General features: G+C 47.2%; 4 protein-coding genes across 4 annotated transcripts in view; 3 read left to right on the top strand and 1 right to left on the bottom strand.

Annotated features, from left to right (window-relative positions):
- LOC144099355 (sodium-coupled monocarboxylate transporter 2-like) overlaps positions 1-11030 on the top strand; it is an 88361-nt gene extending 77331 nt beyond the window's left edge. Inside the window, exons 14-15 of the mRNA XM_077632584.1 lie at positions 10765-10862; positions 10922-11030. Of these exons, the coding sequence (XP_077488710.1) occupies positions 10765-10862; positions 10922-11014 (191 nt within the window). The 3' untranslated portion in view covers positions 11015-11030. The remainder of the gene's footprint in view (positions 1-10764; positions 10863-10921) is intronic.
- Positions 11031-14112: 3082 nt separating this feature from the next.
- LOC144097857 (palmitoyltransferase ZDHHC20-B-like) lies at positions 14113-18178 on the bottom strand. The gene is made up of 3 exons (XM_077630468.1): positions 17934-18178; positions 15749-16003; positions 14113-14964 (listed from the first exon to the last, which is right to left on the bottom strand). The coding sequence occupies exons 1-3, from the start codon at positions 18176-18178 to the stop codon at positions 14397-14399; spliced, it is 1068 nt and encodes a 355-aa protein (XP_077486594.1). The 3' UTR covers positions 14113-14396.
- A 10524-nt stretch (positions 18179-28702) lies between these two features.
- On the top strand, positions 28703-120612 carry LOC144097855 (uncharacterized). Its single transcript, XM_077630467.1, has 16 exons — positions 28703-28844; positions 56997-57099; positions 58931-59045; positions 62144-62251; positions 66490-66555; positions 69328-69483; positions 79329-79397; positions 83755-83788; positions 87000-87069; positions 89984-90210; positions 92863-92979; positions 97344-97479; positions 103066-103361; positions 115021-115229; positions 115954-116067; positions 120382-120612. Exons 1-16 carry the CDS (start codon positions 28703-28705, stop codon positions 120466-120468), a joined length of 2049 nt encoding a protein of 682 aa, XP_077486593.1. The 3' UTR covers positions 120469-120612.
- Positions 120613-143164: 22552 nt separating this feature from the next.
- Positions 143165-144179, top strand: part of LOC144097279 (thiol S-methyltransferase TMT1A-like) — a 4029-nt gene continuing 3014 nt past the window's right edge. The window contains exon 1 of the mRNA XM_077630024.1: positions 143165-143296. Coding sequence (XP_077486150.1) covers positions 143186-143296 — 111 coding nt within the window. The 5' untranslated portion in view covers positions 143165-143185. The remainder of the gene's footprint in view (positions 143297-144179) is intronic.

The raw sequence follows: 144179 nt of genomic DNA, 5'->3' as shown, positions 1-144179 counted from the left end.
TCTTGCGTTTTGAAGAGATTGCCCTGAATCTCGGCGTACTGAACACATTACCCAGCATTGCGCTAAGGCGAGATCCACTGCCTCCGTGGTACGATTTTCCTGCATTGTGCGATTTCACTCTTACACAGTTCCGCAAGAAGCAAACTCCACAACAACATATAGTACAAGAATTTCTTGCACTTGAGGAAAAATAGAATGGTTTCACAAACTCTTATGCTGACGGTTCAAAAACGAATACCTACGCAGGAAGCGCCGTAGTGCGAGGAATTTCGGAGAAAACAATACGACTTCCATAGTGCGCATCCATCTTCACTGCAGGATGTTACGCAGTATGTGTGGCCATAGAAAAAATACTAAGCGAGAACCTCAAAAACGTTATTATTTACACAGACTCATATTTAAGTGTACGTACAGCCCTCCACTCTAGAAACGCAATCACTCCTATACTTGGTGACATCATACTCAACATAGTAACAGCCACAGCTCGAAGACAAAACATTAAACTCTCTTGTGTCATAGTAACTGTCACAGCTCGAAGACAAAACATTAAACTCTGGTGGGTCCCTAGTCATGTCGGAATAAAACGCAACGAGAGAGCAGATTTCTGTGCTGCTCAAGCTAGAGGCAAGGAAATAAAGGAAGTAAATAACCCTTTAATGACTGCATGAAATTAGTACAACAGAAATTAAGGAAAAAATGGCAGTCGGCTTGGAACAGCGAAGTGAATAATAAACTACACTTAGTAAAGCCGGCTTTAGGTGAGTTTGTCTAGTGTGCAACAGGAAAATTTTAAATAAGTGATTTTACGCCGTCTCCAAATAGGCCACACGCACTTTACGCACAACTTCCTTCTAACAAAGCAAGATAAACCTGTTTGCGAAGACTGCGGAGATGAACTTACGGTTAACCACATTTTATCCTCATGTGTGAAACTAGAAAAACTAAGAAAAAAGTACTTGACTCAAATTTATCATGAATGCATTAATTTCCATCCAACATTGCTCTTGGCTGATAATGCCATTGTTAACATACCTTTCGTTTTTAGCTTTTTAAAAGGAGCAGGCGTACTTGAAAAACTAATTTTTGAACCACTATTACATGACACACCTCAGTCACTTTCTCATTCCTGAGAAGTAGGCTGAGGCTCTTAATTTGATTGGTTGGGAGCCTCAGGATCCTTGCCTAATCAATGATAGCCTCTAAGGCTTCCTGACCTTCTTTAAGGCTTTTACCATTAGCGATTGCCAAATTTCTTCTCCTCTGTTCTTACTAAGCAGTATAATCTTTTCAGGTCATCTCCACCATCGACGATTTTTCATAGTCCTAAACATTCTACAGAAAACCAATTCTATACCTCGAGCTTGGCGCATGATGGCCCTAGCTGTGTATGTGCCATAAAACCCAACACAACGGAACACAACAGTCTCCCTTGCAGTCTATACACAGCTTCCGATGCTTCTCGAGGTCTTGGAAACAGTTCGAAAACGCTTCTTTTGGCAGGGTTGTCAGCTCCTTTGTCGTGGCATCTTGAATGGCCTCCACGCTCCCCATCCAGCGACCTTTTAAGGCACTATTCAAACGAGGAAACAGGAAAAAATCACATGAAGAGAGGTCAGGCGAGTATGCCGGATCAGGAAGTACAGTAATGCCGTGCATGGCGAGAAATTTTGTCACACTGAGAGCAGTGTGCGGCCTTGCGTTATCGTTAAGAAGGCTCCATTGTGCAGATGCCCATAAGTCAGGGCGACGGCGTCGCAATGCACCACGCATGTATTGGAGCACGCGGATATAAAACTCCTGATTCACAGTCTGCCCTTGTGGGACGAACTCGTGGTGTATGACACCTCTGGCATCGAAAAAAGCTATCAGCATCGTCGTTGTTTTTCGTCTTCTGTCGCCGCACTTTTCTCGACGCCGGACAGCTTGTGGACCGCACATTCGGTGCTCTGCCTCTTTTTTTGAGGATCGTATTCAAAACAACATGTTTCGCCTTCAGCAATATTGGTTTCAACGAATGCAGCATCCTTCGCTGCCACGGAGAACAAATCAGCGCTCACTGATGCCCGCGTGTCCTTCTGGTCCCGTGTGAGGGAGTGCGCGATAATGTCTCGTTGCCGTAAGCGTCACGAAGGAGCTAATACGTCTGTGTGGCTGTCTTGCCAAGCTTCACACAGAATTTTATGTTTACACGTGGTTGGGGTGGACGTCCATCTCTCCACATTCACTCACAGTAGAATGCGCAGATGACTAGTGACAACGTATTTTTCTACATGTAATGCCATCTAGCGGCTGCGACAGTAATTAACATAAATAGCTCATGTTAGACCGAAAAGATGGCGCCACACATACGCACTAACATTTGGTTTATGGTTTATGGGGGTTTAGCGTCCCAAAGCGACTCAGGCTATGAGAGACGCCGTAGTGAAGGGCTCCGGTAATTTCGACCACCTGGGGTTCTTTAACGTGCACTGACATCGCACAGCACACGAGCCTCTTGAATTTCGCCTCCATCTAAATTCGAACGCCGCGGCCGGGATTGAACCCGCGTCTTTCGGGCCAGCAGCCAAGCGCCGTAACTATTCAGCCACCGCGGCGGCACACCAACATTTGTTTTGGGGAATCATTTCTAGAGAAAAAATAGATCAGTCTCGAAACTTTACGAACAAAGGTTGTATGCTCGCCGCTTCTTCCGCAATTTCGCCTGTATCATGCATCGCCCCTTTAACGCAGCTTCTTGCCGGCAGCCCGAACCTCTCGTTTTGGTCACCAGCCTGCGATGCCACGTTCCACACTACGTCGCCTGCTGGTTTCCCCCAATACTTCGCCATTTTGATCCCGAATGTCCAACAGAAATTCACACTGACGCAAGCGGCGTCGGATTGGGCGCTGCTGCTGGCCAACGAAAGCATGGGAATCCGGAATATGGGTTGTCGCCTACGCCATCCGCGCCCTTATAAAGGTAGGATCCAACTATTCTGTTACTGAAAAAGAATGTGTCGCCACCATTTGGGCAATCTCGAAGTTCCGTCCTTACATCTACGGCCGGCCAATCTACGTCGTCACCGACCATCATGCCCTCTGCTGGCTGTCCTCACTCAAAGATCCCTCCGACAGACTCTCCCCACCTGAGCTTTACATCTCCAGGAGTTAGATATTCAAGTTATATATTGCTCTGAACGGAAACACTCTGACGCCCTTTCTCGTTCACCACTCCCATGCCATTCTACCTTAGCCCTCGTATGTGCCTACGATTTCTCGTCGTTCGACGTCCCCGATATGCTCTCCGAACAACTGAAGGAGCCTTGGATCACCTCGCTGCTCACCTTCCTGAAAAATCCTTCACCGCATTCTTCGTCCAGGGCCCTTCTCCGCCAAGCCCACCATTTCGTCGTTCGTGATGGCCTCTCATACCGCCGTTACTACATCCCCGACGGGCGGAAGTGGCTGTTGGTGATCCCTCGACAGCTCCGTGCTGCCATCTGCGCCTCTTTCCACGAAGATCCACAATGCTGCCACGCCGGTGTACTGAAAACGTATGCTCGCCTTCGTATGCGATATTACTGGTGAGGTATGTATCGCTACATACGTCAGTACAATCGGTCATGCAGCGCCTGCCAACGTCGCAAGAAACCTCCCCGCCCCGCAGCCGCTCCTTTCCAGTCGTTACCTTGCTCTGGCCGACCATTTGAACGCGTCGGCATTGAACTTTATGGCCCTCTTCCAACCACTTTGGCTAACAACCGCTGGGTCATCGTGGCGTTGACCATCTCACACGTTACGTCGAAACAGCTGGCGGGTGTCGGCGGTGTTCAGCATGCACTGTACGCCGATGACATCACCATCTGGGCTACTACGAGAAACACAGGAGAGATGAAGGAATGCCTGCAGACAGCGGCGAGCACAGTAGATCACTATGCTATGTACTGCGGCCTACAGTGCTCCCCGTCCAAGTCTGAATTTGTGCATAATCGGCATTCTCCGAAATGCAAAATCTCCGTTCAGCTCTCTCTCTCGCCAGCGGACCCATCCGTGAAGCGCAGGAGCTGCGAATACTCGGTCTCTTCATTAATCAGCATCGCAAGGCAGATACGACCCTTGCCAAACTCCGCAAAGTCGGCGACCAGATGGGCCGAATGGATCGCCGCGTTTCCAACAAGCGAGGAGGATTGCGAAGTAAGGATGAGGTGCGGCTCGCCCATGCCTTCGTAACTAGTCGAGCACTGTACTCGGCTCCTTACCTCCGCTTACGGAAACATGGCGAAGATTGCGTGGAGGTTGTACTCCGCAAAATTTTCAAGAGAGCCCTCGACCTCCCGATCTCCACTTCCAACGCGCGACTGGTCAAGTTGGGGACGGTGAACACCTATCGGGAACTTCGCTAGGTGCATCTCGTTAACCAATACACGCGTCTCACCCAGACCGTGTCCGGTCGCCGCCTCTTGGACCGGTTACATATCAAACATGACCACCATACGATGGAACGGGTTCAAGTTCCCGAACTGTGGAGACGCGCCCTCTACGTTCGACCCCTTCAGACTATGATGAACAAGAAGGACCGCAACGGCTGGCGCCAGGCGCGGGTGGATGCCCTGCACCACCCCTATGGCTCAAAGAAACACGTCTTCTACTTCGACATTGCAGGCCCCTACCACTCCAAGGGGGAATGGTACACGGCTGCAGTCATACACGAGGGAAAACAGGTGGACGGTCTCTCGTTCAGAGCGCCCAGCTCAACTCATGCGGAGGACGTAGCGATCGCCCTCGCAGCCTCCCATCCCGACTCTAAATTCCTCCTCACAGACTCTCGCGGAGCCTGTCGTAACTTTTAGTTCGGTTGGATCACTCCACTTGCTCACGATATTCTTCATCACAGTACTCGTGACTGCGATCCAACTCATCGCTGAATCATATGGGCGCTCGCCACCAAGGCATGACAGGTAACGAAGCCGCCCATGAGGCAGCCCGCGCACTCACTTACCGGGCACCAGGCGTTCCTTGAGAGAACCTTAACCCAGACCATAGTCTTCTTCTTTCTTTTAAAGACATTACTGAGCACTATCGTTCCGAACACCGGCGCTACCCGTTTCCTATGAAGGGACTGGGTGAAGCTGGCAAGCGAACTCTCCTTGGGCTCTTTACAAACATCCTACTGCGCCCGGCGGTTCTCAAGCATTTTGACTCTCCTTTTGACGGCCGCTGCTCATTCTGTGGGGAGTTGGCCGACACCTTTCACATGGTTTGGGCATGCAGGCAAAATCCTTCTCTCCACCCTCCCCCCCCCCCCCCATCACCCCTTCCCCTACCCGAGAGGACTGGGAGGCGGCTCTGCTCGGCTGCCACGAACTATCGGCCCAACAGGCCCTGGTTCGGCGGACCTGCGCAGCGGTCAGGACCAACGGGGTCCCGGAATGAGGGACTCCGCCTTCTATTGCAAGGGACGAGACCAACTAGGGGTCTCTCCCCGATCACCTCTCTGTACATATAGATGAATAAATGCTTTTCACCACCACCACGTCGAAACGTCGGCTCTAATATCTGCTACCGCAAACGATGTCGCTTCCTTCATTCTAGTCTTGTTCTTCGTCACGGCACTCCGAAAGAACTACTAAGTGACCGCAGCCCTGTTTTTCTCTCGGGCGCCGTCGAGGCGCTGCCAATGCAATGCCAAATCGTTCATCGCTGCACCAGCGCCTATCACCCTCAAACCAACGGCATGACTGAGCGTCTCAACCGCACACTCAGTGACATACTCTCCATGTACGTTGGCACCGCCTACTCCAACTGTGACCAAGTAGTCCCTTTCGACACGTACGCGGATAGTACGGCTATGCAGACAACTACGGGGTTTTCTCCTTTCTCTTGTATGACCAGGAGACTACATCCACCATGGACATCACCCTTCCCAATCGCCCTGAGCCTTCCGAGACCACATCCCTTTCCGAAGCTCACCTGTATGCCGAAGAATGCCGGCAACTTGCCCGCTCTTTCACCGCACAGCTCCAGTAGCATCAGAAGCACCGTCGGGATTCCTCGGACCCTCCCACGTCCCACCGATCTTGCGCCTTTGTTTGGCTCCGGGTGCCTTCCTCCACTCCCGGCCTCCACACGAAACTGTTTTCTCGCTATCACGGACCTTACCGCGTTGTGCAACAAACTTCTCCCGTGAATTACATAGTTGAGCCGCTCACCCCCTCTTCGGACCACCGTCGGCGGGGGCACGAAACTGCACGTCGAGCCCCTCAAGCCTTATTATGACCCGCCCATGTTTTCCTCCCCGTAAGTCGCCAGGATGGCTCCTTTTTCGGCGGGGAAGTAACTGTAGTGAGACCGGCCGGCAGGATTTCAAGCAGTGCAGCGAAGAGGTAGACGAAGTTCAGCCGGGATTTCGAGTGACGCAAGTGTGTGTGTGTCCATCGCGTCGCTGTTCGACCAACGTCCACCGACCTGGGCTTCGAATAAGCAGCTTTACAAGTAAAAGATTACATATTTCCCGCACCGAATATATTTCTTTGACGTGCAGTCTTCACGTCTGAACCGTTATGGGTTCTGCAGACACATATGCTGGGGCCATTTATTGCACCCATAATAGAGTATTGATTTGCCATCAGTGTCTCAGTATTGTGAGGCTTCTTTAGGACAACTGTAGTCTTTCACCTGTGCTTCCTCGGAACTGCTTTCTTGCCGGCGAAAAGGCTAGGAAATCTGGTGCATTATTTTCGGCAATTTCGCTTGTGACTTCAGAAGTTTTTCAACCGAGTGTTGTAAAGAACAAACGAAATTAAATTGCTAGAGGATGCTATGCAGCCATTTCCTTGACTTTTACGCAATGGGCGTCGCGACAATAAAAAATCTTAATTTTTGGAAGCTCCCCATAAGCTTTTTGTATTTTACGCTGACTTCAGGGCTTTCAATGTTGATGTGAGAGAGAGAGAACACATTTACTTACACGACCCATGTCAGGGTACGTGTTCTTGTGGGAGAGGGATTTAAAGTTCATCCCCCAGGACGGTGAGCAGGTGTTGCAGGAGATTGCCCCAAGAAGAGGCTGTTTTGCTGAGGTGGGCAACCCAGGCCTACCGCGTGGGTATGTTGCGAGAGAGTGAGGGTTTTGCAGCTTCACTCCGTCTCTCAACTGTAAAACGTTCACCTTAAGCCAAAACGAGTGAGGCCATGTTTGCAATATCGTGACCTGTCGAAAGACAAGTACGAGGTCACCATTTCAGAAATCCTCTCCTGACAGCTTCCTCCTCCTCTAATCTTCAGCTCTTTTTTATCTTTCAAAAAACCACGCCAGCGACTCGCCCTGATTGTGCCCCTCGCTACAATTCCCATCAATTTCATCATCGGAAAACATAGCCTCAGAGTTATCTCCATTGGCCATCGACACGAACAGCGCTTCACAGCTCAAACCGTATAACTTTCTCTTCTTAGGCCCATGTTTTCTAACCCGTACGATTAATAAGGGCATTTATTGCGGCATTGCCTCACATAAACGGCACATCGATAGAAGCAAACGACACTTGTAGATTTTAGGCATTAAGGCGCAGTGTCCACATTTGTGCATGCAAAACTTTCAAAGTGCACCCCAGCACATTTTCTTTGTCTGTGAACATGCAAATTCGAGGCTTGTTTGCACATTATACTTTATCGACACATTTCGTGTTAAATTGCGTCATAAACGGGCAGGTGGAAAGAGAGCGTGCGAAAATAAAAGGCATTCTTTCGCCCCACCAACAGGTCAAATGCGCTCCGTTTATTATTTTTTTTCCAATACGTTTCGCTGTGTCTACGACAAATAGTATCATACACTTTAGAGGCAAAGATCTTAATATTTCATATGCGCAATTCAAAGGCTGCAGTTCACCTTATATACGAGAATATAATTGACTTTAGGCCACGTCCACGTATGTCGACAGCGTGTCTGAAGGGGATGTTTCGAGAAAAAAACTTCTGGCTTGGTAGCGCGTTGTTTGGCACAACCATCTGTGGCTAAAGAGTGCCATGAACCAAAGGTGTTTTTTCGTCTACTTTGAGAATTGAACCCCGTGCGTCCCGCATGCGTAACGGATGCTCAAACCACTAGGGGCGGAGGGGGGGTTTACAGACCAAGCACAGAGAAATAATGCAGCATACTAACTTTTGCTTTTTATCCTGTTTTGCTTCGCACTAACAAATAATGCGCACCGGAACAGATGAGTGATACTGCGCTGTATTCCATTAAGGAAATGAATCACTCGAAAAAAATTAATGACACTTCGTCACGATGCGAAGGAAATACTGCATGAAGCAAATAATGTTTTTAATTTACTTTTGAAAACAGCAATGCTTCTGTTTCTGTTCAAAATCTGAACTGTTTGAAAACTTTAAGTTTGACGTCCGTAGTTAGTTCTTACAAATGGTAGCCTAAGTGTAGATTTTCGGATTGCATATTGACAGGAAGTTCTCTGAAGGTGTGCTGTTAGGTATATACTTGTGATTCCATAGTCGTAACTTAAAATACACGCCTGATCGGCCCTGAGCATGGCATATTTTATGAAAAGCTCTTGTGCAGGTAAGTTTTTGGTGCGTCCATGATAGTTTTCACACAAGCGCATAACATTGTTTTTTGAAGAACCAACAGCTTATTGTAATCGAAAGCTGAAAGGCGCGAGTTCATCTTTCCAGATGCCTGGTTAAAAGACTTCAAACACAAAATATTATTTCAAATAGAAATGGCGAGCGGTGCCTCAAATGGGGTGTTGGTGCTGTTGCCAACGTCATATGTCATTAGCTGCTTGTGTATGCGGCGATATCTGGTGACCTTTTCCCTTAAATTTTTTGTTGGCTCCTCGCGGGTTTTAACTACATCCGGGATTCTTGCTATAGCTTTGCCGGAGATACGGCTTCTGAAAGTAGGCTGGGCCCGAGGGGTCGCCGAAGTACAACAGTTCCCGGCCATCTAGGGTGGCCCGAGGGCCCATCGTCGCCCTGCTTCCTCTTTTCCCCTCCCCTCCCCCCCCCCCACTTCGTTCCTTCATGAACCAATAAAATTGTTATCTACCTACCAATCACGAGTGAGCGTTGTGTCCAATAAAACACATGCCAATCTCTAAGGACAGAGAAAGGTCAAACATTGATTTTTTTTTGCGTGAAAACGAGGAATAGAGCACGCAATGCTCTGGGCTTTTTTTAACTGTATTATATTGTCTTTCCAACAGTCTTCAAGTGCAGGAAAGACTTCTAATCTCGCACATCCTGCAAAGTCGTATACTAGGTCATTAGTTTCTTTAACTAATGATATGTTAACGACGAGTGTTTCTGCTTAGAATCGGCGTATGTTGGCTAATGATGAAAGCAACCGCATGACTCTCACCATAATTTTTCCTTCCCTCCAGCAATCGTACACTGGGGTGGACTACTTCCCATTCCATTCATCCCCTATTCTAAGTCCGAACTTCGCCCAGTCGAAGCAATGTGTCCTCAACACAAATAGCATGGTACTCATACGATGCAGATCTTCCTGGCCAAGTGAGCAGGCGAAGCATAGCTGTGCAGATCAGTAATCGGCCGGAACAAATGTTCAAGAAAGAGAGCGTGACATGGGGCCTATGAGTGCGGATATGTATATCGGCAAATAACCGCATCGCCAACAGCTTGTACAAGTCCAGTCGTGTGCTGAGTACGACGGCTGGTGTGATTGAAGGAGTCGTCGGTCTCAGCAACCACAAAACCCGCCCTGGTACGTCTGGACTCTCAACTAAGCTTCTCATACACTGTGCCATAGCTGCCGCCGCGGTGGGTCAGTGGTTAAGATGTTCGGCTGCTGTCCCGAGGGACGCGGGTTCGATCCTGGGCACGGCGGTCGCATTTCGATGGAGGGGACGTGCTAAAGGCCCGTGTACTGTGCGATGTCAGTGCACCACGTTAAAGAAACCCAGGTGGTCGAAATTTCCGGAGCCCTCCACTGCCCATAAACCAACTATGTCATGCCATGACCTGGTCTTCCTTTCGTACAAGCCTTGGCTTGCGGTCTTCAAATAAGTGTTTTCCACACGCGGACACAGAAACAATGATTTTGTGACAAAATATGACTGGTTTTTCAATGTATGAAAAACTACAGGGTTGCAACTAGCGGAAATGCAAAAGCCTTTCCCTATACTCTCTTTATCTCTCCATTTTTCATGTTTTATTTCCTTATTTGTTGTTCGTGTTTATTCAATTATTTTTATTTTCTTTTGTTTTGGTTCTTTTTATTCTGATGTTTATTTCTTGATTTTTTGTTTTTATTCCTATTCATTTTATTCGTTTTAATTTTTGTGATTATTTTTTACTTTTCAGGTCTTTATTGCGTATCATATTTGTTGCTTATTAACTGCTGATTAATCAAATTTTACATTTTGTTTTCTTTACCATGCAACTTATGACTGCTCGAGCGGACAACTTCCGCCCACAAGCTTCCGTCTACAACTTCCGACCACGCACTCATGAGCCAAGAAAGGCTTATGCCTTAAAACCATATAGTGCTTCGCTGTTGGAAGTAAGCGTAAGAGCTGCGTAGCGCATTGCTTTCGTGTTTTCTTTTGTTAAAATATATGACACTGCCCGGGTAAAGTTACGCCTTCACAGAGAAAGTATGAGGTAGAAGAAATGTTTGGACATTACAACTGCTTTTGCTCAAGATCCGACAACCTAGCGCACGAATAAAAAGCAGGCCTAAAGCATGCCTGAAATACATTCAAAGTTCTAAAATCAAGCTGTTAAAATTGAACCGTTTTGTTCTTGTAGGCGAAATGTGGCATACTGAGCAACCAGAACTGTCCAGCGACCTTGTCACCCGCATATGGAGAAAACAGCGAAAACCCTGTACAGCAATGAAACGTGAGGTAAGCTGTTTAGTAACACACATATTAATCGAAAGCGGTAATTACGCCTTTCAATGCAGAATTTGAAAGCAGAAAACCCAAGGGAGACAAAGCAGGAGCCGCATTATGACTGTGAAAACATCCTCGCACTGATTAGAGAAACTGACATTTAATAAAAAAACATGCAGTTACATCCTTAAAATGTATAATAAACTTCATTTTAACAACTAGAGAAACATGTGCATTCTCTGTGTGCAATAGAAGCAGGAGTGCGCCCATTCCGACTTTGGACAGAAAAACATGAAAGCAATCTTCAGAAGAGTGAGATAAAGAGGCTGCGGGTTTGCGTTGCAGTATCATTCATTCATACCAGATAAGTCACACGCTACGTTCATGAACCTACCGCAGCGGTGGCCTACTGGTCTGAGCACCTACATCTACGCGAGAGGTGCAGGGATCGATCCTTAATGCCATCGGTTGGCCACTGGTTTTCTAATTAGTGCAATCTTTACCGTGCCTAGCGCAAAACACGTAATCTACGTCGCTCTTTGGTTAAGCTGCCCTTCCGCTATTCAAAATCGAAACCATGATTAGGTCCAAGAACATATTGCGATTTAGCGACTCCAGCATACTTTGCAGGAATAATGAATGACATGTTCGGCCAGCCTTTTCAGGTAAACTATCCTAACTCTCACACAAATATTGCGTGGCGTATATACGGATAGAAAAGGACTTTATTTGAAGGACCACGCTCTAGCCAAACGGCTGAACTAGCTATATGTCGATGATAGCTCGTATAAGCGCGGTTTAAGCTGTGTGGCTGATTATTTTCCACGTACGGGGGTGCACGATTCAAATACCATATCACCGGATATCAGATTCCTCCGGCATGTGATAAAGACTGCGTGAGGCAAACGTATCATAACGGATACGCATCGGAGGATTTTAAGTAGAAAGCCTTTAATGGCTTATACTCCAGGTCGAGATCCTGTCCGTCCATTACATCGCCAAACGGAAGTCACGGCAACAGAAGTGACGTCATACCGTCTGTCCGTCCGTTACGCTCTTTAACTCGATAGGGAAAAAAACCTTTGTGCATGATGGGATTCGAACAACCATTCTCCCGTTCCACAGCCGAGCGTGCTAACGACTACGCTACTTCCTGCCAACGCACATGTATATAGTTCTCCTTGCAAGCACTCTCGTGCTTGCAAAAAAAAAAAAGGCGTCGAATCAGATGGATGCCTCCCAAATTCCCTCCAGTGTATCCAGAATTGAAGATTCACAAACAATTGTGTGCTTAAATTAACATCTCAACCACACATCAATGACGCAAGCAGCAACACCATGCTAAAGGCTTTCGCCTCACCGCACTTGAGGCCAACAAAGTGCCCCCCTGAATTTTGCTGTCTGCATCCCCTTGCAACGCATGTCAATCAAAAGTAAACAAAACTGACCAAAGTTAGGCTTACTTCAGTCATGCGACCAGATGAAGACCGACGTTAAGTTATAAATTAATTTGAAGAAGAGAAAAGTAGCATTCAACAATCCCAAAAAGGGAAAACAGCTTCCCATGGCATTAAGCTCGTTAAAGAAACAAAGAAGTGCATTACATCTAGGTGCAGTAGATGTCATGAACCAGGACAACGGGCAAAGAAAATAAGCCGTGAAACAAGAATTCTGGAATGAATTCGAAGTGCTACAAGCGGGAACCTAGCGATACCGGACAAGAGGAAAGTATGTAACAGGTATATCCTGGCAGTGGTATGCTGCGAGGCTGAAGCCTAAAAAGCAGAGAAAAAAAAGAGCTCTGCTTAAGGACACACCAGAGGAATTCCGAATCAAGAAAGACTATTGGCTACGCCATGGGGAGAGGGAAAGAGGGCGACCTGTTTCAGAGATAACAGAACTAACTAAAGGTAATCAAACCCCTGAGGAAATAGAGAGTACTAAGTCAACTGTAACGCGGTGAACGGCTGAGCAACGGTCTGCTAGAGTAATTGTATGCACAACGAGAAAAGCAAAACGCCGCCAGAAGTGGTTCACAATCAGATGAGGAGAGACGATTTGAAAGTTTTCTGGAACCATGGCAGGCACAGCACGGGACTTAGTGGCCTTGAGTAACAGATGTCAACCGCTTGCAGTAGACGTGACTTTGCTAAACATTATGAGAACAGTGGTGATATCCGTCCCTTGGTAGTACTGAGTACGCAAAAATTAAGAAATCTGACTCTATGAGAGTTGAGCGAACTCTATCATATATGGTGCGCTTTCACTGTCCCAGCTGGAAAACCATAAAATGGCTTGCAGGAGAGTTCCTGGTTGATATTTAAGGTCATAGTTTTGTAGCACAACGACACAAGGCCAAAAAAATTAAGAACTAGAAGGACGAACACAGCAATTTGTTTGTCCTCCGTCTTTCTCTTTACCTTCTTTGGCCGTGTGCCACTGCCCTGGGAAACTAATTTAAACCCACAATGCCAACTGGCCCAACAGCCAACTCTCCTGGTTGATGACTCCCGCAACAAACGACTCCGTCCCTCTGCCATCCACAAACGCGCAAGAAACAGCCCAGGGGACCTCCGCGATCGCTCACTTAGCTGCATGTGCCGACATGCTGTAGAGCAGCCAGATTGCTTCCTCGAAACGCATTTTATACTTTCATGCTCATCAAAACCATTTTCCTGTGATGTATTAAAATATGAAGGACGAATCAATGCCTACTTACCATTAACAAGCAATTAGCACAGCAGACCAAGTCCACCCGATAGCGCCTATGTGCAAGAATGAAGCCCCACGTTAGATCCCTCGCATTCAAACACGATAAATGTTTTCATCCACATTGATATATAGTCTATTGAAGACACGCACCACGGTGAAAAAATTATGCGCTTCTCCCCATGTTACCTGGTAGTCGTAGGATAATTGTCTCTCTAGTGTCTTCACACCACTTCGGTTCGCTTAGAAACGTGAAGGTGCGGTTGGACATACATGATAAATTAACAGCACCAGAAATAGGCACTGAGGAAAGGACCTTGCGTCCCTGCCTTCTATGCTGCCCTGTTTGCTCACCTGAGCTCGCTGTTCCGTAAACAAATATGTACCCCCTTTGTCAAAAGTAACCGGGCACACGTGGTTTGTTTCATAGCCGCGCAGCGAAGCACTTATGGCAGCCCTTAAGCTCTGAATCTGTGCAAAGTAAAGTGAGTCCTTGTCCTCACGTTCTCACACCTTTCGGTTTTAGGGGCGCCGCAACGGCTCCGTTATACGGTTAAGAAGGAAAAACCTGCTGCTCGGTTACTTTTGACAAAGGGGGTGCGTGTTAGAACAGTTTCCTGCCAGTCCGACTATGAACTCCCGCAGCATTAACGCCGCCATGGAGTTCGAAAGGACTGCAAGAAAGCGGCAGCAAAATGACATTGCGGAAAAGCATTCTATTTTCGAAAGGTATAAATAATTCCTCCTCACCCGCTAAAATCATTGGCAAGTTGCTTTCAAATCAATCGCCTCGATTCAGGCATTCCTACAGCGTGAGAATACATTCGGGCCTCCGCTCTACGGTACAACTTCCAATACGGCAGCTCCAGGAGGCATGCTGGCGGAGCCCGTCGAGTAAGTGGCCACCGAGTAGTTGGTGGCAACGAAAGGCGGCTCGGAGTCCCTGGCCTCTTGCAAAGGGTGGAGTTTTGTCGGGAATCGCACCCCGTCGCCGAGGCTGGTGAACAGCGGAAGCGCCCAGAGCGACACCTTCGGACCAAACACCTGGACAAAGTTTTCGTAGCGGCCGACGTCGAACGAGTCGTGGGGGTCCGCGAAGGCAGGCCTGCGCATGCACTCGAGCGTCGTCTCGTTTCTCAACACCATCGGCAGGTGTGTGCCGAGGAAAGATCCGAGGACGAGGATCAGCGCAGAGCCGGTGAACACGAGAAAACCGAAGTGGAAGCGGAAAGGATTGATGTGGTCCACGGAGTCCCACCACTCGGCCAGCTGGACTCCTGTGGTTGCGACGGTGAAGATGGACAGCAGTACCACGTAGAAGAGCGTCAGCAGGAAGAACTTGTAGTTGCTGAAGCACACGCAGTTGTTGAACCAGGGGCAATGGTGGTCCATTTTCGGGACGCACCTGCACAGCGGTGCAAAGTATCAGCTCCATATTTTCTTTTCTGGTTCTTTGGAAGTTCTCAGGTGCTGCCCGGCAGACATGACTTGAGAGCGGAAAGCATGCGCGATACATTCATCAAATGCCTATCTTGTACTTATTCTACACGCGCGAAGTCTGAGCGCAGAAGAGGCTGCGTACTTCAAGGGACGGTTACAAAATTGCAGTCTGATTGCGTCCCGCTGCATTTCCCATTTGATTTGCGAGTTGCGAGCGGCGAAAAACATGAAGCTAAATAGACGTAGATAAAGCCGAAGGAATGAAGGAAAAAACAAGCAGACTGCAGCGCTGTGTTTCCGCTAAGCGGTCGCTCCAAGAAATACCAAGGAAGAGGAGATGAAAATGAGGACAGGAGGGGAAAAAGCAAGTGGCGCTGCGTCATACTGCGTAACGACCACGTGCTAAATGCCTGTCAACGTAATTTACACGCTATTGCGCCTTGTGAGTTGCATCATCACATAGTAATTATACCCGATGTTTCAGGGAAGATTAAGTAGTATTCAAAAATAGACCTTCTGGAAGAAAAATATGGCTTTGGCAGCATAGTATCACCGGTCTTGGTGGACACCAGAAAGGTGAATCTGGTGAAGCTGGTGAATCTTCTGAAGTAGTAAGCTGGTTAACTAATTTCTTATAATTAACTTCTAAGCCCCAGAGCTAGGAAACTTGTTACAATTCGAGAGTTTTAGCCGTTCGTTAGTAATAGTAAAATCAATTATTAGAATTCAAAAAACGCGATTGCCCTCACCGCTGTGGCTCGTACCTGGCGCACGTGGAGCAGTGGTGGCACCGGTCTGGCTTCATCAGCCGGCAAGCCTCGCAGTAGCGCGCGCAGCCGTCCGCGCCCGCAGTGAGCACGCCCCGTTCGGCGGCCAACATGTCCAGCAGGCCCCGACGCGTGCGCTCGCTTCGGCAGCACGCCAACGCCACTTGCTCCCCCTCGCTCAGGGAGTACGTGGACGGCACGGCGGGTGGCGCCCTCACCGTCGTCTGCGCGTAACACCTGCGGGAGTCCGGCGAGGCGGGCGAGCAACACTCCGGCTTGTGGCCCACAGCGTATTTGCGCCGGAGCGTTCAGCGAGGATGCGAAACAGATGCGCCTCGGCGACGGACCACAAGCTATACTTGCTGTGTAAACGATTGCTCAAGCCAACCTCACTGTATGACTTCCGTTCTGCGCCTTATGTGAACACGCAGAAAGAAGAGCCCCTGTACGGGGTAAACTGGCCCACATGCATGCTAATAACAAATTACAACTGCAAATGGCGCTTTACCTCCTCCCGACGTAGACTGTCAAGTTGATATAAAAGCCACACATTGCGCATTGTAGCTACACCTGCACATGTCTTCTACAATTGTGTTTTCGGCAGAGAAGCTCTTTCATAGAGGCTGCAAAAGCAGCGATTGCTTCGAAATGGGCTATTCGGTTGAGTATTTAAAGAACTCCGGAAGCGTCTGCAGAAAGCGGTCAACAGCTTACCATATTGCACATCAGGTTTAACGCGATCGCGTCTGTAGTAATACTTGCACATAAGTCTTTTACAACCTACGTAGGCCTGTTTTCACTGGGGCCACTGGTTTTAATCCGACGAAAGGTTTGTGCAGAGGAAATTTGAAATTGTAAAAATGCAGCCAATGCTTCCAATGCGATCAACATTTTGCCAAGCCTGCTAGCAGAGCAGTAGATGCGAGTTTATGCCACATTAAGCCGCAATTAAGCAAGCAAGCAAGCAAACGCGTCATTGTAATTTGACGCACGGGACCTCTGAGGAATTAGCATTCAACCAGCTAGCCATAATGCTCCCGGTATATTCCTCCAAATCACTTTCTTTCTCCCTGCATTTTCATCCCCCTTATTCGGTCCTCCACCCACCCGGACACCTGCATGGCCAGTGGCGCTTTGCTGCTGATGCTGCATAATTTCAGCATCAAATTATGATGGCGCAACTTCTGTTCAAGGGTGCATCTAGGCATCTAGGAGCAAGCATTTTCTCTCATAAGCTATATAAGTTTGCACCATATTAGGTGCAAGCGCCATGGGAGAGTAAAGAGCTGTTCAGAAAGATTTAAAGCACCCGAACTTGCTTACACTCCCACAAGTCTCACCATGCATCTTACGTATGTTAAACCCAGTCGCACCTCTGCACTCTTTTGGATGCATAGAAGAAATAATAGTGCCGATCGGCACACGGCGCTATTTGTAGACTGTGGAAATGGTATACCAATGGCTTGTTATGTCCTCCAACGTGCAAAATTATTCAGTGCAGATTCGCGCGTACAGGTTTCGACGCGAGCAATAACGGAAATCAAAGGCCGATGTCCAGTTGACCAAACGCTCAGGCCATCTCCGAAAAGCTGCAAAAGATACCCGCTGTTGACCGCATGCAATAGGAAAAACAGCCTTTCGGAGAAGACAGCCTTCGGACGTAACACACACAAAACAAAATTCAGGTTAAAAATATTGTTTTGCACAACGAAGAGAATTATCAATCCCCTGTGCATCAATTAGCAAGAACGGTCACAAAACACAACTCTGTTACTGATACAGGCCTAGCTCCTGCGAAGAGACATCTAAGCGAAGGCAACACGAATATTCTCGGATTTACGCAGGTGCTTACAAGAAGTGGTTAGTCAGGCTTTCTCCCACTAACCGCATTTGCGCAGTTACCGTACACATCTGAGCACATGCTTGCCTCTGCAGGCCATTCGCCCTAACAGCACGACCACAGCATGGACATGCACGAATTCGCATCTTAATACACCTCCGTATTTTCCCCTTCACACGACTCGCAATGGTTTTCTTTTAGCCGAAGCGCACACAGTTGGCCGCGACCTGAGCCAAGCTCGGTGCAGGGCTGCCCTCCTCCCTAGAGTGCCCTGGCTATAGGCTCAGAGCTAGCGTTCCCGCTTCCCCGAGCGTAGGCGATCATTACCAGAGGCAGAAGACGAGCAGCAGGTGGAAGCCGATGCCGAAGGCAGCGCCCTTGACGACGCTGTCGTGGAGCACCAGCAGGCGACAGAAGACCAGCACGTAGGCGTAGTAGGCCCACGAGAAGCCGCCTCCCACCAGCACCAGGGGAAGCCACCGCAGAAGAAGACGCCACCTGGTCAGGAACCCGCTGCTCCCGGAAGCACCGTGTTCAGCGAGGGCGGCCGGCCGGTCGCTCGAGGGTTGCATGCGTGCGCACTCCTCTTCTTTTTCCTTCCGTTCACTCGTGCGGGGTGGGGACGGTTAAATGCGCGCGAACCCCCTCCGGAAGCCACAGCCCATGTTTAATTTTCATTGCATGATCAAAAGACTCCTTGCCTGCTGATTGGCGTACATCCCCCCCCCCCCCCCCGCAGCTATATATAATCAATCAATAAACTGATTGACTGGTTGATTCAACATGAGTGGAGGTTCGCATTCTAACTGCAGGCCAGTAGCGCGTCGCCTAACAAAACAAGAAAGAAACTGTGGCCAGGACGCGCGCTGCTTTCACGACGCCACCTGCGTGAGAACACTCGAGGCCTGAACATTCGCGCTTTTCCAAAGCCACGAGTAGCCTAGTCGGCGTAACTACACGCTGTGCCAGGCGTGCCAAAACGAGGGGCGTTATCTCGCCTCACAATGTGCTCACGTAGCTGACAATGTGCTCTCGCTTTCGTTGCGGTCCAGCAAGCCAGTAGTTTTGATTGACGTTTTTAAAAATCGCACATACCCGTCAGGGCCATTGGGCAAGGTTTGTGGTTGGGAGCCAATCGAAATGGCCTCAGAGGTTTAAAGGTAAAAGGAGGATGTGAGCATATATGCACAACATTAAAAATTAGAGCCGCTCATTCTCAGCGTGAGAGGAGGGATCAGAGTTAGACTATTTGCGAAATGATTAACGCAGGGATGACGCCTCACATGCCTGCCAATGCCACTGAGCCACCACTGAAAAAACATAAGCTGATTTGGCCCAAGAATCTTTGGGCGGATTCCTGGCTGAGGGAAGTGTATCACGCTCCGGGTTAGAGCGTCCAGCTCAGAGTTGGTTCCAGGGGCTTTGGGTTGCCCACGTTTGCCTTCGCCGGGCAGCGGAGACGAGGGGAGGAGTGGCCGTGCTCCCGACCCGGCGGTTTTATACATCCTCGTCGGAGTGGATCAAATATTCGGCTCATCAGCAGCCTAGCAACATTTTGTAAAGCCTAAAGTCTTTTGCGTCCTGCCGAATGTACACAAAAACATTCGCAGTCAACAGCTCCCAGAGTTCGTTCTCTGTGATATTTCTCCCTGCTCTATGCTACGGCTCCTCATGCCCTCAGAAACGTACAACGCCTTATGACATACATTTAGCTTAATCAAATGCAATACAGGATGCGCAATAAATTACATATGTTATCAGGGTACACCATGGGAAACTTGGGAGTTCTTTGGCAGCTAGAAGTAATCTTATTTAGACAATGCAACCAGCTTGCAAATATGCTCACAGTGCGCCATTTTTACAGAATTCGTGAAATGCTGACTTCGTGCGGGCACAGAGGATGCTCTTCGACTTCCAGTAGCACTTTGGCTGCGGAGCTGTGCACAGTTTTTGAAAATTGCATACAATACAAATAAATATTTAACATGCAGGACGGGTCATGCAGACGGGGCGAAGACAGCACCGAAGCCTTGGGAACTAACGTATACATGTGATTCTCATGTCCACCGAGGCCACCAACTAGGCGAATGCAGTTGTTAAAGGGACAGAACACTGAATTTTAAGCAACCAAACTTTTTTTGGTGCAATGTAAAATCTTGCTGTCTAAGGTGCTCGATTTTACGGAGCTACAGTTTTGCTAGAAACGCTGTTTGCGATTTTTACCGAGAAGTTTTCGATCATTGTGTGCGCCCGTTTTCATGTATCTCGGTGCTTTCTGGAAACCATGACCAGCAAAAGCGACGGCGATTTTACGTTAGCAGAGGCGACATACCAAAGAATAGTTTTAATCTCACCCCCCAAATGGCAATTAGACATTTTTAATATAATATAGCGTAGCATCGATTTCAGTTTTCACTCTCAAAGCTGTTACGGTAGTGACGCCTCGCAGCCTCATCGACGAAATTTTTAGTGAATCATGGTTGCCGCTTTATCCAAGCACTCCAAGAAATGCAAACCAAAGTGGGGCATTTAGTCCCAAAAGCTAAAAGCACGCCATCAACAATGCGAAGGGCACCGTTTATAAATGATGGCGAATGGTGCGTTGTTTTTCATCGAAAGGCGCGCTGGGGAAAGAGTAAAACATATTAAAAATTTTGAAAGCAAAAGAAAAAACACTGTATTCAATATAACTCAAAAATATTTTACCGAGCGGCGGTCACGTGGTGCGCTGCACAGATAATTGCTAGGTTTGACGGCAAGATGGCACTTCTGTTCTCGTTATGTAGTATTCAATGCAAAATTTTAAATCCTCGTTTCTTCGATATTTTAGTGCCCACTTGTTACAATATGAGGCATCATCTTCTTATTTCCTCCATAAACTCTTAACGTGTATCGGTCAGTGGTCAGGGGCTCTTTAAAGAAAGGAATTGAAGAAGTTCACAATCACAAAATGGTTTGTGAAATAAATTATCATGACAGAATTTGAACAAGGAAATCATGCGTCTGTTGATATCGTGAATATGCTCACAAACCAGTTTCAACCGACAACCCAGGCGCGCAATGAAGCAGAGAAGAAATGGAACTGAAAGAGCGAGAGTTATCCTAGCGAGGGGACTGCCAGTCAAGTCCTCTCTGACGTGAGGGCCGCCTGCTGAAGTGCATGTAATGCTCTAGTGATTTAACTGGTGTGCACGATATGGAAAGATGCCTCGGTGTGAGCCCGCACCTACGTAACTACACATGCGGCTGATAAAGCGTCGCACTAGTGCTAAGACTTGGCATTTCTTAGATTGACAGATCGACATGAACGTTCCTTTCAAGGTTGCCTGGACCTAGTCAAGCTGCTTATTCATAGCGCATGGTCCATGCAGCCAACCAGAATTTTCTGGGAAATAAAGCCAATTGAACTCAATAGTATAAATTCTATTAAACCTGGGTAGTAAGGAAAGGATTGCGACACTGGGCGTAAATGACTGATAAAGTAGAGAACGGGTGAAGTCCAACCATATGAAGGAGGGCAATAAATTGGGCATGTTGGTAATAATTCATAATGGATACTAAATTAGAGCAACAAGACTAGCACACGGGAGTGTGGCCTTTCTTTCGTGTGCTCGTCTTTTTGCACTTTAGTATCCATTACCGACCAAATGAAGTTAGGGACGACATTTGTAACAGTTGCACTGAGTGCCGCATCAGCCAGAAAGTCATCCACATCGTTTAAAAAAAAATGAGGGGGGCACCTAATCATTATTATGCAATAGCATTGCGCCACTCTATGGGATCTTGCCATGGAAGCCACCTCCGGCCTCTCCTACAAGTGGAGAGGGGCACTACCTTCTCTCCGCATTGCAACCTGCCATCTGCGTCAGCAACTTTACGGACTCTCCCCTACAAGTGGAGAGAGGGACTTTCATCTCTAAACCTTGCTACCTGCCAGGTTGGTAGGTGATGTTGGCAGGTGATGTACAAAACACTACAACGCCGGACGGCGCTTTTTTTCGCAATAGGTTTCTAATGCGAACGCATTAATACGCCGGAATGCGCTGAAAAACAGAGTCAGTGCATTTTTACAGTGAGAGTTGTATAACTTACGGTTTATGAGGGGTCTTCTTAGGTGAAGCGTCATCATCGGCTGGTCTCACGGAATACAGCTGGCATGACATCACAGCGCGGAGGTGTCGAGGCACAGCAGGTCGCAGCAGCTGCCGCCTTTGCTTCTTTGCTTTGCTTTGCGGGGCACAACAGTTACCATTCCAGACATGAGACAACTCTCGGCCGCTAATGCAGATTCGCCCGCCGTCCAGAGCAAGCTCGCGATGCAAACAACGAACAACAAAGAGAACGTCGCAAACGCCAGCGGGAGGAGGCATAAGTGGCAGCCGCAGTTGCCAATGAACCAACCACCTCCAAACAGCGCTTGCAATAAGGCGATGAACCAGTAACTGTGTGACGGGGAAATTTTTCTGGGATATATTTTTTTAAGCACGCTCCGCTTTCTCCACGGTTTGCCATGCAAGTTGTGCGCGAAGAGCACGCTCAGTAAAAAAAAAAAAAATGGAAGGGGCCAAAACAAATGCAATGGATTGAAACTCGTTTGGTTCAAACTTTTTTTGGCCCCTTCGAGCTGGTTTTTCTAAAACTGAGCATGATACACGGGCGTATGTTCGCTCTCTCGCTCCCTACACTTAACCGCAGCGGGCCAGCGCAGCTTAGGATCTCAAAGCAGCAAGGCAGCTCGTGGGCTATATCCCAGGCTGCTGGAACTCACAGGCTCCCCATTGTGAAGCTCTAAAAAAGCGAGAAGGGAAACACACGGACGAAGAAAAGAGTTGCAAGGAATGACGCGAACTCGCAACTGAAGTTTATTCTAGAAAGGTAGGCGTATAAATGGGATCACGAACGAATTGCCAGTTTACCGCGCGTGAGGTACTAACGACAAAAAGAACAAGAAAGTGCACACCACTGTTTTGTAGCACAACCTCCCTTTTTAGGCACAGTGACCAACTGGTTCGAGAGCTCATGGCAGCCTTTTAAATGCGCTTAAGTAGTGCTAGTCGAGGTCCGTGGGATTGATGATAGGGAATTCAAATCTTTAGCCTCATCACTTGGACATCAATGGTAACCCTTTAGTGCTTTGGTTTTCTACGCATGGTGTCTCATGTGATGAATCCAGCATTTTTATTTTCCCTTTGTATTCCTACTTATACGCCCACCTTTCTCGAATAAACTTAGGTTGCGAGTGAGCGCCTGCCCTTGTAATTTCTTTTTCTTCGTCCGTGTGTTCTATTTCGCGCTTTTTTTTTCAGCTGTGCATTTTAAACAACATTCCCAACTTTCCGCTCCCCATTGAGAGACTGCCGTGTTCAGAAGCGAGACTACAGCAAGTCTTGCCTTTCCCTCGTGCTTCTTGTTGCTGCCCAGCCCATTTCTCGTCAGTTGTTCCTAATAGGCTGCACCCACGAGCCAGCCAAACATGTAGCGTGCTACGGTATTAGTAGTGAACTTTTGCGACCCTGCGGATTCAGTGAAAAAGCTTTCCCGTGTTTCCTAATTATGATAGCCAGCGAAACGATCGACCAATGCGCAACCCAGAAAAAAAAAAGTCGACCATTGTTGAAAACACGTACAAGCGCACAAAAAACACAAACACACGAAGAAACTGGGACACCACGAGCGCTTTCTTCGTGTGTTTGTTTTTTCTGCGCTTGTACGTGTTTGCAATGCACCAACTCGCCCAACAGTCCGTGCTCCTGACCATTGTTGGCCCTTTGCGCCAACCTTGGTCGACCGCTGTTTTACCGTCTTAGCGGAAACCGCCTGCAAGAAGCGACATATTTGTCTGCAACATAAGACCCCAAAAACTGCTGACTGATGCTACTTTCTGTGCGAACGGCGGAAGACAGGCGGCAGGAACCTGCTACACCAACTGGGAGCCGTTCGATTTGACAGACTTTCGAGCGGGAAGGACACAGCGGAGCAGCTCGTAACAGCAAGGTGTGCGCAGCGGCGCCCGTATTGCCGGAAATTGGAGTAACGCCAGCGTGTTCAGGTGGTATATGGTGCACAAGTACCTGTCGACTGCGCCCGGCCAGAGGGTGAAATTTTACGCCACGCATCTTCGCTTGGGAGAACATGAGTGCTCAACCGTACCTCTCCACCCTTTCTCCGTCGGTAAAATAAGGCGGTACACGACGTCTATCAGCTTGAACCCGCGGACACTAAAGCGACATCCAGCAATCCTCGCGAATAAATGTTCTTTTGCTTGTACATAACATCCCCCTGCTTATGTACACATTAATGTACTGACTGACCGAAGCGCGTTCTTCCCAGTGGCTCCTCGCTAGAGAAACGAAAACGCCACCACTTCAAGAACGCAAAACACTGCATTCGCCCCAGGTGCCCTTCTCCGTACTGCAACAAACGGAACAAGCGTGCGTACGGTGACACCCGGCAAGTCACTTGTAGTTCAACACTACGAGACACAAACGGAGAGCCCGACATATTGCAGTCTACAGGCCACTAAAAAGCTGAAGAAGTAGCAAACGTTTTACCAGGTGAACTCCGTAGGGCACGCTGAGCGACAGTGACGTTATATCGAGCGCAACCCCGTTGAGAGGCACGTGATGACCGTCGACCAAGGAGCACTCTCACTGTCTGTGGTCCGAGAGCTCCCATGCAGCACACATCGAAGGAAGCTTGCGAACTGACCAAAGAAGCGCCGCGGCGGAGAAGGGAAGCGGAGTCCCGCAGCAGGCTTCCTTTGTCTAGAAACCCCGACGGTGTAGGAGCGCCCGGGCGCAGGTTGACAGGCTTCAGCGGGCGCTGGCTTCGAGATCAAGGCCTATACAGCGAACAGTGGTCAAAACTGTTACACACCGCCACTTAACAGCAAACCACTCTGGAACAGCCGAACGTTAATTCTCTCAACTAATTAAGGCACGTTCGTTCTGTAAGAAGACAAAAGAGGCTTAGTAGCTTTCACTTTCCTTCTAAATTACAATTTATCGGCGTTTTTTAATTTAAACGTCGTTTAATCGCCCTTAATTTCAAGCTATCTAAGGCCAACACCTATTTTTTTTCGGTGACGTATAAATGAGAAATTGTGAGCTCTCAGGCTCCAGCAACATGTAAGGAAAAAAGCAGGCAACATATTACTATTGTTCTCATCAAGTATGTTTCTACTTCACTCCTCCAAGATGCATCCTATCTTTAGGCGTGATTATTGCAAACATCCATTTTTTTACTTATCCTTCAAACACGGTCTTATAAGTTCGTCATACCTCGCAGTGCGAAAACTTAGCTGCCATTAATAAAACACCTGTACAGGAGAGTCAGCGCTGGTTCCAAGGGACTAATTTCCTTTACCTGAACACCTTCTCACAACAACTGAATACGCACCAAGAAGTGCAGTGTCAGGAGTCTGAAAGTTTTTTTTTTAACAGCCTTTTACAGTCCGCCTACCACAATCGGAGCAAATAGACAGTAATGTCTTCCGTGATTCCCGAGGGCAACTCCATTAATTTATTGTTCTCACTAAAAAATTATTGCCTGCTTCTTTCTGGTTATGATAATTTTTTGCAGAAGCAAAAGACGGATTCATTGGTGATCAAGTTTATTGCCAGAAACCTTCCCGCCAGTCATTTCAGACACGCGACGTCCCTAAGAAAAAGGGCGGACAGCCACCGTTTCAGAGTAAACACCCAAAGACCGGTGTCGACGCAAGCATTTCACTCGCGAAATCGACCGCTGTTGGCAACGCCTGTATGTCGATTTTCTGTCTTGTCTAGCTACGCTTCCGGTGAGAGTGGTCGATTTGTTATTAGACAATCGATACAAGCCAGCTTCTATTTATCCTCGGTGTCCTTTTAAAGTCTGTAAATACAGGTAACTGATTACAGCTACTTGACACTCTAAACACAAGTTCGCCTATACTGAAGTAAAAAGGAAGTAAAGTGTCCTCTATCGTGCTCCATTTTAGGGGAACGGTACGGTGGCCAAGTTCCGCAGCAGATTTCGGTCATTAAATATACGGAATGCACACTCGTGGCAACGTAGGTATATAGTAACTCGGTGCAGCTTTCAGACTCTGCGCCGGAATTCTTGAGGTTTTCAAATAGAGGAGACTGAGACCTGGGTTAAAATCTTCGTTAACTGCTAGAACTTCACAACTTTTGAAGAGGAAATTTGTTTCCGTTGCCAACCGTAAGTATTCCGTATTTTATTGATGTACATTTACCCCTGGACTTGGGCAGCATAACCTGCCCCTAAAAGGGTGTGCACTATAGGACAGCTTACACCATTTTTACTTCTTTCTGTTTACAGTTGTGACAGCATATACGCGGAGCGTCTCCGGAGGGCTGCTATCTCCGGAGAGACATCTTCCCTTTTAAGGCACTTGATCAAGGGACTGCATGGCGCCAGGAATCGTCGGGTGCCGGGCGCCAAGGCTCACTACGAGTCTGAAGGTTGACAGCCTGGCCGTCATCTTTATAAGCACGCAACTGGTCAAACTTCCCCCGGCAAGAGTGACAGTGGCGCCGGCAGGATAAAAAAAAATGCCCGAGCCGCGGTGGGAAAATTCGGGGGAAGACGGGGAACCGCGCAGTCGCCGGCGTTGACAGGAGGCCGAGGGAGACGCTCCAGCCTGGAAAAAAGGATCGCCCTGATGGACGGGAGAAAAATTAATGTGGATTAGCTCAGCTAACCAAGGATATACAAAGCGAAAGATGTCCGCGTTCACTGTTCATTGGTGTTGACAATGTTCTAGATGGCGATGGCTTTGAGGAAAGGAAGGGCGCATAACGCCTAATTCGTGCTTTGATACATGTGGCGGTGGTGAGAGAGAGATGTGGCGCGGTTTTTACAAACGTAAAGGCCGAACTCCATGGGCCCTGTTCGGCGCGCAGGGCGCGCGCTTGGGTGCCCACGCACCTGCCAGAGGAAGTCTGCGCATGGGCGACGCGTCGGCCACCACCGAGCGCGTCCACGACGCTCGGATCCCACAGTGCCAGATATTCGGCGCCCGTGCTATATCCGGCGCGCCAGCATCGACCAATCAGTGGGTGTTCTGCTTCTCTGTCTTCAAGATGTGCTGTGTTCCGCTTTTTCTGCGCGTCAGAGTTGCCCCGCCGCGGTGGCTCAGTGGTTAGGGCGCTCGACTACTGATCCGGAGTTCCCGGGTTCGAACCCGACCGCGGCGGCTGCGTTTTTAAGGAGGAAAAACGCGAAGCCGCCCGTGCGCTGTGCGATGTCAGTGCACGTTAAAGATCCCCAGGTGGTCGAAATTATTCCGGAGCCCTCCACTACGGCATCTATTCTTCCTTTCTTCGTTCACTCCCTCCTTTATCCCTTCCCTTACGGCGCGGTTCAGGTGTCCAAAGATATATGAGACAGGTACTGCGCCATTTCCTTTCCCCAAAAAAACCAATTATTATTATTATTATGCGCGTCAGGGCGCAGTGCTCAGTGCGCACGGTGCACGGCGCGTAGTACGATAGGCGCTATACGGTCCGACGCTCTTAAAACGAGAAAAAGCCTGTCAGTTTTGGTGACGAGCAAGGCCCGAGACGACACCGCTGGCGATCTGTCCTCAAGAGCCCCCAGCGACCGAGCCTTGAGGCCAAAAACTGAGCCTCGGCAGTTCCTCCATTCCTTCTGGCGAAGATTTCGGCGCCAACGCAGCCGCATGTTAGCTTGAGCACCTGGAGCTGTCCACTGTACTTGATAACGTGCAATTCTTGAATATACCCGTTTTGTTCCGACCGAGTCTAACGTTGTCTCTTTGTCACGTGTAGACCCGCGCAGCATGCGGGATCGTCACAGTGTACGCGAGGAAAGCCGTACGTGCACGTATATACAGGAAAAGAATCAAACGTGACGACTGAGAGCAACGCAGTGCAAATCAATTATAAGCAAAGGCTCTAAGAACCGCAATCATACAGACGTATTCTACAGAAATGAGTAATGCCTTTCTATCAATGAAGGTCACAAATTAGCCAGTGGCGTAAATCGCGGGGGTGACAGGAGTGTCCTGACCCCCCTTCGCTTAGGGTGTGGGGGGAGGGACAGAGCATGCGAGCGTTCCCCCCCCCCCCCCCCGATATTCGTCCCGGGACTGCTCGGTCGGCGTCGAATGATATAAGCACAACACGGGGAAGATGCAGGAGCGAGGAGGTCTCTCCTTTCCACAGAATGACTCAAGAGAATCAGACGCTCAAAAAGAATGCTGTCATAATTAAAATCTGCCAACAATCAAAGGACTTGCCATAAATACACGTAACTTAAAACCTCGGTTTTAGGGCATCCAGCCAATCAGTGATTGAGACAGAGATGTTAAGGGGTATAGTCCTATGCGTTCGAGGGTCGGCACCGCGCAAACCGTCAAAGCTTTATTCAGGGTCTTTCTTTATTTCGGACTTGGCGAAAGTTTTAACAGTGCCCGAGACAGGCGCTGATAGATGCGACTCTCACTTTTGTGGCATGCAAAAAACTACTTGATATCAGCCGGCTTTGTTTAAAAAAAGGAAGTAAGTAAAACACATGGAGCAATGTTTGTCCCCACCACTTTCAGTTTCTTAAAACTGCTGGTCCGATCTGAATTTAGCGACGTTCCTTCCACCATCTCGGGCGCACGCGTCCTAGGAGCGCGCCCTTGAAGACGTCGTGTTATTTTCCGAAAATAAAGCTGTTCCTCCTCTTCCTAGGAGCCAAAAATAAAGCAACACGGAGGCTGTGGTCATAGAGCTATAAACCGATACTTGTTAAATTCTGTAGAAATAGCACAACCGCTAAACTGGAATGCTTAAGCAGCACAACGAAGGCTTTCGATTCGAGGAAAGCTACAGAACATAACTTCACATTCGGCGCTAGAGATCCGCACGCGCCGCTATCTGGACTAGGCCCGGCCCTACTCGCCATGTATACTTCGGTCCAGGCTCCGAACCCGACACCGGGCCGCTATCAGGGCCCGGTGATCATTCGGTTGTGCACGACAAGACCCGTTTGCTTTTCATGAGAGAGGGAGAGAGAGAGATAATAAACTTTTATTGTCCAACAGAGAAGGTGCGCGCCCTAACAACCTCGGCCACAGGCCGAGGATGTCAGGGGGAGACACCGCCTTGGATGCTGGGCGGGATGTCTTGTTCCTCGGCGGCTTCCTCAGCCAGTCGGACGAGTTTCCGCTGGGTCTCGGTGTCCGAGCTCCGCAGCAAGGCTTCCCAGGCTTCCTCGCTATCGATAGTCAGTGCCCTTCCCGGGCAAAAAGAGAATTTTCAGAAAATGTGGTACCTCCTCTCGCCGCAGTGATGACACTGATCGAACCTTATTTCCGGGAACATTGCGTTCACGAGAACTAGATTTGGGTATGTATAGTTTGTGGGGCCCAACGGGTCCTTTTCTAGCCGTTTAAAATGCGCGCGCTCTCTTCCAGCCATATAATTTCACGCGCAGGCAGCGCAACTGTGCATGACCGAAGAGTTGCTCGCCAGATGTGGCGATCGCTGCGGTGCATCCTTGCTATAAGGGCAGCGAAGCGGCGCGGGGGGCGGGGTCCTGCGGGGGCGTTGCTAGAGCACGGTCTCGGATTCGGCGGTCAGCACGAGCGAGCAGGATGTCAGTACATACTACAGGGACGGCGGGGCGGCACCGTACCGGTATGAAGAGCGCAGATGGAGGTGGCATCTGCAAGGATGGAATAGCTCTTTGGCGTGAATGGATGCTATGCAAGCAGCCAGGTTTCTTGTAGCGTTTAAGCCTTTATAGCTGCCGTCTGGTCTTATCCGCGTACGTCTTATACCTATGTTACAAGGGCGTTTTCAACGACAGTTCAGTTAACCGCCAGTTGGGGATTTCAACTGCCGTTGAACTCAACTGGAATCGCCAGATGTTACACGAGCACTTCGCGTTCAGTTCAGTTAGCACTCTAACCACATGTCCTCGCGTCTAGAGCGAACTGTAAATAAGAAAAAAAAGCAGTGTGTGCATTTTTTTCTTCTTTTAAATGATCGTAGTGTATATATTCTTTACTATAGTGACAATTATTTTTGTGTACTTTTTGCTTTGCGGTAGAAGTTTGCGGGTTCGAAGCACACTGAGCCAAGACAATCCAGTAAGAGGGCAAGTTTTTCGGTCCGTAGGTCGCCATCTTGTCAGTTGGCCGTTCAACTGGGATCCCCGATCTCATTCGAACTCAACTGCCGTTGAGATTTCAACGGCAGTTAGCACTGCCGTGTAACACCGCTGACTGCCGTTCAGTTCAACTGAGAATCAACTGAACTGCTGTTGAAAACGCCCGTGTAACAGGGGTATTACTGTATTTCCTGTTCTTTTTAACTGCCTTTTCGACTGTATTTTTGTTCTGTCGCGCTCAGGTGCAGCTTGTTTTCTTGCAGCCTTAACCTTGCGAGAGGTAGCGCATGCGTGGCTCCGTTGTTCTATGATGTGCCCCTTTTGAAGCGTTTTTTTTTTTTTTTGGGGGGGGGGGGGTCGGAATAAATCGGTCTTTTTGTACTGACTGTGGGTGTGTCACTCGTCGGCGCGACCACGGCTCGAGGACCCCGTTCTATAGAAGGCAAGGCCTTCAAGGTTTGGAGTCGCCTCCAGGCTATCGCCTGTTCATTATCCAGCGACGCGTCTGGCGGTGGCGCCAGCCTGCGTGCGCTCTAGTTTGTAGAGTTGTGCGATCTGTCCGAATTTCACCGTGCGCTCTCCGCTCGCTTGATCGAGGGGTCCCGACCAGTCCGGCGGTAAATACTTCGGGCTAGCTCGTGTGCCGCCTCGCTGCCAGGAACAGGCATGTGCCGGAGTCGAGATTAACTTGATTATTCTCGCAATGCTCTGCTGTGATAAAATTCTTTCCACAAGGGGCGAAATTATGCCCTTATCGAAATTTAGAATGGCAGTTTTGCTATCGCTGATAATGAATGTTGCTTCCGTGCTCACGCCAGCCAGCGCTATTGCAACTTCTTCCGCCTCCTCGGCCACTCTGGTTCTGATTGTTGTGGCCGTAACCGCTTTCCCTTGTCCGTCCACTTCTACGGAGACCGCCTTAAGGTGTCGCCCGTGCGCCGCGTTTGTATACGCCACTTGTTTGGGTTGCATGTTGCAGCATCGGCCGATGGCCTCCGCTCCCTTTTCTCGCCTAACCCCATTGTGTTCAGGGTGCATGTTCCTCGGTAACGGTGCTATTACGTACCAACTTCTCTCTGACGTTGCTCTCCAACTCTTCTGTGGCCTTACAGGCCCGTCTGCTTTTCGTGAAGAAACTTTGCTCTTAAAAAGAAGACAAAAACATTAACAAGCAGTAAATGGATATCTGTGCCGCAGCTGAAGAAGTTGAAGAAGACAAGAAGCACAACATCCGGTTCACACCAGAGACCAGGGGCTGCTCAAGCTGGCCACAAAAGAGCACTGTATGCCATCCTTTACACCTTTTCAGTGGCTCGTGAAGGACAGAGCTCCCTTCGAGCACGGCTGGTAGCTTCATAATAACGTCCGAACACCCCAGATCCCAAGAGGGGGATCCGCAACCCCAAGGGCATGGGTTGCACAAAGGTTGTCCGAAAACGCTAAGTGCCTCCAATTAGTCAGCTTTCTTAAGTCAGTAACGCAGGTGAAGATACCATTCCACTGAAATGGAAAGCATCCATCGCGAAACATTGAGATCATTTAACTGTGCGCATGGGGCACTACACGTGGTTTGTATATCCCGTTTCGTGCGTATAAGGCAGCGCTGCGAAGTGTGCAGAAGTCGTGCGTCCGCGGAACCATATTACTCCGCCAAGTATCTTTCGTCCTTCTCGAAAACTCGGTGAGTGGTTGAAAACGAAGAGCGGTATAAACGAAGTGGTGGCACTGGATATTACGGTCGAAGCTGTAATGCTCCAAGTACTCGGACCTCCTGGATATAATTTTCACTGAGTGTGAACTACTTTTTAGGCGTGGATGGAGTAAACGCGATTCGCCCTGCCAGCAGCGTATCAGACCGCCAAATTGATTCTTACTCCTCGATGTCTCGACAAGTTGGAGGACAAAAATGTGGCAAGAGGTAAAACGAAGTCGGAGATTCCCATTCACGGCACTTAAGGGCTGTCGCAATTAAATATCTTCATCTTTTAGTACGTTCCGCAGGAGTTCCCTCTTCACGTTGTCATACGGACCGCTTACGTCCAGGAAGGTTAAATACAGAGATCTGCTTTCTGCCTTAACTATTGCTATGCATTGGGTAAGCCCGAACAGGCTATCATCTAAGGGCCTACCCCTTCTGAACCTGTTCTGAAGTTCTTCTTGTATCCTAGTACTTTTTACCTATCAGTGCATTTTTATTTTCACCGCTTGCAATGCCAGCCTGTACATAGCAGATGTTATCGTAGTCGGTAGGAAGGATTTTATGTTCATCTAATTTCCATTAATAAATCAAATTTATTTTATTCTGTCTCCAACTGTGCGGAATTTGCTTATTTGTTATGACTGTCTCCAATGCTTTTTTCAGCATTTCTTTGCTTCCTGGGCCAAGTTAATTAATCAGCTTGATTGGAATTCCGTCTATCCCTGTGGATGTGCATTTAGGCATATTTGCTTCTTCCTTTTTTCAGCTAAGACAGATCAGTTCTAACTTGTTTTCTATTGTTCTGTCGTGTGTTGTTCCCTCATTTGGGAGCATCACCCCATCGTCGAGCCTAAATGACTGGGCTATAACTGATGTAATGTAGCTCACAGCGTCGTCTCCCTTAGCATCTTGAATTTGTTCCTCCTTTGATTCGTTTTACCCAGCCAGCTTATATAGTTCCGGAATTTTCTTGGCCAGCCTTTAGTTGCATCGCAAACTTCAGCCAGCCAGCGATCAGATGACTGCTTTATTTTAGCCTGGACAAAATACCTGCACCTGCTGTTTCTTTTGTCGATATGATTCCCTTTTTGCTATAGATCCCCTGCAACATCAGGGAGTAGGTTCTTGTAAACCAGCGCAACGGCTCGAAGCCACACAGAAAGGGACAAAACACAGCGCTGAACTAACAACAGAATAGTTTATTCAGGGCACCATGCAGTGGTTAAATACACGCTGGTGTCGCAGAATAACGGAAAAACAGAGAGAGACAAGAAAAATAACAAAGATATCGTTACACAGCCTAATCATTGTGATTGTACGAAAGCTTTGCCGAAGCACATAATCTATGACATTAGGGAGTAGTCAATGGTCGTCTGCCTGTTATGGAATTCCCACGTGATCTGTCCCTCAAATTTAGTTTATAATAACTAGGACTTGTGCCACTCACAGAAGTCTACCATTAACTTCCCGTTACAACCTGTGTATCCATCCAAATACTCCATGTGGCCATTCATGTCTACCACCAGAATATCGGCGCCGTCTCCAACCTGGTTTATATCGTCATGGAGACACTAGATCCTTGTTTTCTTGAGTGTATTTGTCCCCTGTCCCTAAATAAACTACCCCTAGCCGTGTCCTTTTACCGGCAATTGTACCTGATACCCAGACATGTTCTTTGCAAGTTGACTTTATTCTTTGCCAATTTGTTCCTTGTTGTATCAGCATACCTACCCCTCCTCCCTTCCGCTGTTGTTCTGATGCTCCCTTCACAGATGTAGCCATCAATGAATGGTGGATCTTCTACATCCCTGAGATGTGCCTCGCAGACCGCGTACACACCTACTCCTTCGTCTATTTCTAACCATTTCGCTCTTCTACCCCCTCGCATGTTTATGTAACTGATCCTGGTGTTAAATTTCTTTTAAGTAGATTTTGTTCCTGGTCCTCCTAGTGCCCATTTTTTGGGTTCAGCCGCCATTGTTACAGTTTCTACTTCGCTGCTACCTGCCTCTATGCCCTGAGCCGCCGTGGAGCCCTTAAAAGCGCTACTGCCCGGCCTGCCTGGCGCCAGCCGGTCTCTGCTCCTACCCTTCCACTAAAATGGATGCCATCTCGTGTAAAGCCTCTGCCAAAGACTGCACAAGGCATTTCCCTGTTTATGTCTGCCACTTCAAAGCATTTCTCCAGGCTTAACCTCCTTATCTCTCCGTTAACCGTCACCACGTCCTTGGCAACCTCTTCGTTCTGTCCTTGCACCTCCGGCACTGCGCACACCACGATCTGCACTCTGATCTAGTGCCTCGATGCGCGCCCCCCTCTGTCCCCCGGAGTTTGGCGCGCGCAATGAGGCACCCTACTCTGATCGCCTCTGGCGCCATCTATGAGCGAGCGGCGGTACTTTCGTTCGCTCGGCACAGCCGGTCTTGAGGGGAGCTCGCTCTCCTCCCCTCACGCTCGGTTACACCGACGGCGTCGCGGCTCAACCGTTGAATGGTCGTGTAAGAACTGTGCTCTAAAATGTCCACAAAGCACATGCGGATTGAGAGGACATCACTGCGAGAGGAGACACAACATGGTGAATGTTGTAAGAGTGTAGACCGCGCGATACACGTTGTGCATAACGGAACTGACGTATACTGAGCGCTTCATGCTGCTTAAGTGCAGCGAGCTGAAGTGCTAGCTGCATGAGGTGTTAATTCGAAGAGACACGCAGCGCGATGGCATAGCGCAATGAGCCGAGGACCGCCGAACCATGCACTGTCGCTAATCGCATCTCCTTGATTCTGGGTTTGTAGAAAATTTTGCCCATCGCCCTGAAGTGGCGTGCAAGACTAGCCAATGACTGCGGGGGGACGGGGGGGGGGGGTAACTTCTGATCCGTTTTGCGCGCGAAATTCTTGTTAAAAGCGCGCTCTCAGCGGAGCAGCAGCCGAAGTATGCCTCGCCATGGTATCTATGCAAGAAGTTAATGAAGGGAAAAAAATGAAGATGGGTTTTTGAGGAAAGGAAATGGCACAGTAATTGTTACACCTAAACCCAACCCTCCATAAGGGAAGAGAGGAAGGTGGGAGTGAAAGATGTGCTGTAGTGGAGGTCTCCAATTAATTTCGACCACCTGTGGATCTTTAACGTGCACCGATATCACAGCAGCGGAGATATGTCGCCTGGCACCGCATCGCCTCTCGGGTCCACCGGTGAGTCATATACCTTCCAATTTCATTGTCGCTTCTTTCATGGAAACTTCGTGCGCTGAGACGCTGGTTGATTGTGCGTGATTACGTGTATATATTCACTGATATTCACAGCTCGAACGCTGTCAGCATGCTTGCTTTATGTGGTCAAGCAATTATATCTTGACACCATGAATGCTCGGCGGAATGCGAAGATGTATGAAGCCTTTCGGCTGCTGGCATTTCGTGAAATGTGAATGTATGCAAGCGCTTGGGCCCGATCAGCGAGTAGCGTGCTTATCACCCGCGGTTACGGCATTGAACTTGATAAGAGTCCGGAGTTAGAAAAGTTGGTGAATCGTGAACATGACGAAGAACAGCGCTTGGACGCGGGACAAACACGTTACTGCACTGAGCCACATGTGTACAGCGGTGCATATACAACTGCGGAGAGCAATATATTTTGGCTTTTTTACGGTAATCATTGGTTCCTAACTAATTAGACGTATTAGCGTAGACGTATACTGGACGCCTCCTGCGCACACGCAGTGGCCCCACCATTGTTACTGCGCGTGCGCGGGAGGCATCCGGTAAACCGGTTTTAAGCCTCCGCTAATATGTCTCTGTTACGCTAAAAAAGTCTATTCATGCACGAAGACCTGTTTGTTAGCGGATACTTCCTTGACTTGTAAACCTCGCTTTGTGGTTGCTCACGTGAAGGTCCACTGGAAAAACCTTCAGGATACTGTGATGACCCCCATAATGCGCAGGTCCACACGGGACGGAGAGGCAAAGAGACACCGTATGGCTCAGTTTAAACAAACAGGTATATTCAATAATTACACATGATTAAGGTTATACATCAGAGGCTGGGGCGTCCGAGCTTACGTGCCGACGACTTCATGGGGGCGATGGAGGGGCTCCGGAGTTGGGCTCGAGCGGTTGCTGGCAGAAGCTGCACGCCGTCGGGCTTCGGCGCTGAAGGCCCTCTTGGCGAACGATGTCGTCCTGAGCGTTCTCTTCCGTTTCTTCGAGGATGGTTCACAAACCCTTCCTCTAGTGTCGTTCGGCTTGGAAGATGAACAGGAAGCGAGCTTGTAGATGATGACAGCAGAGCATAATTTTACAACAGAACAAACTTTGCACTTCTTTACTCATCGACCGGGCAGGTTAGTGCCTAAGTAGCATCACATTACATGCTAAGCATGGAGCCCCAGCTCAGACTGAACTGCATCCGTTTACATGCGCTTTTAAGCACTTGATTAACAAAGGACTAAGGGCGGTCATTTCCAGTGGCCCGCCCAAAGCATCAATTCTCCAATCCAAAATAACATGCGAGATGGGGACCACCCCTTGGGCTGGGCTTAGCCTCGACCCCAAAGTCTGTTAACAATACAGACTAAATAAACAACAAAAACGCCACCACTCTCTCTCAAGTGAGAGTATACACAGGCTCTCTCTTCGGAGCTAATTCACTAGCGCCTGTCTTTCCACATTCTTGGCGAGTACTGCCTGTCCGCCATGACAGGTGTCCGTCGCGGCCCTTCTGGGAAGCTGTGGGTGCCTTCCCGGCGATAGCCCACGACAAAGGGGGGGGGAGGGAAAGAATGTCGTCTTCGCGGTTTCGCATAGCGTCGGCTGTGGTACGGCGCGCTCTGGCCCGCTGACAGCTCCCTTGTCCTGGAATGTAACCGGAAATTGGGGAGGATAAAGCCTGTTTCCCCGGGGCGGCGGCGGGACCGGTTTTTCTGGTCGTCACTCAAAGAGCATGGCTGGGTAATTGATGATGCCGCTGTCACGGGTCTCCGTCTATGCCGCGCCGTCGAACGTGAATCCTCGTAGCACACACGGAACGTCACACTCGCTCACCCTCCAGAAGAATGTTCTCCGAACATTTGAGTCCACGCAGCTCCCCTTGTCTTTCTCAATCGCCTCGCACAGTGCGTCCGACAAAACACTTTTCGCTGCACTCAACACCACTGCACAACACCATATGCCTCCGCTGTCAATACTGGCGTCTCCAGGGGCAGCACTGATCTTCTTTTACAGATAAACATGAAACTCAGCACCCAAGCCTCTCCTTTCTAGTCCAAACTGGACGAAATAAATTTACCACAGTTACAAAGGAGCTCCCACTTCTAGCACGATCACGGCACAGACAAAAATATAGATAACGAAAGGAAGTAGGGCAGGTTCTGCATGCGCTCCGCATGCTCTCCTGTGCAGGTGTTACTTAATGACAGAAAGGTTTAACTACCAACTCCGATAACTTAACACATAAGCACATAGCAATGTTATGAGCTGCGGCATTACACAATTCTAACCAGTTCACAACTCCGCTCTGTTTACGCCATTAGTCCGACTTAGCTTTCCGATTTCGCAGCGGATATCGGCCTTCATGAGTCATACTAAGTAAGTCTGTGCCCCTTTGTCTGCTTTGGGACTCGCGAGGGCTCGTGGCAGGAGCCTCTCCTGGCGTTATCTGCGCGGCAACCTCGCGCGCTTCTTCTTCTAGCAATGCATGAAGTAAATCCGGTGGCATTCCGGCCGTCAGCTCGGGCGCCTGCCGAACAAATGCAGGAGAGGGCGTTTCTTGCGAACTATCTGCGCGCTTCGCTTCACTTCTGTCCCCATCAAAATCCGCTCTTTCCCTTTCCTCATTTCGTGAGAACTGAACCGGTGCCGACTTGAGGCGATTTGCGTGTATCCTTATCAAACGCCGGTTCACGTCTCGGACTCTGAAGTTTACCGGAGAAAGCTTCTCGACAACCTCGCACGGTCCTCTCCACTTCGTCTGGAACTTACGAGCTAGCCCAATCTGCCTTTGGCAGTTTTCAATGTACACGCTGTCTCCCACATCAAACGGCGCGTCTCTAGCACTGCGATCGTGCACCTCCTTCCTGCGCTTCGCCGCTTTCTTTAAGGACTCCTTTGCGATGTCCCTCGCCACTTGCAAGCGCGATTCTAGCTCAACCTTATAGTCGTCCAGTGAAGCGTATGGGACACGACGGGGGCCCTCTGGCACTTCACTAGGCTGGTCCGGGTCTCGGCCGTAGAGAAGAAAGAATGGCGATTCGCCCGTGCTCTCGTGTGCTGCGGAATTGTAGGCAAACATTGCATACGGGAGCCACAAGTCCCAGTCCCGCTGGTCGCGCGAAACAAAATGCGACAGGAACCCGGCCACGGTTTGGTTCAGTCGCTCCACCGCGCCGTTGCAAGCCGGATGGTACGGTGTTGTCTGCTTCTTAGCGATCTTAAGCAGCTCGCAAACTCTCCTCATTAGCTGCGACACGAAGTTCGTTCCCCGATCTGTCAAGAGTTGCCTCGGGGGTCCATGTCGGAGCACGATCTGTTCGACAAATGCTCTTGCAACCGTGTCTGCCTTCTGATCTGGGAGTGCTACCGCTTCCGCGTATTTTGAAAGGTGGTCGACAAATACTAAAATGTACTTGTTTCCGGAAGTGGTCGTGGGCAATGGGCCCATTATGTCCATACCTGTCCGCTCGAAGGGAGCCGAAACCTCAGGGAACAGCTGAATTGGAGCTGGTCTTCGTCCCTTGGGTGTTTTTCTTTCGAGACAGGAATGACACTTCGCACAGTAGTCTCTAACATCCTGTCGCATGCCACTCCAAAAGTACAAACGCTCCACACGCCTGCGTGTCTTTGCTACGCCAAAATGACCGGCGCATGGCGCATCGTGAAACTCGCGAAGAACCCTTTCTGTCCACGACCGAGGTATGACGACTCTCTCCCAAGCGGTTTTCTCTGGTCTCCCTTTCCTGGTTGGCCTCGTGCGCCGACACAGGGTGCCGTCTTTGTCAATGAAATAACCTAGCTGTTCGGGGTGAGACGGTGCGCCCTCTAAGCTTTCGATTATTCGCTTCAGGTCAGGATCTTTGCACTGCTCTGTGCGTAATTCGGCGGGGTCGACTACGGGGACAAACTCATCTATAGCTGCCACGGCAGCTGTGCGGCTGAGTGCATCAGCATTCAGATGTGTCTTTCCTGACTTGTGCTCAACTTCAAAGCAGTATTCCTGCATGTGTAGATTCCATCTAGCGAGTCGCGAGCTAGGGTCCCTGACACTCATCACCCATTTCAGAGGATGGCAGTCTGTGACTAGCTTGAATTTGCGGCCGTAAAGGTAGCATCTGAAGTGCTTTACTGCCCAGACAACGGCGAGGCACTCCCTTTCCGTAGCTCCGTACTTTTGTTCTGTGGGGCTCAGCTGTCGGCTAGCAAAAGCAACGGGATGTTCTTTGCCCTCGATAACCTGAGATAGCACGGCACCAACTGCGAACTTTGACGCATCTGTGGCCATAACGAAGGGCAAACTAAAATCCGGGTGGCGCAACAGCGGTGCACTCATTAGCTTCCTTTTCAGGGCCCCAAAAGCATTCTCCGCGTTTTCGTCCCAGCGAAAGGCGACATTTTTGGCTGTTAAGGCGGTGAGCGGCTTAGCGAGCTTGGCGAACTCCTCTATGTGCCTTCGGTAGTAACCGATCAGGCCGAGAAACTGCCGGACCTGGCGGACGCTAGTCGGGGATGGAAAATCCGAGACACACCTTAGTTTCTCAGGGTCCGGTCGCACGCCGTCAGCTGAAACAACGTGCCCGAGGTATTTCACCTTGTTTTTGAGGAATTGGCACTTAGAGGGCTTCAGCTTGAGACCCGCTGCTCTTAGTCGCACCAAAACCTGCTCAATATCGCGCAAATGGTTATCAAAACTGTCACTGTATATGATAATGTCATCCATATACACGAAGCACAGCCTCCCCAGAAGACCTGCCAAGATAACATCAGCGGTTCTCTGCCAGACAGCAGGGCTGTTGGCCAGACCCATCGGCATTCTTTTCCATTCATAGTGCCCTGAGGGCGTGTTGAATGCCGTTTTCTCGGCATCTGCCGGATCCATTGCTATCTGCCAGAATCCCGCCGCCATGTCCACTACCGTGAAGTACCTGGCAGAGCCCAGCTGAGAAAGCGTCTCCTGTATATTGGGGATGGGGTATGGATCGATGCGAGTTACGGCATTTAGTTTGCGGTAGTCCACTACCAATCGATACGAGCCATCTGGCTTTTCCACTAATAATGCTGGTGCTCCCCAGGGTGACTTTGAGTGTTCGACAATGCCGCGATCAATCAGGTCCTGCACCTGCCGCTCCATCTCCTCACGTTGGGAGTAAGGAATCCTGTACGCACGCTGGTAAACGGGCGATGAAGTGCCGGTTTCTATCCTGTGCTTTATAACGCCACAGCAGCCCAAATCCAGGTTAGACGCGGCGAATACCTCCGAGTAGTCGTTCAGCAAACCAGCCAGAGCCTCCCTCTCCCTGGATTTTACGTGAGAAAGATCGAACGACACCTTTGGAGCAGCCGAAGGACTAGCATGCTCTACAGTTGCGAGTACCGTATCGGTGGGCTCACGTTGCTCTATCGCAGAGGTGAAGAAAGCCAATGTTTTGTTCTTGGGAAGGCTCAGTGGCTGCTGGCTACAGTTAACCACCCGTAGGGGCACTCTGTGGGCATCATTAACTGTCACGAGGCACGCGGCTGCCTTCAGGCCATTGCTGAGAGAGTCGACCGGCTCAAGCACTCCCACGGCGCCGCTCTCTACATCTGAAGGCACAAACGCGTACAAAATGTGCTCCGACCAAGGAAGGACGACCGCCTCCTCGACCAGCCGGACGGCAACCCGCGAATATACCTTCTCCAATGATCCCACTGTTTGACGGGTGTCAATATCGGTAATGCGAATCTCAGCCCCTCTCCTGTTCAAAAACGGAACTTTTGAGCCGCCCGCATTAACCTCTTCCTCAGAGAATGAGACTACTACCTTCCCTTTTCTCAAAAAATCCTGCCCTAATATACCTGACACTCCGTTTGGCAGAGACACCGTGTCCGGGCATACGTAGCAGGGGTGCTCCAATGCAATTCCGCCGAGAGAGAAGTGTAACCGGTAGAGTCCACTTATGCCAAGAGGATCCCCCGTTATGCCTACAAATTTGGTTGCCATACCACCAGACGCTTCCAACACCTCGCGGTCCCCCTTCCTTCGAAGCGTGTTAAAACTGCTCTCCTTAAGCAATGTCACCTTTGACCCCGTATCTATCAACAATTCCATACAAAAACCATTTAACTTGCAACGCACAACAGGGCATGCCTCGTCGGCCACACAAACTACCACCACCTCATCATCTACTGCTCCCTCCCCACGCTCCTCAGGCTGGGGAGGACTAACTAGTTTTTTGACTCGGTATCTGGAGCCCCGCTGTAGGCTTGCTTAGGGCATGTCTCGCCTGCTTCTCTTTGTGGCTCCCCACGGCGCACGTTTTGGCAGAACCTGGCGATGTGTCCGCGACCCTGGCAAGCGAAGCATACGATTTCTTCAAAATCTCGCATACCGCGCCTGTAGCTTTGTGGCGGTCTCCGGTTTCCAGCGAATGAGCGCTGTTGAGCGCGCGCTTCAACCTGGTGTTCTACCTGCTGAGATAGCAGCTGTTCTAAGCGATCTAATCGCTCTGTCAAGAGAGCAACCTCAGGGTTGAGCACCGCTCTCTCTATGACGCGTACTCTCGCTGCGGCTGTCGTTAACGCCTCATTTCGTTCCTCATCCAATGCGGCCTCCACGGCTTGGTCGAAATTGCTCGGCTTGCGCGAGAGCACGAACCGGCGCACGGGGTCTTGCAGACCAGCCACGAACAAAGCGGTCATTTCCTCTTTAAGTAGTTCCTCCGCGTATTTCTTCCTTAGCTGGTCTCCTTCCTCCTCCCTGCTTAACGTATCGCGTGCTAGGCGCTGAAGCCGCGACGCAAATGTTCGCACGTCCTCCCCTACCTTCTGTTCGGCGTCACGGAACCTCTGTACCCGCACGTGACGTGGTTCAGTGTCGAAATGCTCAAACGCGAGCTTCTTAAATTCCGCAAATGATTTTGTGGATTTTACTTTTTCGTCTCGCCATGCAAAATCATGAGCAGCTCCTGCCATCTTACACCTCGCCATTCCCAGCATTTGAGCATCGGACCATCCCCCCATTTTCCCAATCTCTTCTAGCATGGAAAAGAAATCGCAGATTGGAATCCCTGTCTTATCTCCCGTAAACGTCGGAATGACGCTTCCTAATGCCAGCATGCTTGCTCCGAGCGACGGCTGTGCGAAATCGCAGATTGGAACCCCTGTCTTATCTCCCGTAAACGTCGGAATGACGCTTCCTAATGCCAGCATGCTTGCTCCGAGCGACGGCTGTGGAGTGGGAGCTCCCTCAGATACAGTCATTTTTTTTTTCAAGCCCTCCAGTGCCTCAAGCCTCTCAAATGGGGGTAAAAGTCCCACAATTAGTCCCGTGATTCCCTTTTGATTACAATTTTGAAGTCATGAATGTCACAGCATTCAGAGGACATTTGCTTTTGAGACCCCACTTCTGACACCAGTGTGATGACCCCCATAATGCGCAGGTCCACACGGGACGGAGAGGCAAAGAGACACCGTATGGCTCAGTTTAAACAAACAGGTATATTCAATAATTACACATGATTAAGGTTATACATCAGAGGCTGGGGCGTCCGAGCTTACGTGCCGACGACTTCATGGGGGCGATGGAGGGGCTCCGGAGTTGGGCTCGAGCGGTTGCTGGCAGAAGCTGCACGCCGTCGGGCTTCGGCGCTGAAGGCCCTCTTGGCGAACGATGTCGTCCTGAGCGTTCTCTTCCGTTTCTTCGAGGATGGTTCACAAACCCTTCCTCTAGTGTCGTTCGGCTTGGAAGATGAACAGGAAGCGAGCTTGTAGATGATGACAGCAGAGCATAATTTTACAACAGAACAAACTTTGCACTTCTTTACTCATCGACCGGGCAGGTTAGTGCCTAAGTAGCATCACATTACATGCTAAGCATGGAGCCCCAGCTCAGACTGAACTGCATCCGTTTACATGCGCTTTTAAGCACTTGATTAACAAAGGACTAAGGGCGGTCATTTCCAGTGGCCCGCCCAAAGCATCAATTCTCCAATCCAAAATAACATGCGAGATGGGGACCACCCCTTGGGCTGGGCTTAGCCTCGACCCCAAAGTCTGTTAACAATACAGACTAAATAAACAACAAAAACGCCACCACTCTCTCTCAAGTGAGAGTATACACAGGCTCTCTCTTCGGAGCTAATTCACTAGCGCCTGTCTTTCCACATTCTTGGCGAGTACTGCCTGTCCGCCATGACAGGTGTCCGTCGCGGCCCTTCTGGGAAGCTGTGGGTGCCTTCCCGGCGATAGCCCACGACAAAGGGGGGGGGGGGAGGGAAAGAATGTCGTCTTCGCGGTTTCGCATAGCGTCGGCTGTGGTACGGCGCGCTCTGGCCCGCTGACAGCTCCCTTGTCCTGGAATGTAACCGGAAATTGGGGAGGATAAAGCCTGTTTCCCCGGGGCGGCGGCGGGACCGGTTTTTCTGGTCGTCACTCAAAGAGCATGGCTGGGTAATTGATGATGCCGCTGTCACGGGTCTCCGTCTATGCCGCGCCGTCGAACGTGAATCCTCGTAGCACACACGGAATGTCACAATACGTTCCGGATGTCGCACAAGGCCCGCAACCCCACACTAAAGAGTGGTGCTGCTGCAGCACACGACAACGAAGAATATTTTGATGACGACGACGTTTCCACCAAATGGTTTTGTTTATGACCAAATGTTGTTTCTGAGAGTCATTGGTCATCCATAATTATGCTGAGCTCTATGCTTTTCAAAGTACAGGACGCTGGTCATTTACAGTGATGCAAAAATTTTGCCATCATTAATCCGCCAATGGTTTTTAGCAATCACGGCGTTTATGCGCATTTTCATACCAGTTCCTTTGCCCTCCAGTCATTCAAGAAGCTGGCATCTATATTGCATGATGCAGCTAGCCAAGATTTCGGACAGCATCACTGCGCCATGTTCGAGGAGCTGTCCGGCTGGTCATTACAAAATTGTGCTGCGAGGCTGCTTTGCTTCCTTGTATCTTTTCAGGACTACAGGTAACCTGGAGCCACTGCCAACCAATGACTGTACCACGACAGAGACGAGACAATAGATCAGATTTTCACAAGTATTTACGTAGAGGATTCGACATGTACAGATACTGCTGCAGGAGACAGCGACACAGGGATGCAGCATACGCCACAACTGTTAGTTGGGGAATATGCTGCTGGTCCTAACAACACCGTAAAAAGGTCTATGACGACGAAATTAATGTCTTTCGATAATAGCATAAAATGAAGTTGATGAGGCTAAGCATTTTGGAATGATAATTGCTTCCTATGTCAGGCAGTGCCCAAAAAGGCCACATATGCAAATGCAAGCTGCTGTGCTTGCGACAGCAGCAAAGTATGTGCAATTCTCAGGCTGACTTTTTTTTTCTTTACCATTGTCTCCCTATACATGTGAATAACATAAGCACACATTGGAGTGAAAATAGAAGCTCTACTTTTCGTTTGTTTTCTGGAAATGTCATGAGTTTCTCCATATATGACATCCCTCAGCACATAGCCAGAAGTTTCAAAAGCAGCAAAAGATATTAGAACTGGAACCTAAATTATAACCTATACTCCGTTCCAAACATCATGTGCAATGCTGTCACAGCTAGCGCTCTTGTTTGAGCTGCCTGCATCCGCGACCAAAAAGTAGTGCGTTATTTGTGGTGTGCGAAACATAGCAAATGCTTTGTCTGTAGGCTCACCACATAACACATTTGTCATGAGCTGGATTAAATGCACTGTTATTGCTGACAACACGCTGTCGGTTTCTCGTGTCATAGACCACTTGGGCACAGAACAAGCGCAGAGTAACACAACTCCTTTTATTTTCCCGTCCGGACTACTTCCGTATCTTTCACAGCGTTGCACCTGATGTATGAAACGGAGTATAAGTGTAAGTTTTACACTCTAGGTCTTGGGAGGATATGTTCAGTGTTGACCTTCAGCAAGCTACACAAATGCCACACTGAATGTACAGCCTCTGTCGCAAGTATGAGGCCCAAGGTGATTGTTTCTGAGCCGTGTAGTTGGCTCAGAATAAATATGCATTGATTGTAAACATGTGCTTACACGTGCTGTCTTTTAAGAAAATAGCTCCTTGGCTCCCGTCAGGCTGTTCTATTAATTTATTTACAAGATACTGCAGGTGAGTACCCAAGCAGGAGTGGCATACAGAAACGATACATAAGCGACATAAAAATAAGCATCAGATTGCAACTATACAAACTATGCTAACACATGTGTTAGAACTGCAAACTAAAAAGGTACATTACACTTCAATCCTGGAAGTACAAACTGAAGTCAACATGTGTGAAGTATGATGTTTGGTTTCCATGGCAGACAAACATTTGGCGACCTTAAATACTTAGTTTCAGTATCTCTAGAGGCTGGAGAGAGCAGGCAGGTTATATGAACTGGCAACTGTCCTGGGGGAAAGGAGAATTTGTAAAAATCAGTCTCTTTAACCAAGGAGCAAGGTTAAAGGCAATCACAAGATGAAATAAGCGCAAGAATTCTGATGCCATAACTTGCTTACTGAAGTGCAACATAAGATTGTTGATTTTGTTTACAGCTGTGACTGTTTAGTACAGCAACAGAGTGCACTAAGGACCATGAGCTGTTGTTACCAACTGCTGCTTCTTTTTAACCTGCGCTTTTAGTCATGCAGATCGATAGAATGGCAAGTTTCCGAGTGCATTGTGCAATGAGTGAAATCAATTGATGACCATGATTACTATACTATATCTCTCTCAAATTTTACAGGTAGAACATTATTTTCTAAGAATTGCATGCTTGTACTATTTTTTGTGTTTTTGTGGCAGGAGTATGCATTGTTAAAATAGTCATAATGATAAGCAAGTCAGCGCTTAGCATCTTTGGATAGCTGCAGGCTTTTTCCTATTTACAATTTGTGATTATGCTATACAACGAAGCGAGATGGCTTCAAGTATGTACTGGTACAAATATGCAAGTACAAAGCTTTCCAAGACAGTCACAACTGCTGCCATAAATGTTTAAATGTTTTAGGTCAGTTCGACAAAAGTTATGTGTGTAATTTTACATATTTGTGATATTTACTGAAGACTTTCTGCATTGTGGTTTCTAATGCAATGTGATGTTTTCTCAAGAGAAGCTGGTAAGTTTTGTATTTTCATTTCTGTTATGTGATGCATAAGGTAATTTTCACCTTTTAGTTTCTTTCAGACGTGATTTGCTCAGGGCAAACATAAGTTACTTCTCTAGTTAATTTTTCTTAAATGAGACAGGAAGAGTTATTTGTGAGTTTCAATTTATCAATTTCTGTACTCAAAGCAGCAGGTAATTTACGTTTCTGACGCGCAATATTTTCCCACAATGTTGTATCTTCATGTTCTGTGATATTGAAATGATGTAGTGCAACAGTGCCGCCTGTACTCTTGAAGAAATAAAAAAGTGAGAACAGCCTGTGATGAGGTCCGACAGGGGGAGCAATGGTCACCAGCCCAAACCCTGAAATAATGGCTTCTTTCACTCCCATGGTGCAACCCGTAGGATATAAATAAGGGCAGTCAGGAGCGACGAGAGGCAATAGTTCCTGAGCTACGAGGAAGCGTTAGCCCTACCCCTCTTCCCTAAGCTTCCCCCCGTGGACCGTCGGAGTCACCACTGCGGTACTGGTGCCCACCAGAAGTTCTCACTGATCCGATGGTTCCGGTCGTGGCAGTGTAAATATCCCATGCTCAGACTCGTGGACTTAGCATTGCAGCACTGGCTGCACACTGGAGCCCTCTTTACTTCCATGGCCTCCGATCAGCTCCCCTTATCGTTTGCGGCAGCGTCCCGTTGCGTTAGTGTTCTCTCGGACCCTCAAGCAAGTTGTCGGACTCTTATAATCAAATAACCCCCGGGTCTGTTCTCTGAGTTGCACAACCCTCCGTCGCAATCAAGGGTGCTCCCAACTACTAGCGACAAAGTGGTGGAGGTGCAGGACAGGCTAACTGTTCGATGGTACAGGTGAGGGCCTTCACACTCTCTTGTAGGGCGTCGAACATTTCAGTCGTTACGACTCGTGCAGTCGATGCCTCATCACTCGGAGGCATCCCCCAGTTGTGCTTAGGCGCAGTGGTGCTTCTTGAATCACCGGAAGCCGCCGATAAAAACGGCGAGGCCGCTGCAAAGCCTGGGAGGGGATGAGTTGGCATGGCCGCCGTGGCGTACCGCGCCACAGCACCTACGTGCGTTAGCCTTTGCAAGTGCTGCAGGAAGTCAGTCGGTGTTTTGGGGTTGGATATGGATACCCTTTACATCATTTCTGGCTGCAGCCCTCGCAACGGGCAGCGCACTTTTTCAGTCTGTCACGGAGGTGTTGGCCCAAGCACAGATGCAGTACGCTTGCCACATACTCTCGAGGTGTTTCGTCGGGCTGCTGCCACCTCTTTTGTAGCTGGATGTAAGCCCTATCTCTAACATCTTCTCCGGAAAAACTGTCGCAGAAGGCCTGCTTCCACTGGTCCAGGTTTCGAGTTGCCATGTTGGTGATTCCCGTAGCACGGCTGGCGGGCCTTGTCGCCGAAAGCGAAAATGAGATTGTGCACCTTCTGCGTGTAGGACCACCCTACTGCTGCCGAATAGCGTTCATACAGACGAATCCAGTCTTAAACGTCCTCATCGGTCTTTGCGAAAAAATGCGGAGGTGGCCACAAAGCCATGCTTGCTGCTGATAGGTATCGGTGCTGCCGTCCATAGCTATTTTGATTGTGCAAGTACGCAGAACGTGCTCAATAAAACCTTCTGTCATTAATCTTATGGCACTTCTTTACTTTGATACTCGTTTAGCCATGGTTTTAATTTCAAGCAACCGGTCAAATCGCTCATTTAGAGACCTCCGTTGATGTTCACACTCGTCTTGCCATTTTTCGATCGGGTCGATGCATGGCGGATTCATTGCCTAAGTTCGTTTCCGGCGGTCGTGACGTTGCTGCGTTCACGATTTTTTTTCATTCATGGTACAGGTTGAGTGCACCCCGCACCTCCACCACTTTGTCACGAGTAGTAGAGAGCATCCTTGATTGCGACGGAGGGTTGTGCAACTCGGAGAACAGACCCGGGGGTCTGTTGATAAGAGTACAACAACTTGCTTGAGGGTCCGACAGCAGGGGGATAAAACACTAATGCAGCGGGACGCTGCCGCGAACAATTAGGGGAGCTGATTGGAGGCCATGGAAGTAACGAGAGCTCCAGTCTGCAACCAGTGCCCCAACCCAAGTCCACGGGTCCTAGCACGGGATATTTACACTGCCTCAACCGGGAACCATCAAGTCAGTGAGGGCTTCTGGTGGGCACCAGTACCGCAGTGCTGACTCCGACTGTCCACGGCTAGCTTAGGGAAGAAAGGGGTAGTGTAGCTCGGGGACCACTACTTCCCGTCGCTCCCGACTGCCCTTTTTTATACCCTACAGATTGTACCACGGGAGTGAAAGAAGCCATTAATTATATCAAGGTTTGAGTTGTTGACCGTTGCCCCCCTGTCACTAATGATGTACATCCACTTCCTCGAGTAGACGATGTCGTGAATACACTGCAAGGCTCCCATTACCTCACATTAGACGTGGCGTCTACGTATTGGCAAGTTCCCATCCAGGAGGCTGACAAGGAGAAAACTGCCTTTTCCATGATGCACGGACTCTACGAATTCAATGTTGCCCCCTTTGGTCTCTGTAATGCTCCTGCCATATTTCAACGCATGATTAACAAATGTTAACGTGCCAGCTCTGGAAAGTCTCCCTTGCATACGCTGACGTTATCGTCTTCTCTAAGACCGCTGACGACCACTTAAGTAACCTCAGGAGTGTCCTTAGCGCACTGGATTCAGCGGGAATCTGCCTACAGCCTAGAAAATGCCACATCGCGGCAGACAGTATTAAGTACCTCAGCCACATAACCGATGGGCAGTCGCCAAGACCCGACCCCAGCAACGTCCATACGATCGAGCAAGCGAGGGCACCGAAGAACGTGAAGCAAGTACACAGCTTCCTTCGCCTCGGTAACTACTATAGACATTTTGTGAAAGATTTTGCTCGCATCTTGCGGCTACTCATGGAACTCACCAAAACAGGTAAAGCCTGGGAATGGGGCGGCGAATGCCAAAATGCCTTCAAGGAGCTAAAGCAGCGCCTGATCAATTCACCGGTACTACGGCTTTTTAATCCCAGATTGCCGGTTGAGGTCCAAACAGACACCTGCGGGTATGGGATCGGCGCAGTCCTTGTGCACAAGAACGGCACAGAAGAGTTCGTGGTCAGTTACACCAGCCGACACCTAGAAAAGGCCGAAAGGAACTACAGCACCACCGAACAGGAATGCCTCGCTATAGTAATTGCTGTCAGACAATTGCGACGATACCTATTTGGGAATTTGGGATTCCATTTACTGCTGTCACCGACCAAGTCAGCCTGACATGGCTCATGACAACCAAAAATCCGAATGGCTGCCTCACGCGATGGCAGTTTACTTCCCCAGGAGTTCAACGTCAGCCTCAAACATCGGTTAGGTGTCAAGAACTCGAACGCGGACGCTCTCTCTCGCTTCCCACATGATGCAGATGATACCACCCCTTCCTGTGAAGATATGCTGCTTTTCCTTGCGGACGAACAGAGGTTAAGGACAATTAAACTTCAAGAGGAGGACCACTTCTTGAAGCCAATTATCGACCACCTGAGAAACCCACAAGAGCCGGTTTAGAGAAGAATCCGCCGGACAGCTAGAGCCTTCAGCCTACAAGGCGGGGTACTATTCAGAAGAGCCAAAGGTTTCAAGGAAGACAGACTCGCCTTAGCAGTTCCAAAACCACTACGCTGAGAAATTCTGGCGTCCTGTCACAACGACATAATAGCAGGGCACCTAGGCATGAAGAGAACTTTGGAGAAAATCAGCCAGCGCTACTTTTGGCCAAAAATGTTTGCCGACATAACGAGATACGTCCTGTCCTGCCCAGACTGCTAAACGCGTAAGACCCCACCGACTAAACCACCCAGCGTGTTGTAGTCGTACCGCCCGCTTGGCGCCCTTTTTAGCAGCTCGGGATGAATTTCTTGGGCCCTCTGACGCCGCCCTCAGGCGGAAACCGGCATTTGATTGTACCGATTGACTACCACACAAAGTGGGCAGAAACTGTCACCTTCCCAGAAGCAACAGCTGCAAACGCCGCAAAGGCATTCCTGGAAACAGTGGTTCTACGGCACGGAGCGCCAGAGCAGGTAATTAAAAATAGAGGACAATATTTTGTGGCTGATATTATAGAAGAGCTGTTCTGTCTCACTTACACAAACCACACGTGCACAACGGCGTATCACCCTCAAACAAACGGTCCTTGCGAGCGCTTCAATCATACACTCACCGAGATCATCAGCCAATACGTCTCGTCCGATCACCACGACTGGAATCAATTCCTCCCCTTCGTGACATTCGCATGCAACTCATCCGTGCAAGAGACGACTGGCTATTCTTTTTTTTGGCCTACTGCCACAAGCCAACACTGCCGATTGATGCGGCCCCTGGGGGCAGTCCCTGGGGATACAATGGGTCAGACAAACGAGGAGACAATGCACCGATGGAATAACGCGAGAGCGCTGGTACTAGAGCGAGAACACGAAGGGCACAGGAGGCAAATAAGCTGCGGTACGATCAAACACATCGCATGCAACCACTGACTGCTGGTGATCTCATTTATGTACGCATGCCTACATCCAAGCGAGGCCGCACGTCAAAATTTCTGCACCCCTACCATGATCCCTTCCGCCTCGCGAGACAAACCACGGAAAACGATTGGGAAGTAGAAAATCGCCGCGGATGCCGCGACGACAACGCAACCACCGGCCCCGAGGGACGCAACTCCGATGAACGCGCAACCATCGGCACAAAGGTTGCAATGGAGCGATGAGTTCCCATCTAATGACAGTGACGGTGATGAGTTCTTCGATGCATCGGACAATGCCCATGCGACAATGCCAAAACTACCAGTGAAAGGACCCGTCGCCACATAGTGCCCCCACAACATGACGACTTTGTCTATAAAGTGATGTGTGTACGTGTGTGAAGTGCGATACGTTCGTGTGTGAAGTGTCATACGGGTGTGAGTGCATGAAAAAAGCACGCAGGAACCGCACAACATTTCGTGACATCATGCTAACTAATCATCAAACTGTGCACACATACATGCGTGAACAAGTGTAGCGTGTGCGTACACGTGTTCGTACTCCACAAAGGAACAGTCGAATTTGGCTCCACTCCCTCTCCCCTGAAGCCCAAAGCTATGAAGCCCAGAGCGAACATGCTCGAGTAACAGATGATCGTGAGAGCGAGTGTGACTGCGCCACAACGCGCTGGGAAACAATTCCAAGGACTACAGCCATATGTACAGTGTATTGCAGCGTTATGTATTACATTATCACTGCAATACGCATTATTTTTGTAATAGCATTATTTTTGTATGAAGAACCTGTGAGTGAGGACACTCACCACTTTTTTGTGCAAGGGGGGAATGTAATGCAGCAGCACCACCTGTACTTTTGAAGAAAAATAAAGCAGTGAGAACAGCCCGCGATGAGGTCCGACAGGGGTAAAAACAGTCACCAACCCAAACCTTGAAATAATTAACAGCTTCTTTCACTGCCATGGTGCAATCCGTAGGGTATAAAAAAGGGCAGTCGGAACCGACGGGAGCCAATAGTCCCTGAGCTACGAGGAAGCGTTGGCCCTACCCTTCTCTTCCCTAAGCTTGCCGTAGACCATCGGAGTCAGCGTTGCGGTACTGGTGCCCACCAGAAGCCCTCACTGATCCGATGGTTCCCGGTTTAGGCAGTGTAAATATCCCACACTCGGACCTGCGGCTTTAGCGTTGTGGCACTGATTGCACACCGGAGCCCTCGTTACTTCCACGGCCTTTCGATCAGCTCCCCTAATCGTTCACGACAGCTTCCCATTGCTTTAGTGTTTTATCCCCCTGCTGTCGGACCCTCAAGCAAGTTGTTGGACTCTTAATCAGCAAATCCCCGGGTGTGTTCTCAGAGTTGCACAACCCTCCGTTGCAATCAAGGGTGCCGCCTACTACTTGTGACAATGATACAAATGGCAGTGGCTTGAACGTTTTCATCTTAAAGCAATAACTGCTTTGGGGTTTTCAACACTGCATTTTGATGGAGGCGGGATGCAACAATACCACCAAAATTCAGCTGGATTTTCAGCAAGCCTAGCTGCAATTACAATACTGATAAGCCTCCCCTTCAGCACTTATGGCAGCTGGTGTCGCACTGGCCTCCATACTTCAGGCAGACTTTATTGCCATGGCACCTGGCCCTCGTTAGAAAAAGATTAATGAAATTCCTGTGGACATTAACTTCAGCTTGTGAGCAGTTGCAGGTCCTTGTGCCTTGGAGCTCTAACATAGCCGTTTTGCCTGGTGTCTCAATTCGCCGTGCTCCCTTTAAGACGTTGCCTAATATGTCTTCAGAGTTGGCATATCCAGCAGGGCAGTAGTCCGATCCTGATGCACTCATTGTGCTCAAGAAATTGTGCAGTATGCATGTTGCTTCCACACCACTGCCGACATAACTTGGCTGCAGGTGAATGCTGTATCGTAGATTCTTCACCGTGAAGCAAGAATACTGAACGCATTCTTTGCACACCTCCTGCAACACAAAAAGTCGGTTTGTTTAAAAAAAGCACTGCTTCAGCAAGAAAGACAGGTGCACTCATTCTGCATGTCACGGATCTCCCCGGATAACACTCGGACCGAAAGAATGGACTAGGCGACAGGTGTATCCACACAGACGCACATTTAATAACCCTACGTGACACGCACACAAGCACACAAAACTAATTAACCAAAACTACCACAAAACACAAAGACTATAAATACGCACGACCCGGGAACGCTGCTACTAGCGTCTACTACTAGCTTTCTGATACTAGTGGTCGGCGCTCGTGCTCACGGTTGGTTCGGTGCAGATGCGGCGTTGTATGGGTACAGTAGCCGGAATCGAGATGGCATTTGGCGTGCTGCGGCTGGCGTCGCTGGTGGCGTTGCTGGCTGCGTCGTACAAGCTCCCGGGCCAAGCGCCCGTGGAGGTGACGCCGGTGTTGGCGTTGGGGGCACCACCCGGATGGGTGGCAACAGCGCTGGAGACACACCTGGCCGTAGCATGTGGTAGCGTCCTCCGTTGACTCCCAGAAACGGGCTCAGGAACGGCAGGAAGTCCACGATGCGAAGCCGTAGAACGCGAGCTCACCAGAGCAGCAGCCGGCGTCGCTCTCTTCCAGCCAAAGTGTCCCTGACCCGCCGCAGCATCCGCCTCTCTGTTCTTCCCCCCGTGCCTTACTCTCCCTGGCGCTTTTATAGCCTTGGCGTTAGTCCACGTAATCCTTGTAGTCTTCTTCTTCTTCTTCTTCTTCTTCTTCTTCTTCTTCTTCTTCTTCTTCTTCTTCTTCTTCTTCTTCTTCTTCTTCTTCTTCTTCTTCTTCTTCTTCTCTTCTTCACCAATCATCTCTTTCCACCTCACCGAATGCTTCTTCACCTTCTTTAGTCTTCGGTTAATCCACGTCATCCTTATCGCCAACCTCGTCGTCTTCTTCCAACCTCTTTAGTTCATAATTTTATTTTAGACTCCCTATTATATGTGACAAGGGCCCCCTCTCTCAAGAGTTTTTTCCATGAAAAACTGCTCACGTCATCCTCATCTTCAAGCCATCCAGCCAACCGACTATCTTCTGTGGCGATTTTGGACCCAGTACACAACACACCGCAATGTCCAGCACACACCAAAACCACACCACAAAGACAGCACACCAAACTGCACTTTCGGAACACTAATACACCACTGCCGTTGTCCGTACGGCATCCTTGATAAACATGTTAATGTCCACAACACACTCCGTTGTATAATCACATAACAACGACAGCAACAACACCAAAAAGATACATTCCATAGATAGCTAGAGCGGTTTAGCTGGCTCTATCTGTAGAGAGGTCTAATTTGCAACATATGACCTCCGTTTTGCCCGGCTCACCCTAAAACACATCCTCTTTGATTTGGAGTAGAGCTGTGGCCGTATGTGTTCATTCAAGTGGGGCATTATAAGTATCTCATCCCATCCTACACTTTTCTTCCCACTGCACGTGGGTGCCTCGGCAACATAACCTTTCTCCTCTGCCACTACCGAGCATGCTGCCTTGGGGGCGTACCGCCGTACGGGACTTCTTTCTTCATAGTTCTTCTCAATATCAATATCTCATAATCCGCGTCACTTTTCTTCCGCGTCACAAGGTAAGGGCCCTTCCACTGCAACAGTAACTTATTATGATCCGTGGGTAGCAGGATGAGAACCCTGTCGCCCGGATTCAGATTTCTATGAGTGGCATTCTTGTCATAGTATCCCTTATAGCGTTCGTGCGCCCTTTCCAGGCCTTGATGTGCAAGCCTGCATGTTTCCTCCAACTTGTCCCGCAACTCAAGAACGTATGTGTATGTTGTCTTGAGATCTGATGCAATCTCCTTATTAGCCCACAGCTCCTTGAGTATGGCAAGTGGAGCTCTAACTGTTCTCCCATACAACATCTCGAAGGGCGAGAAACCAAGACTCATTTGCGGTACTTCGCGGTAAGCGAACAAAAGAGCTGGGAGATATCTATCCCAATCAGTAGGTCTCTCCTGGCACATTTTCTTGATCATATTTTTGAGGGTGCCGTTGAACCGCTCTACAAGCACATTACAGATGGGATGGTAAGGCGTTGTCAATAACTGCCTTACTGACAAAAGGCGGTTAACCTCCTTCAATAGTTCCGATGTGAAGTTCGAGCCCCGGTCACTCAAAACTTCCCTCGGGAACCCATAACGCGAGAACATCTCCACAAGACCCTCCGCGACTTGAATACTGTCAATAGCCTTCAATGGAATAGCGTCAAGATAACGACTGGCCACGTCAACCAGAGTAAGCACATATCTATTGCCTCAGGCGGAAACTGGAGAGATTATCCCCACAATGTCAATAACCACTCTTTCAAACAGTAGGTCGACGGCTGGCATCTTGCCCAGAGGTACGGGACCAACTCTTCCCTTCGAAACTGTGCGCTGGCACACGTCACATGAGTGAACAAAGCGCTTAACGTCACTCTGGACACCTGGCCAGAAGAACTCCTCGGTGATCCTAGACATCGTTTTTTGAACACCCTGGTGACCGGCCATAATGGCGTCATGTCCTAAGCATAACACTGTCTCTCTCATATCTTTCGGTAACACCAGCTGTTGGACCCGCCATCCTGAGCTAGATATGCAATCCCTGTGCAGAAGACCGTTTACCAATTGACATTCGAATGACGTACGACTCCTCTTTCTTTTCACTTTTTCCCCGACTTTTTCGAAGCAGGCCTTCAAGCTCGGGTCTTCTCTTTGCCTAATTGCAATTTCGCCTGGTGTTACGCTCAGACACATCGTAACGGGAGTAGAGAACGGGCGCTGTGTTGCTAGGGCTGTCGCTTGAGCTCTTGTCTCCACGGCCGACGAGAAACTGACTGCCCCATCACCCGCCTGAGCTGTCGTGGGCCTTTCGTCTTTTTGGTGTTCTTCAACGTCGAGCATCCTCCACTCAGGATCAGGGTCCTCGACACTTTTTGCTCCTGTAATGTTTCCCAAGTTGAGATCGTAGATGGGTTGCTCTACGCATTTCGCCACTACCTGTCCAGTACAATATGGCGTGGACACTAATAATAATAATAATTGGTTTTTTTAGGGAAAGGAAATGGCGCAGTATCTGTCTCATATATCGTTGGACACCTGAACCGCGCCGTAAGGGAAGGGATAAAGGAGGGAGTGAAAGAAGAGAAGAACAAATAGGTCCGTAGTGGAGGGCTCCGGAATAATTTCGACCACCTGGGGATCTTTAACGTGCACTGACATCGCACAGCACACGGACGCCTTAGCGTTTTTCCTCCATAAAAACGCAGCCGCCGCGGTCGGGTTCGAACCCGGGAACTCCGGATGAGTAGTCGAGCGCCCTAACCACTGAGCCACCGCGGCGGGTACGTGGACACTAGAATCCTGGCTTCAGGAAGGTACCTTGCTGTGCTATCTACAAGAATGACGGCCGACGCTTCCTCTGTAAGATCCTCGTCCTTCACCAGGCTTCTACGAACCAAAACTGTGTTGGCTCTGCTGTCTCTAAGCACTAATATAGGACGGTCTCCTATTTCCCAACCACAACCGGCACTCTTGCTTTCAACTTGGTTGTTCCACTCACCGCCTCATTTTCCAGCGGCGTTTGCTTTCCTTTCAGCTGTGGAACTTCAGGAGGTGTGACAAGTTCTGCCCGAGAGTCGACAACGTATGCAGCTCGGTCCTGCGTTCTGTATCGGCACTCATCCAGAGTATGACCCCTCCTCTTACAACCTTGACACACAACCTGTGTCTTTTGAGCTACGCTACTAGTCCGACAGTCAACTGCAAGGTGTCCCACCTTGCCGCAGAGAAAACACCTTACTGGCACCTTAGATGCACCGCCATATGCTCTTGGTTTTGTCGCATCTGTCTCTGGGACCTTTGTGTTTCCTCCCTTGCCTTACTAATATTTCTTAGCCCTTGATCCTCGAGAAATTGGTCTGCAGTATCGGCAAACTCTTCTAGTGAACACAGCTTTCTTTCTTTCTTTCAGGAAGAGCGCTAGCTTTGAGCTGCAACACGCTAAAAATTGCTCTCCACGTAATCCTTGTCGTTGTCTTGTTCTCTTCTCCACCAATCATCTCTTTCCACCTCACCGAATGCTTCTTCTTCACCTTCTTTAGTCTTCGGTTAATCCACGCCATCCTTGTCGCCAACCTCATCGTCTTCTTCCAACCTCTTTCGTTCATAATTTTATCTTAGACTCCCTATTATATGTGACCCTGCACCGCTGCAAAATGTTTTCTCTGGTGATAACAAATTTTGCAAACTAGAAAATGGACAGCTAAGTTGTGTCATTCCAGAAGACAAACTGCACTCTGCAGATTCAAACAAAGATAATGAACATCCCAAAATGACAGGACTTACACACATATCTTTTTGTTAAATTTTGTTCTTTCCGTTCTGTATGCACTGTAGAAAGAGGACTTTTTTGCTGTCGTATAAAAAAAGTTTTCGTTCTCACAAAGCAAGGCTGAAAGCAGTAAATTTTGCTCCATGCTACCAGTAGATACCTTGCACGTTTTGGGCAGTAATTGAAAACTACCTCTTCACTGTTTGTCCACCTGTCCGGTAGCGGTCGCATAAAATCAGGACGGAGCTGAAATGCCTTGTCGCCGACAAACATGCGAGGCAAAATCGTGGTTGACCCTGGCAGTTGGGCTGCCCTCGGCAGGTTGAGCTTGCCTTTCTGAAGCCTTTTACCAACAGGGGAGTCCTTGAACATCCCTCAGTCCCTGAGGCACCCAGGAGCACCGACAACTACCAGCCTGAACTGGTATCTGCTATCAACTACTGCCATCAATATAAAAGAGTAGGTGCCATGCAAGGAAGCATATAGAACTGCACGTAACGTGTGTGCTACATTGCACATGATGCTATGGCAGAGATTTTAAATCCTTTAGTACTGTAATGAATTAAACAGAACTAACACTGCCATACCTTGTATAGTTGAAGCAGAGGTTTCCAGACTGCTTTGGTCGCTTTTTGTGTGTTTACCATCAACTGCACCTAAGCAGTTTGGAAATTGCCACTGTTGCCAAAAGCCTGCTACCATATCACGCCATTCATTCTCTGTTGGATGCTGTAATAAGAAAGGCACGTTTTGTATTGCTACAGAACATTCATCATACAACTCCTGTTACATGCGTTTAGAGCAGTATCCAATGTGACATTTTGACCGTTTGTGCTCGGCATCAAAAGCATGTCACATATGTGCCTGCCAAGTGATGTTGGAGTAATGCTAACTATATATGACATACCAGAAACTTACAAGGCAAACGAAAGTGGCAAAACAGCTGAAACGACGACGCAACTCGCCGTTGCTTCGCCTGCCGCGCGCACTGGAGTGCAATCTTTATCGCCAACTACTGTACTCCAACCGTGTAAGTGCTTTCTTAGCCCGTCAAAAATATGTCTGACATATTAACACTCCTGCTAGCATTGTGGCTATTAACGAATCATCGTCTTCCCGTTCATCGTTACTTAAATTTCTTGAATCAGGCGCAGCATTGTAATCTGTTTGAACTTGCCGCCTTGTACCTTTGTTTTGACTTGTACGTGTACATATTATTTTTGTTTATTGTACACAGCACCATGCCCACGATGTATAAGACCGACCCAATTTCATAATTAACACTTTGTTCTTTCATTTTTTTCTCTGTATTATGTATGATGTGAACACTTCAGCATTTTTGTTATTTGCTGCCCCCCCCCCATGTAATGCCCAGCCGGGCCCTTCGGGTACTTAAATAAATACTGAAAACACATAAAGAACGTGAAAAACGCGACGAAAGGTAGGCTCGCTCCTTACGAACGAGCCGTGCGATTTTGCGACACGTCCCCATCCACAGTTTGCGGAGGCAGGGCGAGGGGTCAGCCGCCAAGATACATTGCGGCAGGTCACTGGTCATGTCATTTACCTTCATTGGGCCGGCTGTAGAAATCCAACTGAGTTTCATACGCGACAGGCAGGCATGCCATCGCGCGCAGCCTACGATACCCGAGCAGGCTTTATTAATATATTTATTGCGGCGGCTAGTCGTTGTTTCACCCTTAATCCTTGCTGATCAAAGTATGGCTGTAGTATGGCAAACGTTCTCACTAGCGACTACACCTACGCGTGGTACCGCACTGCGATGTCAAACAAAAGTGCTCGTTATCAATGATATGCAAGAAGACACTGAACGGAAAAAGTTAAAAGTTAGAAACAGTGCAAGCAGTGTGCAAAACCATGAAAGAGAAAAACCACGCAGTCCTCGCACTCAAAACAACACGATTAAAAACGGCCGCCTGCGAGGCCTAATAGCGCTAATAGCTGGATTGGATCGTCCCTTTTCGTATCTTTTCACGGTGCTCGGGATGTGTGCGAGAAAGTTGCAGAAAATAAATCCAAATAAAAAAATAGTTTATTGTTTTTTTGCTTTTTGTTTAAGTGGCGATAGTGGCTTTAGTGGTGGTTTTTAAAAGCCCGCTAGAAGGACCCACTTTCGTATCATCATCAGCGGATTGAGAGCATCAGCAGCGCCTCTACTTCTCGCGGACGAAATTTGAATGGCCAGCGAGGTTCTTTTCTTGAGTGCGCATGCAGATGCGCGCGCTTGCACTGCGCGAGGCGTGTGTGGTTAGTATTTTCTTAAGCACAGTTGGCTAGGACCGTTACTTCCAGCTCGGTCAGTGCCCTACATTAGAGCAGCAGAAGTGGCGTCGTTTACGACGGACTCCGAAGAGCGCCTGCGGCGTGTCGCGCGACTGCAAGAGGTGTGTATGAAGGGGCTCTTGGTTTGTGCTGCGCCGAAGCTGTGCTGCCCCGACCGCTGCTCATGGCCTTCGAATTCGTGCAGAACCCTTTACCCAGCTCAACTAGCGACCTACGCTAACTGCTGCCATACGCGCCTCCCTGCAAGCAGCGGGTGGACTTTGCTGGCCATGCAGCGCTGTTAGCGCTTGGTAATCCCTGCTGATAGCTCAGGAGCTGTTTGCACCGCGGTCGCACTGTTTCTATCGTTGCTGTCACTGAACCCCGCCCCCCCCCCCCAAAAAAAAAAAAAATCTAATAGCTTTGGGTATTGACAAGACTGTGCATTTGATGTTACAGTGCCGTTGCATGTTTGTCGCGAAGATATTATCCATGCCCTGCATCCGACTCGGCACATAGATTATTGGAGGCTTCGGGAGCCCACACTGTGTGCAGTTTGGCTGAGAAAGGCATTACTAGCGTCGCGCCGTAAAGGGCACAATTAATTTGGTCAGGTTAGGTCTCAATTCCAGCAACTAGCGTGATGGTTTCTTCTTTGCTCTTAGTTGGACTGCTGAGCTGTCGTTTAAACGCACGCCCCTTGTTTCTTTTTACCATAACTGTAATGCTTCGAAAGCCATATTGACAGAACTTAGTGGGAGCATGTTATATAGCTTTCTTGTCATAAACTAGGTATGTTGCTCATTTCTGGACAGTTGGGGTTGTTGTCGGGCGTTTTACTTTCAAGTACTTGTGAAGGACAGAAAAAGATAGTGCCCTATTTCAGCAATCTTGCTTCCTGAAGGACTGTGCCTATGTCTCGTATTTCGGTTAGGTGAAATTAAAACCATTGGCGATTGTCAGAGATGGAATAGGCACCTATATAGTAGTAATCTGAGTTGACAAGTTTGTGACCCTAGATGCCTGTGTTGTGTTAAGGGTGTTAAGTTTGAATGCTTTCCTTTTAAATAAATGTCTTTCATTCTTATGCCATTTGAAACACTTGCATTCAAGTGCTCTAAAAATTGCCTTTGTTATATGTTGGCAGCACAGTTTATGCTTAAATGGTAAAACTTAAGATCCTGCTTCAAAAAGTATGTTATCTGCAAGCGACAAAGCAGGTGGTCATTTTCACAAGTAACGTGTGTGTGTGTCTGTGCGTGTACATGTGTGCATTTGTCTTTAGCGTGTGTGAAGGTAGTTTGAAGCTAGGGTAATCTTAGTTGGTACTGTTAGAATAAGATGGTTAGTTTCTCTGATCTCTTCCTAACAGTTGTCCATTTGCAAGACCCCCAAATTAGCTACCCTGTTAAGCTCCATTCCTACCAGAAAACTAGAGATTACAGAAGGCATCCCTGCCTTTACTGTAATGCACTTGTGGAAAGCGCTGGTCGTCCTGCTATTACCAAGAATTCACCTGCAGCCTGTGGCAAGTGCTCACAAGTTATGACCTCAAAGGCCATTGTCAGGATCATGGATAAGTGCATTTGCCTCTCATTTTTGGAAATGAGTAGAGGTTTGTATGGAAGAACAGAAAGCAAAGTTTCAGAAAATTGGAACGTCCACGAATAAGGCTTCGTCTAGGGATTAAAATGTGGTGCTTGTTGCAACTGCAGGATTCCCAACTTGGGTGGGGGCCATTTCTGTTGAGTCTCCCGAGTTTCTTCTTTTCATGTGGCGAACTGATGCTTTAGCACCAGCGAAAATCTAAGCTAGCATTCTCACGAAAGTGTGCCGACGAACCAAGTGAAGGAAAAGAATGAAATGTCACTTGAGTTTTAAAGAAATACCAAACTTGATTTCACTTTTTGCTGGGCAACCTGTAGAGTAAGCTGAGAGAGTCACTTTTTTTAATTTTCGTCCAGGATGCTGAGTCTGTTTATAGAGCAACAAAGCAAAATTTTCTAATAGAGCATTAACATCATGAGATGCAAAGAAGACAAGGTCTGGTGGCTGAAGCCAGACATGTTGAGTGGCAGGTAGCGTCTTCTATGCCATTGATTTGCACCCTCATATTTTGTAATAATTCTATTTTGTATAAGTAAAGCTGATCCGGAGTTCCCGGGTTCTAACCCGACTGCGGCGGCTGCATTTTTATGGAAGCAAAACACTAAGGCGCCCGTGTGCTGTGCGATGTCAGTGCACATTTAAGATTCCCAGGTGGTCGAAATTATTCCGGAGCCCTCCACTACGGCACCTCTTTCTTCCTTTCTTCTTTCATTCCCTCCTTTATCCCTTCCCTTACGCGCCAGTTCAGGTGTCCAGGGATGTATGAGACAGATACTGCGCCATTTCCTTTCCCCAAAAACCAATTATTATTATTCATAATTTGTTGCCAAAACTGTACTATTTTTATGCATCTCACTTGACTATTTTGCCATGGGACAACATGTAATGACACTGATTTTTTCTGAGCTAGTCTGATAAGTCAAAACCTGGACTATGATCAACTGGTTTGAGAGTGCAGCAAACACGAATGGCCTGTCTGAAAAAAATTTTACAAAGCCTTGCATGAAATGCTTGCCAAAGGTTTTGGAGGTACTCAGCACAACGTTTTCAAAGCAAATGCACCATGTATACAGTCCTCTTTAGTGTCCCTTTAGGACACTTGGAAAGGGCCAACATGCGTATAAGCAAAGGGCTTTATGAAGACTTTTATGTAGTATTTCCCCAGTGCACCTGTCATTTGGTCGCCGCGGTGACTCAATGGTTATGGTTCTCAACTGTTGACCTCAGAGACACTGGTTCGGTTCTAGAGCCAGTGTACTGTGCAATGTCAGTGCGTGTTCAGAACTCCAGGTGGTTGAAATTGTTTATCCCTCCACTACAGCGTCCCTCCTAGCCGGAGTCTGTTTGGGATATTAGACCCCATAAACCAAAACCTAAAACCTACCTGTCATTTGCGTGGCACTCTAGTGAGCTTAGAGCAACAGGATGGATGTTTGTATTTCTTTTCCTAAGGCCTGTCTGGAAAGCCACATTGGGAGTGGTTTGCATGTGCTTTGCGTTCTTTTGTGCTCATGGTGATTGCCGTTTCTGCAATGGCAGGTAGTCATACCAGGTACTGCAGTGTGGTTCTGTTTTTGACATTGCAACCTTTTTCTGACTTTTGTTTCTGCAGGTTCGTGCCCGGTCTCGTGACTTCGCCAGCAAGGTTAGAGAGCAGGTTGCTGAAAGGAGGCGCTTGGAGCTGGAGGCCATGTCGGGAAAAGACGAGCTGCAGCCGAAGGTAATTCACAACACATTGCGTGTGCAAATAAGGGAGTGATGTGGGCCTGTTGCGCAGCAGGTTTCCTGCTTAGGGTCACGTCGAATATATCAAGAGGCTGTACAATGGCCAGCTCCTCAATATATGGCATTTATGCTTGCGAAATGATTTGTTGATGTATGTACGCGATCTTTAATGTCTTTTCGGCCATGATGTACAGAATGATTGTTTAGATTCGTAGCCCTCTGCACGGAACAAGGCATTTGGTTTAGGCAGGTACACTAAGTATGTAAGAATGAGGGAGTAAATACTAAGATCGTCCCAGTATGTAGGCTTCAGTATAGTTTGTGTTTGGGCTAGTTGGTTTAACACTGGAGTAAATTGCAGGCGCTGCATAGTTTTGCAAGAAAAGAACAGGAACCAGGAAAGACGTTCCACACTGTTAGGCACACAAATTACATGTTATTGAAAAGTTTTGTTGGGACCACTCAGTGAGTTAGTTGTACATGACTCAACGTGGTCCCGAAAGTTTTGTTGGGACCGCTCAGTGAGTTAGTTGTACATCACTCAACGTGGTCCCGAACCAGCCTTTTCTGATAACATGTACATGCTTCTTGTAATCATATGATTTGACTTTTGTTATACTTTGTGCTTTCTTTTCTTCATGCCTAGAATAAACCTTCAGTTGGTAGTGTGTGCCTAACAATGTTGAACGTCTTTCCTGGCTTCTCTTTTCTTGTAAAACTATGCAGCGCATGCAATTTACTGATGTAGGCTTCATAGCTTGCAACGAAGTCTTTGATTCTGCCACGATGTAAGAATATATTTAGATGTTTAACACTATGCTCGATGGCGCAACCAGATCGTTTGCCGCTCCTCATTCTTTTGGACGTGGATAGAAGGCACCACGTGATGTAGGCTTGTCAATTTGCCGAGCTGCGGCCTTATCGACTTCCTCCAGAATCCAGGCCTGATCCAAGCATGTTTTGTAGACAAGACACGGCGTTTTACACAGTGTAGAAGATCACTGCACGTACTGAACATGCAGATATGATCAAGTGTGGCTTGGGATCCATCCAAGTCGGCAACGCAGAGGAAATTTGACTTCCTTGAAGTGGATCTGGAGCGCTCAATGCAGAATTGCGCACGGACTCTGTTGTGCTGGACATGGCGGTGCTGAAGGAGCTTTTTGCACACGTCAAATGCAGCTAGTGTGGGATGGCGGCGCTGGATCAGAACAAGCCAGACAGGCAGTATGGACTGGCCTTGAAGCTGGAGGTGATGTGCTATGTGCAGCTGTCGTGTGGAGCATTTTGTAGCGATAGCTACATTACAGTAGCATTTCGAGCCTACAGCGTGGCGGCGCCGCCACCCTGTGGTTGGTTGCGCTGCCACGCTGTCACGTGGTTGGTCACGTGGTGTGGAGCAGCTGTTGGCGGCGCGGTGCCGTGGTTGGTCACGTGACCAGCCACGTGGTGCGGAGCAGCTGCTGCTGCCGGTGGAGCAGCACGCCGGAGAAACCGAGCTGCCACAGCTGTGCACATGCGCCTTGTCAAGTGGGACGAAGATGAAGAAGGAACGCCCAGCGAAACGGAGCGGCGAAAGACTGATTTTGCAATTCAACTGATCAAGTTCCACTCGGCCAGCTGTAGCTATCGCGTCACTCCTGGTTTAACCAGAGCTAAACCGCCGCCAATTTTTTCGTCTTCAAGAATCAAAGGACCTGGCAAGATCACCCCTTTTGAGGTCATCAGCCTTGAAAAGCATTCAAAGCATCAGGAAGGGAGTGACTGCCCTATCTTATTTCTGTGCTGGAATGAGCCTCTACCATAGATGTCTACGCCACAATTCTTTTCAGGCACACCTCAGAAAAGTGGTCCACGTTTGTGAAGACACTGCAGCAGCCTCTGAAGCTGCTAGTGTCAATGTCATCAAGGACTTGTACAAGGATCTTTCACAGCCTCCTAAAAACATCGGTGTCATCTACGACGGCATGTGGATGACCAGGGGACTGTCATCACACATTGGTGTGGGTTGCATAATAAAATTGTACACAGGCTTGGTGATTGAGTATTCTGTTCAACTTTTGTCTTTGGTGTGCCTTTGGTCCCAGACCTTCAGATGAAGGCTACAAAGATTTGTTGGCAGAGCACGAGTGCCAGAGGAACATTGACTATAATGCTGGATGCATGGAAGTGGAGGCAGCCTTTGTAATGCTCAGGTGTTCGCTCTCCATGAATGGGCTACGTTACACAGCACCTTCGCCTGAAAGAAGAAAACATCTATGGGTTTGTCCCCATTGAAAACGACTGTCTTAGTCATGCCCACAAGCTTATGGGGTTTGCCCTGTAGAGCTTAGTTGAAAAGAGAAAGGCTCCGGGCAAAACACTTGGAGGCAAAGGAAAATTTCCTAAAAAAGAAATTTTTTCAAATTTCAAACTACTACAGGTATGCCCTCCGCAGCCATACTCTTGATGTGCTGTAAATGAGGAAGGCAGTACAAGCCACGATCCGCTGCGGTGGCTCAATGGTTACGGTGCACGGCTACTGATCCGGAGTGGCCGGGTTTGAACCCGACCATGGCGGCCGCATTTCGATGGAGGTTAAACGTTAAGGTGTGTGTTGCGATGTCAGTGCACGTTAAAGATCCCAAGGTGGTCGAAATTATTCTGGAGCTTTTCATTGGGGCACCTCTTTCTTCCTTTCTTCTCTCAGTCCCTCCTTTATCCCTTCCCTTGTTGCGCGTGGTTCAGGTGTCGGCTGATATGAGACAGATACTGCGCCATTTCATTTCCCTAAATAACAGTTTTCAGTTTTTTTTTCAAGCCACACACATGGCCTCAACAGACAGTGCTCCCACCCACTGCTTGTGTCCCGATGGTCCCAGCTGTTGGTGCAAATACAGCTGCTCTATCACGAATCGTGAGGAGCCCTTATACATAACGGTGCTCTTCCGGATGATATTTAAGGAGTGCTAGAGCCAGTGTTTGCTCGACTGAGTGATGGTGCCTTGCTGGAGAGATGTGTTGATGGCAAGAGTCAAAATTCGAGTGAGTGTCTGCACTCTGTTATTTGGACCCAAGCATCCAAGAACAATCGTGCATCACTGCTCAGCGTGACCAGCGCAGTTGCCGAAGCTTTTGCAGTCTTCAATCAAGGCAGGAGGGAAACAAATGACAGAGTGGCATTTGGCCCCGACTGCAATGCAGGCAGTTGCCGCCTTTGTTGGAGCCTCGAGGAAGATTAGCAAAGTCTGGAGAAGTCAACCACAGCCTTTTTGAGCTTCAACACAAACAAGAGTCTCTCCATAAGGCACAAAGCAGATAGGTCTGTGGATTACAGACCCGGAGAGATCTAAATCACCATCAGCTTGGAGCAAAAAATGTTTCACTAGGCTGTCTGCAACCCCCATTTAATAACCAATGAAGTACTAGTAAAGTATTGTCATTGCCTTGGCTAGATTTGAACTCCCAAATTTTGGTGAATTTCTAATAGCAGACACTATCAGTTTTAGTTGACATATTCACAATCCAAAGTAAATGGGAAGAGCATGTCATTTTTACTGGGAAATATCATACTAAAGCTACGGACCGTTCATCATGTAACATATGGTCAAACTAATGCAGTTCTCCGTTTCATATTTTTGGTCTGTTTCCTCATCCTTATGCAACTTTTTAATAGCTTCTTTTTGTTTCATAAAAACAACTTTTGCACCATTATCTTCAGTGAGAACTGCAGTGCCCGATGGCATTTTCTTTTTCTTTATTTAAGCCATGCATAAATAAATTGCGATTGGGTTAATGAGCTGCAGCGTTAAATAATGGCATTTTTTATACTTTACGCAATTTTTGTGGATGGCATGTCTGTAGAGGAAAACTAAGAATTTAAATCAAGTATAGGAGCTGTCTTGCTGCCGATGTCATTAAAGAGGCTCTGAAAGGGGCTCTAATAACGTTGTAATATGCCTGGGATATTAAAGGACGGCACTTCACGAATATTGTCCAGCAAGACTTTTTTAGTGCCCTTTGTAGAAGCGGAGTTATCTGTTGTCAAAATTTGAATTTCGGCATCTTCGCGCCTTTCCCTCTCCTCTCGTCACTCTGTGCACGCTGGAAGGTTGGCGCTTCTTTGCGGCCCCACCCAAGGGAGCGGAGCTGCCTGACCCGCTGGAGCAACACGGCTTATTGACCGTGGCAATGGTAGCTGGCTGACCTCTGAAAGAATATAACCAATAACCATCTCTGAACTGGCATACGCAGGTGCAAGCGACTGAGGAGGGTGCGAGCATGAGAAAGCTGCCGGAAAGGGCTCTCCAACCTTCGCGCGTGAGTGTGGATTATCTGCTGCGTGTAAAAGTGTATTTCTTGGCTCAGGTGTTCATGTGCTCTCCTCTGAAGGCGTTTTGGAGCCCCTTTAAACTTAGCAAAATGCAATGTGAAAATTCATTAAAGCTACGTAAGAAATTACCTAATTATGCTCTAGACTTTGTAAAATAACTTTCGATCAGAGACTATCAGCTCAAATATGGTTACATATTTGGAACCTGCACCTCTGGGGTGGCTCAGAGGTTATGGCGCTCAGCTGCTGACCTGAAAGATGAGGGTTCAATGTCGGCCGCGTCGTTTGAATTTCGATGGACGTGAAAACCCCAGGTGGTTGAAATTTCCGGAGCCTTTCACTATGGTGTCCCTCATAGCCTGAGTTGCTTTGGGATGTTAAACCCCCATACACTGTAAGCCATAGTTGGAATCTGCAGAGAAACATATTTGTGTGCAAAGCTTCATCAGATTCTAGCCATAAATAAGAAGGTTAGTTTTGAGACTCTCCTCCCCCCCCCCTTAAGGGAAACGGACTGGATTCAAAGAGAAGGGAAGCATGGTAGGGGCCGATAAAGTTAAAGGGGCAGGTCAGATTCTGAAATTTTCACGGATAACTTGACTGAAGCTGGCACAAGGCAGCGTTAATTTGAGAGATATGGGAGAGGCCTTTGTCCTGCAGTGGGTGTAGGCTGGCTTAGCATGTGTTACTGCTTCATGCCCTGCAGTCAGCCTACATGCTTCACATAGGCCACTGAACAGAGCTGATGCTCACCTCTGAAGGCACCAAGCCCCTTGGTAATGTCCCGTTATATCGTGGACAGTGCAGTTCTGTTATTTCGTTTTAGCACTTGGGGAATTTAATGCATGTACGCAAAATCGGCAGCATTATAGGAGATGGTTCCAGAGTCAAATTTTCTAATATTTCTTGCATGAAAATATATGAATATATTCCTTTCCGTAAGACTAGGTCGTACGCGTCAAGTAATTATGGCGTAGTAATCCTTTGGGAGATTGTAAGGTGGATGGCTACCAATAATTTCTCTAGTGAAGAGTACTGTGGAAGTACGCAACCATTTGTTGTGCTCAAAGCTAGCGTCACATTATGTCATTGTGTATTTGAGTAGTAAAATGGCGTGAAGCAAAAATGCATGCACAAACAAGCGACTACTGACGCCTCGACTACTGATGCCACCATCCTGCTAATGCTATAACTGTGCCATGCAACAAAACAACACTAGCCATGCGTAGAAAAGTATTCTTCATAGTTACCACAAAGTTTTTGTAGTTTTTTATGGCTATTGTTATTGGTTAACAAGTTAGTGAAATTTAGGATGTTATCATTTCTTGTTGAGTTGTTAGGGAGGACAATCAAATTTTGGTACAACAGGTGGTTGTTTCAGTTAAGTTGCTGACAGTAATGCACATGCTTGCGTTCGAATGAGCATAACATACTTATTTTTGTGTGTAATTTCAGAGTTGACAATTGTTACCCAGTGTAATGTGCATGATGCTCTCTTTGTGGGTTGATAAATTAAGATATCTAATGAAAGGTGTACAGACACGAAATTCTCATCATGTGGTATTCATTTATTACCAGCGAATAATTTGTAATTGGCTGTTTCAGTTTCGATTTGAACATCCAAGCAATGACTGTGACACCAGTTCTTGATAGGTGAAATGAGGCTTAAAAATAAAACATATAATTGCTGCTTCTTTAGTGGTCATTACACCTCTACAGACAAGCTGGCCTTATCTTGTAGCGAATTAATATTGTGAAACAGTGATTGTTTTTTTTTCATATCTCGTCTGAACTGTTCTGGACCTTTATGTTGCAATCATCGTTTCGCTGTTGAAACTGACAGCCCAGAGAGGAAACTCAATTATGAATTATTTGCTGTTCACAGGCAAATACCACTTGGGGATCTATGTATATTAATGTCTCTCACATCATTACAAAGTACATGCCCAAAATTTGGTGTCTGTGTCCATTAAATAGTATTCTACGCCTCACACTAGTAAGTTGAGCGGCAATGGTAGAGGAGCAAGTAGGTTATTGTTAAAGGACTGCTAAAGCTGGCTCCTGTGTTTAGGAGCATACTGCGAGCAGGTGGAAGTTTTGAATGTGCATTTCTTGCTTGCTCATGGTAATTGTAATTAAAGTTTCGTCAACTTCTCTGTGGAATGGAAAGTGGGATGCTCTCTGTGCTTAATGTTGGATTGCTGTTTTTCTTAAATCAAGGCATGCTGTGCAGCTACTCGGCATTCATAATTTATACCAGGGCAGACATAGTGTTAATGCACAGCGTTAGAGTAATTTTCGGTCATCTGAAAGCAGTGTCATGAGCATAGAAGAGTACTTTTGAGCAAGTTAAGGGAAGCGGAAAGCCACCATTGGAGAGGCAAAACATTATATCGCGTGAAACTAAGTTCTTCAGTATCAATGATTGTCATCAGATTCAACTTATACTGGATCCGGCAAGGTAAGCATGTTTCCTAAGAACGGTGAAAAATGTGCGTAACTAATAGAAAGGTTAAAAATAATCATGCTATGCCACTTTCATGTGTATAAGAGAACAAAATGCTCTCTCATGTAGATGGTAGATGGACGGAAATGGTTTAATTTCTTCGCACCTAAAATCATGCACATGACTGTGTGAACTTCGTGTTGTGCATACTGTGACGTTGTGGCCGCGACATGTGGTGCGGTCATGTTGTGACCGCTTTGTCTATTGAGGCAGGTTTTACAGAATGCAGCACTTTGCTGGTGGCTCATTGCAGATTGACGAAAATAATCTGCCAGGAGATAATCGTGTCGAAGAAGCTTGGAGCCAGCCGCCACGTCCCGTTGGCGCTTCAGAGCCGCCGTTCAGGCAGCTGACCAACTCGCCACACAGCAGCCTCAGGGGGGCGACCAGCAAGGACAGACTTCGGCAGGTGGGCAAAATATCTAGTAACACTGCAACCTTTCCTTGTTTTCACCAAGTCAGCAAGTGCATTCAGAGGAGGCAGTTGAGCATAATTGGTTTAGTAGCTGCTGACCTTTTTAAGCGTGGCACTTGCTTTCAACTTGCATCCAGGCTGCCTTAGAGCTGCTGACATGAAACTAGTGCCAGTGCTGCTTGCAGCTTGTACTGTGCTACATCGCTTCGAAAACTGCTTAGTACATGTTAATGAGATTTGCTGGGGGGTCTTTTTGTGCGAGAGCACTACATAACACGGTCCCAGCCAAGAATCTTGTGTGAAGCCTCGGAGTAACTCAGGTAAGCTCAGGTTAGTTCAGAGGAGCGTCGTGCCAGCTGGGGCCAATGGGAGGGTGACCCTGAGGGTGACCTTGGCCAAACCTAGCTTAGGAAAAGTCCATGCAGAAAAATCAGTGTTACAGCAAGTGGGTTTCGAACCTGCAGTGTGCGAACAGATCAGCTTCACTGGCCACTGCACGAGAGCACTACGCTATCAACTCAGCTGATCACGCCTCGTGTTAAACTGCAACGCACTTTTGCGCTGTGCATTGCACATCAACAACTTCCATCTGTGGCGCGAATAGGTCAGATCAGCTTAGCCTCCATCAGAGCTTAACTTAAGTAATATCGTCGCCATAAATGCTGACAACCTAGCAATGAGCCAGCCGAGCTAAACACATGCTTTCGTATGTCTACTCGGTTTGCTTTCGTATGTCTACTCGGTTTGCTTTCGTATGTCTACTCGGTTTAACTATATGCAAACCCTGCCAGTTTTTTTTGTAGGGTTGCCTTCCGAATTAGGCTACAGTGCATGTGCCAAGAATTCTCTGCAGAACTTGCTGGTATAGTGCAGGGATGGCAGTTTGAGATTTCACTTCTTGGGTGAAACAGGACTGAGACAATGAAAAGCGGGGACAATGCGAAAGCTGCTTTGCACTTGATGGTTTGTCTTGCATTAGGTGGTTTATGAAATTTGCAGGGTAATGCAGGGGTCCAGCTAGTGTTTTGAATGAGCTGAGCGACGCAGTTGAGATTGTGCAAACAGACTGCACGATAATAGGAGGTGATATTAACTATCCTGAGGTTAGTAGAGTTGATCAGGAGGCTACTTACAGCGTACAAAATGCGTCACCCAATGGAAACATGGAAATGTGGTGCACTTACGTGCTTACGTAATTGGTCCTGCAGCCTATACGTGGAACTAGTATATTTTAGATCTTATTCATGAATACTCCCGTGGCTGCACGGACACCTATAGTACTCTCGGGCATCAGCGACAATGATGCTGTTGTTCTTTGAGAGATAAATTTGTAGTGCAAAAAAATGCAAATTGTACTTGACGGCACGTTTGAAGGTACCTGAAAGCTCGGTACAAATGTAACAGCACTTTCCTTACATGCATATTGTGATTTGAAACCGGAGTCGAAACCAGGAGTGTGTACACAATTCAGAAATAAACTTCTAGAGTTGCTTGATCAATATGTACCATCAATAAATAATGACTGCATGATGCAGATCTAGGCCATGGTGTACAAAGGAACTGCACAAGATTGCCAGTAGAGTGACTGCTTACGCTACATACAGGAAAACGCCTTTGGTGCACTTGAAAAGAAAACTTAAGGAAATAACTAAACATATGAAAGATGTCTCGAAGTGAGGGAATGGCAAATTCTTTGAATCTTTTCTTTCAAGTATACAGAGGCACCCTAAAAAACTCTGGCAGCTTATGAAATTGAATGGAAAAGATGCAGCGTCAATCCACCACTCGGTAATGATTGCAACTTGATCCACAATGCTTTTACAAGCCGCCGCAGTGGCTGAGTGGTTATGACGCTCGGCTGCCAGCTCGAAAGACGTGGGTTCGATCCCAGCCACGGCGGTCAAATTTCGATGGAGGCGAAATTCTAGAGGCCCATGTGCTGTGCGATGTCAGTGCACGTAAAAGAACCCCAGGTGGTCGAAGTTTCCGGAGCCCTTCACTACGGCGTCCCTCATAGCCCGAGTCGCTTTGGGATGTTAAACCCCATAAACTAAACTAAACTAAACAATGCTTTTACAAGCGCAAAACTACAGCTAGCTGTTTGTGTTCACTTGAGCAGTGATAACTATGAAGTGCAGATAATAAAAAGATGTAGGGGACAAACACATTGATGAGGATGTTTTTTATCAGTAGGTGATCTAGATATTTCTGGAGCAACTGAATGCTTCACAAGCCACTGGGCTTTACTGCTTACCATTTGCATTACTTCCTTCATGCGCATGGCTCGTATCAAATACTCAAATGTTATTTTCACAATCTTCAGACGTGTTTTGCCAGATGACTGAACTCTTGAGAATGTCGTGCCGGGGAAAAGTCAGGCCCCTGCAGTATTGCGTCAAATTGCTGCCCATTATCACTTACTAGTAGTATAGCTGTAGAGTTCTTGAACATCTTTTCTCCACTAACATAATGAGTCATACGAATGCTTTTCCGTTACTTTCACACTCGTTTTTCTTGCGTTAAGCACTTGATCACATTTACAGATGGTCTAGCTGGTGCCCTAGACAAGGGTTCACTATTCACTGTTTGTATGTATTTAGATTTCAGAGAATACTTTGATCGACTTAGTCCCTAATTCTGTACTGCTTGTGGAATTGTCCTGGTGCAATATCAACTGTTCAGTTACTGCATGGATTAAAGAATACATTTGAGATGCCAAATGGTTGTGTTAAATGGAATGCAGTCTGATCAAGTAGACTTATTCATACTACAGCTGAATGTATTGCCCTGCACAATGATTTAACATTGCTTACTAACTGGTGGAATACTTGGCGGATAGATATTAATGCAAAGGAACCTGTGGACGTGTGCTTTAACAGAAAAGAGCTCTTGTGACTTTTTATACAGCATTAATGCAGACACATGTTCAAGTTTTTGAACACAAATACTTTGGTGTTTCCTTTACTGCCCAACTATCATGGCATCGTCATATAGATTACATCACAGACAAGGCCTCCAGGGTGCTGGGTTTTCTTTGCAGAAATGTGAATTTGCTGCTTAATGCTGAAGAGCTCTTGTTTAAAACTAACGTTACACCTTTAACTGAATATGCTTGTTGTGTGTGGGATCCTTGGCTGCAGATAGGGATTCATAATTTGGAAAGGATTCAGAATTTGGCTTTGTGATTTGTGCATGCCAATTATTCCAGGAATTCAGCATTTCAGGGTAAAAGACAGCCGTGGATAGGAATCACTGCCGCAGCATAGAGAATCACTGAGGCTAAAATTTATACGCAGTATATATCACAGTAAGACTGGTATTAATTGGGGGCATTATTTTTGCAATCCCGACCTTGTCTCACCGTGACTTGATGATGCTTATAAAATAAGGAGTGAGGGGCAAAATGGACTTTTCAGGATGCCTTTCTTTTTTTTTTTTTCCGAGAACGCTTTACGAATGATATAAACTGCCACATGATATTAGTACTACTGTTGCCTCCACTTGTGCGTTTTCTTCCTCTTTGTGGAACATGCATTGTAATCTCGCCCTTGTTCCTCCAGTGACTGTATATTCGGTTGCTTCCTTGCTTGTTTCAGTGCAAATGCACTCATACGCTCACCAGCATCAAGCAAGAATGTTGTCATTGTTGGCCGACGTAGAAAACTCGTCTGTCAACTGATGTAGGGGCACAGGGGGGAAGAAAACAACATGGCGTTCCAGTAAAACGTGTTCGTATCTTGCTCTCCGGAGTCGGATTTATTACTACTTGTGGTGGCTCCGGCACGCCAACAAGTGGACAACAAGTGGCGACGACAAGTGGAGACGAGGATGGGATGAAGACGGAATGAACGTACGACACCCACCAAGGCAAGCCGACGACTCTACGTGAGACGCAAGAACCGGCGCGACAAGTAGGTGGCATGGCGCAAGCACTTGGCGCTCAGCCATTGTTCGCGGCACCTCCGCAGTTCGATTCGAATGCGGAAACATGGACAAACTACTCCGAGCGGCTAGAGTCTTACTTCGATGCTAACGAAATCACCGACGACGCTCGCAAGCGCGCGATTCTCATAACATGTCTCAACCCGGAGGTATATGGTCGTCTCCGAAGCCTACTGGCGCCGAAAAAGCCGCGGGACGAACCTTATGGAGCAATCATTGCACTTCTCAAGCAGCACCTGAACCCGGCACCGTCGGAAATTTACGAAACGTACCGGTTTCAAACCCGCGTACAGAAAACCGGCGAGAAGGTAAGCGAATACCTGGCAGAACTTCGGAAGATCGCAGACAACTGTGGCTTCGGGAGCGCGTTGAAACGAAACCTGCGTGACAGATTTGTCATCGGGTTGCGAGAAAAGATGGTCCAACGAGTACTTCTGGCTAAGCCAAAGTCTCTTACTCTCCAAGAAGCAGTAAATATCGCCACGTCGGCGGAATTGGCGATACAAAATGTTGAGTGCCTACCCCACGCGAGCACCGCGGAATCGGCAAACGAAGTCAACGCCACAGCGTTTAAGAAGAAAACGAATCCGCAATACCGACACACCAAGGCAAAGCCGCCGCGCCCGTGCATTCGTTGTGGCGACTGCTCACACGATGCTCCCAACTGTCCGCATAAGACGTCGACTTGCTATAAGTGCCACAAGCAAGGGCACTTAGCTACAAGGTGTTTCGGTGGGGTAAAAGCGAAAAGGCCGACGAAATTTCTTGTCAACGCGGTAAGTGCCAAAGCTGGCGACAGTAGCTGCACTCCAGTCCTTGATATTTACACGGTTACCAGCGAAGGTACTGCGGTCGAGCCGGTCTACTAGACGGTGAAGTGGGGACCAGTGAATCTCGACATGCAGGTGGGTACGGGTTCGCCAGTCTGCATAATTCCTGAAGAAATATACCATTGCCATGCCAAGCAGTGGCCAGCCCTGAAGCCCACAAACAAAGAGCTCCATTGTTAGTTGGGAAGCTACCTATCAGCGGGATGCTTCATATGACAGCGCAGCACCAGAACTGCAATGCAACGGCTGAACTGTATGTGGTGCAATGCCCAGGACCTTCACTGTGTGGTAGAGATGTGATCCAAAAACTTCATCTGCTGCCCGACCAAGAGGTAGGCACAATCCTGACTCCAGATTGTGAAATCTCAAGTGTCACAGAACAACTGAAAGAAAAGTTCAAAGACCTCTTCGAGCTGGGCACAGGACTGATGAAGGGACCTCCTGCCAGCATTGCCATGAAAAAAGATGCAACTCCAAGATTCCTGAAAGCCCGTTCACTACCTTATGCATTGCACGAAAAAGTAGGAATGGAACTGGACAGAATGTGTCAGCAAGGGATCTTGTCTCCAGTCAGCCACAGCTGCTGAGCAACGCCAATCGTTCCAGTGGTAAAAGCAGATGGAACCTTGAGAATTTGTGGGGATATCAAGGTCACTGTCAACCCAGAGTGTGATGTCGACCAGTACCCACTCCCAAAAATGGGAGACATTTTCGCCACTCTCAAGGGTGGCTATTGGTTTTCAAAATTGGACCTACGTGAAGCCTACTGCCACATACCACTGGACGATCAAGCAAAGCAAGTTGCTGTACTGAACACTCACAAAGGTCTATTTGCTTACAATAGGCTACCATATGGCATTGCATCAGCCCCTGCCATATTCCAAAGGAAGATGGAAGAACTTCTGAAAAATGTGCCGGGAACGCAAGTCTTTTTAGATGATGTTCTGATTGCAGAGGATAAGAATAGCTATGGGAAGACTGTGAACAAGGTACTAGAAATCTGTCGAGAAAATGGTATCCGGTTGCGGAAAGACAAGTGTGTGTTCGGAGCACAGGAAGTGACCTACCTGGGACACAAAATTGACCGACACTGCTTGCATCCAGCAGAAAAGAAACTGGACACTATCGTGAGAGCACCAGCGCCCAGAAATGTCCAAGAACTCAGATCCTTCCTGGGCCTGATCACCTATTACCGCAGTTTTCTGCCCAACATGTCAAGTCTCCTTGCACCTCTGTACCGGTTTCTACAGAAAGAGAGCAAATGGAAGTGGGCATCTGAAGAGAAGAGAGCATTTGAAGCTGTGAAGAACTCTCTGATTAACTCTAATATGCTCGTGCACTTTGACCCCACGAAGGAACTAGTGCTAGAATTTTATGCCTCACCAGAGGGAATTGGTGCAGTGCTAGCTCATGTGATCGATGGCATTGAAAGGCCAATAGCGTTCAGGTCCCGCACCCTCACAAAGACAGAGAAGAACTATTCTCAGTTGGAAAGGGAAGCCCTGGCTCTGGTGTTTGCAGTGGTAAAGTTCCGTGACTACTTGTTGTGTAGGGAGTTCACGTTGAAGACTGATCACGAACCACCGGTTGGACTCTTCAAGGAAAATAGACCAATTCCTACTACTGCAGCATCACGCATTCAAAGGTGGGCAATTACCCTTGGTGCCTACAAATACACCATAAAGTATAAGCCCGGATCCCGCAACCAAAATGCAGACGCACTGAGTCGACTACCTGTGCCAGCCAGTAAGACTGAACTGCAGATGCAAGACCCTGACCAACAAGACAGTGCACTAGTAGCCAGCATCTTGGACACGGCACCGGTCTCAAGGAAGCAACTCGAAGACGTTGCTGGGAAGGACCAACTCATGCAATGCCTTCATGAATACATACTGGGAGGATGGCCTAAGAAACTCCCACAGTCTAACCATGACCAAGTACTGCCATTCTGGAGACGTAGGAATTTCCTCACTGCAGATGGACAACTCATCTTCATGGGAGACCGACTAGTGATCCCTGAGGCAGCTAGAAGAGCATTCCTGTTGGAACTGCACGAAGCACATTCCAGACTCAGTACCACAAAAGCTTTGGCAAGGAAACTTGTGTGGTGGCCAGGAATTGATCAAGACATAGAACAGCTCCTGCGGAATTGCCCTATCTGCCAACAGACGGCATCAATGCCACCCTCCGAGAAGGCAGCGGCATGGCCCGCAACAACCCAGCCGTGGACACGTGTTCACATAGACTATGCTGGTCTAATTGAAAACAAGATGGTGTTGGTTGTTGTGGACAGCTATTCAGGCTGGATCGAAGCAGTCGCAACAAATAGTGCAACGACTACAGCAACCATTGAGATCTTAAGGAGCATATTTGCATGATTTGGTCTGCCCAATTGTCTGGTGTCTGATAATGGCAGTGCCTTCGTCAGTGCAGAATTCCAAGAATTCATCACGAAGAATGCCATACGGCACATCCGTACAGCGCCCTTCCACCGTCAATCTAGTGGGCTTGCAGAAAGAGCGGTGAGGGCAGTCAGACTGTCTCAAGGGACTCACACGTGGAACACTCTCAGCTCGCTTAAACCGGTGGCTGCATGAGCACAGACGCACACCATCCGGAAGTAGGGGTAGGGGCAAATCCCCAGCTGAAATGCTCCTGAGCTATCGACCCAAAGGACGCCTGGACCTGCTTCTGCAGAAACCACAAGAGCCGAACGTTGAAAGGCACACGCTAACAAAAGGGAAATGGGTCCGTGGCCAGACTGTCTTGTTCCGCAACTTCGGTCTTGGCCAGCGTTGGATGAAGGGTACGGTTCAACATGTCTTGGGAAACAGGATGCTCAAGCTCAACACAGCCGGAGGACCCGTTACCCGACATTTCGACCAGGTTCGTCGTTGTGATAACGGTAGCCCTACTGAGCAGAGTGAATGGTGAAACCTACATGAACAACAGTCAAGTTCAGCACCAACCCCTGCAGCCGAAGGTCAACCCGGACGGCCCACTCGTATCCGGCGACCGCCAAACCGACTGAACTTGTGATTCTCAAACCAAGTGTGGGGGAGTGTTGGCCGACGTAGAAAACTCGTCTGGCAACTGATGTAGGGGCACAGGGTGGAAGAAAACAACATGGCGTTCCAGTAAAACGTGTTCGTATCTTGCTCTCCGGAGTCGGACTTATTACTACTCGTGGTGACTCTGGCACGCCAACAAGTGGACAACAAGTGGACAACAGTCATGTTTGGACTTTGTGCCGTTGCCTAGCAATAGCAACGCCACGCTAAGTTGAAACAATATCCATGACTGGGAGTCGAACTGGCCGTGGCCCAAACAGATCAGCTTCGCAGGCCACTATTTGAGAGCACTAGGCTATCACTGCAGCTGTGCTTTTGCACAACATTTAGTGCTTACCAAAGCTAAACCGCCAGCAATTTTATATCATTTATTTTTTTTTTTTTCATTTTGTTTTGTCCTCACACCTCAGCCATTGGTTCTTCAGTGGTTGTATATTCAGTTGCTTGCTTCCTTTTAATTGCTTGACCTTTTTGTCTATTGTATTATTGTTTCCTTGCCCCCGCCCCATTGTGATGCCTCATGTAGGTGTGGATACAGTTCTAAATAAAGGCACCAGCTCGAAGTGAGCTGAGAAATATCATTACACCAAATAAATTGAGTTTAACATCCTTAAGCACGCGCGGTTATGAGTCTTTAAGGAAAACTAGCACATGGTACTGATGCAAGCTTGGGTAAAAGTTGTCAGCATACCTCGCCATATGGAAATCTTTCCCTAGAAGATGAAACCATCAATTATAGCCTTCGAGGCTTCTGAGGTTAAATTCAGGCGGGCTTAACATTTTTGTCAAAGAATGTTATCGAGAAACCTAGAAGCTACAAAGTTGTTGGCAGCTTTAGTGTAAAACTTTGGCTGTGGCTTCTCTCTCTGTTTGAATGCTTTCGGATAGTTCATCATTGCTACTGTCCACAAAACAATAGTAATTGTGGGCATAGTTGAAAATGCACCTGGCTAAGCATTCTAGCATTCCAGGTGCAACAGGAGGTCCTGGTTAACCTTGGTGAGGCATTCGGCACCCCGCAAAGGCACCACACTCGATCCGTGTGCACACAGATTTTTTAACGTACAGCCTGCCTCCTCGCACTGCAGGCATGTGACCAATGTAACAAAGTTCCAGGAAATGCTGAACTAAAATGTTGCAGTAGTCTCTGAGGTGCAGCCCATAATTTTCCTCAGTAATTTGGCTTTGTCATGCCCCGTTGACCCTTCATAAGGGAATAGCAAATGACAGAAATCTGGTCTGCAAATGTGGCAGTATTTTACGAGGTTAGATTGCTGGAGACAGTCAGCAACTTCCACAAAATCTAAATCGGGAAGAGGTACAAAATCTCGTGAGAATCCCTATGCCTGGATAGAAAGCGAGTTTTTTCTCTTAGGCAACTCATGCCACCATGCAAACTTTTTTTTTTTTTGATATGGTTGAATTTAGCACCATTCAGCTAGCCTGCATGCCTTGGTAGCTCTATAAAACTAGTAGACTTGTCAGGAATGCGAAAGATGTTTTTGTACGAGGTGTACCGAGGCAGTGCTTCTTCTCAGATGTGTGAAGCTGCCGCTGTTGCATACTGGTTATGGTGCTCAGCTGCTGACCTGAAAAGACCCGGGCTCGATCCTGGACGCAGTGGGAGCATTTCGATGGAGGCCAGATGCTGGAAGCCCGTGTACTATGTGATGTCAGTGCACATAAAAGAACACCAGATGGTCAAAATTATTTGGAGCCCATCACTACAGCCTCCCTGATAGCCTGAGTCGCTTTGGGATGTTAAGCCCTATAAACCAATCCAAACTAGCTTCTCTGAGTGTATCTGCCCCAGAAAGAAGCGTGTGCCATCTCACTAACCCATTTGTGGGCTGCTGGTTCATTTGAAACGTTGTTGCATGTTTGTTCTATGCTCGCACATGACTGACTCTTGCTTTGTTGTGCAGCTTATGCGCCTCTGCTTTATGCTTATGTTCACTCGCAGGCAAGAAACTAATTTTCTCTTTATTTAATACAGTTCTGCCGCCAGGTTTTGCGGAGTCCTGCCTCACCACCACCTTCACCACAAAGCCAGGAGAGCCCTCAGGTTTGTTGTCTCCCCGCGTTCCCCAGTGCTTGTGAGTGGTTGGCACTTGGCCTCCACTCCATTGATTGTTCAGGCACTTGCAGTAGTGTTACAGTAGTTTGACTGTCCCTAAATTCAAACAGGGGAAGGTAGCATTTGCTCACTGGCTTCCAAATGCAGGAAGCAATGGTAGGAATGCTGCACCAGTTTACATGGTTCCTATCTGCGCCACAGAATCTGCATGCGGCATGTTGCAAGTTTCACAGTGAAATCGGGCGAGTGCTTTGCCCATCTATGTTTCCAACAGCAACAGGAACCACACCAAATACCATACCACCTTGCATGGCCTGTTAGTGTGGTGATGCCTGTGGATGCATTTCATGGTTTTCTTGGGGTGGCATGGCTCTTATACAGTCACTAAAAACACACTATGAATGAACAAGTGAAGGGTAAAGACAGGGTTTAAGAAGCCCACTTAAATGCATTTCAAAAGCACATGCATAATGTGATGGCACCCATGTACTTGTCTGCGCTATTGTTCTTGCTAGAGTACACACCATTTAGATTGCCTCTGGAGCATACCAGATATAAGGTCCTGCCTCTCCCCTCTCTGCTGCTAAGTCTTGCAATTTTAAGGTTCTAGACACCACATTCAAATTTCACTATGACATTGTCCGTCCCTTCGTTTTGCATTCTTCATCCCTCCGAGCTTCTCATTGGTGTCGCCGCACATTTCTTGATTGCCTGCTCCCGAATTCGCGGTTCCAAACTGCATGCTCCCTTCACTGCATTTTGGGTACTAGCCAAGCAGGCCATTTAGGCATCAACTTCAGCCCATGCTTCTGAATCTTCTGTATATCTTGTCTTTTTGTGAATCATCATGATGGCGCCATTTTTTTCACGATTACAGGTGAACCTCGATATAACAAACCTCGATAGAACGAAGTTCGCGATTGAACAAACTTTTTTGTTTGTTTCTTGCTTCCATTGAAATGCATGTGTTTTTTTCCACGATTTAACGAAGTGGATGCAACGAAGTTTTTGGGAGCACAGAAAAACTATTTTGGAAAAACTCCGCCACTTTATGAAGTATATTCAAATTTTATTTTGTAAGAAACATGTTTGTAGAGGAAAATGTTACCCCACTACGGCGCCCCGGGCGCACAGACGTGTAAATAGTGCCCTCTCCGACGTTTTGCCGTCTAGAGCAATGTTGTCACTCCAATCCGATCCAAGCCTAGTGCGTCTCTCGTTCGTTGGCACAGGAAGGCACGCTGCCACAAGAAGTCATTTCTTTCTCTGATCGTGGTGCTCTTTTGTGCAACAATGAGTGGTGCGCCCCGGAAGAGAAAAGTGCTTTCTCTTGATCTTAAAGCGAAAATGATCAAAGAAGTAGCCGCCGGCGAGAAGAAAGTGGCGGACAGGTACGAAATAACGCTGAGTACCCTTTCGACCATTTTAAAGGCGAAGGACAACATATTGTGCGCTGTCAGCGACAGCGGCCTGAGTGGGACAAGGAAGAGGCTGAAAGCAGCCACGTACGGCGACGTGGAGAAAGCCACATTCACGTGGTTCATGGAAATGCGCGCAAAGAACATGCCTCTGAGTGGTGCCATACTTCAGCAGAAAGCCCTGGACTTTGCAAGTGTGCTTGGGTGTGAAGAATTCAAGGCTAGCAGCGGGTGGCTACAACGTTTTAAAGAGCGCCACAATATCGTTCGCAAAGCAATCAGCGGTGAAAGCGCGGAGGCGAATGCCATTGGAGCTGCTGATTGGCTTCGTGACCGCGTTCCAGTTATCCTCGCCCGCTATGACATCGCGGACATTTATAACGCCGATGAAACGGCATTATGCTATCGCCTTTTGCCGAAGAGGACCCTGGCTCTGAAAAATGAACGTTGCCATGGCGGCAAGCAGAGCAAGCAACGTCTAACTGTGTTGCTATGTGCGAACATGGATGGAACGGATAAACGCAAGCTGCTGGTCATCGGAGTTGGTGGAAGACCATGTTTCATTGGAAGGTCGATGCCCGTCAAGTACGTCAGCAACGCAAAGGCTTGGATGACACGAGCCCTGTTCAGCGACTGGCTTAAAGAGCTGGATGAGGAAATGGGGCAGCAGAAGAGAAAAATCTGCCTTCTCCTGGACAACTGTTCAGCGCACCACGTTGACGCGGAGCTGTCAAACGTCGAGCTGGAATTTCTTCCCACAAGTTGCACATCCCTGATCCAGCCATTGGATCAAGGTGTAATCAACAGCGTGAAGTGTGCTTACAAGAAGCGCATGATCGAGAGAATTTTGCTCAACATGCGCCTTAAACGCGACACCAAGATTGACGTGTTTATGGGCATAGAAATGCTATCTGCGTCCTGGCAGTCTACGAGCAAGGAAACTATTGTAAACTGCTTTAGAAAGGCTGGCATAAAAGCTGTGTGCGACTCATTGGATGCGGCAGACAACGATGAAGCGAGCGAGGGAGAGGCGCCTGCACAGTCAGATTTTGCTGATGTGTGGCAGCAGCTGAGCGAGGAAGGCGGCGTTCCCGAGGATGTAAGCCTTACCGACTTCATCACCAGTGATGAGTATGCCGTCACAACAGAAGAATTGTTCGACACCGCAATAATTGAAAGGGTTCAAGAAAAAACCATTGTAGAGGACTGTGAGGACACCGAGGAGGCAACGCAGATGGCCACAGCAACAGAAGTGCTCAATTCCATTGACATTTTGCGGAGTTATGCCGGCGCGCAAGAACATGAACAAGCATTGGTAGCGGTAGCCACCTACGAGCGCCTCATTACGCCGATGCTCATGAGCAAACGTCAGGCAAAAATAACTGACTTCATGACTGCATCAACTCGCACTGCATCATGAAGTGATTTGATGCAGTCACTTGCCTTTTGCAAACATTTGAGAATAAAGGTTCTTCGTTTTTGAAGTATGCTTAGTTATTGAACTCGCGTCAATCTCTCCCGGTCGCGGCGCTGGACTGCTGATCTAGATGACGCGGCGGCTGCGTTTCGATGGAGGCGAAATGCAAGGCGCCCGTGTACTGCGTGACATAGCGCCGGTTAAACCTCATGTGGTCGTAATTTTCGGAGCCTTCCGCTACGCCCTGTCCTGTGAAGTTCCAGTTGACAGTCAGTAAATCGCGCCCCGCCCCGCGTGCGGTGCACAAAGCCAGCCTAACTATTTTGCGGGGCCTCCTACTTGCACGTCCCATTCCCATCAGCCCGTGAGCGCAAGTGACGGAGCGCAGTGTTGCTTGACGCCATTAATGGATTTCCGCGCTGCTTGGTTTCGTTTTCGGTGATGCCGCACGCTTCGTGGCACGTCTTCGCAGCAACACGGGAAGCTCGCTTTAATTTTTCACTTGCGGCATTATCTCCATATCTCATTCAAAATTTTGAGATTCCCACAATTCGCTGAGAAAATACTGTAAGGTAATGGGCAGCAAAATTCACGGGGCCGCGGGGAGCAGCTCGACTCTACAGAAAATTTCAACTAAAGCAATAATTTGAGATGTGCCATTTCGAGGTAACGAAGCTTGACTGAACTACTCTTGCCGCTCTATTTGCTTGTCGTTTCTTCTAAAATCGGTTGCAATATCATCACGAAGGCACGTGAGCGGAATAAAACAGAAAAACGAATGTTGTTTGAATGTACAATTTCATTAACGGCACTCGAAGACAAAAGCCTCGTTGCAACGAAGTTCGCAATATAACGAAGTTTTTCCCCGAAAAGTACTACTTCGTTATATCGAGGTTCAACTGTATATCGTTCGTCTTTTCAAGTGGCTTCTAAATGACGGGCAGCTTTAGCTTTGTCCTTGACATGATGCAGGGAGTGAGATGTCCTCCTCAGCGCTTTTTGTCTTGCTTTAGTTCTGTCTGATTCAACGTTTAATTGACAACCAGATCCATGCAAAATGTTATTGCTTTCAAGAAGCGACTTTTTTTTTTCTCTTCAGCTATCATGGAATGAGGTTTTGTGGCACAGTCATGTCACCCTTGCAGTGGCAGTTTTCTTGGTTTTTTTTTGTTCGATAGCCCAGAACATCACATGGGGCAGTCAGCATCCTGGTACATAGAGTAATGAGTTCCAGAGATTCTGAAATGAAACATTAAGAACAGCCTTCAATAGGTGACAGTATTGCAAAATTTCATCTTCGCTAGCGCAAGCAACTTGCAGGGCAGCAGTTGCTGTGCAGGTTGTGTGGGTGTCATTTTGGAGCGACTCATTTTCATTTCTGGCTCCATCTGACCACAAAATTAGCCCTGCATTTGTGCTCTCTTGCTATCGCCATAGGAGAGCAGAAAAGCAGTGCCCTGTAATCGTAATGTAGTTTTTTTTATGCCTATGCATTTTTTTTTTGTTGCAGGTGGCCATTGCAGACTACACAAAACCAAAATTTAGTGAGTGCATGTTTGTGTTCTAAAATTTAGCTCTTAAGGTGCTGAGTTCAGTCTGCCTCTGCTTTGTGTTTTTTTTGGTAATAAGTGGTGTGATCAAAAAACAATGTGACGAAGAATGCGTATGCAAGAAGAGAACTGCACCAGGACAATACTGGAGCACAACGGATTATTCGTCCATTGGAACAAAGCGCATGTGCGCACATCGTCGTAGAACTTGTGAAAAGTACAAAGCTTATCATGTGACCACTGCAGAAACATGGGTACTGATAAGTGTGTGGGAACAGAGATTGCTCTTCAGGAACAGAAGTTCACTTGTACAAATTGTCACTGAGCGCCTTGCACATTCCTTCTGCCACTGCTTTCTTCCCTGGTAAATAAGTGCCTAATGGTGGTTCAACAGCGCAAACACACACGGACCAAGGAGATGAGACACACAAACCATCATCATCATCAACATTAACTAGCCCAATCTGCAGTTCTACAAATAAGTGCCAACTGTTCCTGGTAGTTTGGTTTCCCTGGGGGCTTAAGCAGTGGCGTAGTTAACTTGTTTGCACAAATACAACGCTGCCACGGATGTAACAAGTTGGGCTAAGTTTAAGATCTCCCGAAAAAAGTTACGATTAAAGCATTACATGCAATGTCAACCTGTTTAAGCCAACTATAGCCGAGCACTTGGGGAAAAAAAAATAAAATGAAACTGAGATGTTCTCAACACTGCAGAAGCAATAGCTGTGTCGGTAGCTTCTCAAAGGCAGCACTTCAGAAGTGCGTGTGGCACCGTTGTGCACAGCAAAGCATTTGACTCATTAGGGTAGGCAGCCATCAATGAATCTGTGGCCGCCTTTGCTACCTTGTCACGGCTATTTGTGTTTTGTGCAGCCCATTTCCTGCTCCTGTTCTCCATTTCCCTACTGCACTCATGCTTTATTTCTCAACTGCTTGCGCACCAGATCTATTTGCACTAGATTTTTAATGCGACAGCATTATATGGCTCATTGGCGTTGGTGTCACATATATCCTTTACTTATGTGGCAAGCTCAGCCAAAACCCAACTACCAAGTAACAGAGGGCTGGCTGTTTTGTGCCCTGCTTTTTCAGACTGCAAAGCAGAAAAATGGGGTTAGAGCCAAAAGTTCACGTAATAACATTTACGACAGAGAGGTGACACAGAGCAGTTACATTTCACATATCAGCACATGCAGAGAGGTTACAGTACACCGGGATTCTACATCAGCAGTGCAATAATGAATCAGGGAGGCAAACAGTTTGTTCACTGGGCACTATAACCGTCCATTGACCAGAGGATTTCGAAGTGTCCATGTGAAAGACTGGGGCATGTTCCATCGCTGGTCTGCCAGCTGAATGACTGTGATGTTGACATCAGGAGCTGCTAAGTAGAGCTTCTTCCAAAGCAACCGAAAGGAGGATTTCTACAGCATGGGCTGATTGTTAGCCTCAAGCACCCTTCTCTTGTAGCTATGCTGTATCTGTTGGTTACTTTGCCTTAAGGCAGGACACATTTGCGGGATGATAGATTTTGGGGTGATTGAGCAAACTGTTAAATACCTTATAAAAAAAGCAAAGGCTAGAGTTGTGGCAATAAGTGGCAAGGTTCTAAAATTTTCGTGCTTTTACGCTGGTATTAAGAGTAGGTGTAGTGAATGAATCTTGCAGTACGATTTTGTAAAGCTTGAAGTGCGTTAGCAAATAAGTTTGATGTGGGTGCCAGATTGGAGGTACTATGTATTGTAGACTAAACCTGTTGAGTGATTTATATGAAAGCAGTAATTTTACTTGCTGTGGTGCATGTTGTTATGTGATGTCTCAGAAATTGAAGATTTGTTTGCAGATGATATGAGATTAGTGATATGAGTATGCCAGTGAAAATCGCTGCTGAAGGTAATGCCAAGGTATTTATAAGATTGTACAAGCTCAGCTGTCGGCCGCCGTAGTGTCTCAGTGGTTATGGCACTCAGCTGCTGACCCAAAAGGTGCGGATTTGATCCCGGCCGCGATTTCTATGGAGGCGAAATTCTAGAGGCCTGTGTACTGTGCGATGTCAGTGCACATTAAAGAACCCCAGGCGGTCGAATTTCCGGATCCCTTCACTACGGCATCCCTCATAGCCTGAGCTGCTTTGGGACGTTAAACCCCCATAAACCATAAGTTCAACTGTGGAGGGAATCGCAGGGTAGTCAAATACGAGGGGCTGTTGGCAACTGTGAAAGGAGGCAGCTTTGCTTTTGTTGGCATTTAGTTTCATGAGCCAGTGGTCACACCATTGCTGAATGTGATTAAGGTTATTTTGAAGAGCTGCTTGGTTGGATATGTTAGTCACTTTGTGATAGATGACTCAGTCGTCGGCAAACATGAGAGCCTTGAATGTTACTTGCATTGGTAAATCATTAACGCAGGTTAAAAATAGCAGTGGACCAAGGAGAGAGAGCCTTGTGGGGTGCCTGTTACAGTGATGGAGGTAGAAATTTGGTTAATGAAAACAAACTGGGGGCAGTAAGAAATCCTTTGATCTCTGCGAGAATGTTAGGGTGTCAATTAAGTTGCCCTAGTTTTAGTAGTAAACAATTGAGCTATGGCATTCAAGGCTATTGCAAAATGTAAAAAGCTTTTGTAAAATATGAAAAAAATGGCATGAGTTTGGATATCACGATCAAGATTAGCTTGCTGATCATGAATGATAGGTGTGAGCTTGGTTTTGCAAGAAAATTTCTTGCAAAAGCCATGTCATGAAGGACTAAAAAACACTGTTAGCATTTGGTAAATTCATGATTTGGGAGTAAATTGTGTCATTGTAATTCTACGTGGTATGCTTGTTCCAGAAATGCAGCAGGTTTTCATGACATCCGCATTCCAAGAACTGCATTTTTAATGTGTTCATTTAGGATGCCCTTAAAGTCACCTTGGCTAGAATTCCTTCAGTTCCTTACTGAGAAACCGAAGGTAGTCATCAAGTCACAGCATCACTTGAGCAGTTAATATGGCAGGATTTGTCTTACTGCTCAAATTATTCCAATCCAGCACTACTTGCTGGCTGAGTATCTTGTGGGGTTTTGTTTGACTGGCTGAAGTGCGGCCAGCCAGTAGGGGCATTTTATTGGAGAGCTTGGTTGAAAGGGCACGTGCTTTCGTGTGAAATTGTGAATTGTGCCTTGGAGCGAAGAGATGACTAGTGATGCTGTTTGTAATGTAGGTGAGTCCAGGACATGCAAGGCTGGCAGCAACTACAGGGTGCTCCAGTCCACTCCAAATGCATCGCCAGGGTAAGTCAGGGTCATGTGGCGCGCCGCTTCTTCATCCACTAATTTCACTAATGAGAAGAGATAATGGTGCGCCTAAAGCCATGCCCAAAGGTGCTTGGTGTCGCTGCAATTGAATCCCAATGATTCGAATTAAAAGGGGGCTGAAAATTTTTCGTATTTTTTTAGGCACAGATCGTCACAAGGTCATAGCAGGTCCGAACGCAGCTGTTTCAAAAATAAAAAAATTCAGATGCACATAGAAAAAAGTGTTTATACAGACTTGGCAAGGACAACCCTACAGCAGGCTAATTGACAGTAACCAATTAGTGTTCGTCATATGATATGATGCCTGCATCACATCATCATTAGTTTCATCAGTCTTCTTTTCCAGGGTAGCGGTCCTTGGAAAAGAAGTGTTTAAACTGATTATTCTTTGAGTTACGCAGTGTTAGCATTAATGAAACAGCGAGAACAAGAAAGGGTCCTGTCTCAACTGACTGCCAATCCCTAAAGACAAACAAGCTACTTTAGCTGAAAACGGAGGCTCTTGTAAACTGGAAAAGGCCTTGGAAATGGAATGCAGGTGTCACTGCCACATGTCACCACTGTTTGCTTGGAAAAACGACGTTGGTGCTCTCCCTTGTTCATGCATCTCTTGAGGCTTGACCACACCACTATGCACTTTCAGTCAGCGAGCACTAAGACTTTTAATTGTCGACGTTGTGAGTTTGAATCTGTTGGGATTCGCAGTGATAGATCTGTTAAAGGAGCACAAGCAGAGTTGCTAAAGGGCAGGAGAAAAGATTTTTAACTTAGGACAAAACTTTGAAGGAGTTGGGACACTGAGGCTACCTGTCATGCACTGTTTGAATCAGCTGTTCACCTACATGCGTTTCTTTCGATAACGATGGTTTTGATTTTAATGATAGAAGGGCAGCTTGGCCACCACAGGTGATGTTTTTTTTCTCCACTAAGTGTGAACGAAGACCTATTTGCTTTGATTCTTTCGCACCAGAGGACCGATGCACCAGGCCGGGCGAAAGCTTGTACTTAAGTGGACAATGTGGAAGTGGTTGCGCGTTGCTGCAATCACTCAGATATGTCTGCTTGTGTCTTGCGTTGCAAACAAATGACAAAGCAGAGTGCCAGTGGCTTTGGGTGTGAACAAACAGTAGATTGTTTTTGTTGGAAATACCTTGTCACAATTATATTGACATGGCCTCCAGTTTACCGCCTAACTCTAATGCAGTATCCGCAGCTGTGACAAGGCAGTGTATGTGCACGCCGCTTACTGCCAGCCGTGCTCCACAGACACGAAATGCTCGCCAGTGGTAATGGGCAGCTCCAGGAGCATCGTGATAATTGCACTTCCAAGATAGTTCTGCAATTAATTGCCATGGTCAGTGGTACGGAGTAGCCCCTATGTCATAAGATTAGCCATTGTGGCAAGGAATAGGAATGTTTGTTCAGTTACTATTTTCCTGGCTAAAGGAGTATTTTGTGCACTGAAAATCACTTTTATGGAGCGGAAAGGTGCAGCAACTCTTTTCTGATTTAACACCTCAACCATATGGTGAGGCAAGGAAGGGAGCAAAAGAAAGAGGAGGAGGTGATGTAGTGGAGGTCTGTGTTAATTTCAACCATCTGGTATTTTTTAATCTTGTAATTCCCAGTGTGCTGCCCATGCTACAGGGTTAAAAATTTGAATTTTCAGCTGTGCTATCAGAACTACATGAGTCGCAACTTGCTTGAACAAACTGCCTTTTTCAAATGTACTTATCAAAGAAATATCAGAAGGCCGTTTACTAGACATGCAGGAGGCCTGCTGAAAGATAAATGGCTGGAAAAACTAACCCTAACTGCTAAACTGGCAAAATATCTATCGTCGTAATCTGCACTGGCTGGTGACGGCACAGTTGAATTTTGCCCTTGATTTATTTATGCACCTGCCTATAAATAGTTTTATCCACCATAGACATATAGAAGTCGGGAAAGTAATTTTAATTGCACATTTTTCAACTTTTTTTTTTTTGGTGTAGGCAATGAAGGTGCCATTTGTGATAAAACCTGTGAGTTCACAGCTTCTTTACAATCTAAAACAGAGGCTTGGGCAAGCTGGTAATGAATCATTGAGCAGAAACGGCGTGATTTTGAAACTGGGACAAAGGAAGGCAAACAAGGATGAGTGCTCATCCTCGTGTGGCTTCTTTCATCCCAGTTCCAAATTCCGCTGTGTCGACTCAATTGTTCACCAATGTTTCCAATGCCTAATTGTTAGGAGGCTAATGTGCACACCACACGACACAGGTTTCTGCTGATAGTGTAGAGGCCCACATGCAGGAAACAGCATTTCCTGTTTGTATATGTATATACACTGACACGCACTTAAAAACATAACAAGGGTTTACTGATGTTTCGACAGGGCACCAGTCTCCTTCAGACTGCTGCATGATTATTCCATACGAGTAATTGTAGTGATTGGAAGAAGGCTGCTACAATGCGCCCGAGTTAAACCCTACCCCCTCAGCACCGAAAGACAATAAAGTTTGCAAATCACCTACATGCTTGCATGAGTCGCCATCCAGAAGGGTCTCCAGTGGCTGTACTTCAAGCATAGCACAAAACCCTAGAACACACACGTTCCTTTACAGTGGAGTTTCGGATATTAATGTCGAACACGACCCCAGTCAGAAGACAAGTAGAAGTTGGAGGAACGCCTCAGAGGATCACACACCTTCCAGCTCAGCGTTTCAGCAAGGAAGCACTGGGACTGAACCCCTCATAACAATACATATATATGTAGCATTATTCTACTTCAAAATTTTGCACTGTGCTTTGTCTAGGATTTTGTGCTGTCACTGTGCTGTGTCACTGTATCTTCGAGAACCCTCTTTTCATGATGCTTGATTCTTTTTCCGCTTCTTTCATGACACAGGCTGAGAGCTAGCCCCGCGGCCATGGGAAGCCACGAGACAGGTGGCACCACAGGCAGTGCTGACACCAGCGCTTCGAGTGTTGGTCACTGCAGCAGCATGCCTGTGGTGCCTGACATGTTCTCACCAGACTTTGACAAGTACCGGGAACTGCTCCACCAGGACCTTGCCGAGTACTACCGCAGGGACTCCGTCCGCTCCCCAATCACTTCGGTCTGTGGATCCTCTGGTAATGCAGTGACCTCAAGGAGGTGCTGATACCTTGGCTGCGTTCCTTGTCAGCCATTTCTGAGGACATTGCTTGTGGTGTCTGAACTTTGGGCTTAAATTATATGAATTGTATAGTACTCAAGTAGACCTTTTTTTGCTGGGCTAGGTGGTTCATTCTGACATTAGTAAAGCAGCGCGAATCAAGGTGCCTGAAGGCGAAACAAAGAAGGGACAGGAAGGAGCGTTGGGCAAATTCCTTCTTGAGGCAGAACGCGATGTACAAAAGCTTCGCGTTTTGTATCCCTGCATAGCAGCATAGCCCAGGAGCTCTCAAGTCTTCTTAGCATAGGGGGACCCCTAACAGCTCTCAAGATGTGTCCTTCCCTGCTTGACATGCATTAAAAAAGAGCACGCAGATGCATGGTCCCTTTCCAAAAAAAAAAAAAAAAACTGTTACCACTCGTGTATTATGCTCCTGAATGTTATGCCAACAACACCACAGAATTGGGAAACATGCCCTTAAGGGGGAGGACATGGCTTTCCATAAATTTTTTTCTTGATGTATTTGTGAGAAATTTTTTGCACGTGTTAGAATGAATTTTGTGACTATTCTCACAAAATTTCGCTCCTGTAGTGGCTTCAGAAAATTGTTTCCTAATGCATATTTTTCCTCTGAACCACGTGAAAAGGCTGCAGAGTTAAGAAAATGGGGCAGAAGGCTGGTTCAACATTCATAGCATCCCCTACTGACATTTCACAGGTCAAGGCATTCTTAGAATTTTTTTTTTTAAATGCACAAATTTCGGTTCTCAATTTTTGCGATGTGGTGTCTGTGGACACACGTAGAGTGGGAAGAAAATTTGATACAAAAATATAAAATTCACAAGTTCGAAAAGCAAAGAATGTTTTGTGGCACCTCTAGGACCACAGTCTAGATGAAGACAAATGGGGTCTAAAGAGATGGAACAGTTGTGAAGAATTCTGCTGCACACGGTATATAGGCAGAAAGCCTTAGCAGATAAGCACGCCCATTGTTAGTCTTTCCCCGCAATGCAGAGCCGTGGTTAGAGAGACAATTTTTTTACTTCCTGGTCGATATCGGCAATAAAACTTTGGTGCAGCATAAAACATGAGGCATATAAGTGGCTACAACAATTTTTAAAAAATAAGATTTTTTGGTAATTTTGGGGATTTCAAAGCCACGTTTCCCTTAACAGCCGTTGCTCTGAGACGACCAAATTGTACAACAACGGCCAGCTGTATAGTGAAATGATCTGGTATATGCCACAACAGTATTATTCCCAGAAAAGGGAGTTTGAGAAGCGCATTGATTTGGTTGCTTGGAGGACTCTGAAATCCACTCCAGTAAACCCAGTTTGTCAACCCAGCCACATCCCGAGCAAGTCATTTACTTGGAAGGGGAGACAAGTGTGCACTAGTACGAATTTCTAAATCGTCATCATGCAAGCTTCTGCGCACTTTTGTATCCATGTTTTTATTCTTTTGATCACACTGAACCAAAAGCTTCAGGGCTGTTTATGGAGCAGCGTAGCCAATCGTGACCAAATGCATTCGTGAAAAAGTGCACTTTCTTTTGGTCTCTCTGTGCATCCAAGCAGGCACTGAAAAGCAAATTAGTCAGCCAGAAGTTTTCCTTTGAAGCGGCTCAAATTATGCACACTTCTGCAGAATAGCTGGTGGTAGGCACTGCCATCAAAACATTGTACCAGATTGTTACTCTGAAGAATGCAAGACAGCCACCAAAATAAAAAAATTCTCCACCTCTTATTGTTTTGATGGATACGACACTGATTGTTGCTGTAGTGTATTGGGGCCGATTTTATTGTTGCTTCTGATCTGCACACAAGAACCTTGCGGCCAAATGAAACTTAGTCTTGAAGGACTTGCGTGGAGGCTGCACCACATCTACTAGCTGCATGTTGACTCCTGTTGTACTTGCTAGTGGTTCTTTATCGAAACTGACTAATCCTCAAACAGCACCTTTGGCTGATGTCACTTTTTGACACCATGGTGAGTCTACTGGTGCCATTGCGTCTTCTGTATGAATACACACGTGACGCCATGTGAGAAGCCACTTTTACCAGCCCCTGCAGCTGAGAGCTTGATTTGCATTTCGCATAACAATGGGCCCATGTTGAGGACAATTCAGGGAAGTGTTTGGCCTGTTTCTAATGCTTTGTTGCAAAAGGGTGCCCATAATGGCCAAAAGGCACCATGAGCTTGCCTCACAAGCCTTGAGCCTGCTCGAGAAGGCTGTTGCCGGCACACGAGACTGGTGCCTCTTCTTGTAAGTGTAGCTGCATTAGTGCTGAGTAATTGTTAGACAAAAGGATGCCCATTAGAAGGGAAGTGAAGGCTTGCATGGAATTTTCTAGAACAGTTCCTGCTCTTAAAGAGTGAAACAGTTTCTGCTTGAATGTGTGGCTGGATCAGTAGCAGTGATATGCACGAGGCAACTGGACACCTTCTCTTAGTTTGCCGTGTAGTTGCTTGTACAAGGGTTTTGATGTGCAGTAGGGGACTATGGGGTGACTACTGATGACTGAACATTAGGCAGTACTATTGCTTTCAGGCCACTGTCCTTGCTGAACCTTGAAGACTGTCTCATGTAGAGGTGCACATGTTGTTTGTGTGTTTTTCTTTCATTCAGGTGACGTGTCTCCTGTGTTTACCCCTCCACATGCTGCTCCCCTGTTAGCATCCAACGGCATGCCCGATGTCCGGCAGATCGTTGCAGTCCCTCTGCCAGACTCTCCAGCACATTACAGTGAGTGGGCTGTGTTGTGTTACTGCGAGGCTTCTATTGATTCATTGATGCATTCATTGTATACCTGAAGGCAGTTGCGGGCATTGCACGAGGAGTGGATATCAAACAGTGATGATCACCCTGGATTGTACTTTTTGTTACCACCATAGTCCAGAATGGGTGGCTTGAAATGGGAGTGGTCTGTTATCCTAGCCTTGTGGCCAGAAGGGTTGCTTGAATCTTTGGGTGCACAATGTTAGAGGCTGATGGAGAGAGAGATAAAAAGCACCTAGAGCGTGGCATCATCTCTAACATCCATATGAAACTGCACTTCTAAAGCGAAAGTTTTACTAGCCTCGTCGAGCAAAGCTCATCGGCGCGGTACATTTGACCTTCAAGTGGAGGAGTGGTGTGCCAGTCACATGACGTACCACGTGACTCACCGCAGCTGCAGCCGCCACCGCCTTGGCTGCTGTGTCCATGTGACTCGCCATTCGCTTGAAAGGGAGACGGCGCCGCTCTCACGTGCATACACACTGCCGCCTCGCAGTTTCTCGCTATAGATGAAGCGAGTTGGCTGGGACCGTCTACGCTGCGACTTCTTCTGCCACCGCCGCTACTTTGGCTTCAGTGACGGACGAAGAGGTTGAGTCTAACCTACCTTAGCAACACAGCATAACCACGCATAACAAAGCTTTCGCTTGCATAATTGGACTTAGCCGAGCTAAGCTGCAGTCATTTAACTGGCAGCTGAGCTGACAGCTGTTGCAGTGCTGAAACCACTCGTGAAGTGGAGCAGGTTTTATCATTGCTATGGAGAAAGTCTGACAGCTCCTTACTAGCATGGTACTTAACATCAGACCGTGTGACTGTCATTGCTTGAAGGGATGGTAGCGCAGCCGCTGTTGTCACCTCTTTGTCCCAAGCCAGTGTTAGTGCGCTAGCACTAGGTGCCTCTGTCTGCAGTTGAAGCCAGAGAATGACAGGCTGCCCACAACCTGGCAGGCAAGAAAAAAGGAGGCAAACTGGCTTCATGTCAGCTGCGGCCAAGTGGAAAGGAGGAGGTGAGACTGATTTCGCAGCAGCTGCATCAATCTGGAAAGAAGGAAATAGTGTCACACTAGTTGCTCCCAAGGTGGAACAGGTTACACAAGGGCTACAGCTCACTGGAAAGGAGGAAAAGAGGACATGTGTGTCATGCTAGTTCTATTCACTTGTTCAGATTGCAGCGTACAGTGGAAAGCCACATTGTGCATGGGATGTAGCTGGTATAGTGTACCAGTGAAGGTGCGATTGTGCTATAGTAGGATACAACTTTTAAAGCAAGAGCAGTTGGGCCAGGCCAAGGTCCGCGGCATACTGTATTAGTACTCCGCTGGCCAGTCGCAACAGTAAATGGAATTGGCTGTTTAATGTTCGACCTCATTATAATTTTTTGTCTTGTGATTAGCTTCTTGTTTAAGTAATAAGAAGTTTTAACTACGGACAACTTTTTGTGTTTGTGGAGTTCAGCATCCCAGAGTGACTTTGGCTATGAGGGACGCCATAGTGGAGGGCTCCGGGGATTTCGACCACCTGGGGCTCTGCGTGCGCTGACATCACGCAGTACACGGGCCTCAAACATTTCGTCTCCATCGAAATCCATGAAGTCATTGTCATGCTTTGCTTTCTGCAAGCAAGGCACTTTGGTCGAAAAACACTTTTCAGAAAACTGGCATTTTCATGGATGCCTCTGCCAGTTCTTGCTACCTACGGTCACAAAAAAACATTTAAGTCTCTTCTGGGCTGTTTTTGAGGAAAACTTTTCTGGATGTAATTGGAAAGAACTTATAGATACGAAATCTGGTGCTTTCTAAAATCAGAAATTTTTTTCGAGATTTTCGTGATTTGAAAGGCCCTCCTTAACTTAGTATATCATTCATTTTTTTTTTATTACCTGTGAAGAACCGCAGCAGTCTTCAAAAAGCTGCTGAGAAACCCCATGTGTCTTGTCTTGCTTCTGTCCCTTATTCCTGCCATACATGCATGCAAAAAAGGAAAGCGCAGATGCTCAAGCCACTAAAAAACAATGGGGAGTTCAATTAATAATGACTGGCTGCATATTGACAGCCTGCATGGTGACAGGCAACTGCGTTGTGATAGGTCTGAGCAATGTAAAGTAAAGGGATAGGTGAGGGTTGAGACATGATTGGGGAACCCGAAAAGCACTTCCAGGAACAAAAGGATTCTCTGGAACCCATGATGAGAACCCGTCTCAAGAAAGGTAGAGTTGCTTGGCGCTTAATTTGTCCACCATCTCGGTGTGCTGCACAGGCAGCATGAACTTGGAGTGCTTGAAATGCAGCAGATGTTGCAGCCATCAACCTGCAGCCATTGGAATGTGCACGTCCAAGCCTTGCAGGCATCTTATTTTCTCTCTGCCATTGCCTTTGTGTGCTGTCCTGGTGGCCACTTTTAGTTGTGCAACCCTGAACAGCAGTGGCTGTGGCGCTGTGCACATTCTGTGCTATGACAATTCAGCTTTAGCGATGAAGGTAGGCTTCTGTGCAAGATGCCATGAGGTGTGCATTTTAGGATGAGCGCAAAATGCCACATTTTTCATTTGATGGTTCTAGTATGCAGATAGCGTTGATCAGTAGCAGAGAAAGCAAGTGTTGGACTAGGCTCTTGCCGTGTTTGAGAGGCCTTCCTTTGAGCATTCTATACCTAGTACCGTCTGTGTTACCCTTGTGTACAGCACTTGAGCAGTGCACCTCACTGCATAAAATTAGGTTTTTCATCACTGCTTCTAGCTTCAAGAGGCGACACTCGTGCAGAGGTAGAGCCACATAGATGTGCAAGCAACATAGGCATGAGCACTTAAACCTGAAGCCTTGGGCTGCTTTCTAATTTTAGTTTTTAATGCGTGGTGTACACCATTCGAGCACTTTACACAAGGGTGTTGCAGTTTGTACATGCTATGGTACAATACAGTAAATGTTCTGTTAATGTCCAAAGCTCTGCATAGGCTATGAGAAACAGCACAGTGGAAGGTTCCAGAATAATTTCAGGCAACTTGTGGCTCTTTAACATGCACTGACATTACAGCACAAGGGTATCTTTTGCCTTCCCCTCACTTGAAACGTGGCCACCACAGCCGGGGTTTGGTCCTGTGCCATTGAGTTCCGCAGCCAAACACCACAGCCACTAAGGCACTATTCTGGGTTAACAAGTAGATGCTGTTTTGGGATGTCATAGAATGCAGATCGCTGGTAGTAGCCCCTCGCCGGCTGCTTTTATTAGGAGTAACATCCAGTAATAGCGAGCAGTTTGTATGTGTCGGCAGACATCTCATTCCCCACGGGTGCCACATACCAAATCTGTCATGCTGGCTTATGTAGGCTTGCTGCAGTGATCTGAAGCTTAAACGAACGAAACCTTGTCTTTGGCTAATATAGGTATGTGAACTGCAAAGCAGTCTTGCAGACTAGCTTGATTTTCAGTAGTACATATGTACCCATGTGCAGCAGCTGGGAAATTTGTATTAAAACGGCTCAGAATTTTCGAGCACCTTGCTCCCACCGACTCACCAAATCAGATATTTTTGCAAATTTCAAAGCTACCCACCTTAACTTTACATAGGTCATAAAGCCTCGAATGTTGTGTTGGGTTCGTAATGTTTGCAGGTGCTGTGTACACTTTGGCCCTATAATTTCTAGATGTCAACTGCTATTCAAGGACAGTTCTCTGCATTAAGTCCACATGGTCCAATGCTGGCTGCAGTTATGAGCAGTGGGCAGTACACTTTTGGCAGGAATTGTACTCACGGCCTCACAGAGTACAAAAAAAGATTCATAGGACAGTTGATTCCTGTATGACATGAGATTTGGTGATGGCTTCTTACGGAACCACTTGGACTGCATTACGCGGGTACGCATAGCCGTGGAGAACTCGAACTGTGCCATATGCCAAACTGTACCAGCACTAGTTCATGCCGCTGAGCGCAAAAGGCTCCACAAACTGACATGTTGACTGCTGCAGTGCCCCTGCCCTTTCCAAGTTCCTCTTTTGTGTTACGTCAATGACGACGAATAACCGGGAAAACAAGGCCTTAACAGCTGTTGCTGTAGAACTGCCACACACCCGCGGCTTGACTCATGCCTCATGTTTGGATTATTTTTGTAGCAATAGCTGCATTGGCCGTGAACTCGCAGTTTCACCGTGGTACCACACCACGTGACCTACTGCGTGACGAACCACGTGACAACTAGCCAGACAACCAGACTAACCTGGACTTGCAATCAAGATAAATCAAGGCTAACCAAGCTATGCCTTGGCTTTTGCTGCATATATTCTGGCATAGCCGAGCTAAGCCACTGCCAATTTTTCTGTGGCTGTGTTTGCAGCGGACTCACCGAAGCAGCCGGAATGCAACCAGACTGAGTTCCAGTTGCCGGCCTCAGTGACCTGGAAGAGGAGGCAGCACGGTTGGCGTCGGTCGTCTGCCACCCCACCAGAGGCATCCCCCAGTGTTCACACAGGGTATGGCGCCACAGTGTCTGCCACACATTTTTTGGCCTCATGCATGACGAACCCAACTGTTTTGTGCTTGGCTCTGGTGTGTTGGTGAAAGCAAATGACGAGTCATTAGTTTGTTCGTGGCACACTAGGGCACAGAGCGCCTGTCCACAGTCCAGTTTTGTTAATGAGTGTGCTATTTAATATCGATACAACTCGACATTCGGGTCACTTCACAGATAAAAAGGCGGTAAATTACTGTACGGCTTAGTTTCAAAATTGCTCAGGCAGAAGTTGACAGAATATGTTAATGAGTGGTCCACCTTTGGAAATCAACTGTGATGCAACATAGTTTTAGTGAATGACACTTCCTTTATTCAATAAGAAAACAAATTATGGCAGGCACTTAAGACTAGTTACATGCTGTGAATGCGAGAATATGCATGCAAGGTGTGAGGCTGCCACAATGGCATACTACTCTAAAGCTGATCTGTTCGCGCCGCCCAAATGGAAGTTGATGAAGACAGTACCCAAACTAAGCCTGAGAGACTGGCAGTTTAGCGCGCTGGGTATTGTGCTGTGGTGGTGACGCAGTGCTCTAATGAAGTGGCCAGCGAAACTGATTCGTTCCTGGCAGCCTGATCAGCTTTGCTGGTTTTTTATTAGTGTGTGCCCCACTGATAAAAATTGATAGGGGTTTAACGTAGCTAAAGAGATTCGCCTCTGCACTGGCACATGTCTGTTTCTATCACAGCCAGTTGTAGGGACTGTGCAACCACTGTTGCTCTTCCCGAGCAACCTCTCACAGCTGGCATGAAACTCCTCAGAACTTACCCAAGCTTACTCGAGTAGCTCGGGTAGTAACTCAGGTTGGTAGGCAACGGCATGACATACTAGTGTGCACAGTGACAAGATTCTTGGTCGGTCTTTGGTGAGCGTATGAGTGCTTGCACACTAAAATGCACCTCCCATCTATGAGCCTCCGCTCATCACCCACCGCCACCCAAGTGCACTCTGCAGAAGCCAGCCTGCATCCACCAGAAGCCCATGGCTAAGCCAAAATCAAAGACTTGGTGCAAATGTGATCAATGTGAAAGTGAAATGTTGCAACTGGCACTGCTATCACAGGTTTTCTGCATGTAATGATGTGATCGCTTTTACATATTCTTTTTCCCCCTTCTCTGCTGTGCTCATTGTGAGGTAGTGCTTGCTTGCGACACTGTGAAAGCCCAGGCTTTTATTTTCCAAATTATGATAAAAAGAGCCAAATAATGGAATGTACAGAATTCAGTCAGCAGGAAAAATAAATGGACCACTAGAATAATTATCGTTGCACTTCAATACAGCTTAACACTGCAGTCAGGCCGACTTTTCCGGCTGATAGCACATTCATTTGGAGGGGGCGAAAAAATTGGTGAGTAGTCTTGGGTAGCAGCAATGTAGGCTATGAACAAAAAGGCAGAAAAGGCAGCTATAGCATGAAGTGTGTAAATGCCCCATGCTTATCACTGCCGCTTTGTTTACGTTGTGTGTAAATGGTGCAGGTGGGGGCTTATTTTTCTCTTTTTACACAATCTAACAGCTGTTTACATTCTCGTTACCTCAGCAACAGAAGGGTTGAGTTGAGTTTCCCCCTTCAGGTGGTGATGAGAGGAAATATCTTGTTGATGATAAAATCGGGGTTTCTTGATGACCCAGTGGTTCTAACTTGCAAGCATTCACGCTACTCGAAGAAAGGAGACGGTTAACTATTTATTTACAACATAAATAAAACAAGAAGAAACAAAGCAAGGAGAAAACTATTTACATGACTAAACCGTTGATCAGACGAATTCAGTCCTAGTTCAACCCAGCGCGCTTGTTTTTAAACCCTCCGTCTCTCCGCCCTTAGCGGGGACAGCCACCAATAAGATTACAAGCGACACACCTCACCAATCAGTGGTTAGGGAAAGGAAAATAAGGATTTCCGCCAACTAATCACAGATTGGGGAAAGAGTGCTGATTAAACATTTGGGAAAGGAGAGGTTGCAATCAAATACACAAAGAGCACAAATGCGACCACCCTCTCCCACGGCACCCATGGCACAGCCGTTACCACTTTTCTATCTCTTTCGCACATGTGACAAACATATGCCGACGAGACAATCAGTTAAGTTGTGTACAGAACATCGAAAGAGAAGACAGTCTTTACGGGAATAGTGGGTTTCACGGTCACTCAGCTAATACTCAGTCGTATCTCGTGCATTCCCGAAGCCTCGGCAACCCCTTGACAACGCACACATGTCGACAGCTGTACATGGTTAGCTTCTTAAGACTGGTTATGCCCGTGACGGCGCGGAGGAAAACAAGGACGTCCGCTACAAAAAGGGGAGGCAGGGACGGGACGGGCCCCTTTGTTGGTGACTTCCGACCCCACTGCTGCGGCCTTCTTTGCGACCGACCAGTTCTCGGAAAGGTCAGCGAACTCCACAGGTTGGAACTTGAATCCCTGTCGGCACCTGGTTTTTTTTTTATCCAGTACTGAGAAAAATTATAAATTGTCATAACATGGTGTACCAGCAACTCGTGCTGTTACAGTGAAGCTACTATCCCTGATGTTATTGGGCGTATTTTAAAAAGTGGGGCTCTATGCGCACGCTTGAGCTAGAAATTGTAATTTGAAATTATCGGCTCTAAGCCCCTGCCTATGGCAGCGACGGCCATTTTGTCAGATGGCAGCATGGTCTGCTACAAAACTGTGTGCACGTGCCTACTTGAGCCCGGCCATGGCACATTGTGGGAAAGACACCGAGACCGGGCTGAAGCTGCACAGGGAACGAAAGAACAGAAGTCTTTGTTGCCTTTGTCCCCCTCAACTCCCCACCCTTCGCCCCACTGCACCCAAAGTGTGAACAAAAAACTCAATCCCCTATGCTCATTACCCGCAGGTCAGTTCAGTTGCGAGCAAGCACATGACTGTCAGTCGATGTCTTCAAGAACCGCCAGAGTACCAGTGTTGCCTGACTTCCATATGGTCCAGGACAGCTTTTAAAAATTAAATTACAGATTACTCGCTGCACCAAATGAGCTCATATTTTGTCCAGTTTCAAGATATATAGGAAACATGCGATAAACAGCTTGAGTCTGAAGAATGGTGTCATGACAGTAAATCGGAGAAAGCACATCTGATGTCATGGAAAATGCTGCCATTTATCCGTTTTAGGAGCAGTGCAGGCAATGAACAGAAGTAAGCCATTGACAGCTTATCAAGACTTGGATGTTGCATTGTTTTCTCAGGTTTTCTTTGTTTGCAGAGACTCCAGAAATTACTCCAGCAGCTAGAAAAATATGGTGGCATCAAACGGTGTTGCAGAGCAAGCACTTCAAAGTTACAATACTTTGCAGGACAGCGGCTTTATCTGAGATATTTGGGCCACTTCATTTCTGCCTGTTGTATCTGATCAGCGGTTTCAAAATTGCGGCTTCATGAAAATGCCTTCAACGCTATCGCTGTTTTTACACTGCTGAATAGGTAAGCCTGTGATCATGCGGACTGCAGGTACAGTCCACCGGTTCAGAAACAGTCAGCCCCACAGCAACTTCTGTGCAGGCAAGAAAACGTGAAGCTGGGCAAATTTGTTGATAATCTGTGGTAGTACTACCTATATACTAACGCATTATTTTCATGACACTTCCAAAAGGAATAGACGGGATACCCACCTATCTCCTGGTTTATTTTAAAACGAAAATGCCATTGCATACTCTCGGGAGAACAGCTGCTTGGAGTTTCAAAGAACGAAAGCTCTTGCTGTTTTTCAAGCTGGCTTGGTGTTTCAAATGGGATCAAGCAATACCTTATGTTCACCTGCCGTTACTTACCTGCCTGCCATTTGTGTTCACCTACCTTTAAATGCTGTTAGTATTGCATTAAGCAGTGTTGCAGCGCAAGGCACGAGAGGGAAAATAGAACTTGCGTGCTGAACAGCTGGTGTACTGCTGCCACAGTGTACCGTAAGCTAGCATACAATGCTTCCTGCACACAGTGTGGGCATGCATAACACATGATAGTAGTGTCTGAATGGAGTGCCGCTCTGTGTGTGTAGTTTGTGCAAGGGAAGTGAGCATTCTGAAAGCTAAGCAGGCGCCGGTGGGTGCACATGAAGAGTGCTTGCTATGCCGCCGGTGACTGCCAGCGACAGGTGGTGCTGGGAAAGAAATGCCTATTTTTGGGACAATTTACAGTAGCAGTTTATTGTTCAGTTCACATTTGAATGTGACTGGTGATTTATGTGTGCGAACATAAGACATAAGAACAACTGGATGTGACCCAGTTATTGCGAGTTGTCCTTCAAACAGGCCATACATGATGTGGTACATTAACGGCCTTTCAATCCCAAGATATCTGTATTGCTTACTTTTGTTCAAGGCCATACTGATTTGGTCTGCATCGCAGTGCAGATGCACTTGGCGAGAAAGTTCTCCACGCTGTCACCGGCACAGGATTCACGTGCTGATATGTGCTGTACGTGTAGCCTGTGTCTCATTTCACAACGTTCTCTAGTCCTTATGATGTAAGTTGCTTTATATGGCGATAGTAGTATATAGAACTTGGCAGGATCGCTTGTAGTAGCTGTGTGCCCCCTTCTATATGAACATTAGTATTTTTCATCTTCTGTCAAGTTTGTGGTACCATGTGGCAGTTGCAGTTTCAGCCGAGTATGACACGAATTCCAAGATATGCACGTAGTTATGAATTAATGCATTGTGCACAAAGGCCACGAGTAAGTGCAGCACAGCGCACGCTTCAACTCTTATCTAAGTAGTAGTCTTCTGTGCCTCTTGATTTTGCCTTTGCATTACTGAGTAAGTTCACGTGACATGTAATGACGGATACTGTATAATATTGTCACGAAGTGGTGACTGCAGTTCATAGAGCAGAAAGACTGTGAAAATAGTGTCTAAACAAAACTCTTTATTTGGGCTGACCTGCGCCCACAATGGACTGAATCACTCGGCGGCGGCGTAGCAGCAAGTGCCCTCGGTGGTCGTTGAACAGAATGCCCATTGCTGTCGGCCGTGCTCAATTTAAAGCTGATAGTGAACTTTCGAGATAAAGCGTGCAAGGTTACTAGAACATTCTCTAACAACGTAGAATCAGCTCTGCTTGGCTGTGATCAATCGAGATAAATCTGCTGGCATCTTGCATCGCAAACAAAGCGATAAACGGCGTGCTGGCAGCTTTGAGGAATGAACAAACACTGCAAAGCTTCGCGGCAATATGGAAGTGAGTGGCCACCTTCTGGAGTGCAAGCTGCTCAGTTTGGTTTCTTCCTTTCTGAGCAATGTGTAATTTTGAGTGTATTTCAATTCAATGTAAGTTTTCTTTTTGCCCGTATTTACCGCTAGTTGATTCGAAGTCAGATTCAGCTGTTTTTTCTCACCTGATTCTTTCAGGCGTTATTTATGCTCACATTCATCAATTCAGCAAGGCTGAGTGTAAGTGTCAACCTGTCTGCAACTGTACTGCCTAGCCCTGCTGGTTAGACAGAAGCTGTGAGCAGACCTTGTTCTAATTGCAGTGTCATGCTACTTTGCTTTGTCCCTTGACGAAATGAAAGTCCCTTATCGCAGGCGCTCGGAGGTGGGTCCAGTGGCGGGGGACAAAAAGTCTAGCGATGAAGAAGACGGGTCGGGAAGTGACATCGGCCATGGCAGGAGCCCTGGAGTGCCAGCGTCTGGGTTTCGGACACCAGACGTCGACAACTACTGCCGTCGCATCAGGGCCGAGATGGCAAAGCTGTACATTTCTCCATGGCCCTCGCCATCAGAGTCTGTCGAGAGTGTCGGGGCAGATGTGGCAAAGCACCGCGGTACCTCGCCACAGCTGTCCCCACAGCTCTCACCAGCAGATCCCATCAAAGCTGCCGGTGAGTGCAAGCAGCCGTTGGAGCCCAGCTGCATTTTTGCTGAGTATTTTTGGTGAGCAGTGGTTCATGTTTATGGCCTGTAATGCGGATTGGGGATCACGGCAGATTGTTAATTAATTTTTACAAGGAATACAAATGGGCAACACGAAGGATGGCACCAAATGAAGTGCACTGTTTGGCGTCATTCCTTGCACTGGCTGCTCATACTTTTTTGTAAAAAACTGTGTTAAACCCAATTCAGTCATGAAGCAGTCAATGCCCTGCGAGTCTGTTGCATCTGCACATGAGGTACTCGGACAAAAATGAGTGCACGATGATGGCATTCTGTCGCTCTTTTTTGTGTTCTCCCAGCTGAGAAATGATGCAGTGGAGTACCTAAGCAGCATCTCTTTTATCAGCAACTCCTAAGGGTGACAGGTGGAACTGGCATTTCCACCCGACATTACTTGCATTTCAGAAACAAAGCTGCTGAGCTGACTGTTAATGCAACCAGGGTTTCAAACTGACCTTGGAAATGTAAGTAACTTGAAAGTGCACATAACAGAGTTGGAAACAGTTTTCCATTATGTCCTTTGCCTTCACCCATTGGTGAATCGCAACAACAATGGGTAAGCAAATGTGAAATAGATGGAGTAGTTTGTGTAGCTGCTATTTTGTGATAGACGTGGGTGGCAAAAATGGATGCAAGCTCAGGTGAGCTTTGCAAGTCTCCACAGCAGTGCGGACACTAGGTTCAAGCTGGCCATGTCCACGCAAGTCATCACGCGCACGGTCATCATCCGTTGTGACACAACTATGCTATGATTCGAGACAGAATTCCTTCCAGAGAACTTCGTCACCCTTGTTGCCCAACTCTAGTCAAAGGTGCATGTAGAGGAAACTCTGTACAGCTAGCGTCAATTCAAAGTTGATCACTTTAGTGCAAACCTACCTGGACAGTGTGCAATACCACACTTCACATTGGTGGAGTGTGAAAAAATCCGATGTGAAAAAACTGTGGTTAAGATGAGAATAAAAATAAAATGCTTCTATGCATGGAAGGGCACCCGTAAGGGAGGATGTGGCTTTCAGCAAAAATTCTTTGAGTATATTAGAAATAATTTCATGGCTGCTCTCAGCAATTTTTTGTTATACTATCTCCAGAAAGTTGTTTCCTAATACAGTAGGATCTCGGTGATATGAATTTCAAAGGGAGGCGAAAATATTCGTATCACCCGAAATTTCGTATCATCATAAAACGAGCGAAATCCGTCCCGAAACCATGAGACAGGCAAAAAAAAATTTATTTTTGTGGAAAGAAGTCACATATGTCCTTCTGAGTCTTCTTCTCCGTGAAGTCGGTCAGCAGAGAATTTTCGAAGCTGAAGAACTGGGCTGTAGTGTTCTCACGCATATTCTCGGATGTCACAGCATGACGCAGAATATTGAGAGCGTGCATAGTTTCGGCTGCCGACGGTGGTTGGTCATCACCATTTTGGCACTCGTCTTCTTCTTCGTCACTGTTTGAAATTCCAGGCTGCGACGATACATCCTCCACGATGTGTTCCACTGTGCGCAGACCACAGGTGACGAGATCGTCGTCCGCGGTGACGAAATCGTCAGCACTGCAGTCAACGTCAAGCTGGTTCCAGACATCAACCGGAATTGGATCTGGCACTTGCGAGGTGGTGGCCACTGTGGATTTAAAAATCCCACACTTTGCGTAACAATTCGCGATGGTTGGAGGGTAGGTGCGCTCCCAGGCCACTGCAATAAAATGGACAGCGTCCAAAAGACTAATCTGCATATTTGCGTCCTCACGGTCAATGTTTGCAAGGAGGCGGTGCACCAACAAATCTTTGAAGTGGTGCTTTACGTTTCTGATAATGCCAGCATCCAGTGGCTGCAAATGAATAGTAGCGTTCGGGGGCAGGAATACCACTTTGATGCTCTGCAACGTCATGTGCTTTGGATGCGCCGCACACTTGTCCAGCAGCAAAACAATCTTTTTGTTCTTGCATGACATCCTATGGTCCAAGTATGTGACGCACTCCACAAACAGAGCTGACGTCATCCACACCTTTTCATTGGCTCTATATGTGCAGGGCAAACGACCGGCTGCCTTGAAGCATTGGGGCTTTTCGTATTTTCCAATGTCTCTCGGTTTCATTTTTTCTGACCCATCAGCGTTGCAGCAAAACAAAACCGTCACACGCTGCTTACTTTTTTGTCCTCCCTGGCAGGCTTCGACCTTGAAGCAGAGACTCTTTTTGGGCTGAAGATTGTAAAACAACCCTGCCTCGTCAATGTTAAAAACATCGCGAGCGTCATATCCCGCGATGAAAGACTGCAGCCTGGTTGCCATCAGATCTTCAACGACGGAGGTATCAGCCTTTTTCCTTTCACCGCAAATTTTCAATTCCAAGCGTGAGTGCAATGTCCGCAGCCTTCTCACGCAGAACTTTTCCATAAGCATTGACACCAGCCGCTGTGACCTCTTTAAACTATGTTAGAACTTTTTCTAACTTTACATGGTGAGCAGTCTTCGCTTCTTTGGAGTTTACGCCAGAATGCTGCACATTCTGCGTAAATTGGTCGCACTGACCGACGATCGTAGAAGCGTAGAAATTGGCAGGCCTAATTCCTTGGCCATGTCAATGCGCCTTTTCTTGGGCTCTTTGTCCACCTTCTCTAAAATATCCAGTCTGTCCTTCAAGGACAGCGCCTTCCGCTTTCGCGACATCGTACTGATTGCAGTACCTTTCGGGCTGACGCAATCAATGCTCGTAAAACGACACACGCAAACAACACGCTGCACTTCCGTATTCATCGTGCACGAGGGAACAAAAGTGGGAGCTCCTGCTGGCGTGACAATGTGCGCGCTGGCTGTAGCAAAAAGACTAGCGGAACAGGCTCGCAGGGCCGTGAGAAATGTGGACAAGACAAATCGTGCCCGGCCGGTTGGGTTGGCTGGTTCGCAGGGCGAACGGACCAGTAAGCAGCGGCACTAGCCTCTGTTGGGTTGAGGAAAAACGAGAGCGTTGAGACTCCATCCGGACAGCTTTATTCCAGCCTAGCGAATGCCGGCCAGAGCACGAGACGCGTGCCAGTCGCCGCGAGCCTCACACGGGCGGGCGCACCTCCGCGCAGCCAAGCCACTCAGACGGCCTAGCCACTGCATGTGGCTACTGCCTACAACATCTCCCCTTTCAGAAAAACAACCTCTTGGGAGGAATGACGCAACTTCCACACTTGGTGTGCCGGTGGAAGGCGTCAGCGCAGGTTGTTTGTGAATCTTCTTGAGAAACTGAAATCCCAGGAAGAGATTCGTCGTATGCAACGTCTTGGTGGTCTCCCTCCTCTTTCGCAGGCTTGAGAAAAGGGACAAGATGGGTTCGATTTCGCCGTATAGTGCCGTTCCCAGTGTCAACTATATATGACCTAGGCTCGCTTGCGGGCCACACCACATTCCCTTTTCGCTCTAAGTCTGTAACCCAGACTTCATCTCCTTCCAGAAGGGTCGGAAGTTGTCGTACGCCATCTCGTCTATAGTAATCTTTTCGCTGCTATTCACGGTATTGGGTTTCAAAATTCCAAAGTTTAGTGGCGTCTGGCAAACGGGGAACAAGCCTACCGGGAGTCACAGGAATCTGTCCACAACCGCCTCCCCATCAATAGTTCAGAGGGGCTGTAGCCATTTTTCAGTGGAGTTGACCTGTAGGACAAAAGGGTCAGGTACGGATCTTGAGTCTTCTTCATTGAAGTTTTGATGATTTTTACCGCAGCCTCAGCGAGTCCATTGCTCTGAGGGTATTGTGGGCTTGATGTGAAGTTTTTGAACCCGTATTCTTGCGCAGACTTAGCGAAGAGGTCGGAGGACGAGAACTGCGGACCATTATCGGAGACTACCACCTGTGGAATGCCGTGCCGGGCAAAAATTGATTTGCAGTGATTGATCACTGTACTAGATGACAGCTTCTCTAGACGAGTCAGTTCCGGATCTCTGGAGTAATAATCAGTCACGATTAACCACCAGTGGCTGTTCAAGAAGAACAGGTCCACTGCAACTCTCTCCCATAGTCTTGAAGAAAACTCGGTGCTTCGAAGGGGGATTTTTCGGTTGCTCGACGTCTTGACACATTCTAGACAATGTTTTATCATGGTTGCGATGTCTTTGGCCACTGTAGGCCACGAAACGGTGTCCTTAGCGCGAGCTTGCGTCTTCCTAATGCCGAAGTGGCCTTCGTGCAGAAGACACAGAATTTCGTTCCTGCACGTGAGTGGGACAACCATCCGGGCTGTGTAGAGTAGCAGATCATCCTCCATGGTGAATTGGCCACGATGCTTCTAGAAAGGCCTGACCTCAAGGGGAAATTCCCGTCTGGAAGGTCAGTTTTTCTTGCAGGGTTCTCGGAGATACAAGCACATGCGATCTGATTTTTGGGACTCTTTTAGCCGCTCAAGGCAGTGCTGCTTGATGGGAAGAGTTATCCTCACACAGCGGACAAAAGCTTCAATGTCGCCCTCTAGCTTGGTGTCACCGGTCTGTTGAAGCGGTGCTCTAGAAAGCATGCCAGCGGCGAGGAGGTCTTTCCCAGGAACGTACGCCACCTCGTACTGGTACTGCATCATCCTCATTTTGAGCCTCTGTAGTCGAGGTGTAAGGTCATCAAGACTCATTGACATAAAGATTGGTACCAGCGGCTTGTAGTCGGTCTTGAGTGAGAAGAACTTGCCGACGAGATAGTCGCTGAACTTTCCGCAAGCCCAAACCAGGCAAGAGCCTCTTTCTGTAGTTGTGCATAGCGTTTCTCTGTGTCAGATAGAAGCCGGGAGGCATAAGCGATGACCAAAAACTTTCCACTGTCCTGTTTCTGTCAAATAACCGCCCCCAGTCCATAGGAAGAAGCGTCTGCACCGACTACTTTATCCTTTGCAGGGTCGTACACCCCTAGCACTGGGCGAGACAAAAGTAGTCGCTTCCACTTGTCAATTGCTTAAGGAATGTCCCAAACAAATTCCTGCTTTTTTGACAGCAAGCGAGCGGTTGGAGCACATCATGGAGGTTGGGGACAAAACGTGTAAGCTAGGTTGCCATTCCAAGCACCCTTTGCAGCTCGCTACTGTTGGTCGGGCTGCTCATCTTTAAGATGGCCTCAACCTTTTTGTCGTCCAGTTGGATTCCTTGCTGGTCAAGCTTGTGACCCAGGAACGTGAGCTGGTCGACGTGAAACAGGCACTTGTTCTCGTTTAGCATGGCACCTGCCTTAGTTACTCATTGAAGAACGGTGCGGAGTGTCTCGTTGTGCTCTGTTTCGTCTGAGCCCCAGATAAGGATGTCTTCCACATGACACACAACTCTGTTGACACCTTCCAGAATTTTTGACATCTGCTTCTGGAAGTGCTCAGGAGCGGACGCGATGCCAAATGGGAGCCTGTTGATGTAAAACTTCCTGAATGGCATGATGAAAGTAGTGAGCTTCTTGCTGCTTTCACTGAGTGGCATCTGCCAGAACCCTGAATTGGCATCCAGCTTCAAAAACACCTTGGCTCCATGGAGTAGCCTGAGTGTATGCTCAACAGAGGGAATCGGATGCCGCTCTCGTAGGACGTGATGGTTGTGCTCAATGAAGTCGACGCAAATTCTAACATCACCGTTTGGTTTTTGGACTACCACCATTGGTGCACACCATTCAGTCGGCTCATCAACAGGTGAAATGACGCCAATATTTTCCATTCGCTGCAGTTCATGCCTTGTTTTCGTGTAGAGCGGAATTGGTATGCGGCGAGGGGTGCTTAAAGTAAATGGTTTCGCACCTTCGCGCAGGCGAATGTGGTGTTCTCTTAGTAGCTTGCCGAGGCCTTGAAACAACGAAGGAAATTCGTCACTTGGGCTCACCTTCTTTGCGACGGCGCTGACGAAGGTTAGCACCTGCAAGTCTCTGATGGCGGGCTTGCCGAGTAAGGGAGTGGGGACATCTTCCAGCATGTAGACGTCTTTGAGCGTTTCGCGTCTACGGTAGGTGAGTTGAAGACTCGCTACGCCCTTGGCTGTGAGAGGTCTCCCATCAGGACCGTAGAGCTGCTGAGGAGCTACGGACAACGGAGGCTGCTGTCGGAGCATGCCGACAGTCGTAGGTGGGAGGACAGATTCGTGGGCACCTGTGTCAATCTTGAATTTGACAGGTTGGCCTTGCACGAGGATGGTTGTCTCCCACGTCGACGTATTGAAGGACGAAACTGTTCCGAGAAATCCACCTTCGCTGGTGGGTTCTGATGCTTCAACGATGTCAGCCCGGCGTGACATGCAGACAGACGCGTAATGGCCCTTTTTGTGACATCCCCTGCATACCTGCGTCCGTGCTGGGCACAGTGAACGCGGGTGTCGTTCTTTCCCACGCCAACGACACGATGGCTGAACGCTGTCAGCTGGACGCGGATGTGGCCTTGATTCAAAGTGCTCTCGGCCGTCGCTGAAGTGAGCAGCGTTCGTGGGATGCCTGACTTGCTGTCTGCCTGATGCAACTTTGTTGACGGTCAGCGTTTCGCGGTGAAGCTCCACTTGCTGCTGACGAACGCTTTCGACCTGCCTGATAATATCTAGCGCCTTCTGAAGAGCAAGATTAGCGTCTAGTTGGTCTCGCTGACAGTTTCTGGTCTTGAATGCCGACGACCAGTCTGTCTCGAACCAGTTCCTCTCGAAGGGCGCCGTACTCACAATGGTTGGAAAGCATGTGAAGCGCAGTTACGAAGTCTTCCACGGATTCGCCGTTGTTTCGGACCCTCGTATTGAAGCGTGCCCGTTCAAAAATGGCGCTGCGCCGTGGTATAAAGTAGCTGTCGAACTGCTTTAGGACGACTTCCATGTTCTGAACGTTCTCACTGGAGAGTTTGAAGGTTCTGAAGACGTCCTCGGCTTGGTCGCCCATCAAGTAAAGGAGCGTGTCAACCTGGTGTGACCCTGATTTGCCACAGAGACTGCAAGCCGTGTAAAAATGCTCGAACCGCTTCCTCCATTTCGGCCAGTCGGCAGGAGTCGTGAAGCAGAAGGCCTCGGGCGGTTGAATGACGGACGCCATGTACTCGCCACGTAGTCCAGGCCGTAGACGCTGCTGTGACGTGTGCCCCCGTAGATGCGAGAGGAAGCAGCCCCGGTTGGGCTTACTGTGGGAATTGTGTTACTTCTGACACCAGGTTGGGTTGAGGAAAAACGAGAGCGTTGAGACGCCAACCGAACAGCTTTATTCCAGCCCAGCGAATGCCGGCCCGAGCACGAGATGTGTGCCAGCTGCCGTGAGCCTCACGCGGGCGCGCCGCCGCGCAGCCAAGCCAAGCCACGCAGATGGCCTAGCCACTGGATGTGGCTACTGCCTTCAACAGCTTCAGGCAACAACAAAGTAAAAAGAAAAAGGCGAAGAGGCCGTCCCCAAAAACTAGAGAGAGAGAGAAAGCTTCGCTTGCCTCATCAGCCTCCCTGCTGCCGCGGAATCCCAAACCGGCACTGGCGCACCCTGCGCCGTTGGCCGCTCGACGGTCGCGGTACCGAAGTTCGTATCACCTGGCGCGACGCAGGAAAGTGTTCGGAACATCCGAATTTTGGCCCATTGTACACAATGCATTTCGGCGGGGGAATTTTACGAATTCGTATCACACCGAAATTCGTATCAGCCGGGTTCGTATCACTGAGATTCTACTTGATTCTACGAGATTCTACAGGATTCTGAACCTTGTGAAATGGCAGCAGAGTTAAAATGTGGCGAAAGGCTGGATCAGCATTTATTGCATTCCTACTGGTGTGCTACTGGCAGAAACATTTCTTAAAATTATTTTTCCAGAAAGCACAAATTTTGGTCTTCAATTTTTGCATTTGGTTTCTGTTGACCCATGTAGAGTGAGAAGAAAATTTCATACAGAAGTATAAAATTTGAAAAACAAAGAATATCTTCACTTGCACTAAGGTCCTAGGAGTGCAACAATACAGATGGGGTAAAAATAGATAAGTCGTGAAGAAATGTGCTCCACAATGGGAGTGTCTAGGCACAAGAGCGTGCTGGAGAAAAACTCTCACTGTTTGAGAGTTTCCCCACAATGCGAAGCTCCCACGGTTCATGAAACGATTTTTTTTTTAGTACTTCCTGAACGATTTCAGTAATGAAATTTCGGGACAGTATAAAAAAAGATGCATACAAGCTGGTACTACAACAATTTGTAAAAAATCAGTTTTTTTTTTTTCAAATTTCAAAGCTGCTCACCCCCCTTAAGATAGCTTCCATGCACCTTTGCTCATAATGGCGGGGAATCTGCATTGCAGGGAGTATGCTTTCTCAGGAGCAAGCTTACCTAGCGACAAGCTTTCATGTCAGTGTGAGGAAGGCAGAACACCCTAGTTTGAGCTGTGCGTGCTGCCACAGCACGCATTTAATGTGACACAGAGGTGCCCGGATATCTGCACTGTGTGCACATTGCCTGCGGCAAGTGGAAATACGCGTGGAGCACCTCCTCTTAGGGTTAGGAACGGCCATGCTGCAGAAAGCACGACGTAAGAACGCCCAGCTGGGAACTTTTGAAGTGCCCTGAGCCAGAGGGAAAACCACATAAACATAAAAATATAACACAAAAACTGTGGTTGTGATGGAAGAGACAACAAAAAGATGACCAAAAAGTGAAAACTGACCAGTGCTGCTTATAAGTAGGGTGACAAGAGATTCTCTCATGCCCTCTGTCTCTCCAGCATCTCTTGATGCATGAGGCAATAAATGTTCCATTTTCAATTATATTCTCCCTGAAAGGCCACTTTCATTCGTTGTTTTCATGTCTCATTCGTACACACCTAGCATGCTTGCATATCTTCTTTCGGGGCACTTCTGAGAAGGTGAGCAAATTTTAATGGTTCCTTCAAGTTCTTCTTAAAGGGAGTCTACTGTATTGATAATGAAGCTCTCATTGGGTTGCGAAAAATGTTTGATTGGCGTGAAATTCCCAGCTTCAGAAATGAATGAAATCCGTAAGTTCGAGCATGCTGCATGTATTAATGAATCTAAGACTGAAGATGCCTTTTGTATACAGTAGACTCCCGATAAGACACTCGGTTGAGACAAATTCTTGGAATAAAAAATAAACAATGAGCGACCATTTCATTGGTTTCCCATAGGACACGACGTAAGAAAAAATCCGCTTAAGGCAATCTTTCGCAGGAACCACGAACCACGGTGACGCCGTGCAATGGCATTCACGGGGTCCATTGTCCACATGGCAATGCCCAGAAAAGAAATGTACAGGGTGTTTCGCTCAAGATTTCATGCAGTTTTTGAAAAACAGGCTTTTTGAGTTAGAAGAGCTCTTTTTTTTTTTCTGACATTTGCAGCATTACAGCAATGTAGTACCTGAGAATACAGCTGAGACGTGCTAACTAGCAGGCTGGTTAACTAATGTTGAATAGTTAACTTTGGAACTAATACTGTTAGGCTTCTTAATTAATGAGAGGTGTGTAGCACACCGTAAGTAATATCCATATCAGTACTTTTGAAAAATCTCTTATCCTCGATGCTGTACATTGCGCCAAAATATATGCTTTGTCGAGAAGCTTGCAGTCGAAGCAACCTCTCCAACGTACACAACTCATAGAAATAGCAGAGATTTTTTGGCCCACGGCGCTGAGGGTAGCAGTTCTCGAAATTCTAAAAATTGATATGGATATTACTTACGATGGGGCACACACCTCTCAATAATTAAGCAGCCTAATAGTAATAGTGAAAAAGTTAACTATTCAATATTAGTTACCTATCCTACTAGTTGGCACACTTTAGCTGTGTTCTTGTGTACTATGCTGCTAAAAATGTTATGCCAAAAAACTTGCTCTTTTAACTCAAAACGCCCAATTTTAAAAATTGTGTAAAGTCTTGAGTGAAACACCCTGTATATGTATGTGTGCAGTATGTATATATAAATGTATATAGTATATAATGCTTCTACGCAAGAAAGCGCACTGCCACAAATTGACTTCAAACTGTGGAGAAGCCATCTTGTGGGAGCTTACTTTCTTGCTGGTATGGAAAAGACGACACCATCACGCCTGTGCTGTCTCAGAGACCTGACATGGTAGATCTTGGCATTGCGCACGAGTCACTTGCCACGTGTTGCCTCCCGCAGTCTAAAAGGTGCATATGCGTGAAGTGCACCAGCTTTTTTACTTGAGGCTTAAAGGTGCACTAAAGAGGAATCTGAACTCTTCTTTTTACTGCGGGTACTCTAGCTACACGTTCCAGGCATTCTTAGAAACTTCGAATTGTTGTCCTGTGCGGTCAATTGCCCTAATTAAATTGGATTAAACGTCCCGGCTCCCGCCTTTTTTCTTGAACTCAGCGCGGTAGGTAGGCGGAGCCAACCAACGCGTGAAGTGCCTTTTAGCCAGTCCAGGGGCAGCTCCGCTTTCGCTTTCATTGTTTTTAGGTTTCTGTGAATAAACAGTTTCAGTCACAAACAATATGGCCCCAAATTAGGCCCATGGAAATAAAATACGCGTGCACTTTTTGATTTACGTATCACTCCACCGATGGCAGAGCGGCAAGCTGCCACGGGACTGGCTGACGCGTTGGTTGACTCCTCCTACCTACCGCGTTGGGTTCAGAAAAAGGGCGGGAGCTGGGACATTTAATCCGATTTAATTAGGGCAATGAGCCGCACAGGACAATAATTCGAAGTTTCTAAGAATGCCTGGAACGTGTAGATGGAGCACCCGCAGTAAAAAGACGAGTTCAGATTCCTCTTTAGTGCACCTTTAAAAACTACGGGGCCGGTTTTTCCGCTGATGCGCAGTGGCAGCGTGTATTATAGCCGTGCAGAGATAGCCAGATGTTGGCACTGCGCTCATTGCCTGCGGGGTACAGAAATGCGCATGGTGTGCCTACTTGTGGAGTTAATGACTGGTGTGCTGCCGTAGGAGCCAGAGCACTCGGAGCCAGATGGAAAGCAAAACTCTGAAAGACTCACAAACGGCAGCCGCTGTGGGGTACACTGAGAAAAAAAAGAACTCTGGAAAAAGAAATTTAGACCATTGCCATTTTCAAATAGGATAACACGAGCTGGTTTCATGGTCTGTCTTCAGCTCACTTCATGCGTAATACAATACATGCTGTTTGCAGTTATCCTCTCTCTGAAAGGCTATTTTATTCATTGTTTTCATGTAACATTTATATGGACACACATAGCATGCTCGCATCTTTTTTTTAGGGGCACTTCTGTTGTGATGAACTTCTGATAAGATGAACAAATTTTGTGATTCCTTCAAGTTCACATTAATGGGTGCCTACTGTATTGTGCTCAGGTTTTTCCTGGGTATACTAGGAGGGAATTCAGGAAGCTGTTAAGTTAGGACGATGCATTTCCAGTGAACATTCTCGATCCTTGCGAAGCTTCAGCCTGGCGTAGCTGTGAGAACACTTCCCGTTGCCCCCACAGAGACTCCTTTATTTCCTTACTTCGCTGTTATTATGGCCACATGGATGCATCCATAGGGCATGGCACCTGCTGGAAGGGCCACAAGTGAATGAGATGATGCTCTGGTGAGGGTGAAGTTTATGAAGGAGGATGATGTGTTTGGAACACCTTGCATTTCGTGCCATAGAGTGCATTTTTAGTGAGTCAGTTCGTATCACTAATATTCTGCTTTACTTGAGAACAGAATGGGCCTCGCCTCTCGTGCTGTTTCCAGCTCCAGTGGAGGTGCGGGACAGTACCACCATGTCTCCGCAATTTTCATCTCCTCCCCCTCTTCTGACCCGGGCCAGGGCCAGTCCAGTAGTGCGCTTCGCTCACAGGCATCGCTTGAGCACGGTGATGGAAGTCTCGGAAGAGACCACCTGCTCGAGCGTCCACAACACTACTTCCCTGGTGAGTTCGATGCGGACTTCTTTGTGTCATCTTTGTAATGCAGGTTAAGCGTTGGTAAGCTCTCTACTGTTGGAATGAAATTGGCATGACTGAATGCATTAGCATGCTGCACCTGTTGGTTTAGGTTTTTAATGCATGAAAGGACCTGCATTTCTTCTGCCTTCTCGGGCCAAATTTTGAGTTGTTTGGTTGCAATCTTTAGCTTATTGATGCCCCCACCGGTCATTGAGATCACATTTGCAGTCTGCAGCGATCGCAAAATCGGGGTCTTTTTTGCGTGGTCATTTTTTAGATCAGAGGGAAGCAATACTGATGCAGCACATGAGGGTGATTTGAGCAACACTGAAAGCCAGTGCAGACGTTGGAGCTCTTTTCAATGACCACCCCGCGTTCAGCATGCTGGCTTCGAGAAATATTGCCTTTAAGTTCTTGATGATTCTGGCTGATGTCTTCACATTTCGGTCCTTCAGGTTGAGTGAAGTCGAGATGGCCAACTGTGTTTTCAGTGCAGCAACATTTGCACAGTGTTTGTATTAAGGCAAGTGTGTTCCTTCAAGGGCAAGCTGATGAGCCTGGCAATAAAGAAATGCAAGCCAACTGCATATAAGGGGCGATTTTTTTTTTTTTTTGCCTTTGGAAAATGTTGTTGGTTTAGACATACATAAGTCTTTTTTTCAAATGTGTGAACAAAGAGACCCAACAAAACTGACCATGCATTCTCCAGGCGCAGGGGCCTTTGCTGGAGGAGAGCCTCCTCATGGATGCCAAACAGCCAGCACTTGTCGATGCGACATTTGGGGGTTTGACCGCCACCAAGGCCTCTCAGCTAGACGTGATGGCAAGTTTTTTTTTTTTTTTTCTGGTATCATAATTATTGTCATTGCGACCAAATTCCACCTTGCCTCCAAGTTACCTTTTAAACATGGGTGTGCGAATATAGAAAGTTTGAAGTACGGGTATGAAAAAAAAATGGCCTCGAATAATGAATCTGATATATGTTGAGTAAGAGAAATATTTCCGAAAATTATACCGGCAATGCTGTTGCTCTTTTTTTTTTTTCAATATAGTGTATGGTCATTGCAGCTGCAATATTTGAGACATGCTGAGTGCCTGGCCCGCCACAGAATGCAATAGCAGAGAATGCACACCAGTAATGTAATTAAATGTGGTGGTTCAAATCTCCCGCCATTTCTTGTGATTTGTTGCATGGCTTACCTGCTGGAAGATGTTCATCACTGCCTGAAACTGCCTTGCACAGAGCTTTTTCGGCCTCGCGCTTGGCATACCTCCATTTCACACTGCGGCGGTTCCGAGTCCGTCTTGCTCTTTTCTCGCATGTGATCGGCATTTTTTATCAGTTTCGGATCATGTTGTCTCCTCTCCACACTTGCCACTGCTTCGTGCTCGCGAGCGCCTGCCTTCTCGCATGACTGCCGCTTCAGTTCAGCAGCCACGGCGCACATACCGCCATTGTCAGTTCCTACAAAGGACCTGGCTTGAGCTCTGTCGCATGTCGGACGCCCCAGAGGTCAGCTGCTCACACAGTGCAGTCCCTCGTGGAGGCGGCGTGATGTCACACTATCTGTCCACCGACTGGAGAGCTATTGCACCACCGGTCCAGCTCTTCCTCTGAGAGCACGGGCTCCTATCCACTGTTAAGTGGGAGCGCATGTGGTGCACTCCTTGTAACACTTGCACCGCTTTTTGGGCCGATGAGCTCCTCATGCTTCGCACAAAACTAGACTGACTCAGCACCTTGTAAAAAAAAAAAAATGGCTGCGGCTTAGCATGGCTAAGCCCGGTTATGTAAGCGAAAGCATTGTTATGCGTAGCTATGATGTGCTGCTAAGCCAGGTTAGACGCTACCTCTTTGTCCGTCGCCGAAGTCATGGCGGAGGCAGAAGCAGCAGTGGCTGCCTCCAATGCTTTTCGCTGCCGCCTTTCGGCATCCTTCAACCACCGTTGAGCCAGTCAATGCTCCTCTTCTTCGTCGGTCTCTGCCGCTACCTTGGCATGTTTAGTTTTCCTACCTCTAGCCAAATACTTAGCATGATTGGCAACGTCAGCCAGATGATCAGACTCAGCCCATCGTCTACAAGACCGTCCCGAAGGCATAGACCGTCCCAGCAGACTCGCTTCATCCGAGAAAGTGCGAGGTGGCAGTGTGTATGCACACGAGGGCGGCGCAGTCTCCCTTTCAAGTGAACGGCGAGTCGCGTGGTTAGTCACATGGACACAGATGGCGAGCGGCATTCAGCGCAGCGGCTGCGGCGCACGGCTGCGGTGAGTCACGTGGCTGACACACCTCCACTCCTCCACTTGAAGGTCAAATGTGCCACGCCGATGACCTTGGTCGACAAGGCTAGTAAAGCTTTGACTTTAAAAGATATCATGTGCACAGAAATGTATACTGCTTGATTAGACAGCATAAGTTTCCAACTTGCAATTTGATCACGCAAAATGAAATCCATAAAGCAATACATGACTGGAAACTAAAAACAGCATGATGGCTGGTAACCCTCATTTATTTGCAGTTCAAAGGACTGGGAGAAGTGCCCAGGTTATCGAAAGGTTGATTTATAAAATGCCCCGTGGCCCGGGAAAGAAAAAAAAAGAACGTGGATTAGCTGAGCTAATCCAGAATATACAAAGCGAAAGCTTTCGGTGTTCTTTGTGTTCATTGGCGACAGCCTTCACCACAACAGAGCAGCCTGCGCGGAAATTACTTTTGATATTGCATCACTGAGGTGGCAGACTCGGATGATTTTGAGGAAAAGAAGGGTGCATAACTGGCTCTCTGGGTCAGTGAACGCCTCAATCGTGTTTTTTGAGGCTGGAAATGTTGTGGCAGACACGTGGCACTGCAGCAATAGGCCGCAGAGTTCATTGGGTGACCAGCCTCTCGTGACCAACCATTAACTGCCACCTGGGGGGGGGTGGGCGCACTGCCTATTCAGTGTGCGGAACGCACTCAACGTTGCAGGCGCCAAGCCACATCTGCTCGGCTAGATCATGTGGTCAGGCAGCAGCCATTCTGTGGCTGTAGAGCCCTGGCGCAGCGGCAGCGAAGATTCAGCGCGGCGAAGTCACGTGGTGCGTCGCTATGGCAGGAGTGCAGCGGAGCATTCAAGGTCAAACTGCGTCCTCATTGCTAACAGCACCGTGCACAACACAGATGACTCACTCAATAACATTGAAGTTCGCTTTCTTCCGCCTAATTCTACAGCTGAGCTGCAGCCTTTAAATCAGGGCGTCATTAGGGCCTTGAAGGCAGTTTGCAAGAGGAGACTGATTGACACTCTTCTCGTGAAGCTTCATATGAATCAGGACCTGAAGATCGACCTGCTGGGAGCAATCCAGATGCTTAAAGTGGCATGGGACAGCGTGAAAGGCGAAACGATTGCCAACTGCTTTCGGCACGCAGGTTTTGTTCCAGCAGAGGCCCGTGCATCAAGTGACAATCCCGACGAAGCAGAAGCAGAGCTTTGCGAGCTCGATTAGGTCTGGAACGATTTTTCGCGTTTTGTTGGTGGCATGCCCACAACAATGACTGTAGAAGACTTCGTAGATGGCGACGACATTGCAGCGACCACGGCTGTACTAACGGACGCCGAAATCGCTGTGGAAGTCTCTGAACATTCCGCAGGTGAAGCTCAGGCTGACCCTGCAGACGATGAGAGCATTCAGACTTCACAAGAAGCGCTTGCTGCATTGGATTTACTGCGCCGCCACTGCAGTGCTATTGAGGGCAGTGGGGTTTGCCCTTGTTGAGTGTTTGCAAACTGTGGAACAGGGTGTGATGCGGAACGCGATCAACACAAAAAAGCAGGACGTGATAACGCAGTTCTCTGCATGTAAATAAATGGACGTGACCCAAGTAAGCACCCTCAGAGTTGCTGTGCCTTGTCCGATTGCATTTTGCTGCTCTTGCATGTATTTTTTATGAAATTTTATGTGACGAATTATGGATATACGGAACTATGTTCAGATTTTTAAACTGTTCATTATAACGAGGTTTCACTGTATCAAACATATTCGAATATTAGCGCACCCCTACATCTTATCATTTATTGTGCAACCTTTTGAGAAAAGGTTTATTAGTCAGCAGGTACTTTTTGGCACGTACAGCGTGCCACACAGGGAGTATTGTCTTTACACTTTGCTCTGCACTGGAAAAGTCCTAACATCGCCTTCATAGAGGGCCAGTTTTGCATTCCTCAACACCTCAAGCTGATGTGGAGCCAAGGACTGTGTGCAGCTCGGGGGAGTAAAGGCTGGCAACAGCTGCTCATCCTTTATGGATGCGTAGCTTTCTGCAACTGCATAGCCACCATCTGTGACACTTGTCTTGCGTCATCAATGCACGGAGCTGAGCCAGAGAGCATGGAATAAGGCGAGCTGGCCATGGATGTTTGTCTCAATGGCGGGCTGTGTTGCAAGGTTTCGTTTTCCTTTACTGTTGATTATCACAAAACCCATGCAGAAATTAGGTGCTGCAGTCGTGCTACACCGCGATAGAATTGCAATTATGAATTTCTTTTTTTGAAGACACATCGAAACCTGTACATCTTATTCAATACCGTCAGACTTGTAGCACTCCTCTATGTTGGCGCATGGAAATTTCCCAGACAGAACATGGAGATTATGGGTTAATATTTAGTGCTCCGGTTCAGTGGTCCAGTCTCTTATCGTTACAAACTACGAGACTAAATAATGTTCGCACACAGTGTCCACCAGTAGCGTCCATGGTTTGTGCCCCAGGACAGCACTGACCGTCCCCGCCACTCAGTTTTCATCCTTGTTTTAAGCAGTGCAGCAGATCGTAGCACGGAACTAATGTATGGCAATATATGCAGTAGATAAAAATTGCTAAGCAATTCATTTGTAAAGTGGAGGAGACCTGGCGCTGCTTAGATGCCAAGTGAAATGCCCAGCATGCAAAGTAGTCTTATCCAAAGACTGTTCAGAGGGTCCTCCCGCTCTGCGGTTTAGTGCGTGGCGATTTCGAGTGCTGCTTAGGCTGCAAGGGTGGCTTGTGTTATGAAATTGGCAGGGGAAGGAAAATCGTCCTTTGCAATGCATCCAGGATTGTATTCCAGATGCATACTACATTGCCTTCATCGTGTCTTCATCCTTTCTTCTTTCCTTGCAGTGGGAGGAGCTGCATGATGATGCCATGTCTGACTCCCTGGCTTCATTTGTGGAGCATGAAAGGATGTTCTTGGCAGAATTCGACTAACGATTCTGCCTGAACAAACGAGTACAGCTGTTGGCACCAATTGAGCACTTTGTGCAGTTCTTTGCAGCATGGTTGACTAGTACTAGTATTGACTATATTTTTAGTGCTTTTAGTGTTTTTAGTTGACTCGACCAGAAGGCACTTGTTGCCAAAAAATTCTGCTCAGCCATTTTTTACGGCCATTGTTTTTAGCTCTTTTAAAGGTTAGGACTTTAAAGTTTCACTTGGTGCCTTGTCATAGCATCTAAAACATCGTGTTTGGCCAGTCTGCTTGCATGACTGGAGGGGATGGCTTGTTAAAAAAAAGGCAAACAAAAACAATTTGCCCACACGTGGTTTGCGAAACGTTGGGAGCGTCGCCCCTGGCTGGTCACAAGCTAGTGCTCTCTCTTCTAGCATACTAGAAACGCTAAGTGTAGGTTAAGCCCTGGAAACAAAATTTTATCTATGGCTGCCCTTGCTTGTCATCGAAGAAATTCAGTTGAGCAGGGAAGTTCTATTTATCTTATGTGCACAGTGTTGTCTCGTCACTAACAGAGAATTGAAGCTTTGTTTCCTTAGTTTCAGTACTCTTTGTACCAGGTTGGGCGCTTCCCATGCTAGCGCTGCCACTTGTTACATTGTAGTTCTTGGCATGAGATTTTTTTCAAATATTTGTGTTGATACCATTTTGATTCATTTTGAATGGATTTTCTGTGCCAATGCTGGCACCACTATTGATTGCTTCTCCAGTTTTGTAGTGAGTGTCCCAGGATTCTTTTTCTTTTTTGCAGTCATGTAGTGCAGTTGAGTGCTGAGCATTTGTGCGGGCTAGTAGGGCCACTGTTTTTTTTTCCCAGACTCCAATGTGTAGTTGCTCACGAGTGAATGCGTGCAGTTTGTTCCTCTTTTGTGCTGCAAGTTAGCATTCTGTATTACCTACTGTGGCACAGAAAAAATTGTAAGTGTTCAGAACTATGCAATTTCCCAAACATAGGCACATGAATATGTGGCCTGCAGCTCATAGAAAGTGGTTTTGTTCAAGTGTGTTGGCTGGCCCCTAATCACAATTTACATGTGATGCGAAGCAAAATTTTCATGACAAAAAAAAAATCTTATTTTATTATATTTCATTTTTTACTATGCACTGCATATGCTTTGTTGTACAATAGTTATTTCATCATTCTATTTGAATAAATATTTATTTGCTGATGTTCGTTCATTCTATTTGTGCATCATTTTTATATTTTCATGATTAAAATGTTGTAAATGTTTTTCTATGGTTTATATTAAATACATGCTCTTTTTTCTCTCTAGTTTATTTATCTGCTACTGTTGTTTCGCTTTCACAATTAACTGAGGGTTCCATTGCACTGAGTTTGGGACCCTCATCTGTATATTATTGGATCTTTGTATAATCTCATTGCATATAATAAAGTGAAACTGTGAAACCTCTAATTCTTACTTCAAGGGGATAAAAATTTTCAAATTATCCAAAAGTCAAATTATTGAGTGACACCCTGAAAAAACTGCCAAACCTGCTGGCAATTCATTTCGTGAAAAACTGCAATGGCAGTCTGCTTTTAAGACAAAAACTGCGCGTGCAACGGTTAGAAACTATCGGCAGTGTCTATTGGGACCTGAACTGCTCCAAAATGGTAAATGTTGCCAGGGCCTCATTCATTCTCACTGCCACACAGTAGCGGTGGAGTCTCCTTACAAGCAGTGTCACATTTGACCTGGCTTCACTGCACGTCGCGTGCGCTGGGGCTCTGGAGGAAAGTAATGCGGACTTGAGTTTGGAACACTTATTCACATTGAAAGCAGCACACACCTAAGTTTAATTGGCTGGCTGATGCGCGGCCACTAACAGTCGTCGACGCGGGCTGGTGGCGAGCGTAATTTCTCAGCCTAGAGACTCTGGCCTTTCGATTGTCATGCCATTGCGCGTACATGTGGGGGGCTCGGAACAATGTACTACGCAATTCCGCCCTGAACGCGGCTATTTGGACGATCGCATGCTGAACTGGTCCTACATCGGCACCACGTCTCTTCTGGAACCTGTCAGAGTAACCGGCATTAGCCCTGCAGCGTCCGAATTAACAGGCGCCTGACAACATCGACTTGCACAGGTGCTGGCCAAGACTGCGCCAGCCACCCGAATTTGCGAATTGACTCTCTCCTTACCGCGCCATAGGCCATGGGTCATATATGACTCGCGTTTTGAACGTGCCGCCAAAAGTTCAAAATGGCGCTCCTGGACAAGCTGCGCCACCTAGTTTACTTTTATAACACCATTTCTTTGGTTTTAGTTTTGTTATTGCATTTTCTAACATGAGGAGACGTGAAAAATGAAACTGACTGGATGTAGTCCGCCAGTCGCAGATAGTGGCGACCGTTCATGGTGTCAGATCATGGCGTCCGAACATGGCATCAGACCACAAGGTGACAAATTAATAGAATAATTTAATTTGCGGAAAACATAAGTTGTGTATTTAAGCCTTCCACTGCTACAAACTATCTAGAAATGATTATGTGATAAATGTTGAACATTTATAACTCTCGCTTCAGAACAATCAGACCTAAAAATAAGTTCGATCCAAGAAAACGTGACCATTTACTGTACCTCATGTTTACACTAGTTAGAGGAAGAAATTCCGTGTGTAGTATGCACCTTCTTTACTTCATGAGTTAACCGAAGATAAGGTCAAAATAAACTCTCTCAAAAAAGTAGAGGAAATAAAGAAATGCTTGGGAAAGTACAATGATTAAAATTTCGAATATTTCACTGAAATTCATCTTGTCATTTTGCAGTTCTTTTGTTCAAATGTGTATTGCTCTCTTGTATTTCAGAGGGTATACCTTTTTTTTTTTATAAATGAGCCGACTTGATTTTGTACATGTCAGTTTTTATATTATCATAGTGCTATATGAGCCATTAGCTGCCTGTGCCTCACTTAAGCATGATTTGCTTAAGCAGCGCAGAATTCCACCTTGTACACGAAGGTGAAAACTAAGCAATTTATTATTAGTTTCACTGCGCGCTCCTGGAAGGTGAAAAGGTACACTGAATCCTTTGACAACCACGTGGAACGGTCGGATTTCAGCTTGGATTGCGAGGCTTCATCCGAGGCACGTGACATCAGCGTGTCCTCACACGTTTCGTTTTGCCGTTCACATTGTATTTTATGTAGTGTGCTTGATTTGTAAATGATGAGTGGTTTTATTTGGTGCTTCAGTATTTTACCAAATGCGGCAGCAGATTATTGATTTTGATGTGAAGGAAGGCCACGCCCTCTTTTTTCACCTATGACCAATTCACTAACCAAAAAAGAATGAAGAAAAGTAGGAAATGCAAGCTCTCGTATAAAAAAAGAATCTGAACAAGTGTACTGTGAAACGCATCCCACATGAGCTCCACTTCATATCCTTACTTGACAGCTTTCTCTAGTGGCATAGCACTCATGCCCAACTTCAACGGCCACAGAAAGTGCAGTGTATTGTGTACGCAGCTCAAAATCTCAAGAATAGTAGTTAAGAGCATGTGCAACTTCTTTACATTTCAAATTCTTTCTAATCAATTTCTGGCTCAGTGCAGTGGCTTATTTTTGTTGTGCTTGTATTTTTTTTTTGTGTTGTGAGCATATTTCCCAATAAATTTTTTAGTAGTCTTGCACACACAACTCTGGTGTTTTTTGAAGCATAATCAGTAAACTACAGTTGGATATATTAGAATGCCCAGTGCATTTAGGACTTCTTGGAGAAATTTTTTTATTTTAGAACGCCCAAATTTGGCTATTTTTCATGGTAATGGAAGAGTTAAAGGGGTCGAATTAATAAGTTCATACTCTGCGCTGCATGCATGGTTAGTACACTAGAAGAAGATTGCACTTGTTCTCGGTACACCGCTGCCCTGAACTATTCTTTTTAATGTTTAAGTTGGGCTGTCTTGATATCTAGGAGGGCATCTTTGTCTTGAAGGGAAGAGTGCATAGCAAGTATACTATCACTGTTCGCACCACCGCAAAACGTTTTTAGCTAGCACTGAAGCTATCTGTGATTAAAAATGGCACTCAGTTCAAGAAAACTTTTCTTCATGCATTGGCAGAGTCAGCTTCACTGTTGCACAAAACCAGGATGCAAGCAGCACCATCATAAATTGGAAATTTTTGCATAGCCAATTGATTGGTCGGCAATGGTGCATTTTGAATATAGAATGGAACGGCTGGTTCCACACGTTCATCCAGTTCTCTGGGGTGCATAGTTGTGCTGCTGTCATCTATATCGTGCAAACAGAATTTATTTACTTTGTTCTTTTTCGCTCTCTCTTCACATCTTCTCTTTGCTGGGGGTCCCTCACGTTTTGATTTCTTTGGAAGATACTTCGAGTTTTGGTAGAATCTTAGGCACAGCGTCTGGTGAAAGCAATTGATGGCTTTCCACATGTAAAGTGGATTTACTAGCCATCAGCAGCATGTAAAGAGTTTCTCAAAAATGTGATTTTCGAGCCCTATTTTGGAAAATAAGCACGATGGAGGTTCCGCTTCCAAATCTATCAGTTGGTTTCATTGTCGAGGGCTCCAAAGAAACTTTTGGAGAGTTTTTTGCTCCGGCTATGCCCAGTTTTGCAGCCAGGTGCCAAACAAGTTTCTTCGTCGAGGCTTCATCACAAAAACCACAAAAAACATAACACAGCTGCAAAGCACAACAGCCTGCACATAGCGCAGAGCAAACACATTGTGTCAGGCAACCACAGTGCGGCTGCTTGTCGTCTCCAAGGGCCTGCGCCAAGGCTGCCCGATGTCACCGCTTATTTTTATGCTCTTTCTCTCGGGTGCTGGAACGGCGGCCAGTAGAAATTGGGTTTGTCCTTGGCTGCATGGAGAAGGGCCGGCTCTGTTGTACGGGGATGAGATAGCGCTGCTCGCGGATAACATAGCAAACCTCCAAACACCACTAGATGTTTATTCCGCTGAGGGAGATGCCCTCAGGCCTCAGTTCAGTGCCTTGAAGTCCACGGCAGTCTGGTTCCGCCCAGAGGCTTCAGTACATGGCTACTTTGGAAGCTTTCCGTGACCAGCTTCCTGGCACGAAGCTTATATTTAAATGGTCCTCTCCAGCACTTTGTATTTGAGAGCATAATGATTTTTGAGAGGACAGGTGTCAAATGTGCTCATAAGGTTGCAAAAAAAATCCCTGAGCAAGGTTTTTGATGTCAGGTTGTTTGCATGCTATGCTCACATAAAAGTGGTCCATGCACATACTGGCCACACTTTAATCATGCTTTATGGTGGATAGCACAACCTCTAAGTTTTATGCTGAATGAGTATGCACGTGCCTGCTTTTGGCTCAGTCGCGAGCAATGCTGCCATGCATGGCCACACCCCAGCTTAGTGTTCACCTTGCCTTTTAATGCTGCTCTTGTTTGTGAATGTTGCAACCTTGCTCCATCGCATAAGTTTGGGCAGCTGGCTGTGTCAATAGGGCCTTCTGCTGCAGCAGTGAGGATAAGAAAAATCCTGCAGGTTTTGTTTCTGATCTTAAATACTGTATTTATCTTAACATATTTTCGTGTGGCTGCCCATGCCAGGAATGCTTTCTCATACAGCAGTGAGGATGGGCAAATATAGTAAAATGTTCGAGTTCTTGACCTTGAATGCAAAATGTAGTATTAAAACATGTTCATAAAGGTGGCCGTGCGATTAATGACTTGATTCACAACTGCAAGAGCCACTCATAGAGGTGATAGAAACAGAGAGGGCAGAAGTGCCTCTAGTAGCACGGCAGGGGAGGATATATGGTGGAGGAGGTGTCGCCGCTCTCCCAAAGCCAGAAATTTTACTTAGAAAAGCCATGCTGAACCCCTTTTCCTCAACGAAAACAGTCAAAGAAATCGCCCACGAATACACCCTTTGTAGCACTGCAACACAGCATGTTTCACATCCACAGATTTAGTTTGGTGCATAATATATATGACCGTAGCTTTTCAGACTGCATCTAGAAGTTTAGAAGTACCCAGTGGCTGCAGTATAAGTTTCACAGTGTTGTGCATTATTTCGATGCTGTGTTTCATGTTTAACGTGCAGAGCTGCAGCTGTACGCACCAATTATCTTTACTTGATGAAATACTAGCTTGTAATGTTACTGCATAGTAGCACACTTTACTTGTCATCAACACCACAGGCAATGAAAGGGAATTTATTGTACGTAATGAACTCATGGAATTATTTTTATTCACCATTACCACAGGCATCATTGAAATTCAATGCACATATGTGGATCCTCATTTCACTAGGTGCTTTTTACCACAAATAACAGTCTCACAGAACATGGGCACAATAAACACGTGTGAGAAAAGGCCTCCAAATTCACTTAGAGCTTCGCCGTTTTCGCGCTTCTTGACCATGGCCTCAGCCAGAAAAGCAATTTCAATACCTGCTACAGGAAACTGGTCTCAAAATAGCACGCGATCAAAAATACAGACTTGACCTCAATATGAACGAATACACTTAAGCCTGGCACGCCAAAGAGGCAAACACAGACGTTTCAGACATTATACGCTCCAAACGGGCACGCAACAAAGTTTCTGAATACTAAGCACAAAGCTAGCGCAGCTTCTTGCTTTATAATAGCACTCTCCTCCGATGTTATGGCCCCCGCCGCTAACACAAGCGCAATTTCGGGAAAACAAAATTGGCAGTTGTATTATAATCAACACCAGTTGCAATGGCTGGAGCGTTACGAGGTTTCACTGCCGATGTAAACGAAAGCGCGAATGACACACGCACACTGCACGCTCAAGACACGAAACGTTCGCGCTACACGCCGACGAACAGCGCGAATGCTCCTCAGTGGACAGCGGCGGCCTCCCGACGGCTCCGAGCAGTGTCGCAGTAGACAAAACGCCCGTGCTATCGTCGTCGAGCACGTACAAATCCGGGCGCGCAAAAACAGTTTTGCGGTTAGTTCCACTTTGAGATATGGGCGAACGCCATCAACGTCCGCCTGTGAGCACCACCAAAAACAAACTCGAGCAGTTAAGGAAAGTACGCCCACGCCGCACTTCAAATGGTACGCCGCGGCTAGCTGCTGCCGTCCGGTTTGTAAGCGACGCCGTTGCTAAGCTGCCTGGACAAGATGGCCTCCCGATCGCGAAAAATTGATTTCCTCCACACTGACTTTACCTCGGAAAGGTGCGTTGTAGCGACCACATAAAGGTAAGAGCTCGAATTGCCTTGAACCTGAGGAAGGAACAGAAGAAATTAGTGAAGCGGAAGCCAATAAAAACGGAAGTTATTAAACAAGCGCAAGGTAGCCGGTGTAACGAAGTTTAATATGGAGAAAAGGGAGCACGCTCTAAAGAACGGAGGTAGCCTAAAAACAGTGAAGAAAAAACTAAACATAGGTAAAAACCAGATGTTAATGTAGCCTGAAGATTTCTACACAAATCTATAATTTTAGTTTTTTTAATTGGTTTTTTTCGGGAAAGGAAATGGCGCAGTATCTGTTTCATATACCGGCGGACACCTGAGCCGCGCAGTAAGGGCAGGGAGTGAAAGAAGTAGTAGGAAGAGGTGCCGTAGTGGAGGGCTCCGGAATAATTTCGACCACCTGGGAATCTTTAACGTGCACTGACATCGCACAGCACACGGGCGCCTTAGCGTTCTGCCTCCATAAAAACGCAGCCGCCGCGGTCTGGTTCGAACATAGGAGCTCCAGATCAGTAGCCGAGCGCTCTAACCACTGAGCCACAGCGGCGGGTCTACACAAATCTATACGGTAGCCAATTTAATCAGAACGTTAATAAGAGAGGTAGTCATCATCATCAGCCTCTCTCTGCAGGGCAAAGGCCTCTCCCATGTCTCTCCAATTAACCCTGTCTTTTGTCAGCTGCGCCCACCGTATGCCTGCAAACTTACTAATCTCGTCCGCCCACCTAACCTTCTGCCGCCCCCTGCTACGCTTGCCTTTTCTTGTAATACACGCCGTTGCCCTTAAGGACCAGCGGTTATCTTGCCTTCGCATTACATGCCCTGCCCAAATGTACTTCTTCCTCTTGATTTCGACTAGGATGTCATTAACACGCGTTTGTTCCCTCACCCACTCTGCCCGCTTCCGGTCTCTTAACGTTACACCTATCATTTTCCTTTCCATGGATCGTTGTGTTGTGCTTAACTTCAACATAACCCTTTTCGTTAGCCTCCACGTTTCTGCCCCGTAGGTGAGTACCGGTAAGATACAGCTGTTGCACACTTTTCTCTTGAGGGATATTGGCAACCTGCTATTCATGATCTGAGAGAACCTGCCATATGCGCTCCACGCCATTCTTATCCTTCTAGTTATTTCCCTCTCATGATCCGGATCAGCTGTCGCTACCTGCCCTAAGTAGACGAATTCCTTTACCATTTCCAGCACCTAATTGCCAATTGTGAACTGCTGTTCCCTTGCTAGACTGTTGAACATTACTTTGGTTTTCTGCGTATTAATTTTTAGACCCACCCTACTGTTCTGTCTGCCTAACTCATTGCTCATGATTTGTAGTTTATCTCCTGAGTGACTCAGTAAGGCAATGTCATCAGCGAATCGCAGATTATTTAGGTATTCTCCATTAACTCTTCTCCCCAACTGTTTCCAATTCAGGCCTCGGAATACCTCCGGTAAACAGGCGGTGAATAGCATTGGCGAGATCGTGTCCTCTTGACTGACGCCTTTCCTTATTGGAATTTTATTGCTGACATTACGGATGACTATGGTAGCTGTACAGTTCCTAAATATATCTTCCAGTATTTTGACAAGGCTGATCTACACCCTGATTCCGCAATGCCTGTATGGCTGCTGAGGTTTCCACTGAGTCAAATGCTTTCTCGTAATCAATGAAGGCTATATATAGGGGTTGGTGATATTCTGCGCATTTCTATATCACCTGATTGATAGTGTGAATATGATCTATTGTGGAATATCCTTTACGAAAGCCTGCCTCATCATTTGGTTGATTAAAGTAAGGTTGCCCTGACCCTATTAGCGATTACCTTAGTAAATACCTTCTAGGCAGCGGACAGTAGGCTGATCAGTCTGTAATTTTTCAAGTCCTTGGCTTCTTGCTTATGAATTAAGATTATATTTGTGTTCCTCCAAGCTTCTGGCACGGTCAAGGTCATAAGACATTGCGTATACAGGGTGGCTAGTTTTTCTAGCAGAATCTCCCCTCCGTCTTTCAACAGATAAGCTGTTACCTGATCCTCACCCGCTGCTTTTCCCCTATGCATGGCTGCTAAGGCTTTCTTTATTTCCTCTTTCGTTACTGGCGGGATGACGCACTGCTGTGCTCTACTGTCTCTATCATTAACGTTCTGATTACATTGGCTACTGTAGATTTGTGTACAACTGTTCGGCTACTTTAACTATCTTATCCATATTGCTAATAACTTGCCCTCCTTGTCTCTTAACGCATACACCTGGTTTCTACCTATCCCTAGTTTCCTCTTCACCGCTTTTAGGCTATCTTCATTCTTTAGAACATGCTCGATTCTCTTCATATTAAACTTCCTCATGTTGGCTACCTTGCGGTTTTTTACTAACTTCGATAGCTGCGCTAGTTCTATTCTGTCTGTAGGGTTAGACGCCCTTATGCTTTGTGGTTTCTTAATCAGATCTCCTAATATAGCTTGCTGGTATCGTGTCGACCCTTCTTACCACCTACTACTTCTGCGCACTCCGTAATAGCTGTCAGATTATCGTTCAGTGTATCAACATTAAGATCGTTTTCCTCAGTTATAGCTGAATATCTCTTCTGCAGCGATATCCTGAACTCCTATATTTTCCCTCTTTCCGCTAGCTCGTTAGTGGGCTTCCTTTTCAGTAGCTTCTTCCGTTCCCACTTTAAGTCTAAGCTAATTCAAGACCTTACCATTCTGTGGTCGCTACAACGCACCTTTCTGAGGACGTCCACATCCTGCACGACACCAGGATGAGCGCATAGTATGAAGTCGATTTCATTTTTAGTCTCACTATTGGGGCTCCTCCAGATCCACTTCCTGTTCTCTCGTTTGCGGAAGAAGGTATTTATGATCCGTAAATTATTTCTATCTGCGAACTCTACTAACAGCTCTCCCCTGCTTTTCCTAGAACCTATCCCATAGTCGCCTACCGCCTCGTCGCCAGCCTGCTTCTTGCGCACTTTCGCATTGTAGTCAGCCATCAGTGCAGTGTACTGTGTGTTTACTTTGTTAATTACCGATTCCACGTCTTCATAGAAGCTTTCAACAGTCTGGTCATCATGACTGGATGAATAGGCGCGTTGCCTGCACCACCTTCAGCTTGTATCTCTTATTAGGTCTAATTACGAATGCTGCCATCCTTTCGTTAATACTATAGGGCTCCTCTACGTTGCCAGCTATATCATGATTAATGAGGAATCCCACACCTAGTTCTCGTCTATCCACTAGTCCGCGACAGAACAGTATGTGCCCGTCTTTTAGTCCTGTGTACGCCTCACCTGTCCTAATTTCATTAAGCCCTGTGACATCCCATTTAATGTCCGCTAGTTCCTCGAACAGCACTGCTATAGGCTGGCCTCACTAGATAAGGTTCTAGAGTTAAAGGTTGCCATGTTTAGATTCCAATGGCGGCCTGTCCGGAGCCAGAGATTCTTAGCTCCCTCCGCTGCGTCACAGGTCTGACCGCCGCCTTGGTCAGTTGCTTCGCAGCCGCTGGGGACTGAGGGCCGAGGGTTAATTAGTTTTTTCATAGAAGGTTGTGGCCGAGTACTGCACCAGGGTGGCTAAGTCCTGTTCTGGTGAGAGAGTGCGTTGTCGGTTCTGGTCACCGAGATCAGGCCGTACCCCGGGCATGCTTATGCAATTCCATCGACACGCGGAGTTTTTTTTTTTTTTTCAAACTCGGTGGATAATTGCGCGGCACTGGGGTTTGAACTCCGGTCCTCTTGCACGCGAGGCGGACGCTATACCTCTACGCCATCGCTGCCAAGAGAGAGGCAGTAGCGCACAGCAATGGGACATCACCTCAGTACCGAAAGAAGCAGTAAAGAAAGCCTTAGGAACAATGCAAAACGGAAAGCAGCCGGTGAGGATCAGGTAACAGCAACATCAGGAAGAACACTAACTTCATCTTAATTCATAAGAAAGGAGACGTCAAGGACTTTGAAAATTACAGACCTATCAGCTTACTGTCCGTTGCCTACAAGGTAATTACTAAGGCGATCGCAAATAGAATCAGGGCAACCTTAGACTTCAATCAACCAAATGATGAGGCAGGCTTTCATAAAGGATACCCAACAATCGACGTTGTTCACAATATCAATCAGGTCATATAGAAATGAGCAGAATATAACCAACCCGTATATATAGCATTCATGATTACGATAAAGCACTTGATTCAGTCAGTCATGCAGGCACTGCGGAACCAGGGTGTAGAATAGGGGGACCCGAAAGAGCAGCACACGACAAAACAGCATGGGTCAAAACAGCCTACAAAAAACGGCGGAGCGAGAAAACAGCACAGGAAAAAAAAAAAACGGCACAGCGACAAAACATCATGGGGAAAAAACAGCACTCGTCAAAACAGCACGACGACAGAATAGCGCAGGGAAAAACAGCACGACAACAAAACAGCACAGCGGATTACGGTGCAGCGCTGCTGGAAGGGTCAAATATCACAGCCATAATAATAATAATTGGTTTTTTGGGAGGAAAGGAAATGGCGCAGTATCTGTCTCATGTATCGTTGGACACCTGAACCGCGCCGTAAGGGAAGGGATAAAGGAGGGAGTGAAAGAAGAGAGGAACAAATAGGTCCGTAGTGGAGGGCTCCGGAATAATTAATTTCGACCACCTGGGGATCTTTAACGTGCACTGACATCGCACAGCACACGGGCGCCTTAGCGTTTTTCCTCCATAAAAACGCAGCCGCCGCGGTCGGGTTCCGCGGCGGCTGCGTTTTTATGGAGGAAAAACGCTAAGGCGCCTGTGTGCTGTGCGATGTCAGTCATAACCGCAAACGGCAAATCATAACACCTGCGGCAGCGACATTTAGAGTTAGCGATTCGCGGGTTTATTAAGAAAAGGGTCTGGCTCATTGATTCAGGAACAGCGTTGCTTGAACGGTGCATGGGGCAGAACTAGTGGTTATGTATAGTCCTTAATTGCTTGCTTGAAATTCCCTGCATTCATTTTACAACTCTGCTTCAGTTTACTCCCACCTGTGTTTGTTAGGTTAGGTGTTTCTTGTGGTTCGTGAGCAGATGAGTCAAATTTGTCGAAAATTGATGTTTTAAAGAAATTGCCTTCTAAGCTTTGGTCAAACGTCGCGAAAATTGATGTTTCGTGATAATTCTCTTTGAAGTGAAAAAAAAAATATCTTCAGTATAAAATTGCAGTCAATAAATGCACGCTGGTGCATGAACTTTCAGGTCAGTTGGGTAGCCCGTTTCGCAAAGTACAATAACTGCCTGCGCCTCAAACAACCACTGTGCAGCGTCCTGGTTAAACACCAAACAACCTGAAAATCTCGACTCGGGCCATTCTGCTATCGCCAAAAAAAAGCACCACATACTGGATATATTCCGTGCATGAAGTTTCTGTAGCTCGCTGCAAGAAAAATTGCTGAGAATTAAATTGCCGATAGCGACAGTTATGAAGAATAAGGACATTTTGTATATACAATGCCCTATATTGGGCGTATTTGTCCGAATTCAGCATCATGATTGTCAACCTGCCGAATCGACGCTCCCAGAACAACTTTTTAATAATAATAATAATTGTTTTTTTGGGGGGGAAAGGAAATGGCGCAGTATCTGTCTCATATATCATTGTACACCTGAACCGCGCCGTAAGGGAAGGGTAAAGGAGGGAGTGAAAGAAGAAAGGAAGAGAGGTGCCGTAGTGGAGGGCTCCGGAATAATTTCGACCACCTGGGGATCTTTAACGTGCACTGACATCGCACAGCACACGGGCGCCTTCGCGTTTTTTCCTCCATAAAAACGCAGCCGCCGCGGTCGGGTTCGAACACTGGAACTCCGGATCAGTAGTCGAGCGCCCTAACCACTGAGCCACCGCGGCGGGGCACAACTTCTTCAGTGCTATTCATTCCGTTACGTTCCAGAAAAGTGTATATTTGAGATCACTAATATAGCCCTACCCTGTCCCTTACTTAGTATGTGAAACGAGCACTCGCTAACTGCAAAGTTCGCTGCCATATGTGTTGTGATTTACCGTTCGTTTATGGCTATTATTGTTCCCCCCTCCAGTAGCGCTACACCGCACTCCGATGTGTCGTTTTCTCGTCGTGCTGTTTTTTCCCTGCGCTCTTCTTTCGCCCTGCTGTTTTTGCTGTGTTGTTTTGTCGATGTGCAGTTTTGTCCAACGTGCTCTTTTGACGCTTGCTGTTTTTTCCCTGTGCTGTTACGTCGCCATGCTGTTTTTTTCCTTTTGCTGTTTTGTCGCTGTGCCGTTTTTTTTTTCCAGGGCTGTTTTGTCGCTATACGCTGTTTTTTGTGCGTATGCTGCTACGATAGCCCTCCATAAAGTCAGCGATAAAATTCTAATAAGGAAGAATGTCATACAGGGAGACTTGATCTCGCCATTGTTCTTCACCGTCTATTTACAGAAGGCAGTCACAGGCCTAGATTTGGAACAGTTTGACTTGAGTTAACGGAGAATACTGAAGTAACCTGCGATTCGCTGATAATATTGCCTAGTGAAGTCACTCAGAGGATGCGTAGACCGATTTCGCCCGCAGTTCCGCTACGCCACCGCCGCCGCGATGCAGTCTGGGAGTTGTGGTACTAAGGCCGGCGGCCGCCTCGGCGCGGTGCGTGGCGCACACGCGAGAAGCAGTCCTGTCTGCGCCGCGACACAATGTTTCTCTGTGTGAATACTTGATTTGTGAAAGAAGTGGGTTCACCTAGCTGAGCGGTGTCATGAGCTCCGAGAACTGTGCGAAGCAGAGAGTCTTGTCCCTGTTGATCAGTGGACATTTGCAAATGGTACATTTCCAACGTCTCAGGATGCCTGAAATGCCTTTTACGCGCCGCGAAGCTTTGAGGCAGTCCCTTAAATGGCCAAAAAGAATGCGATCGGATTTACCTTCATGCGGTGTCGTCGAGCCATCTTTGCAGCGATTTCTGCCCGATGTATGGTCGTAAGTGAACAACTGTGCTAATTTTTATTGTGGTGTTCAGGAATCCGCGATGTGAGTTTGATTGCGCGCATTCATACCTGATACCTCAAGCTGCCATACTAGCGATAGCGCTTTCTGTGTTTCATGGAATAAGAAAGCGCGGCTATAAAACAGTGGAAATGTGGAAAGATTCCTGACTCTTGTTGCACATCACTGTTTGAACATACGTGAAATTATCATTTCAGCTACATGCCATTTCTGCCGGGATATCAGGCACATGTTGCTGAGTATTTTCGAAAAGAAAAAGGCCACCTAGTGTGCACCCATCAGTCAACGTGTTTAGATTCGTACTATGAAAATAGCGAGAGTGACATGTTTACGCGAGGCGCCCTGGCAGCAAATATTACATTATCCTAAATCATAAAATAATTAGTATTGAGACAATCTGCTCAAAATACAACTATTGGTCATAAAATTAAAGAACATTCACCCCTAACTTGGGGCATTCAAAACCTCCCCGATTGGCTTCTCCTTTCCTCATTTTGCGCTGAACACAAGCATTTGCCGCAGCTCCATTTGGAAGAACGGCATAAATCGCTCGTACTGTTCACATTTCCTGCTGGTGACCCGCCGAACACACCGTGAATGCATTTGTTTACATGAATAAAAAATACAGGATGGTCAGTTTCAAACACAGACCATGAAGGAAAAATAAATACGACTAACGCAATGCGGCACGGCTATAATGAATACCAAGATGGATACAGCGAATATTAAGACTGCAAAATGAGGCGGCAAGAAAAGTAAACACTGCCGGAAGACGTTAAAACGCGTGCATCGCTATGCATAGAATTGTTCTGCTGGCAGAATGAGCGCAAGTGAAGGTCAAGCGCGTTTTCATCGCCACCTGTAACATTTTTAAAAAGAAGGTTCAAGAAGAAGGTTCGAGTAACACGCGCAGCGTCGCCGTCGCGGTCACTCTACGCAATGCAGCATCTGAAAATCCTCTCAACGGTACGCATGCTGCGGTTAGCATTGCGCCCCTCGAAATTTCGCAGTGGCGCCTCTGCTTCCTTTAGCTCAACACAATAAGTGAAAAGGCGGCAAGCTACTACGACTGAGTTTAATGCCATTCAAGGTGCCAAGTAAAGTGAGCTTCAAACGACGCCACGAAGCACTACAACCAAGATGGCGGCTGGACACGTCCTTTAAACGCGCGCATGCGCAGTGGGCTTTGTGAAATCGGTGTCTATTGCAAAGCATGACCAATATCAGAGAGACAAAGCAGGACGGCGGGTCTAAAATGCAGATAACTAAAGTAATGTCGAGCAGTATCGGAAAGGAACAGCAGTTTGCGATTGTTAGCTAAATACTAGAAGTGGTAAGGGAATACGTCTACTTGGGGCAGGTAGTGACCGCAAATCGGCACCACGAGAGTAAAATAACTAGAAGGATCAGAATCGGGTGGACACCCTTTGCAGGTGAGCTCAGGGCTTCCGCCCTTACCGTTCGTCCACGTTCCTACGTTGCATTCGCGGTAATACAGGACGCACTACGTCCGCCGCTCTGAACGAGGCTGGCGCTGGTGAACTCTCTCAAGGTTCGGTTAAACTACACATGAATACCCCCGAAAGCAGCAGATTGGACAGCCGTCGCCGTAGCTGAGTTGGTAGAGCACCGGACGCGAAATTCTGAGATCGTGGGTTTGGATACCACCGGCGGCATGCGTTCTTTTTCTGCTTTTTTTTAACCTCCCATTGATGAAAATTGCAAAAAAAAAAGACATCGCCTATGCTCCTTGGTTTAGGCGACTGTTGGCTTCCGTCATATCATATCACGAATGATAGTTTACCAATATTCCTAAAGAGAAAAGTATATAACTGCTGTATCTCACCGGTACTCACCTATGGGGCAGTAGCTTCAAGGCCAACGAAAAGGGTTCAGCTTAAACTGACAACGCAGCGATCCATGGAAAGAAAAATCATAGCTACAATGCTAAAAGATTGGAAGAGAGCACAGTGGGTCTGGAAGCAAATGCGGGTCAATGACAGCCAAGTCGAAATTAATATGATGAAATCGGCTTGGGCGGAGCTTGTAATGTGAAGGCAGGATAACCGATGGTCGTTAAGCGTAACGGACTAGATTCCAGGAGAAGTCAAGCGTAGTAGGGGGGACAAAGCTAGGTGGTCGGATGACATCAAGAAGTTTGCGGGGTACGGTCGCCGCAGCTGGCAAAGGACAGGGTTAAGTGCAGAGACTTGGGAGAGGGCTTTGCCCTCCGTTGGACGTAGCCAGGCTGATGATAATTCTCAAAATCTTCTAGGGCTTCGTCGATATACAGTTTAAAAAGCTCCCTACGTACGATTTAGCAACTTACCATATTTTTAGTCAAATGAAAGGCGTGCCTTGCGTGAGTAAGCACTTCATGCTTGTCATAAATGAGTTACAGTCATGAACTTATTTACTGTTTTCGGGCTTAACTTTGTTGTCAGCGTAGCTTGCGCATTGTTGGAACCTGCTCCGTGCTTGAAGCTACTTATGAGCTTCGTGTTGTACTAAATAGTTCGTTGATGATGTTGCTGGCCTCTTCTGAAATGACGGGTACCCACGGCAGGAGATTGGCCAGGGTTTGGTACGAACCGCAACCAAGCGATGGAATTCCTGCTGATGGTATACATGTGCTCATAGCTCAGGCTTATCTGTAACTCTGCTCCTTTCTTTCTTTGTTGCACGCCCTGTGCCTGTGCAATTTTCGAAGCTGAATCTGGACAACAAACTGTCCCTAAATATATAATCATGAATATATGTAACATTAACATTGAAAAAAAAAAACGCAGCAGAACCACTTAAAAAAATAGAAGCAGCGCGAAAACAATGTCGGAAGTATTTGGGGGTATGCTGTCTAAAGAAGAAATACATAAAGAACCAAACAAATATGTGCAATCATGCGATCGGGCCAAAAAAAAAAACAAAGTAAATGAGAGATGTGTTTTTCAAAATGGTTCGCGATCTCTGCTATGCTTGTGAAGCTGAGACCTTGATGGCCCTCTGAGCAGTCATGTGTATGGTTGTCCCCAACTTTCGTCTTCACGTGCATGGCCTGAAGCGTCATTCATTTTTTAATAGCTTCAATAAAGGCGCATTTGACAATATATGCGCATGAAAAAGAAAACAATGTGCAGTCATTTTAATGAGAATAGAATGCTTGTATAAATTAATGATTAGTGGATCATGGGTTGTCATATTGTTACGAAGACGACGAAGTTGGTAGTGGCCGGGTACGGAGCGCTCGCGCTAGGCCTGCGGCCATTAAATCAACTCTAACATCGTTCATCGCGCCTCATTAATCGACTGGCTGCCACATAAAAACATTATTTTATTGCGGATAGGCACTCGGAAATTCCAGAGAGATCACGAAAGAAAAAATTCCGGAACAATTTGAAATAACATTGGTAAAGCAGGTAAATCCTGGTTAGTGTCGAAACAATCTTGCATGATGATAATAATTATGTAGCCGGAAATTATTCTAGGTCACCCGTACGTAGGGTGTGAACGGGAGTCATCGCCTTTCCGAAACGTCAATAGCTCAGTGCGGTGGTCAATATCCCCAAGGCCGAGTTTTTTTCGCGGGTTTATGTACGCAAGGTCGCCCAGTAAACAGCTTGTGCCTAGTTGTGACCCGGCTTGCATTTGTGCCTACTAAACATACTTCCGTGCGTGTCGCCACTGCCATCGTATGCCATACTGTTGCGCTCTAATGTTAATTCATCTATATGTTAGCCACCGTTCACTAAATTTCTGTCCTTGGTATATATGCGCTGTTTTTATTCAATATTCCCTAAGTTATCTTGTCTGAGCATTAGAAGCTGTAGCCAGGTTAATTTTGTTTTGTAAACTTGTTTGAGCGTATATATAGCATGAACATATTTTGTAGTATTATGACTTTAAAAAAAATTCGGACGATGCTTAACCTACACTTGGGTACAATGTGATAGCATGACAAGTCACACATGTCCTTTTCGGTTGTTCAATGCGCATAGGTGACTCGAACTGGCGACACAAATTGGAGATGCTAACTCGCGGCGCTAATAGGTGACTACAAATGACTGTTTTCTGCCAGCTCTGCTATGTGAGGGGTCACACAGCCTCTAAACTATCTCACTCAACCAACGCTGCTCATTGGTGTAGAGTTAACGCGACCGGCTCGCGACCAAATCGGCAGCTGTTCGACTGCCGCTCGATCCCTTTATTCTTTTTGACGAAAGTGACTTTTGTTCCGAAAAACTTCGCAGTGGTGGTTCGATGACGTCACGACCATTTCGGTCAGTGGAAATTTCGTGACGCGGACGCCAAATCCGACGCCGTCTTTTCTTGAGAATGGCACTTCTAATTTCTATAGCATTCAAGCTCTTCTGTTTGTCACATCACAAACGCATCAACCTACTCCCAGTGTCTCGCTACGATCTCATTTATATAGGTTCAAGTTTTTTTTTGTGCCTTTAAGTTCTGCGCCGGAGCTGAGTGATGACAGGATATATTGCGTAAATGCCTTCCTGGAAAAGACATTTGTGAACTGCTGTTCATAAGTTGCGCTCACTCGGTTTCGTTTTCCTGTCGATTCAAGCATGGGTGTACTTTGACTGCATGGCTTGAAACAATTATTTCCAGCAGTTATTCTGTCGCGCAGCTGATCGCAATCTGGTACGACTAGATTTCCCAATGCGGAGCTGCGCTTTTTCAATACCTGCAATCTCCATGCGCAACAACACCTTTTGGTTTTCAATGCGCTTGTAATTAACGAGCGCGCTGTTCTTTGTACGGGACCTATGAATACTAAATTATTCAACGGCCTATAAAACAAGTAGGATTTGTATTACCCCAACATGAGTGGCGATAAAATATCGTAGCTGTTTTAATAGGGCTAACTTCATGTATGTTTCTGAGGCAACCAGCATCACAGAATGCCGTTGAAACTAGAGCTATCGCACTGATATTAGGTTTTCTGGGTTTTTTGCGCAAAAGACACGACACAAAAAAAAACGAGGTAGACAGGACAAGCGCTTACTAACAACTCAGGTGTTTATTGATGGAACATTTGCTTAAATACAGCAGCCGCTCTTATCAAACAAGAAGAGGGAAAGAGGAGCCTTCGCATACATATATATCAGATCAGCACAGATCCCATCATCGCACGAGAGAAGGCATGTGTCGAGCTCTAATTCTGCGCAAGATAACTGATTTCTTTTTTTGAGAGCACAATTGAAGGATTGCTGACACACGAGTTACCCGATTTTCCTATCTCATTAGCCTCAATTTTCTCTCTTCCAAGTTGTGTCTTGCACCGGCGCAGTACTGACGTTTTTTCGAGCGCGGGAGTGCAGTTGCGGCAATTCCGAATATGGTCAATCATTTTGCTACCTGACTTGTTCTTGACATCTCTTGCGTACTCCCTCAGCCTTTCATTAAGGCACCCGCCAGTTTGGCCAATGTACTGCTTACCACAGGCAAGTGGTATCGAGTACACAACGCTCTTTTTACAGGCCACGAATCGCTGCTGGTGCCGCTTCGAACAAGCGACGGCCGCATCCTCCGCATTCACTCTCTTGCAAATCCTGGAGAGTTTTTCAGGAGCGTTAAAAACCACTCTAACACCAGCCGTAGCACCGATCTTCTTAATATTATGCGAAATTCCGTGAATGTACGGAATAACCGCCAATTTCGTCCGGTCAATTTGATCGGGTATGCTGGCTGGTTTCTTCAGCAGGTTCTCGGCAGTTGATGCCAGCAAGGCCGGCTGGCAGCCTGCGCTCGAAAGGCGCTGCAACTGGATGTCAAAGCTGCGTCCTACCAAATGCAGGCAGGACTTGCTCAGAGCGTTGGAAAGGCACGATTTCACAATGCCTCGTTTTACGGCTTTGGAGTGTGCCGAGCTGAAGGGAAGCAGGGGCTTGTTGCCTCTGGGCTCAAAGGCCCAACATACGTGTTCACTTAAAAAATGAAGCCCTATATCTAAAAAACCTGATGAAATTAGCTTCCGGTAACTCATGCGTCAATTCTAATGGTGCTAGGCACTCTGAAAACGTCGTTAGATGCTTATGTACACTAGCAGAAAAAGATTCTTTGTCACAATCCACGAACACAATGAAATCATCAACAACTCTAAAAGGCTTTAAAACGTTAGTGTCGCGAAGGCAGTCATGCAGCACCTTGTCACGTGTCGCTAAAAAGATGTCACTAAGACATTGTGCTAGGCAGGATCCAATGCATATTCCTTGTTTCTGAATGAATGTCATATCTTTCCACTGCGCATACGTGGAAGTCAGGTACATTGTTAACAGTTCGATGAAGTTGTCAACCGATAAACCTGCATTATTCCGGAAGGCTGTTGCACCATGGCTGTCAATACAATCGCGGACATTTTTTAAGAGACAATCCTGAGGTATGGAATAATACAAGTCCTTTATATCTACTGACAGGACTGACATGCGTTTGCTGTTATATGATTTTAAAAACTCAATTATTTCGTCCGAATTTTTTACCCTAAAGGTATCGTTAATTTCTAAAACACTCAACTTCTCCTGCAAGAACCTGCCTACGGCTTGCTGCCAGGACCCCTTTTCGGACACAATCACTCGGAAAGGGCATGCATCTTTGTGTGTCTTGCCACTGAAGAACATGTTTAAGGATAACTTCTCAGCTTTCTCTACAGAGTGCACTAGCCCATCCAGCTTTAACGTCTCGATAAACTTCATTGCCTTTGTCTTAACTTTCGCGAGTGAAAGCTTTTTACACTCTTTGAAATTTGTAGCGATCGCTTCTGAAGCCTTCTGAAGATACATCGTTTTTTCCAAGACACAGAAGCCTCCCTCCTTATCGGCCGGTACGATATTCAAGGCATTATCCTTCAGGTACCTAATGGTCTTTTCAACAGGTAGGTTGTACAAGCTTTCATTTATTTCAGGACGAATCTGTGCGGCCCTCTGCCACAAGAGTACAAACCAGTAAGCTCAACGTAAGGATGTCTACGAAACGACGACAGTGACACCGGCCTGCATTTGTGCGCGATAATGGAATTCATTATTTTCATTTGGTCTTCATTCTCCAAAATTGTGTATAATAGTGAATTTGTGTTTTTTATCATAGGAGCACTTAAATCTTTTTTTTTAGATTTTGTTGTACCATAATAGGATCGTGTACCATACGCTGCACAAATCCTGCAATAAATGGGAAAGGAAAGAAACGCACTTTTTTTCCTGGACCATGTGCGTGGCAAGACGTCAGCATATGCGTGTGCATGGAGCCCTAGCACTGACCGGTGTAGTTCAACGGCCTTTGCTAGACGAACACTGCCCAAATCACTCCAGGCGTCCCGCCGTGTCTGCAGCTGACTTTGGGGGCCAGAATTATTCTCCCGCGCGCTCAATTAAAAAGGCGCGCCGGCCCCGTGCGATTACTGACGGCGGCACCGAACAGGGACAGACCGGACAATCATGAGTGGATTTCCCCAGCCGCCTCTGGGGCTGCTGTGGATGCTATCTCTGCACTTTTTTGGGTTGCTGCTGCTGCCGGTGCTACTCCTATTTGCCACGGCACGAGAGCTGTACTTTGTCTTTTTCTTCCGACTGGGGACCATCATCTGGGCCGAGAGCTTCGCCAAGGCGCGGAGCCTCGCCCTGAAGCCAATCAACTCATTGGAGTCTCACGACCCCAAGCTCCGGGCAGAGGGTGCGCTCCGAGTACTGGAGATTGGTGCGGGACTCGGAAGCAACTTCAAACACGTGACACGACCCATCAAATACACGAACGTGGACCCCAACAAACAGTTCGGTCAAGCGTTCGTGGAGGAACTGAAGAAGCACCCCAAGGTATGGCATGGGGTCCTGGTCGCAGAGGGAAACTTGTGCTGTTAAAAACCGCAATACTGAAAAATTTTCCGGTAAGATGTTCTTTTCTGTTAGCGTCTGACATACTACTTGTCCCTGAAACGTCGCGAAGAACAGCAAAGTATTTCGCGTTCGAAACATTCGCCTTAGCATTAAAAATTAACTGAAGTTAGTAGACACTGTAGGCCGTCGATTATTTCTTGAGCATTGGCGTAGATCAGAGATGTTGCAAAGTTACCACATAATGCAACGACACATGTACTTAAACAGTTCCGTCTAGTATTGTTGCTAACAGCTAAATTACTCTAACATATGCAGCGAAGAATTAGGAATATGGAGCAGAGATTTATTGGCCGCTTGCCCGAATCTATTATTAGTTGCCAAAGAGTTTTTGTGGTACATATGAGAGGCGATGCTTTGATATGAGAGGCGAGAAGCATGCTTTGTAGCATGCTTCTACTACACCTAAAGGTTAGTCACCGGGGAACACTTCACACTGGAGTGCAACGCCGCTCAAACGCCCCCGCTGATATATGGCCCCCTTCTTCTGTCGGCGATAACTGGCCAACCACGGACGTCTATTCCTCACAACGCGCTCTGACTAGCAGCATATCGCACATTACTGCGGTTGCCGTTTTCTTTCCAAGGCATGAGGCAACCACCATGGTTTTCTTTTCCAGATCGAACTCGAGCGATGGGTGCACGGCTACGGCGAAGACATGGCACAGCTGGCGACTGGACACTTTGACGCAGTTATGTTCACCTACCTGCTGTGCTCAGCGAAAGACGGAAGAAGGGTTCTCGAAGAAGCCAAGCGAGTTCTGTGCAAAGTACGTGTTTTCATCCCTGATATTTATCCACTTATTGCATATTTGCTGTGTGAAATATTATACCACGCCAAGAGAAAATTACTTATTCGTCATATGTCGCACAGGAAACAAATGAAAGTAGCAAGAGATGTAAAAGTCTTACTCATGCGTAGATTATTCTGGATGGTCACGGCTGAAGGCCAAACTACCGGTTTTGTAGAGGCTGCACGTCATGATTCCGCAAATCCCAGTTCTTGGTAAAGCATGCGATTACAGACGCCCGTCTGAGCAAAATCTTTTTTTTTTAATGTGTTAGCACTATAGAATGCCCATTATTGCAATAAATGTGCTGCGTTTTCGTTGGCGTGTGAAGCCTCGTTTGGCAAGTGTCAACCTGGGACATGAAAGAGAAGATGAAGAGAGGGTGGGAGGCGACGGGTTGCAAAAGGGGGACCGCGGCCGCCAGTCAGCCTCGAGGGGAAGGTTGAGTGGAGAGGAGGCACGCCGTGTCACATGGTGACTGATGACCCTGATCACGCCACCCACTGCTCCAGCGGCGGCTGCTTCCCGAGGGAGCATTAATGCTAACGCAAACTCTGCCGCATAAATCGCATTCATCGCTTGTGAATGTTATTTTTTCTTAACCACTTCGTAACTTACTTCTATTTTTTATGTTTAACAAACTTTGTCTTCCTCGATGCCGGCTGTCCATTCATGCTCGGAAATTCCGGAGCTTCGCAAGTTTCAACTTTAGCTCTCAAATAGCAATGAGCGTCGCTGTCATTATCACCCCTAGGTTGAACTGGTCTTGACATATTTATTTATTTATTTTTATTGATGGCATACTGCAGGCCGTGAGGCCCAAGCAGGAGTGGATTACAGAAACAGATCACAAATTCAGCAA

Source organism: Amblyomma americanum, chromosome 7 (genome assembly GCF_052857255.1).
Source record: "Amblyomma americanum isolate KBUSLIRL-KWMA chromosome 7, ASM5285725v1, whole genome shotgun sequence".
In the NCBI taxonomy this organism is placed as follows: Eukaryota; Metazoa; Arthropoda; class Arachnida; order Ixodida; family Ixodidae; genus Amblyomma; species Amblyomma americanum.
Note: the sequence above shows the minus strand (reverse complement) of the source record. Positions and strands in the feature narration are given on the sequence as shown.

Bases quoted from the DNA above. Each gene is read 5' to 3' on its own strand.
- LOC144097857 (XM_077630468.1), bottom strand. From the start codon at position 18,178: ATGCAACCCTCGAGCGACCGGCCGGCCGCCCTCGCTGAACACGGTGCT. The intron at 16,004-17,933 runs GTAATGATCGCC...GGACTCCCGCAG, and splicing joins CTGCTCGTCTTCTGCCTCTG to GTGTTACGCGCAGACGACGG. The intron at 14,965-15,748 runs GTGAGGGCAATC...ACCGCTGTGCAG, and splicing joins GCCAGGTACGAGCCACAGCG to GTGCGTCCCGAAAATGGACC.
- LOC144097855 (XM_077630467.1), top strand. From the start codon at position 28,703: ATGTCAGGGGGAGACACCGCCTTGGATGCTGGGCGGGATGTCTTGTTC. The intron at 79,398-83,754 runs GTTTGTTGTCTC...TTTTTGTTGCAG, and splicing joins AAAGCCAGGAGAGCCCTCAG to GTGGCCATTGCAGACTACAC. The intron at 92,980-97,343 runs GTGAGTGGGCTG...CTGTGTTTGCAG, and splicing joins AGACTCTCCAGCACATTACA to CGGACTCACCGAAGCAGCCG.